Below are 107119 nucleotides of genomic sequence, written 5' to 3'. Positions count from 1 at the left end.
AAAGAGCTATTATCTTTCTCCAGAGTAACTATCCCTCATCCCAGCACCTGTGGGGGGTAGACAGACGCCCATCAGCCTGGGCCCATCAGCCTGGACCCATCAGCCTGGACCCATCAGCGGTGGGTGGCCCCATCAGCGTGGCCCCATCAGCCCGGAGCTGTGGCTCTGGGTGTGTTTGCTCCTGACCTGATTGGAGTGCCAAAGACCACTGGAGCAGACCGAAGCCCTTCCTGCTCCTCGTGACCTTTTGCGACCTCTCGCTGCACTGATTCGGTTAAAAGCCTCCAAATCCGCCTGTCATTAGCAAAGCGCTGAGCTCTTCTCTGATTGCTTTCATGACCAAAAATTAACAAAAATTTGATCCATAACATGTCACTATGAAAATCTGGAGTAAACAGTTTGGAACGACGTTTGTATTTTCCACCAAGGACAACGTGTTTACTGGGAGTTAGAAATGGGAATCCTCTGGCTCCCAGTTTAGTTTCACAGCCATGAGACCAACCTGAGGTCCGTCTGCAGGTCCAGATGATGAACTGATCAGAGATGTTCAAAGCTTGGGATGTTTTCTAACATAATCCTGCTTTAAGCTTCTCCACTGCAAAAACACAAAAATCTTACCAAGTAGTTTGTATAGTTTCCATTGCAGATATTTTAATACAGTTGAAATAAGACTAAGCTAACATAGAAATAACTTTTCAACAAGACATAGGAACTTGTCTTTTTTTTACCATTTATAACATGGGGAAAATGTCTTGCTAAGTTTAAACTTTACGTTAAGTTCAGATTTGTGCCATGAAGAAATGTGAAATTAGGAAAGGAGGAGTTCCGTAAAGGTTAAATCCCACCAGTCCTGTTTAATCCGCTTTAATCCGACTTCAGTTTGTCTAGGAGTTGAGGTCTGAACACTAATCTGACTCTGGTCCTACAAATCTTGGTCTGGGTTTGGTTGAAGTGAACTCTGGTTCGGTTTGAATACATATGTCCAAAAGCAAGAAGTGGACTACAGCGTAGAGCATTCTGGGTAAAGACAACCAAAACAAACGTGCTAGCCTAGCGCTAGCAGGAGAAATGACTCATCTTTTTCCAAAGACTAAAAAGAAATTCTCCAAAAATCTGACGTCACTACATTCTTGAAGAAAGAAGTTGCTCTCAGTGTCTTCAGAGGTTTTCATGTGGTTTCCTTCAGTGGTTCTTGGTGCAGCGCCCCCACAGGCCAGGAGGGGAACAGGCTGCTCAAAGGTTTAGGTTGGTTTGTCTCAGAGCAGAGAGAAAAAGAACCACAGCTGCTGGAGATGGAACAGGTGTTGAAGTTTTGGTTCCCAATCAAACTGAGTCCACCAGACTATCAGGGGAAAACAGCTTAAGGTTTTGTATATTTCTGTAGAGCCAAGAAATGCCGAATAAAGGAAGAAAGATCAACTTCAGGCTGTTCTTTACAGAAAACATAGAAACAGTAATTCACTTTTTTCTTCAGTTTTTATAAAGAAACTGTCATGCAGCTCCACACTGATCTTGACATCATGATGTTGTGTTTCTTCCGGATGAATTTGCACATTAATTCGACGTCTGAGGCAAACAGCCTCTCTATGTGGTCAAGTTCAAGAGCGAACCGCAAACTGCTGAAGCGCAGGCGTCATGGAAATGTTGGAAGGTCATCTATGTGTCGTTAATTACAGCATGAATCAACTTTCTCATGAAACATCACCGGCGGTTTCAGACTTGTTTGTCCCACTGATTCAGAGCCACTTGTGTCTGCGGGAGTCCGCTGACGGCGCCGCCGTCTGCGCCGCCGCTGCCTCATTAAGCGTGCTGCTGGCTCTGATCAAAGAAGAGAGGATTGTTCCCCAGCAGATCATCCTGCTGTAAGGCTCCATGTAAACATCAGTGGATGAAGGAAGAACAGCAGGATGTGCGGAGTCGAACCCACAACCAATGAGAGACATCAACCCAATTAGAGAGACCAGCGTGAGATTCTTTTTGGATCAGGATGTTTTCCCAAAACTAAAAAAAAAAGAAGATATAAACCTGACCTTACTGCTTTTATTCAAAACAACCTCATTATGAGAGAGCCATGGCACTCCGTAGTTTCCACCTGTAAAAATAAAACTCTTCAGACTCGACTTGTTCCCGAAAGACTTGAGATTTGACTTGGACTCGTAGCGAGACTCGAATCTAAGCACCAATTTTTATGTCATGTAATAAGTAGTAAGAAACAAAATGCCTGCTTGTATTTCCAATAGGGTAAATATTATATTTGATCAGTTTACAAAATAATATAAACATCAACCTTTTTTGTCATTTTTTTGCATTCTGAATATTAGAAGGTTAAGACATAATTATTCATAAAAATTAAGAGATTTAAAGATAATAATAAAATGTTAATGTAAGTTTGGTCAAAGAACAAATAGCTCTTTGACCTAAGATAAGTATTTGTCTTTAGGTAATAACCTGGACCATTTGGATTAAGAATCCAAACAGTCAGCGACTTGACTGGGAAAATTTACTGATGAACATCTGCATAAACCACAGCCGGGGTTTTAACATGTTAAATTTGATTTCTTAATTACATAGATTTGGACACATTAAAGATTTTAGCGCAGTTAATCACTTATTTTTCTTTTACATTCAAAAGTCTCAATCCGGAACCTTTGTATTCACGTTTCTGGTACAACCATAAATCTGACGCACAAGAAAAAAACCCGCTAACGTGAAGGAAGACGGAGCCGCTTCTCTCGGCCCACTTGGAGTTAATTTCTGCTTCTAAACGGATCTGATTGGACGCTGGGAAAGACAATTGTTGTGTTCAAGTTGTGTTCAAGTTGTGTTAGCACATCAGTGAATCCATTCAAGTCTGAACTATCATCTAAATGCTAAACATGTAGCAGCTAATGCTAACATCAACGGTCCATATTTCTAAAGAAGCTCCATGAATCATCAGTTATTTCTGAAACACTGAACAGCTTAATGGATAGAATAACACTTTGCTTCAATATGATGGTTTAATAATATAAATAATAGATTAAACAGTAAATATCTTTGTTCTTAAGCCCAGATGTCTTTTCTATAATTTAGCAGCATAAGCATGAGTTTTTCAATTAAATTGTGATTAATTTATTACAGGCCCTGTAATTATACCAAATACAAAGGAAATAAATGTTTAAAGGAAAATTTTTAATGTTCATTACTCTTGCATTAATATCCTTCTAAAACAGAAAAAATTTTGTCTGATTTGAATTCACAAGCGAAGAAAAGAAACATGTTTAGTGAAAGTTAATGTTTAGTTTCAGCTGCAGATCCTAAAACCGTCTACCTCTCGTCTCCAGTTTCTCATTCTGGTTGCAGTTTGCTTTACAATCAGAAGTCCTGGACCGAATCAGCATTCATCATGTCGGACCAATCAAGACTCAATATTGATTCTGCTGCTTTAATAACATCGGCGGCAGAGAGCTGAGTCACTCAGCGGCTGGAATAAACGCTTCATCGTCTGTGGCTGAACTCAGCGCTCGCCCCCTAACCACTGGAATCACCATGTCAGCGTCACAGGAAGTAGTTCTGGTTCATTCATTAGGCAGAAAAGATGATCACATTACCAGAGTCACGGTTTGACTCCACCAACGGACCAGGAGGGGAAAACTGGGGAAGATGAGGTCGACTCATCCCAGCTGCAGGTTCAAACCAGCAGCTGTGTGTTCAGATGGAAATAACCTGTTGAATTATTATTCAACAGCTTATGAGGTAAACGACATGGATTATTGTCATTTATTCTCTTAAATGACAATAATACATGTCCTTTAAGAGAAGATAAAGATGACACTTTCCCCATTGGAGTTACAATAAAACATGCAACAGCAATATTTCTAATTTTTTAAATTAAGAACTTTGTTCTAGAACACTGAGTTTATTGTGAATCTTGTTTTGTAATCTATATTGGATGAAATTAATAGTTTAAAATTAAGAAGCAACTATAGTTTCTGCCCCAAAAATACCTTTTCATACCTTTAAATGTGAGTCAGTGTTTATCTGTCAGCGTCTGCAGCACCTTTCCCACATTCCTCCTGCAGACTGAGGGAGATGAATGCAGAGCAGCCTGGACAGTAATTAACTGTAATTAGTCGGCAGGCAGACTGGAAAACCTGGAAACCGTGCTGTGGAGGAGTCGGACTGTAAAACAGATCAGAGGACAGCCGGTCGATACTCCTGATCCAATCAGACTCTTCCTCCCGGCTGACCCGCTGAGACGCCGCCGCGGCTCTGATTAAGGAAGTGACACCTGAAGCGAAGCGCCTGGTGGAGGCTCGGGGCGGGGCTTAGCGCTGTCAATCATCCTCATGTACTGACTGCTGCATGAGGATGCAGTCAATGTATGACTGCATCCTCTTTGCATATTCATCAAAGAACACCAGGATTTCATGAGCTTTCAGATGTCATAATGAGACTTACACGCTACTGTTTTACTGTAATAAATGGGCCCTCTAGTTTATGGTGGTGTCCCTTGTTGGAGAGGAGTCTGTGCAAAACTTTGCCATTATAAGTCGTGAGCATTTAGTTGACACGTTAAATATGATGACACTATAAATTGCTTTAAACAGATGATATGAAGACAATGTATGACTGCATCCTCATGCAGGACTCCATCCTCCTACATGAGGCAGAGAAACAACTTACCGTTACAGGAAAACTGTCTATGTGCCGTCATCTGTGGGCAAGTGGCGGCTAATTAGCATTAAGTTAGCGTGCATGCTAACTAGCCTGAGCAGTCACAACTAGCCTGCTATGCTGCTAGCTGCAGCACAGCAGAGCTCAAAGAGGGAGGAGGGATTATTTATTTGTTTCAAACATTTGAAGGAAAAATATGTAAAAATATTTTAGGAACTAACTGCTTATTGGATGGAAATCTGGAAAGTAAAGCGATGATGGTGGTTTAATTTAAGCAAACTGCTCATGCTGTGAGGTTTAACACACGCACCCACACGCACATACACACACCACCCTGTGGGTAAAGCGTAAAGTTTGGGTGGAGGAGGCAGACTGAGAGCCGCAGACGGCTGCAGGACAGCCCAGTTTTCCTGCCCAGCTATTTAAAGGCAGAAAGGTCGAGTCGTTTCATTTAACCTCCTGTCACCGAGTCCCTGCAAGGCGCCGCGTTAGCGAAGACGACGCTCTGGAGAGGACAATCAGATCAACTCAACATATTCACTCAGTTCTGGGTTCACAGATTAAAACTCACGAATCAGGTTTGGATGTTATGTTCTGAAAGATATTTATGTATATTTTTACTTTGTGAGATTTGAATCTCAGTGCAGGATCAGCCTGACTGATGCTGAACAGAGACGTCTGCAGACCGGCTCTAACCACAGCAAAAACACTAACAGTCGTCTCAAAACGTTATTTAATTCATATCAGTGAAACTTCCACATTTATTTCCTAAGAAGCAAAATCTATCAGATTTATTGGTGGAGAAGCAAAAGGCGTACAGAGTTCAATTATCTATACGGCGCCAATCCAGAAGAAATGTTGTTATTACAAAATGTCATTTCAATCCAATAATATTCCAATTATCCTGTTGTCAAACAGCACATTAAGCTCAAATGATTATTATTTAAACTAGTTTAAAAGGTTTCTGCATGCAGAGTTAGAGCTTTCATATTTGCATAGCAGATTTCAGCAGCACAGCAGCTCCAAGTGCTTTAAAACATCAAACAATAACCATTTCTAAAACAAGCAATAAACATTAAAGTTTGTATAAAGCCATAATAAAAATCAAGCAAATAAATACACGTAAAATACACTCATCCTGATCTCTGGTGGAAACTGTATGTTGACTCTAGATCTACAACGCTAGATCTGTAAATAGATTTACAACTCCAGATCTATAACTCTAGATTGTTCCTCTCCAGTTCTGTTCATGGAGAAAGTTCTGGTACCTCCACAAGCATCTGTTCTAAATAAAAAATATCTAAAAGGAAAAAACCCTGCAAAGTTAATTTAATCTCCACTGTAGATGGTTCCCATGGCAACAAGCTTATTTTAAACATTTCAACCTTAAAGGTTACGCACACAAAGCAGATAATATTAGCTGGTGACCATCATCAAGTTTTTACATGCCTCTAGATCTGTGCGTTATAGAAGGGACTGCTTGTGTGGCGATCTGTAATTCAAGACAAGTTTTAACTCAATTAATTTAAATGCTTCAACGCACCTGAATCAAAGGATGGAGTTACATCCCCATCACGTCTGATGAAGCCATTCGTTTGGGCTGCATCTAAACCCTTCAGGACAGCAGAGAGGGAGAGACGGAGGAACCTGGTGTGAAATATCAAGTTAGAACAGTTAAAGTCCAGATAATGTCACCAGTTTATGTGTGGAGGTCAAAGTTCAGTCCAAAGTCTTTTCATTTTATCAAGTCGAATGCAAATCGATTCAATTTGTGATTCAAGTCTGACTTGATTCTAAGTCACATGAGTCAAATACAGACATATGTTGTTAATAAATGATTAGTAAATTAATCAGTTCTGTCATGTTATGGGCTGTTTTCCCTCCTGATGGTCCGGTTGACCGGGTTCTACTAGAACCAGAACTCCATCATCTGTTCCACCTCCAACTGCTGTGGTTCTGAGTCAAACCAACCTGTTCCCCTCCTGGCCTGTGGGGGCGCTGCACCAAGAACCACTGAAGGAAACGACTCAAAAACCTCTGAAGACGCTGAGAGCAACTTCCTTCTTCACCAGACGGAAACAAGATGGAGGCGTCAGATTTTAGCGGTTGGAGGATTTCTCTTTAGTCTTTGGCTAAAAACCAGGAGCCGTTTCTTCCGCTAACGTTAGACTAGCTCGTTTGTTCTGGTTCTGTTTACCCAGAATGCACTGCACTTAGTCCACTTCCTGTTTTTGGAGCGGTCTCCGGTCTGCTTAGAGTTCACACATGCAAAGTGAACCAGAATTCACTTTGACCAAATCCAGACCGAGGTTTATAGGCGGACCACAAGGTCCCAACCGAACCGGACTCTCCAGGCAAACGGACCAGAGTTGGACTAAAGCGGCCTGGGAGAACCCTACATTTGTTGAAACATCAGTCACTTAAAGATCAGCTGCTGCGTCAACCTGTCCAGTTACTGATGAGGAGACAGTTTACTGGAAACTCAGTCTAAATATGATCATAAACTGTCATAAGTTAGCAAGAGAAATCTCCACAGCGTTCATCGGATCTTTAATAATGTCAAAGCTTCACATTAAATCCTGTTAGAGGTCAAATATTTACCAGGTTCCAGCCAGTGAAGCCGTGTTTTCTGTTTTCTATGGTGTCTCAGTGAACACCAGCATGAAGGGCTTTGTTCTGCAGTTAATGGACTCAGAACCAGGAGCGGCCGGCCGTGTTCTGGTGTCATCCGTCCTCGGTGGCGGTGCTGACCCATGGCCCGTGTCAGTAAACACATCATCTTCAATCAGCCGCGCTGTCACCTGGCTCAGGTCGGCGGATTCTCCTCCGTTCTCTGACGGAAACAGCCCAGAGAAACTCAAAACGCTGCCAGGAAACGGACGATAAAACCTTCATGTAACTTTAGTTTAACCGCAGATGATTCAGGCAAAGCTGAACTGAACTATACAGCACAACCAGGACAGAGCTGCAGGGGGATTTGAGGAATATCATATCACCTCCATCTTTGTCTCATCCAGGGCTGGACTGGGAATCTGTCCACTGTGGAGACGTCCAGCCAGTGCCAGCTAACTGTGGGCTAGCGTTAGCAGTGAGTAGAGACTTCTACACAAAAAGCACTTTGAGCCTCAAACCCAGATCCCAGCAGCAGCTCAGGCTCTTAAACGACACAACCCTGAAGAAACCACCAGTCAGTGAGATTTACAGGATAGACGAGGAATGAAAATACATAAAATATAAAATACCAAAAAATATTAACCAAATCTCCGGCTACTGTCTAGTCTTTGAGACGACTTTATTTCTGCGGCTGGACAGAGAATGACCGCACTAAACCGTAAAGTTTAACGATCCGGTGGGAGACAGCAGGAGGCAAAACGAAGCAGCTTTCACCCAAAAGATGCAGCAGAGAAAAACTGTTAGAGGGTCCAACTGGGTCGATGTGGTCATGTCTACTATAAATGAAAGAGAATGTAAAAAGAGTTATTAATACACCAATGCTTCGTTTTGTACCCAACATTTAAGTTGTGTGAAGATTTTAATTTGTTGGGAACCAGAAATAAAGAAAACGAAGATCCTGCATCCCCAAAAGATTTCCTTTCAAAAGTGGATCGTTCCAGCTTTCACCATGACGCTTCACTCGGCCGCTGCAGCAGGTTTAACACGTTAGCACATTAAATAATGAATCTGCTGATGAAGATGGGAGTTTAAAGCTATTTCAGGTGATCGGTGTGTGTGTGTGTGTGTGTGTGCGCGCTCCCATTAGGTCCTCTGAAGTAACTGGGGTGTGAAACAGAGTTAAAGGATCAGTTCTGCTAATGCATCAATCAGAATTAACGGCTTCGGCAGACAGAACGTTTCCTTTCTGCTTCTGACCAGAATTTATTCCATTCAGCAACAATGAAAACAATAAAACAAAACTTTAACACAAACAAAACCGAAGCAACAAACAGGTGAGGGATGAACGACGGACTGAGAAAAACCCATGAAGAAGAACGCTTCCCGATCAGAACCATCATGGCGGATCTGATTTGCTGTCGTGTTTTTTTCCTGCTGCTGTTTCTGACTTCATTTATTTTTTCTGGTGATTTTATAAAGTATTAATAGGAATTCCTAAAACTGCTTGAATCAGGTTTGAATGTTTACCAGACAGGTTTTTTAATAACTTGCATCTTTCTGAAGAAGTGAGACCTTTTGCTTGTGAATTTCTTTTATTTATGGGAGGAATAAATCTTGCAGCAGCAGGAATCCTTTGAGAAACACACTTCTGCCTTAAATATTTCATCACCACCTGATTTTTCTCGGGTTTCTTGAATTTCTCAAGTGAAGCAGTAATGTGAGAATCTGCCTGGATCTCCTCGGTTTAATTAATAACTTTAGTTTTGCATTTTAAAGAACTCATCCACATGGATGAGCCATTATGTCGGAATAATGTCTGCATTGAGGCTGAAACCTGAGTGTTGCTGCAGACAGTTTGGTGAAGCAGAGTGAATCCTGGATGTGTGTGTGTGTGTGTGTGTGATCTGGGCAGATATTCCAGGTCATTTTCTATTTGTGGAAGTAGAACCAGCGCAGTCTGTCTAGACAGTCGGCCGACCCGCCGCCGTCCCGCTGATCCTGGTGGAAACTCCAAACATCCAGATTCAGGTTTTTGGTCTCCAGGCAGAAAGTCGCCTGTTTTACCAGAAACATGATGAAAGCAAATCGACTCAAAATGGAAACATTTTTACCAAAAACACAAAGAAAAATAAAGAGTTAAAAGATTCACAATGCAGAAGTCAGTCACAGTCAAAGAGAGTTTCACTTTTATTCTAAAATGATGGAAAAGTACAGATTGAGTTGAAGTTTTTGATTCATTTTATCATCATTTGTTCAAACAACAAAGGAGGAGCCAGGAACCGATTCACCAAGCAGCCAGGTTCTGATCCGGTCCTGGAAAATAAATAAGTTCCCAAAACACAAACCTGGAATCCCAACCATTTGTTTTTATGTCTTCTTCACTCAGTTACAACATCCACACTGAGGCTTGTGATCAACTTTTTAGTTGATCCCAAGTCGACTAATCACTGCATTTCTTTTGTCAGGCAGGTAAAAACTCAGAAAAAATATATAGAGTTTTTACCAATCTAATTATTGCAGGGAGAACGAACAATGTATTAATATTAATATTATTGTTTCTAGCGATCGTCCATATGAGAAATACATTTTTGATTTTAGGGAACATCATCTTCTGTTTAGATTCAAATAAATACTTTAAGATCTGCTGTTATTTCATCCTTTAATCAGTACTTGGTTAGAATTACAGTGTAAAACAACTGAAGAGGAGAGTTTCTGAGTTAAATCACTTCTCAGGTTTTGGTCAAACAGGAAGTGAAGGCAGGTGGTGAAGCAGTGATGCAGACATCAGATCTGAATTCATTAACTGATGAGAAAAGCTGCATCAGCGCCTGGTTGGCTGCGCTGCATCACTTTTCAGATGTGAAGTGACGTCAGGAATCGCGTTTTCAGCGATCAGAGACCAGAAAACGCTGCGTGGCTTTAAACCAGGTTTAGTTTTACTTTGGTCCTTCAGGCTGATGAGCAAAAACTGTTCATGAACACGAATGAAACATTCGATTCGTTCTGCAGAATGAGCTCAACATGATCTGATGCCAAAGTGGAAGTAAAACAGAAAAATGCAGAGTTCAGATACTGCAGGTTCACGTCTTTATGAGTTTAGGAATTTAGGACTGAATGTTTCAGCAAAACTTCATTTATTCTAAATTAATCACTTTCATTGTGTGAAATGGATAAAACTATTTCAGTCCAAAGTGTTCAGAGAGCATCTACTGCATATTTCAGTTTCTACCTTTTGATGTTTTCTTTACAAAATATCTTCAAATTAGCAAATATTCATGTTTTAATTTCCTGAAACAAAACAATCTGTTTTTCCTCGTCTTGATGCTGCAAATAGTGAATCTTTCTAGATAAGATATTTATTTTTTACAATATGTTCTTGCTAAAATTTAAGTGTCTGGTAGTAAATTGAATCTAAAGCCTCTCCCGGTGAGCATGCCGGGGCCATCCGGCCTCTGGCTGTGAGTCTGATTCCCTCTCAGCTGCTCTGGCACGTTGCTCCTGGTGCAGCAGAAGCCGTTAATTATAGCAGGCAGTTCCCAGCTTCGATAGCAGTGCCGCGGCGCTCCACGACATCCCAACTGTCAGCTTAATCACAGAGCAGGGCCACGACACCGGCCGCGCCGCGCCACCGCGCCGCCATCGCCGCCATCGCCTCGTCCCTCTCTGCTAAACATGACAGGACTCTGCAGCCGCGTGGCCCAACCTGCTCCAGCAGCTCTGAGGGGAGAAACAGGCAAACTACTGCAGATGGAGAGGAGCTGAAGCTGGTTAACCCGCCGTCACGCTCCTAATGCTAAACATGTCATTTAGTATTGTTGGGTGTTTGCTTGAATTTGATCTTTTGTTTGTTTTTGAACCTATCAAAGTTAATAAAACACGTCTGTGAAATGTCCATCTGTTTTTAATCTGGTTTTATTGGTGCTTTTCTTCCTCAACAAACACAAACTTGGTAGCTGATAAAGGAGAAGCGTTTGTGAAGCTACAATCAGCAGCACTAATCTGAGGCATTCAGCCTGTTAAACAGGGACATTCACCATGTTATTGATTTATATATATTAGTTTCAAGCAAAATATTTAATTGATTAAATATTTATCTCTAAACTAAATATTTAGTTAGCATGCTAAATATTTAGCTCCATACTAAATAGTTAGCTCCAAGCTAACTATTTAGCTTTACACTATTTATGATTTAACAGGCTGTATTTTAAATATTTAGCTAACATGTTAAATATTTAGTTCGAAGCAAAATATCCTCATACGTGCCTAACGCGTATTTACTGGCCGATAACCGGAAGTGGACTATCAAAATAAAAGCGACGTCTTCTGAAAAGTACCTTCTGCTTTCGAATCGCTTCCTGTCACCTCATCATCATTTCTTTTCTTTTTCTTCTTGCACAACAATTCAGCTTAAAGCATGAGCCGTTTTAAAGGCGACACGTTTACAGACAGAGCAACAGAGATGCACTGAAGGATTCAGTCTGGATAAGTAGAATATTTTCAACTTTTTTTAGCATTTGAAATTCAGAAAATTTGGATGTTTTTTCTATAAAAATTCTGATTTTTTTTGTGTTGCAGAAATTTACTCTTTTTATACATATATTTATACCAATGGCACTAATGCGCAGTCGTATGTCAGTGTTTGCTGTCGGAGGTACCAGATGATTTCCAAGTGAAGCTGTTTGTAGAAAGAAGAGACGTTTCAATCTGAAGGACCAAACGGGAAGCAGGAATTTCTGCTGCTGATTTGAAGGATCAAACTGGTGGAAGTGATGGAGGCGTACCGACACCGACCCTCCCTCCATCTGCTAACCGCGGCAGGTGTTGGAGTGGTTCTCCCAGCAGCAGCTGCTGCAGCATCAAGTGCTTCTCTAATGCTGCAGCTGCCACTTGAGCCTGAGATGCTGCTGGAGATGCAGAAGTGAGCTGAACGCCGGCAGACCTGGCTCTGCAGCGGACGGCTCTGAGCCTCATTAACGTCCCGTTTCTGTCCGCGTTCATGTGAGACGTGACGACTTCCTGTCCTGCAGAGGCTGGAAAAACCGCGGCTCATTAACCGAGTTCTCCTCCAAACACTCTCCCCGCCCAGCCCTCCTCAAAAACACACACAGATGGAGTCAGTCTCACTCTGACTGATCTGTGTTGATTGTTCAGGCGCTGTAAACACACGCTGGTGGATTTACGCTGCACACAGATGGGGAACTCAATATTTTAGGAATTTGTTGTGAGACTTTGTTGTTTCTTTCCCTGCATAAATACAGTAAGTGGAAAATTAATTCAGCTGAGTGGAAATGATATTTTCTCACTAAATGAAGCCATTCATCGCTCCTTCCTTCAATCTAACCTGAAGAAAACTTCTGCATTATTCAGTTTCAGTTCATTTATATTCACCCAAATCATAACAAAACCACTTCATATTGAGTCCAATCATTTAGATTGAATTACATGCAGTTCATTCCTGCGCAAGTTATTACACAATAATAGTCAATCATTATTGATGAATTATGCTGAAAAATATCTTTCTATGTGGCATTGAGTGTCTTCAGTCAGAGGTTTCTTCAGATTGGCAGGAATACAGACTGCTACAGGAGATCCAAAACATACTTTTTGGCAATTTGTGACCAAATGGTTTAATTGTTGTCTTGTCTGAACATAAATACCATCTTCAAAAGACTGAGGAGGATCCTTTCAGACTGAGGTCATGTTAAATCAGGGGAGTCCAAAGTATGGTTCTGGGTCCATTTGTGGCCCTTGGACTGATTTTGTGCGGCCTCCTAACTGCAGTCAAAGAATGATGCAAATTTGGCTCATCCAGCATAGGAGGTTGAAGAAGATGAAGACTTTTTATTTTTAACCAAGGCAAAATTATTACCAACATTATTTTCTTAGAATGGAAAATACTTTGTTTTTCACAAAGCCAGAGAGGAAAACCAAACGGAGAAACAGAGAAAGCCAATGAAAATACGCTGCAGAGCGATGAGATCCGAGTTTAACACCACTGAAGTGAAACACATAAATCTACATTTAGCTCACTTTGTTTTTACCTTCAGTTCTGATCAATATGTCGTTATTCATTCAGGCTCAGCTTTGTAACAGTCGGCAGTAGAGAGGCTCCTCAGGTCAATACCTCCACCGGCTGCGTTCATTTCAGCCCTTCCTCACGCTGAAAAAGAGCAAAAGTCACAAAAACATGAGACAAACTAGATGCTAATAAATATGGCAAAATGTTTTGTTATAGTTTACCATAATTAGCAGAATATCAGAGAAACTGTTATCCATTTCTTATCATGTGAAGGAAAAATGTATTTTTCTCAGAACAAAGCAGATAGACTGATGTTGATTAAAAATGTAATTATGAACTTACACTAATGGCAAGAAGGAATCAGAACATCAGACTTATCTTACAATTTGTTTTGATTTTGTTAGCTCCTGCTACTGATGCTAACTCCTGCTAACGGCATTAGCTCCTGCTTCTGGCGGTAGCTTTAGCGAGTAGCTCATAAGCCGATCACGTTAGTTTGTTTCTTTCTTGAGTTTAACAGCACATGAAAATTTTGAGGCAGTTTTCCTGAACCCAGACTTTCTGTAGTCAACCTCAACATCCTGGACAGTTTGTGTTTTGTTTATTAGCGTCAGTCGACTGTAGCTCGGCCCGCGTCATCGGCCCGGCATGCTCTGTGCAGGTGAAAAAATGGCGAGTTCTGTAAGTGAACAATATGATATCCATGTACATTTTTAAAGTAACTATGAGTTTTTATGTATCACTAACAACTTTTTAGGTTAATAAGAAAATTACAACATATTTTGGCCGATATGTACAACTATTAATGTATCCTTTAAAACCTCTAAAGTGAAATAGAAAGAGACAAAAATGAACAGAACAGAAAAAGATAACTTAGTAACTAATGGAAATAAACTGAAAATGGCTGTTTAACAACAGTTAAAAACTTAATGATCAGAGCTCAAACATTAGTAGATCCATCCATCCATCCATCTATCCATCCATCCGTCCATCCATCCATCTCTCAGCATGCTCTCCATCATCTTTTCATCCCTGCGTCTTACGGTCTCGCTCTGAGTTGATCAAGAGTGTCGACTTTGCAGCTTTTTGCTTTTCACACCAGTGGGAAAAACAGGAAATAAATATTTTAACTTTGCAGCAAACACAGCAGAGGACTTTCAGTATCTTAGCCTCCAAAATTAAACTCCGCTGAGACGGTTCTGCTCTCTTAAAACCAAACTTTTTCTCACAGGGACAGTTTCACAAGCAAGAGGACGTCTCCTGGTGCGTCCAACCCCTCAAGTATTTTTACAAGAAACTTATTCAGCACACTTCCTGTTCACGTCCACAGCTGTTGGTTATGCCCACTTAATGCTTTGTGTTGTTGGATAATTATATTGGATGTTTAAAGGGTTTCTTGAAACAAGCAGTAATGAAAATAACAGAAAAAATCCAAATGAGACAAGAGATTAGAGCAAATGCTGCCACATTGAACATTTGAGGAAGAAAAAGGAAGAAAACGTTTGGTTAAAAGAAAACACTCCCTCTTGCAAATCTACAGTTTTACATATCAGGTCCAGATTTTAGATTTGCTAACTTTAAACGTTTCCACATTGTCTTTATTTATCAGACAAAGAAGAAGCCAAAAAGCAAAAGGTGACAGAAAAAAACACCTCCCAGCTGGTTGCACAGGGTTTAAATGTGCAGTTTATTGATTTATTTGGCAGGAACAGCAACTAACATTCCTGTAAAATCACCAGAATTAGTCAGTTTTCTATTTTTCATTATAGTCCCTGGACAGATGGAACAAAATATCATACAATGACAAAACAAAGTTAAAATGAACTTAACTTACAGATTCTGTCTATAAACACAAAAAATTAATTAAACAATACAATTATTAAAAAAAACAAAGTCAAATAGTTATGGGTTTGAGTGTGACAGAGAGTCAGTGTGGTTCTCTTTCTCTCTGCTCTGAGCCGAAACATCTGAGCAACCTGTTCCCCTCCTCACCTGTGGGGGCGCTACACCAGAAACCACTGAAGGAAACGACACAAAAACCTCTGAAGAAGGCACTAAGTGCAACTTCTTTCTTCACCAAATGTAAAAAAATGTAGTGGCATCAAATTTTGTTGTAGAATTTCTGTTTTGTCTTTGGCTAGCACGTTTGTTTTGGTTGAATTTACCCAGAATGCCCTGCGCTGTTGTCCACTTCCTGCTTTTGGAGCGGTCTCCAGTCCGCTTGGCATTCATTCACATGTGCTTTCAAACCAAACCAGAGTTCACTTCAACAGAACCCAGACTGAGGTTTGGAGGACCAGAGTTAGTTTGGCAAATACCTCACCAAACAAACCGGACTTTCTAAACAAACGGACTGGAGTCGGATTAAAGTGGATTAAACGTGACTGGTGTGAATACACCCTGAGTGTCGTCAACTCCAAAGTGGGGAACCAGTGGGTTTAATTCCAGTTTTCTGTGATTCCCGGCGATGTTACAGACGATTAACACGACAGCTCAGAGCCAAACATGAACTATCAGCAGCCAGAGGGCCGGGGAGCTGAGAGCAGCAGATTACCGAGGAGGAGCGAGGAGGCAGGAGGAGAGGCTGGATAAAAAACAGAACGTATGGATGAGTCATCTCCCCAGCCAGGCAGGCAGCCTCTCAGATACCATGCCAGCACACTCGGCTGTTTGCTGCAGACTCAGATCGCTGCGTTACTGTAGATCGTGATCTCTCTGACATGCATCCGTCTGCAGAGAACGCTCCAACATAAAGCTGCAGAATGCTCAACACACCAGCCCACTTTCTGCTTCTTCTGCTTGGCTCAAGACTTCAGCTCTCATCTGGTAATGCATCATACAAGACAGGGATTAACTGGGGACATATTTCTGCTGCCCAAACAAGCAACCTGCTCAGCTGAGTCACAGCGGCGTGTCGTAATGATGGAAATTGGGAGCATGTTCTCATGGAAATAGATTTTTTCTTCTCTCTGAGCTCAGCATGCAACTTCAACTCTGAGATCATGGCTCTAAATTGGAAAAGGGATTAAATTCCCATTCCCGAATGGAAGTGACCTGAAGTTTAAGAACCTCAGGGGGTCGAATTCAAGAGTGGAAGTAGAGCTGAGATAGACGAGTCTGCAGTGATGTGAGCCGAGCGGCTTAACTACACATTTTTGGTTTGCTTAATATTTCTATAACTTACCAGGGGGAAAGAAAAGAAATTCTCTGTCCCAAAAAATGAGATATATAAGAATTCCAATTCTCATTTATACAACAGTGTATGAATTATTTAATTTCCCTTTGGAAATTGTTTCCTCTAAAACAATTGAGAGGCACTGTAGATCGAAAAAAGGGAAAAGTAAAAAATCTCAGGTTGTTTTTTTGTTGAAAAACCAGCGGAAATTCTTTGAATAATGACAAATTTGCTTAAAAGTATCAGAAATGTTCACGAAAAAGTCAGAAATGTCCAAAAGTTACAATTTTCTACTTTTCAAATTCAGATTTTTTTTTTAATCTCAAATTTCTGAGTTTTTTCTAGTAACCTTTCAACTGTTGAAACTCAGAAATGTCCTTACATTTCTAAAAAATATTTGAGATGAATCAATTTCTGAGTTTTTTGGTGCAAATTTACTCCTCTATCTACAATGGCGTTAATACGCTATCTTACATTTACTGCTATGAATCAGAATCGATTTTAAAATGTCCCAAAATCGATTTTATAAACAAACAAACAAACAAATACATAATTAAGTAAATCTGCTGGTTGTCGGTCTCCATTTTCTAACTCTAAGCGCGACGTTCTACTGTCGCCATGGAGACGGTAGAGGAACTTACGCATACGCGGGAAGCACCAGAACTATCAGGAAGCTAACTACACAAACGAAAGACAGATTCAACCGCCCTTCTTCGTCGAAGGCAAACATTTGGACTCATTTGGTTTTTCTCACCGAATTCCCGGGAAGACCGAGCTGGACATGAGCTTCACCGTGTGCAAGGTCCGCGACATGAAGATGGAGAACTTCGGGAACACCGGAGATACGTGGGGCCAAGCTAGCTACAGCTGAGCCGAGGTAGGCCACTCCTTCCGGTCCAGAGATGTGAGAGGCGTGTTGTGATTGGTCAGGCGTTTGTGGCGTGTTTTTTTTTCAGAAATGCGCTCAAACAGTAAAGTTGATAATCTACCTTAACTACTCCGCTTCAACTACCTGTTTTTTCTATCTGCAGGCGACATAATTACGCAGTAGGTATTATTTACATTTTCTATGATTCTTCACTAAATAACTCTGACTGTTAAATGGCACTTTTGGATGGAAATGCAACGGAGTCGTTTTCTCTCCGTTACCGCTTCGTAAAAGCAAAAACGTAGGACGTAGGGCGGAATAATCCAATAAGCGATCTAAGTCGCTGTGAATTGGTGCAACAGTGAACTGAAGTGTTGAATGTTTCTGGAGGTGGATCAGGTACCAAACAGAGAATAACATGAAGAAAATATTACTTTTCTATGAATAACCCCAAACATTACCTTTTTCACTGTGTACCTTTACAAACGGGACCCGCATTCCTCCGTCAGTCAGAAATGATCGGTCTAGTTCAGATTTTTCTCGTCTAAAACAAATTAATTTGTCAAAAGCCAAACAGCATAAACTTATTTTTATGTTTTAAACACCAACATGCAGGAAGCGTCCATCAGTTTCTGACCAACAGAATCAGAGCAGAAGTTTTACAGAACTGTTCAGTGACGTGAAGGAGGATGACGTCCTGCGTACTTCTAGTTTTTCTAGTCTGCCTGAAGACTTTGGAAAGTTTGAAATTGAAGCTCATAACTTTTGGGTCGATGTTAACATCAAGCATCAGAACCCATCTACCATTTTTACGAGTCTCCTCATGTGAACCCTGCTGCAGTAAAACTTTCCATTTTTCCTCCCTCTGCAGCCATATTTCCTTTTCTGTCATCTGCAGCAACATTTTCTCTTTATCTGCTCAGACTGCGGTGAAGGTCATTTGCCACCTCATTTGTCAGGAGTCTGCCTACGTTTCACACCTCACTACTTACAATTTCCCTCCTGCATAATGATTTGTTCTGTTATTTATGTTTGTTTGTTCAAACTGCGTCCGACTTGTGTGAGTAATAACTTTATCTTCTCCTCCGGCGATGTTTCTGGACCATTTCTCCGTCTGAAGATGAAGTCCTGAATGTAAAACAGAACCGTTCCTTTAAAGAACCAGAAACTTAATTAAAAAGATGATCAGATGCTTATATTTTCTACTTCGGCAGAATAATTCATCGCTTTATAACCAACCTGCTGCCAGGGCTGAGTAAGCTCTGCACTGGAGGCAACATGAAACCGTCACAGAATGTTAACTCTAAAGAAAATCATCACTTTGCTTAAAAAATAGTTGTATAGTAATGGTAATAATGGAAAAGTTCTGCTGAAGGAAAAGTTTTAACTGCAGCAAAGAGACTTTCTGTTGGGGATAATAAATGGTGTCATTCCCGCTGAACCCAATCTGCAGGACTCTACAGAGTTATATTAATGTTTGATTAATTCAGTGCATCAATTCTGGCATATTTTAACAAAGTTATTCACATATTTATAAATGGCACAGTTCCAAACTAAATATTTAATTCATAAACTGAACATTTATTTGGTAAATTATATATTTAGTAACTAAATATTTTGATCCAAATGAAGGATTTATTTTCCAAACTAAATGTTAAGTTTGGAACTAAATATTTATCTTCCTAACTAAATATATAATTTTATATTTTCTAAGCTTAATATTTTGCTTTTAAATTATTTCGTTTAAAATTCTGACATTTATAAATGTCAGAATAACACGATTGCAAAATAACTTTGAAAAATGAATCCCAGTATTTTTTTTCTTATATCAGGCTAAAAAAACGTAAAATGTTGCTGTTAATGTTTTACAGTGTAACTTTATAAATGACTCCATAGTTCCTGATTCTCATCTTTGTGGCTCTGATATCAGGAGTAAACAGATTTTTCGATGTGTTGTAATGTTTTTTAGCTCTAAAGTTAAAAGAAATGAATGTTGAAAACGTTTGAAGTCACGACTGACTGAAGCTGCGTGATTCACCTGAGCTCCATTTGCTTTAATGTTTCACTTTTTAGATCTCAACAAGCTTGTAAGTGTGTGTGTGTTTACCAAATGTTTCCGCCTTAGCTGCTCTGATCCTCCTGCAGTTTAAACAAAGTGTTGACCTGCTGGCCATCTGCCAGGACTAAATGCTCACTTAATGCTCAGCCACTGCTGTGGAGGCAAATAAAGGTTAATAATCACACAGAAAGGCTCCTCAGGAAGCGGCGAGCTGAACGCCGCCTCACCAGGCCTTCAGGTGGAGATGAATCACAGTGAATGGTGAGGAAAGCCTCTTCATTCCCTGCAGATTCAGAGCCGATCTGAGCGTCCTTGTTGGAACGGTGCGGTGGAAGGAAGCTGGATTTCATTCCAGTTTGGAGCGACGTTACAGCGGCTGGTCGGCTCACATCTGAGCTGCAACCGTTTGTCTTTTTACGTTTATAACTTATTCATATCGTCTGACTCCTCACTGCTTTTCAGGACACTTCTTCCAGCCTGAAGCATCATTTGGCAAAATGCTACAGCAATAAATTACATAAATAATATATGAAAAACATTAGAAAGAAACAATTTTGCACAGGTTGTCTTTAGAGAAAGATGAACCATAAAAACTTTTGAATTGAAGGTTTTTTTTCTTCCCACTTGGTGTAAAAATTGTTTCTTTCCACAGAATCAGTAGGCAGCATAACAATTTAATAGCTTTAAGCATCATAAGCAACTTATGATGGTAGTTTCATTTTTAAGAGGCGAGAGAAAAAACGAAACAAACGCCACATACGTGAAGTAAAAGTAATAAAAGATTATTCTCAGATAAATGGAAAATAAAGACACGTCAACATTTACAGCTTTGGAAACTCAGAAAATTGATTAATATTTGTGGTGCATGTTGAAGGAATGATGTTTATGGATAAAACATCTTTCCTTTCATCATTCCAAGCCTATTTGGTTCAGTTTTCACAGATATTTCTGTGGAACGTTACTCCAAATTGTTTCCGAATAATCCGTTTATTTGATTATTGATTATTTCATACATTATATGATAAAAACAGAAAGCAGTTTGAGAAGCTGAAATACCAACTGGTGTTTGCAAAGGAGCCAATCCAGGAGCTCCATTTATTTTCCTTTTTGCTGATTGGCTGAACCCCAAGATAAGGAAGGCCGGAGACGTTAGCTTCTGTGCTAATGCTAAGACGGCTTCCACAGTGCGTATCAATAAATATTAAGACATATTTGAAGTATTAAAATTAGTAGTGTCTGTGGGTTTTAGTTGTTAGTGGACGTTTAGTAACAATATCTGCTGTGGTCAGAGGACAGTAAAGCATATTAACGAACCTTAAAACAATTCAATTGGATGCTATATTAATAAACGGAGGAGTTTTTTCCACTTCAGATTCGAAGAACCTCCAAGGAAATAAAAAGTTTGGTTCAGTCGGTTTTCTCTGAGTCGTGACATTAAAACAGTAACGTGTCCAAGAAATATCCGTCCCAGACCTGGACGTCTTTAATTGGACGCTCTCACCTGCAGGTGGTTCATCAGTCACGTAATGAGTTAATTAGTGTCTGAGTCATTTCTGCCTCATAACGAGCGCCATGCGTTTTACTTGAAGAGCTCCGTGATGAATCACGGCTGATCCCAGAGCAGTTCTTTGTGTTGTTACTCACGCTCCGCGGCGCTGCTCCAGATGACTGCATCGGTACAGTGTGTTCCTCTACTGATTGGCCCAACGAGGCCCAGCTTCACTCACGGCCTCAGACTGGGCTGAACGAGGCACAGAACCAGTCTGCAGGGGTCCGGTTCTGAATGACCCATAGAACCGCTCTGCGCTCACCGGCAGGGGGTTTCATTCACTGGAGCCGACATCTGACCTGCTGATCGCTGAGCTCTGGTTTTAAGAAATATAAATATACTGGATGTCATAGTAGCAAAATTACTAAAATATAAAGTAACGAAATCAACTTCAATCAGTCGATCAGGTTTATTTATGTAGCACATTTCAGCAGTTCAAAGTGCTTTACATTATAAAAATACAAAGTCATAAAAAACACCACAGTAAAGCAGCAAACATTACATTTGATCAAATGCTGTCATTCCACATCCAAATGTTGGTCAGTGTTTCATTTATTATGGTTCAAACGGAGCTCTGACCAGGAGGGTTTTAGTCTGGATTTAAAGGAACTCAGTGTTTCAGCTGGTTTTCAGTTTTCTGGGAGTTTGTTCCAGATTTGTGGTGCATAGAAGCTGAAAGCTGCTTCTATGTGTTTGGTTCTGGTTCTGGATGCAGAGCAGACTGGAGACCAACTTTTCAATAATTACTAACCTCATTTAGCGTAAATGATTCCTCGTACCCTCTGGTTTTAGTTGGCCAGGAGTTTTTATCTCGGTGTTTTTATCTCGGTGTTTTTATCTCGGTGTTTTTAGCAGCAGGTTCCTCCACAGCTGGCTGCTGTGGCTCCTTGGGTCTTTTTATTCTCAGAAACTTTTCCATTTTCTGCTTTGATATTCAGCCAGTCAGCATGGCAAATAACATTTTTTTTTTTTTTTTTTAAGATAAGATAAGATTTATTGTCATTGTCATCAACAGATTACAACGAGATTGAGATTTGCTCAACTTGAGTTAAGATGCAGGTTATGTGTATATACGTAATATTCAAAGATAAAGAAATGAATAGTACAAAATGAGAAATAAATAGACATCAGAAGATGGTTGCAGCGCCTGGAGGTGTCGCAACAGAATTTACATTTTTAACAAAGTGGTGTCAAGAGCAGAAGTTCTTATGCCTTTGAATTTAGTGCCATGATTGCCATCGGGTAAAAACTGTTTTTTAGGCGATTTGTCCTGGTTTTTATTGCTCTGTATCTCTTGCCTGATGGCAGCAGCTGGAAGAGACCATGGCCAGGGTGTGAAGAGTCATTTAAAATGTCCAAAACTTTCTTGTGGAGCCTGGAAGTGTAAATCTGTTCCATAGTGGGGAGGGGGCAGCCTATGGTTCTCTCTGCTGCCCCAACAACCCTCTGGAGCGCCTTCTTGTCCGCGGATGTGCTGCTGCCGTACCAGACACACAGACCGTACGTGAGCACACTCTCTATGGAGCAGTGATAGACGGCCTGCAGCAGGTCTGAGGGGAGACGGTTCTTCTTGAGTATTCTCAGAAAGTACAGTCTCTGCTGTGCCTTCTTCAACAGCTCCTTGGTGTTGGTGCTCCAGGTTAGCTTGTCCTCCAACTCCATGCCCAGAAACCTGAACACTGGGACCCTCTCCACACAGGTCCCACTGATGGTGAGAGGCTGGATGTCCGTTTTGTTCTTCCTGAAGTCGATCACCAGCTCCTTTGTTTTGGAGGTGTTGAGGAGCAGGTTATTGACTTTGCACCACTCTGACAGCCGCTGCACCTCATCCCTGTACTCCAGCTCCCCCTTCCCGCCTGAGATGAGACCAACAACAGTCGTGTCATCTGTAAACTTTATGATCTTGTTGCTGAGGTGGTTGGAGACACAGTCATGAGTGTAGAGGGTGTAGAGAAGTGGGCTGAGCACGCAACCCTGTGGCGATCCGGTGTTCAGGCTCAGAGCAGTGGAGGTGTGGGGGCCCAGTCTGACCCTCTGGGAGCGACCTGTTAGGAAGTCCAGGATCCAACTGCAGGTGGCTGATGGGAGCCCAAGGTTTGCTAGCTTGGACACCAGACGTTGGGGAAGTACGGTATTAAATGCTGAGCTGAAGTTCACAAAGAGAATAAAGTCTCTTTAATTGTCAGTGTGGGAAAATTCAAAAGTATGAACCTAAAAGTGTTAAATTTCTGTATATTATTAGAGAAAATTTTGTGAAGTTGTCAGAAATAGTATTTCATTTTAAAAGATGTGCAACAGAATAGAAAGACTTAAAAAAATATTTTATTATTATGATGTAAAACAGATTAGATTTAAAAAGAATATAGTTAAAAATATATGATTCAAAAATTTATTAGATTAAATTTTTTATATTTTTATATATATATTTGTATTTTTTTCCACATCTTCCATCCAACTTTTTGAGGCCCTTACTTTGAAAATCACTAGCTTAATTGGCTTTAGCTTCTTGTTTCTGATTGGATGATTGATGGATGAGAGGAAATGGAGAATCAAATGGACGGAAGAGGAAACGGTCAGATGATGGAAATGAGGGAAAAAACCTCCAAATTACAGAGAAAGAAAACTGTTGATCTGGACGACTGAAAAAATAAAGATTGGCTCCTTGGAGTCACAACGGACCTGAGAGTCATAATTACATTAAGAACTGTGGAAACAACTTATTATAAGCAAGAAGCAGAGATCCCAGCAATTCAGGGCCCCAGCAGTTTAGGGCTTCAGCAGTTTGGGTCCCAGCGGTTCAGGGCCCCAGCGGCTCAGGGCCCCAGCAGTTCAGGGTCCCAACAGTTCAGGGTCCCAGCAGTTCAGGGTCCCAGCGGTTCGGGGCCCCAGTGGCTCAGGGCCCCAGTGGTTTGGGGCCCCAGCAGTTCAGGGCCCTGGTTCGTTAGGTCCCTCTGCTCTCCCTCCTGGGTAAAGCAGCCTCTGAGGCTGCGCCGCCATGCTTCGCTCATCTGTCATGTCGTCACTGAAACCCTGAATTACGGCCGGCTGGAATTGATGAGCTGTCACCTGTGACCCCGCCGGGCTTTCAGCAGGCTGACACGCCGAAATTAGCGGCGCACCGAACGGCAAACGGCTTCGTTTCTGAGGGAGCCGTGACATGTTCTAGAAGGAGGCGTCGCTCAGACTGATGCACTTCCAATAATGAATGCTGCTTTAATGTGACTGTGGCAAAATGAATGAGGGAGCTGATATATTTAGAGCAGCAGAGGAATTTAGGCGAACCCATTACTACAGATGGCTGTTGGCAGGAAAGACCTGCTGTAGCAGTCTGTACTACAGTGAGTCTGAAGAAGCCTCTGACTGAAGATGCTCTGTTTTCTCTAGACAGATTCATAATGATCAGGGTTGTCCATAAATTTCTTGATTTTATGAAGATGAAGATTTGCATCATCATCTCCAGAGGTTCCACAGTCGTCCCCACAACAGAACCAGAACAGAAGCAGAACCACAGCAGAACCAGCCTCTTTATCTTTATCTTGAGGGAACTGCGTCTCACATTCGGCATCGTAGACGTTACCTCACGTCTTCCTCTGAAGGTATTTTAATAAACTCATCTGAAAAAGCAACCAGAAATGGGTCCCAACAGAAAACTGACCCGACATTAAGCTCTAAATGTGAAACATTTCACACATGAAGGACAAACAGATTTATTCACCACATCATTTAAATGCTTTATTCATTAACATGAGGGTCATTTTCACTCCATTGCTAATGCTAATGTAGAAACCTTCCTTACTTACCTTTCTGTCGCCTTCTCTCCCTCGAACTGCCGCCGGTTCCTGCAGCGCCGCAGCGCACAGCAGCCTGGCAGCCAGACAGGAAGGAAGGAGCCTGGTGTTGGTTTTTCAAAATAAATTACATTTAAATTTATGGTTAATATAAATGTGCAAATATATATATCCTGTCATATAAAACAGCTCAAACCTGTAACCTTGATACATCAGGTTGTCTTGTTATTACAGGATATTATTGATTTATTACATATTAATTAACGTCTCATTGCAGACCTGGGCTGTGAATGTTTATTTATCCCTGTATTCTGTTTTTCCTCCTTTAATTTTGTACACTAATGCAGGTTTTTATTGAAACTCAGCTCTTGATCTTTCTGCTGAAAGCGTTCTCGTGGGTTTTCCCTCCCATCAGTCACACCGCCCACCGTCAGTGGGGGAGAGGAAATGTTGAAAAGCATCCGACTCTTTCTGGATTTCTGTAACTCTGTTCCCGGGAATCAGCAGAAGGAAGAGCTACAGTAGAGACAGGGCGGAGGAGCGGAGGTAAAAATAGACTGAATAGCAATGAGGCGGCTTTCCCTTCTGCCTGGAGCCGTGCGTGGGGAGGAACTGGAGGTTCAGGAGGGAGTCGTTTTAATCCGGCGAGCTCTGACCGCCTTCGCTCCGAGTCTCCTCCTGCTCCAGGAGAAGTGGAGCAGGAGGATGATGGAGCCTCGTTGGAGAACGTTTCACCTCCATTTTGGTGTCTTGATGAATGAATCGTCTTTAACCGGCTTCCCTGCGGCAGAGCGGGGAAAACAGATCTGTTGGGCATGATTGTAAAATCATCTCTGGGGAGTTTTTACGGGTGATTAGTTTACCGGTGGTGATAAACATGCGAGCGCCGCGATTAGACTCCGTCTTTATCACTCTGAGCTTTACTTACAGTTGGGATGATTTCAGCCAGCAGCAAAAAATTAAATGTCAAATGAGAAAGAGCAAAGATCAAAAAACGGTTGAGTGAAAACATGTTCACAAAAACTGATGTATGAACTGTAATCTGGGCCTGACCTTCTGCTGACTTTATACAGATAATAACCTTTTGTTTATGTAGCCTCTGTTCTTAAGTTCTGCTTGTTTGATGATATGTGGCACGTTTCAATCTGCAGGCACCTTTTTGTTTTCGGAGAAAAATAAAAAATAAGATCAAAGACCATGAAGTGCCTGACTGGAATGAGTTGGGAAACCCGGAAACATCCGGATTCAGACGGACTAAAGTTACAGTCAGGAAACAGATGCTGCTTATTAAGGAGAAGTAAGAAATACTCCATTTTCCATCATTTCCCTCCATTTATCAAGTGATTTCAAGGAAAAATTCAGATTATTGCCATCAGATTCCTAAGATCAGAAACTGAAAGGTTAAAGGTGGAAATGTACCCTGATATATTTCAGATCAAATAAACTTTAAAAATAACTCAAGTAAATACAAAAAGCAGTTTTTACATCACTGTTTCATTTATTAAGGGAAAAGGCTATTTAAAATATAAATCCCTCTCATTAAATCATAAATTCAATTTTATTAAACACGTTTTAGATTCAGTTTCACCCTTCACACCCAGACCTGCGTTTCCTCATTCCAAATCAGGAGATCCCTGCTGGCAGCGTGAAGTAGGCCAAACTTCAGATGTCTGCTCCTTCAGATACCCAGAAACTAAATCCACTGCCACCAGTTACCTAACGGTCAAAACAGAGCCAACCTCAGTGTCATTTGGTCACTTTAATATCGACTCCATGGGAAGAAGAAAGACTTTGTTTAAAGAAAAACCAGTAGGAGTTCAGAGGCGACACAGCAGCAGGAGAAAGTTCCTCTGATCGGTCAAAACGTTTTGACCTTCATACCAAACTCACCTGGTTCCTCCATCCTCTCTGGAAAACATGAAGGCTGAATAAAAGCTGCTACCGTCTGAAATACCGGAGTCTACAGAGGGTGGAGGTTGGGATGAGCTTTAAGGGGTAAAACAAGCAAACAAACGACAAAAAAAAAAAACATTCTGACCGCTGACTGGTCCGGCCTGAAACCGACCGAACCTCCCGATGGGCTGGCCAACCCGCCCTGTTCCTGGACCGACTTTTTAAATGTCCATTTAGGATGTTTAGAAAGTTTTTATCTGCATCAGCTCCATTTGTACCATTATTGACCTACAGTCATATTATTCCAAATGTATTCGTGTTAGAACGGCTTAGTCAAAGTCCAGAGCCTAAATCTGTCTGTTATATTTAAACTGTAACATCGCGTTGGGAAAAACAGAAGATCCCCCGTTAGTGGTCATAATGTTATGCCAGGTTGCCGTAAGTAGAGTCAAGTTTCCAGCATTTCAGCTAAAATCCCGAGGAAATCCGTGGGAACGGATCCAGAATGTAGGCTGGCTGCCTGATCCAAAAGTGACCCAGTTACGGAAGGAGGCGCGAAGCGGCGGAGAGGAGGAAGGAGGCGCGCGGAGCGGAGAGAAGAGGAGAGTTAGCAGACAAAAGGATGAGCTGAGGCGCGTGGGATGACACCGTGGGTTAGCGGGAGGAGAGAGGGAGCGCAGACACACGGAGGGTGACGTCAAACCCGAGCGGAGCTGACCAGCCGCCGCTCTCTGCGCCTCTGCACGCGGCCGCCGCGGCTCTGAAACAGCGCGGAGGAGGAACCGCGGAGGTCTGACAGGGGGAGACCGGAGGAAGAGGAGGAGGAGGAAGATCAGCCTCGGCTCGCGCTGCACGGGGACGCGTTATTTATTTACTGGGTTGGAGCCTGGCGGTTCGCCTCGCGCTGCCAGACAGGTGTTACCAGCGCGCGGGATGGAGCTTTGATCCACGCAGGATCCTGAAGGTGGAGGCTCGCGCGCAGCAACAAGTTTGAGGTTCTGAATTTCCTCTGGATCCATAAATCGGATTTTGTGGAGTTCTTGTTCTGCTTTTCTTTTTTCCTCCATGCCTGGTGATTCTTTTGGGAATCTTTAAAGGAAAACTGGGAATTCCTGCAGCGTGTTGATCCCGCTCTGGTTCTGGTTCCGGTTCGGTTGGACCCGGATCCTCCGACCCGCTTCCAAACAGAGTCTCTTTCTGTTCCACGGTCCCGGCTCTGCGTGGCGCCGCGACCCCCTGATGGTGCCCGCGGTCCGGTCACAGTGGCTCGAGCTGCGGTCGCTGCTCGGACGCGCCACGCGGTGATTTTCCCACGCGGGGATCATGATGGCTGGTCCGGTAGAGGCGGGATCGGTTCGAAAGGCTCTGTAAGGGATCCGCTGTCTTGACAATGACCTCCAGCCGCGCTTTGCCCCGCGCCGTTCCCACCCCAACCCGAAAGAAAAGCACGCGCCCTCGGTTCGATGCGCACGAGAAGACGTCGTGTCCCCAGAACCGCTGATCCGACTGAGAGTCCGGAGGAGCAGGAGGAGAGGAGACACTGAGACAGACGATCGGAGCTGGGAGGCGGTGATGGAGCTGTCGGAGGTGCGCTGCTCCAGCGCGAGCGAGGAGCTGTACACCATCAACAAGACGCCGAGCAGCAGCGGCAACAGCAGCGGCAGCGGCGGCGGCGGCAGCGCGCGGCCCAAGCGGCTGCTGTGGCAGAACGCGGTGCGGCACATCACCGAGCAGCGCTTCATCCACGAGCAGGGCGGCGGCGGCGGCGGCGGGGGGCCGAAAGACGACCCCTTCGACCCGATCCAGGGCGCGCGGAAGCAGTCCGCGGGCCGGACCTCGGTGGGGGACCGGCACAACAACGGCGGGACCAAAGTGTTCCCCGAGCGCGCGAGCAGCGACCTGGGCTTCCTGCAGATCGACTGCGCGCCCAGCAACTCGGACTTCTTCCTGAACTGGGGCTACACGTACCGGGGCGTGATTTTCCCCACGCTGCGGAACGCCTTCAAGTCGCGCGACCTGGAGCGGCTCTACCAGCGCTACTTCCTGGGCCAGCGGCGGAAGTCCGTGGTGGTGATGAACATCCTGGACGTGGTGACAAAGCTCACCCTGCTGGTGCTGCACCTCACCCTGGCCTCCACCCCCATGGACCCCATCAAGGGCACGCTGCTGGGCTTCTTCACCGGCATAGAGGTGGTCATTTGTGCCTTAGTGGTGGTGCGGAAGGACACCACCTCGCACAGCTACCTGCAGTACAGCGGCGTGGTCACCTGGGTGGCCATGGCCACGCAGATCCTGGCGGCCGGCCTGGGCTACGGGCTGCTGGGGGACGGCGTGGGCTACGTCCTGTTCACGCTATTCGCCACCTACAGTATGCTGCCGCTGCCGCTCACCTGGGCCATCCTGGCCGGCCTCTTCACCTCCGGGCTGCACATCCTGGTCCAGCTGCTCATCTCGGAGAGCGCGCGCTTCTTCACCAACCAGGTGAGTCCTCTGCGCCTCACCTGTCACCTCCCCTTCATTCGCTGCTGCTTCAGGTTCAGAAACTGTGATTTCCATTTGTGATTTTCCTGAATTTGTCCGTGGAGCAGCAGAGCGGGAATCTGCGGTCTGTTTTTCCTAATCACATGTGGCAGTTTGTTTGTCTGCAGTTTTTCCGGCTGCTGAGCTTTCAGCACCGGGAACTGTCCACCACCCGCTGTCAGAGGAGTGGCTCCCCCTACCGGCCAGCACTAGGTTTCTTCTCAGCTGCGCAATTCGCAACATTAGCTTAAATCTCATTTAAAAACCTTTTATTAACTGTATTCACTGGAAATTGGATCGGATCAGAATGTACTAGAGACAGATCCGCATTAGCAAATGAATGAATCTTGATTTGCATCAAGCTGCAGCTGAAGGCCTGATGGTGGAGCGTCAGACCCGGAGCTGCACTTTGTTGTTTTATGATAAAATCTGTTTACTCAGGCAGACAAACATTTGCTGCTTTACGGAAGCTGAGTGGGTTTGTCTTCACTCAGTTTTTCCTGTTTTTCTGCTCCAGTCCTTTACAGAGGCGTTTCCACTCCTTTTTATTTAGTTTTAAACTGACCGTCACCAGAGGTTGAGTCATTATGAGGTGAAATCTCTGAAATATTTAAATTCAGCCCATACTTTGTAGAACCCATGTTTTCATTAGTAGGTCTCTACCGGCTTCCTGGAACCCAGAATGTCTGTAAACTTTCAGTTCACCACAGATTCTCAACTGATCTAAAGTCTGAACTTTGACTAGGCCGTTCTGACACAGTAAGCCTTGATCTGAACTGTTCTGTGTTCAGGATCGTTATTCTGCTGGAAGCTGAACCTGCTCAGGTCTCAGGTTTCCTTCAACTTCCCCACAGCATCATGCTGCCACCATCCTGTTTTTCTTCTCACAGTGTTTTGCAGTAAAAAGGTTTAATTTTGCACATGTTTGCTGCATGTTTAGTTAAACAGATTTTAACCGTTAAAAACCATAAAATGATCTGATTGGATGCTGGAAAAGAGTATTGTTGTGCTAGAAGGACTTAGCCTAGCAGGGAAGCTATGCTAGCCCAAAATAGCATCTCAGTGCTAAACATGTAGCAGCTAACACTAACGTCAGCGTCCATATTTGTACAGAAGCTCCAACAATGATCAGGACTTCCTAAAACTCTGGATAGAAAAGTTTTGACGGAGCGGCAGAGTATCCATCAACACGGAGCTTCCTGACGTTCTGAAATGAAGCGAAGGAATAAAAATGTTCATGATTGCTCAGTGGTTGTTGCAGCATCAGTGGACTGGAGGCTGGTTCTCAACTCTGTTTGGATTTTCTCTCTTAAAGGTGAAAATCTCACCAGGTGCCCGACAGCGTGGCTGTGATTCAATCAGCCACACGGATTGTTCATCTTTAGAAACTTTGCTCTTTTTTAACACCTTCGACTCACAGACTCAGCTTGCATTTTTTTGTAAGTTCGGCATCTTCTGCAGATCAATTAGTGGATAGCGTTCTTGGAGAAGCTGTTAGCTGGTCCAATGTAAGCCTCAGACATGCTGATAACAGCAGCATTCATTCTGCCTCTAATATCTCAGCTGGAGTTATGTCTGCTGTGGAATTGGTTTTTGCCTTTTGCAGCTTGATAACACCGGCTGATTTCTCCTCTTATTGTCGAGAGGAATCTGTAACAAATCAGTCTGCGTGGACCCGAATGTTCTCTCTCTCTCTCATGAGATTAACCTCGCTCTCTCCAGGAGCGGTCGCAAAATGGGTCTAAATTTAATCTGGAGCCCTGATGGATCAGACATCAGTATAAACGGAGACAAAAGCAGCTGGAAACACGACCCACGATGCTGAAAATACCAAAATCAATGCCGGGATTCTGCAATAACTCATATAGAGAGGGTCTAAAAGGCTTACAGGCCCTGGTAGGAGGGTCAGCTGTTTGTTTTATAAAACAGAGACCAAACTTTCTACCTGAGCTGCAACGTATTTAATGTGCAATTCAGCAGAAAAACAAAGAGTAAGGAAGGATCGTACCATTTGGATTCACTGCACCGTCAATCATCCCACAGAGTCCAGGAGATTTCAGTCAGACCTGGATGTTTTCTTTGGACCAACAGTGCAAATTATTACTGTAAAAATCTTTCAAATGTGTATAAAGACATAAAAATATGTATCCTCACCCATCAGGTCATGTTTTCATTTTTCCCTTTACCAACTGCATTTCAGGATTTTTGAGCCTTTTAAACCAATTATTGTAATAAAATGTTTCCCATTTTAATGACGTGGATGAACTTTGTCACGTCGTACATTTTCAACTTTGGTCATAATATTTATAAAACGTTAAAGTAACAAAATCAGAAACTGAGAACTTTGCTGTTTCACACCAGTGAGACAGACTGACTGTCGTCTTAATGGTTAGCGTTAGCTCGTGCTAGGTTTTTTTATATCTGTTTAGTGGTTAAGCAATAACTTCTGTAATGTTTTTATATGTTAGCGGTTTGGCGTTAGCTTCTGCTAATTTAGCGCAAAGATTCTTGTTCAGTGAACTAGTGAACCTAATGTTTGCTTTGTTGTTCTCACACTGTCGATTTTACTCCAAACCTTTTCTCTCCTTTCCTACCATGGCGGCCATTTTGAAAAATGTCCACCATAAAAAGGAAATGTAAGATGAAGAACATACATAATGATTTCTGTGGTTCAAAGTATGTAGGTTATGATTTGACACTATACAGATTTATCTGGTTGGTAATTTTAGTGCAAAAATTAATTTTCCATGGCAGATATTTATGGCCATCAATAGAAATAATAAAAATAAATATGGTTTCTGTCAATCCAACAAAAATATTTATCTGGGATAAATATTGGCAAATTTAGTGCAAAAATAAATTTTCTTTGATAACAAAAAAAAGACAGAAATAGTTGTGAGCATCTATGTAATGTTAGGTTCTGGTGACAGTACGATGAGTTCTGTGCTGCAGATTTACTTATAGAAAGTTGCAGACGCTGTGATCAGCTTTAAACTTTAAAATGCTTTAATTATTTTTATTTTAGAGAAAGTGTTAGGAGAGCCAATGGTTTCTTCTTAATGTGGGATTTTAATCACCTCTGTTCTCAAACTACAGGTTTGATTTTTCTGAAACTTCCAGTATTAGATTACACTACGAAGATAAAACAGATTTAATATTTAAGGGGTTTTTTTTGTTTTACCAGAGGTGCCAGTGAATGTGGACAGTACCCCAACATAATGTTCATGTTTGCAGTTTTACCTTGTTGCAGAATGTAAAGCAAATGAAGTTTTACATCAGGTCAGACGAGTTTATCTTAGTCATGTGATAAATTCATTTGTAATCTTTTTATTCGCAGCAGAACCGGTAAAAAAAAACGTGTCAGTTTGCAGCCAGGACTTATTTTCAGCTCCTGTGTTGACGCAGCTCACAGGCATCAGGGGAACTCCAGGAATACCTGACAGATTTCTGCTGGGCTCCTCACGATGCCGCCCACAGTAAGACTCACTGAGCATGCTCAGTGCGGCCGGGAGCGCTGCAGCAGCGCTGCAGCTTCACACTGCATGATGCCGGTCCTCAGTCTGAGGCTGCAGCAGATGTGCTGCAGCCGACTGCATGCTGCACTGCTCACCCAACAAACAGTCAAATCTCTGGCACTTACTGGAACTCAGGTTTATCTGAGCTCAGGTTTCAGTACCTTAATGGAGAAATTTATCTTTAACAGTAAAAACCTCTAATTATCTCTTCATCACGGCTTAATGGAGAGAAAAATTAAAAAGGTTTGACTATGTCTGCGTTGGGACTGAGGGGGAACGTCTGAAAACTTAACCAAACTAAACCAAAGACTGCAGCAGAGAAACTTTTTCCTCTTTCTGCCTGAACATTAAGCTTTTACACGGCAAACACTGGAGTTTTATGATGGAAACTCTGCAGCATCTCTTGACATTTTAGGAATTCTAAATCTAAATGATCATTATTATTATTTTGTTTACAGTAAGTCTGAATTTACCAGAGCAAGAAAAATAAGTGGAACAAGAAGAAAGTTTAACCTAGATGTTAAATGAAGATGATTGCAAACATGTAACTGAGAGTCTATCGGTAAAGGTCTCCTTCCCAGGGCTGAGTTTGTCATGGCTGACAGACGCCTGCCTGCTGATATCATAATTAAAGTCATGTTTTGCATAAGTCGGTGATCTGTGGGAGCGCTGGCTGATGAGAGCATTAATTAGCATCCAGCCAGGCTGAGATACGTCTTTGCTTGTGTCTCCACTAACCTGCTGTAAGCTCTGCAGGGGGGAGGACGTTTTACCTTCAGCCCACCTGAAGACTCTCACCTGTTCACCTGTTTACCTGTTCACCCAGACCGACTTCCTCTGGCTGCAGGTGTGGCTGCAGTAGGACAGGTGTGGCTGCAGTGGGACAGGTGTGGCTGCAGTGGGACAGGTGCGGCTGCAGTGGGACAGGTGTGGCTGCAGATGCAGCGGCGGCGGTGGGATTAGGACGGCTCAGGCTGAACGCCTGGAGTCAGGAAGACTGAAACATCCCGGACTCAAAGAGAGTTAATCTGCTCTCATTAACTGTGTTTGCTGAAGGACAGGATGAAGGTTTTGCAGCCAGGACTGCAGAGGGTTGAGAGGACAGACTCACATGTTATTGTTTCAGATCTCAGAAACAGGGATGCATCAGACATTGTGCTACTTTATGCTGTTCGTTTGCCTTGGATCAAAAGCAAACTCTGGTACGCCTACTAAACCCCCTCTGGGTTCAGTTAAAGTGAACTCTGGTTCGGTTTGAAAGCATATGTGAACACCAAGCGGATCAGAGACCACTACAAAAGCAGGAAGTGGACTACTGCGCAGGGCATTCTGGGTAAACAAGCGTAGCGCTAGCAGGAGAAATGACTCGTCTTTTACTACAGACAAAAGACAAGTCCTACAATCGCTAAAATCTGACGCCACTACATTCATGAAGAAGGAAGTTGCACTCAGAGTCTTCTTCAGAGGTTTTGTGTCTTTTCCTTGGTGCAGCGCCCCCACAGGCCAGGAGGGGAACAGGTTGCTCAAAGGGTTTGGTTGGCTTGATTCAGAGCAGAGAGAAGGAGAACCACAGCAGCTGCAGATGGAGCAGATGACGAAGTTTGGTTTCAAATCAAACAGAGTCTACCCGACTATCAGGTGTGAAAACATCTTAAGAATATATTTTTCCAAAAATCAGGAGTTCTTTTACTCTTTGCTGGTCCAGTGGGGTCTCACTGACTGCATGTGCTTTCATGAAGCTTTTTTGTTGTGTGGTTTCTGGAACTGACAGTCTGTTCTCCTGCCGCTCCCTGGCAAAATGCCGCCCTGTGCAGAGAGCCGCATCCCTTGTTAATACTGCCTGCTCTCTCCTCCTTGCTTCTCGTTTGCTGGTTCTCCTCTCTGCTGTTAGACAGCGATGAGGTTGTTCTGGTCAGTAAGAGGAGCCGGTGTGAATGCTAATACGGCGTTAGCATCATGAAGGCGCTAGTAACAGTGTGTATTCTCCTCACACACACCCTGAGCTGTGTGCGCATTGATTAGCTGTACTTCTCGTTTCCTCTTTCAAGGTCAAACCGGGCTTACCGGAGCGCCGGCTGCACTGAGGAGATAGAGGCGGGAAAATAACACAAAAAAGCCAAGTGTGGATTTGACACGGAGACAACACGCGTGTGTGTGTGTGGGCGTGTGTGTGTGTTTTCAATCTTGTTGCCTTCAGCAAGCCCTCAGGAGAGGAGGGTGTTGTAGATTTTAGCATTCTAACAGCTTCCTGTTCGCCTCTTGCAGCCAATCAAACGGGTTTTTTTAACGTCTGTTCAGTGACGTTTGCTTTGAACAGGCGTCACATTTCGGCACGGCTCACGTCTTCAGAGATTTCCTCCTGAAGCTGTTTGCACCAACAACCACAGCTGATCAAGGAAGCCTCGTTTGAAGATGGGAAATGAATTATTTACTCTAAATGTAAAAGTTCTCACAGCTCCGTCTGTTTTATCTCCGCATGGAGACGATGTGTTGCTGTGGTTCCTTTGTGTGTTTCATCTTGGCTCCAGACCAAACTAGCAGAGAAAATGTTTCACATCACCTCAGCTTTCATAAGGTTGAAATGGTTTTTGTAACTCTTTTTAATGCCTCATCAAAATACAACAGGAGTTCAGCATAAAAGTTTTCTTAGGCTGCATTCGCACCAGCCCTGTTCAGTCCACTTTAATCCAACTCCGGTCCATTTGTCTGGGAAGTCTGGTTCGGTTGGGTGAGGTGTGAATGTGTATTCGAACCAAAAAACCCAGTCTTGGTCCTCCTACTTACCTCGGTCCCTGTTCAGTTAAAGTGAACTCTGGTTCGGTTTCAGGAGTTTGTTGAAGTGAGTTTTTCAACATTCACGGGTTTTCTGGTCCAGTTTCTGGAAATCTGAATTAATGAGCCGCTAATGTTACTCATGTTGACCACCATTGAGTCCAGACCCATTTGGGTGTTGCTTGTTTGGTTCTGGTCCGTTTGGTTCTGGTCTGTTTGGTTCTGTTCTGTTTGGTTCTGGTCCGTTTGGTTCTGGTCCGTTTGGTTCTGGTCTGTTTGGTTCTGGTCTGTTTGGTGTTTTGGACCTCTTAGTGGTCGTCCCTCAGCTGCTGCTCAGTTTCTGCTTCCCTAACCGTTCGGTACCGCTCAGGAACTCGGCAGCCATGTGGATCTTGACAGTTTCTGCTCACTGGAGTCAGATTGACCTTTACGGAGCCGTTGCCTGTCCAGGCAACGTTTCGCTCGGTTGCGTTTATGTTGAAACTCTCTTCCCTGCGTGGCAACGCTTCATCGGTGATCGGCCGGCCGGCCCGGCGGCTCGCTGCCTCGGCCCGATGAAAGCGGCTCCCCTGGGAGGGAAGAAGCTCCAGCTCCGTCCTTCTCACCTCTCTCTCACCCTCCGCCTCCTCCACCTCACCCGTTTCATGCGGTTGATCTCAGACAATCTCACTGTTACCAGACACGGCACTCAGTCGCTCTTAATATTTAATGACATCTCAGAGACGGAGCTTTCTGTGCTTTTTCTGCCCGCGACCTCCCAGACTTCAAGAATTACCAGAGTCTGAAAGCTTCATTCGTCCATCGTCTTCATACATATCTCATGGGTGAAGACAGGAAATGACATCAGGAAGTAAACACTTTTTATACCTGGTGAAATTACTCCCCAGCTTCTCCAGAAGATTTCAGTGAGAACAGGGTGAGTTGTTGAGCTGAGAAATAACTTAAAGCTTCTTCCAGATCATTTGCTGATTATGTAAGAGTGACGCCTGCATCGGCGGGGCTTTCAGCGGAGATACGGAGAAGTCCAGCTGGAGGGGAAAGCAGCCGGCTGGTGGGCTTTGTTGGCGCAGCAACTGTGGAGGACAATCTGGCATTAAAACGCTGCAAACTGTTGTGCCAGAACCTCATGTTGGTACGCGCCGATCTTATGCTGTGTTCCTGCCATCCTCAAAGTTAAGGCAAACTTTTAATTCTGCTGCATTTACTTAGTAGAAGAAGTTTCAGAAATTTGGAGCGTTCAGACCATTCCTGCTCTACAGCCTGATTCCTCTCTGGGTCTACAGGTCAAAGGTCGATTGGTTGATTGTGTGCTTGGTGAAGCTTCTTTTGATGATTTATTCATGTGTTGACTCATTAACACCAGTGGCGACCAATCTTTACTTTACTACTAAAACATTCAGGTTCGTGATGCCACTCTGTCGACTTTGTTACTGCTGCCAAACCTGGAGCCGTTTTTCTGTTATTGGTGACTCTTTCAACAACATGTGAGAGCTCCAGTCGCTCTGCAGCAGCTGTCCTGAGTGCCTGATAGAAACTGGATTACTGTATGTAAACCCAGAAGATCTGTTTCCGGCCTGCATGGTGGACCAGATAGAGTCCAACGTCAACATTCATTCTTAACGACAATAAATTCAGTTTAAATAAGTTATAATTAGGACCAGATATGTGACTTATTAGTTGTGATTAATTAATTACATATATTTTAATGCAGTTATTTACATTTTGGTTTGAAAGTGGAAACCTTTGTGTTGTGTTTCTGGTACGCTCATGAACACATAAGCTATGGCTGCTAACAGCAGTGATAGATGACTAAACTGTTTCAGCTCATAGGAGGTTTAATTTCTGTTTCTAAACAATCTGATTGGAAAAGACTTTTGTTGTGTTGAAGTTGTGCTAAAAGCATTTAGCCTATCAGAGAAGCTATGTTAGCCTAAAGTAGCATCTCAGTGCTAAACATGTAGCAGCTAACGCTAATGTCTGCAGTCCACATTTTTAAAGAAGCTCCATGAAACTCTGAAAAGCTGAATGACTAGATTAAGACTATAGACCAATCTGGTTTAATGACCTAAATAACAGATTAAAAACTGTAAATATTTTTGTTTTTAGCTCTTATGTCTATTTGCTGAGTAAGTCAGCAGCAAAAACGGGTTTTAAATTTAGAATGCTGCTTATTTTGTTTGGTTTTCAATTAAATGTGATTATAAATGACAGACTGCAATTAATTGATTTAAAACTTTAATCACCACGAGTTAGATTTATATATTAGGAACATTTGGTGTGATGGAGGCACCGGCAGCTTTCTTTACTCTCTACAAACCGACCAAATGATGTTCCAATGTGTTCTGCTGAACTGCACCGAGGCGTTAGACTCACCGTTGGTCACCTGGTCTGTTCCCGCGACCTTGACCTCTGAGACCAAACGAAATGGTCTGTCTGGAGGATTTACGGCCCAGCGGCCGGGCTGTAAAGGTGATGAACAGGAGCCCTCGCAGCACCTCATTTCCTCCTCTCTTCTGGGCTCTTAAAGCTTTTTGTGGACTGTGAGTGCCAGAGGAGCGTATGGACCAGATAAATCACCTCTCTGCACCGCCGTCAGTCCTGAAGCCGGAGGGAATCAAGAGGACGTTCTTACCTTGTTCTTCCTTTCAGAGCTTTTGTTGGAACTTGAATGTGAATTTAAACGCTCCAGCTTCCCTCCAGTGCCGTCGACCGACCTCCAAAGAAAGTTACCTGGAAGTCATTCTCATTTTCTTCCTGAATGTTGACTCAGCAGTCCTCTTTGTCTATTATCAGCCGGCCAGAAACACATTCATCTCAATGAAAGCCATGACGTCTTCCTCTCTGAACTGAACTGCTGACAGAACCTAATTACAGCTCATTGTGTCTCTGCCGGTGAGCAGGACACAAATACATTCTCCAATAAGAGCTTCTGGACATGAATTGGGTAAACTAGTTTAAGTTTTTCCCCTGATGCACCTGATGCAGGCAGAGCGTCAGCACTTCAACGCTTTCATGACGCATTCAGGACTGCAGCAAATTTTAATGCTCCATTTATGGTGAGCGTCTTTTGTTTTGTTTTTAAGTTGTTTCCTGTGTTTGGTGCTTATGCTTTGTTTATGTTTAATTAATCAATCATTTTTGTTAGAAGTGAATGTGTGGACTGGTAGGCTACAACTGAGTTTCCCCTTGGGATTAATAGAGTTGAGGTTTTTAGGTCGTGATTGGGCTGCTTGTTGTTTTGACCTTTTTTTTTACTTTCATTGTTCAGTTGACACACGTCCATCATTCAATGGACATAAAATGTCCAGAAACAGCTGATTGCATGTTTCCCCCACAGGATGAATCAGGCGTTAGAAGTGACTGGCTCTGGCTGAAGGACGAGGCGCATCGATTAGCTCCAGCTCATTGCTAGCTGACGGTGTTGGACCTGTGAACCTCACCTGGCTGCTCTGCAAAGGTCAACAAGCCGGCTAACGAGCAGAAACAGATTGAGGATGACACATGGGTGGTTTATGACTTTGCTGACCATGTTCAGCATCATGTGTTGGTGAGCAGACCAAGTTAGACTCCCTGTGGCTTGGTCTGCTCACAGGGACCAAGCCTGCAAACAGTTCCTCTGTCTGCAGAAGGGTTGCAGTGTTTTTATTTTTAGCAGCGCAGAAAACCAGAGAATCCAAATGTAACAAATTCACAAAACTCAAAATCACTTCAGTATTGTGTATCTCCACTATCATCATGTTTTCACCTGCACAGTGAGCCTGATGATGCGGGCAGGTTATAACAGACTCCATAGTAGCTAGAGCTAGCACCATTAGCATAAGCTAACACCAGTAGCAGAAGCTAACGCTGAGAGCAGGCGCTAATACTATTTGCAGAAGCTAACACCATAAGCTAAAGCTACAACCAGTAGCAGGAACTAACACAAAAAGCCAAACTGAAAGATAATAGATGGGTGCGTAAAGTTAGAGTCTCCATCCTGGTATATCTGAGTAAATGTTTTGATCTTGATGCTAACAGTAAACAGCTTTGGTTAGAAACTGGAGCTTTCTGCAGCACATGCTCTCCAGGTTAGCATTTCCAGGTAACAGCAGCACAAATACCGTCTTCTTCAGCTGAGTCGCTCCTCTTCATCCGTTTGGTTCTCTTCATCTTCATTTTCCTTCGTCATTTCAACCTGTTCTGGTTCAAATCGAAGCGGCTGAACGATGCAGAACTTACTGTGCTGGCTGGACGGAGCTAGCATTGTACCACCTAGCATACGTCATCTACCCAGGTTGCATTGCAGTGTAAACAGCATGGCGACGTCGGTGTGAGAATATTTTGTAGTTATTTATGAACATTAAACAGCTTACAATATTTTTACTGTATTGTTTTTACATCTGAAATAAATGTTTCTCAAATAAAACCTGTTGTTGTTAGTTATGCATGAATTTAAGGGGCCATCTTAGATTTCTTTCTCTTTAGGGACGGAGATGTTCAGTAATACAACTTTTACTTTTTTATTTCCCCATTGTCATCTAAATTAATGATTTATCCATGATTATAAACTAGTATATTCACAAGGTAACCTGGATTTGCAGCTCTGGATGATGTTTATTAAGCTTTAAAATCCCCTTTTATTCACTAAAGTATTGTCTGACAAACATGAGGCCATCCGTTCCTCCGGACACGACTTCCCTCTCCATTTATCCCCAAATACTGTGTGAAATATGAGTCTGATGTGCAACATTTGCCCTGGTTAAACCTGAGAACATATTGAGAGCTTTTAAGCTCAGAGTGGCGGCGATTTCCAGCTCACTCTTCACACTAAGAACGATTTTCAGACGGGATTACCTCCAAGCAGTAATCTATCCAGACAGCCGGGCCGACGGCCAGCAGCTCAGGTCACCGTTTAACTAGATTAATGTTGGATCGCGGTTATCTGTTTAAAATAGTGCAAAACAACAGCAGGTATACAGAGAAATAAGAGAATTGTGTTTGTGTTTGGCACAGCCGGCTGAAAATCAGAGGCGCCTAGTCCATCAGATTAAGCTGAGAATGAGGAGAACCAGATTTATTCAGAGCTACGTTGTTTCAACTAAAATACGATCTGTTGTTCATTTAAAAAAACTACAGAAGTTCCAACAAGCCCAAATAAATGTTCGCAGATCAACAGATCAACGCTACTTGTAGCAGCTTTGCAGTCAGAACAGGACAGAAAACAGATCAGATGAAGTCCTGACTCGGTGAGCAGATTCGGCGGCGCTCGGCGCTGAACCGCAGCGTTTTGTTGCATGGCAGTGACATGACCACGCTCACAGCAGGCTGTCCTGGGGCTGAGCGCAGGCTGGCACCCTGCTGTTGCACAGCAACGACTATCTGTCACATGTGATCGCATCGCGGCAGCAGCAAAACCATCAGCTCTGGAAAACGTCACAGTGAGGACCAGTGGACGTCTGCTCACATCCAACCACTCCATCAGAAGTGACCCGATGACCTGAGGTGACTAGCTGAACACATTTCCCTTCATAGTTAAAGAATGGTTATGAATTATTTCCATTTGAAAAGGTAACTGGTATTTGCAGCAGCTTGGTGTCCCAGTATTGGAACCAGCCGGAGAGGCAGCTGGGGGGTTTCTGCAGAGCATCACTGCCTGGTTTCCTGTTTTCCCTGCAGATCGGCTCGGCTTTCCGCTGAATGTTATTGAATGTTATTGATCAAACCAGCAAATCAGGAAGTAAAGGAAACATACAAAGGGATGGAGAGAAGAGGCACAGAAACAGTTTCAGATCTGCAGTTTGTAGGTGAAGATGTGAAGCTTCATGGTTAACTGCAGATCCTGCATTAAGGAACGTTTAGTTGTGGCTCTGTTTTGTGTCAGTGTCTAAATTATGAGATTCAGACTAGCGAACAGCCTGCTCAGGATAAAACTGTCTGCAGAAAGTGTCTGTCCGCCCTCTAATTATGCAACAACAGGCAAACACTGACCGATTCCAGAAACTTTAAAGGTTTCATTTATGTCACTGCAGAAGCTTGATTGATATCATCAAACCTTTCAGTAGCTTCAAAAACTTGATCCTCGAATTATACAACCGGGTTTCCCTCCATCTTCTATAATCTATCACAATGGATTCTCCATGGTAGCTGCCTTTCCATTACCCATGTAACTATGCAAATTGAAATTATGAAAATGATCTTGATTATTGGAAACACGGCAATTTAGAAAAAAGTCTTTGGGAAAAAAATTTGTGCTAAGATCAGTTGATTTTTCAACCGGATCGAAATAGATGTGTTTGGTAAAAAACTGAAATGGAAACACTTGTAGAGTGTGTGTGTGTGTGTGGGCGTGTGTGTGTGTGGGGGGGGCAGTGTGTGTGTGTGTGTTTTATTGGGAGCAGAATGCTGAGAGTCATTTTCCACTAACAGAGAATTTAATTTTTGACCAGAAACAGCAGAAAGGTCAGAGGTTCTGTAGAGATCTGACTTAAACAAATATGGTGTCAAACATTTCAAATGTTTGCGCTGCTATTACTTTGAAGATACTAATAAATGTTTCCAGATATGTTTAGAGGTCATCAAAGGTCAACTAGTCTCTCCCACTTAATAAAAAAAAAAAACAAATTTGTCTTCAGGGTCTAGCAGTTTGTTTTATATGGACGTTTCCTTCAGAGTTTTTGCAGAACAATTTTTCCTTAAAGGACCACGTAAAATCTGCCTGGATACCAACACGTTCGGACAAGGTGCAATGAAAGTGTCATGGTATGTGATGCAGACTGTATTTAAAGGGCTCTAACTTTACTCTGTTCTGAGTGACCATTTTGAAGACCTTTTACTGCTTATGTACTTTGTACTGTTAAAAGTTCAGCTTAATTTTTTTTTTTTTTTTTTGGATTTGTAAGTTTTGGATGTTGATTGGATGTCAATCAACTGTACTGCTAAAGTTTATCTTACAAACCAGCACAATAAATTTTCACCAGTTTTGTTGTATTTAGTGAATATAAATGCAGGCGGATCTCCGGTTATATCTGGTTACAACATATAATGGCACAAGTAAAAACTTTTGTTGCACAAATGTAGGACAGCTGACTGACACCATATTTTGTTTAAAATTGTAAATGTGAAGTGGCAGGTTGACCTCTGATGACCTCTGGAAACATTTGTTAATATCTTTAGAATTATCGCAGCACAAAATACATTTTTTGCTGCACAAACATTTGACGCCTGTTTTCACAGGAAGAAGCTTCACTGACGTTTTCACCTTTTCTTGTTTTCTTCTGTTGTGTTGGGACGGATTCTCGTGTTGCTGTGGTGAACGTTTCTCCTGTTCTCCTGGATGTTAACTTCTCTCTGCGTCGCGCCTCATTTGTAAAACTGGATGTTGCCTCTTTTGTTTCCCTGAAAGCATTCTGCAGATAAATACTTCCTCGCTGACGTAAATGATACTTTCTCGGGGTGGAGCAGCGCAGCCTGCGTGAAGGAAGGATTACCGGAGCGGAGTCCATGCATCAGCTGGCTGCAGCTGATTTACTGCAGCGGGGCAGGATGGCGCGTTCACTGCAGCCTGTAAATTCGGGCTGCGCTCGCCTCCGCCGTGAGGAATCAAACGTGTTTTTACAGCCACACCCACAGAGCTAAACAAACTTCACCTTTCCTCTTTTATTCCTGCTTTCTGCGGGAATAAAACGATGTTATAACAACGTTGTAACATTTACAGGAGAGCATTCAGGCTGAGCTGCACTTAAAAAACTAAATCTTACCAAGAATTTTGGTCTAGTTTCTCATACTTACATCTTAGTACACCTAGGATTAGTGTTGGGCTAAAATAGGACAAAACTAACTCACAAGTAACTTCTTAGTAAGATATAGAAGTCTTTAAAGTTATAATTCTTGAATATTGGTTCAATATGTTTTATAAGAAAAATAGTCTGGCTCTGTAACTAGCATTAAGAAATTATTTACTAAAACAAGCTCCCATATCTTGATGAAAAGTTGCTTGCAAGTTAGTTTTGTCTTATTTCAAGATATTTTCACTCGAAACTAGAAATACTTGGTCAGATTTTGTGTTTTTGCACAGACTGAGCTGAATACTGAGCAGTTACTAACAATAAAACAGAACCAACATGTTCACTGCATCAGCAGAGGTTCTGAGATATTTACTCAGTTAGCCCGCGTTCTGCAAACTGTCCACAAGGTCAGCACGTGTTAATGGGAACATCTGTGAGGTTCAACACTGATGTTGGGCGGGAACGCCAACTTTAATTTGCCGCTAAGGTGTTCTGCTGGGTTTCAGGAGACCAGTTCTTTTATAAATGTCTGTAGGTGCTGGATGTGATTCACCTGATTCACTAACTGGAACTGGATCCAGTTAGTTGGAGCTTCCTGTTATTTTCCAGTTGAAAACAGTAAAATAAAGAAACTGACCCATTTAAAACATTTCATCTTCTGATTAGCTGAGAGGTCTTTAATTACATTTTTAAGAATAATAAGTGGGATTCTGTGGAAGTAAAACTGAATGTTTTTATTAAATTAGGACCATTGAGGCGCCATGATGAATGTTTTGTGCTGAATATAATGTTTGCTGTTGGTGCGGTATTTGTGTGATTTCTTTACTGTGATGTTTTGGACCGGGACGCGGAGCTGAAATGAGCGAGGCGTGTTGTTCACGAGTCGCTGTGCTGCGTTCACGTTCTGTAAATCTGATTTATGAGATCTGATCTAATCTGCAGCAGTCATCATCACACCGCGCCGACCTGCTAATCACCGCGTTGCTCCTGACAACACATTGGGAACATATTGGTGAACATCTCACCTCTGATGGACAGCGATCTGAAGCTGCAGCACCCGCCCCCCCCCTCCCCCACCTGCTGCTGCTTCACTGAAAATCCAATTCACACATGCAGCCGCAGCCAGGCGGCCGTCCTGGCAGCGCCGCACAGAAAACTGTCAGACTGGAGGAGAAAAGTGTCGACGGTTCTCCTGCCAAGTGGCTCCGTGTGTCGGAACGCCGCTCCTCTTCCTCTGAACAGATTACTGTAGCAAACAGATTTCTGTTCTGGTTCGGTTTCTGCTGACGGCGCTGAAATGGTTTCTGGTTAATACGGTAAAAAGCGCTGATCAGTACCAGCGATTTAAAATGAAATAATACTGAAAAAATCAGGTTCCACATTCACAGAGAAGTTAAATCCAACCCATAAGTGATGAATATCCACCTAACTGGTCTAATTCTGACCTTTTCACTCTGAAAAAGTCTGATCTGTCCCACTTCCCATGTAGAACTAAATAATATCCTGTCATGTTGCGATTTATCCGACTTTTACATCATTGACTTGAGACATACGTCATAATGCACCAGCAGAAGCCAGACGGTAAATCTGACTGTAAAAAAGGCAGGAAATGATGAAAGCAGTCTGAGTCAGTGAACGCATCTCATCCTCTCAGCTTTGACTCCACATCCAAACAGGTTTTCCTCCTGACGCTGCACTCAACGCTCTTCTTCTGCGCGCCGCTTTGGGCCGCAAACTGTCCACCCTGAAGTCTGATTGCGGTTGAATTTAATTAGTAGAATGAACATCACAGGGAAAAAAACTTATTTAGATCCGTTAAATCCCTTCATTATTCTAATGCAGCGCTCTCTTCAATAATATGTAAAACGTTTACAGGGTTTCAATACTTTGTCAGCGGACTGCAGGATTATGTTTTAAAGCAGATTCTTGAATGTTTGTCACGTTTTCTGCTCACTAATTAAAGTTCTTTTTTTTTTTTTTGCTAAGGACGGGATGTGAGACTAACGAGCGTTAATCGGGCCGATAGCAGGAATTGGATCTGATGCTCTGTGTGTTTCTGGCTGCTGGAACATTTTGTTTTAACGCTGCTAATTACTGAAACCCGATGCTGTGTAAAGCTCGTCCTGGCAGCAGCTCGCTGGTTCCGTATGTCACTGGACCCGTTCAGAGGCGGACCGGGTCGGGATGGAAAACAAAAACCAACAAGTAAAAAGTGAAGACAGCAAACAACTCGATGAGCTTCAGCTGCTGCACAGAGTGTCTGCAAACATCCCGGCGATGAGTTACTGTCGTCATGTTGGGGTTAAGCAGCGGCCCGGTCCGATGGCGGCGCTGAGGTCCAGTTAATCAGTCACGGTCCTCTGCTGCTCCGAGCCGCAGAACAAATCCTCCGTTTGGCAGCGCAGAGGCTTCCTGCTCCTCTCGGCCTCACATTTCTATAGAGCTGTAATCAGACTCTAACCGCAGCTCTTCCTCCGGAGTTCATCTATAAAACATGAGAACAGCCGCCGAGCAGGAGGGTCACTGATAGAGATTAAATATTTACACACCCAGCGGCTGATCTCTGATTTTTGATCTCATTATCCTGCAGGTGTGACTTTACACCTTTAAATCTTCACTACAACATGACACAATAACAAATAATCTGAACGTGAGGAAATTTATGGATCAATTTCTCATATTTTCGAGAAAAACATTGGATATTCTCTGATGTCAAAAGTTGAAAATATGCAAGAAAAATAATAATTTTTCATGATTAAAGGCATAAATTTACTAAATTACCGCAAAGTTTTTCTGAGAGTCGGATGTTGGTAGCTCTGTTGTCTTGTAGCTGGAAGGTCCTGGGTTCAAATCCCAGCCTGGGGTCTTTCTGTTCTCCCTGTTCATGCATTGGTTCTCTCCTGGTACTCCAACTTCCTCCCATGTTCAACAATCAGTTTAGAGCTGCAGGGATGAGCGGGTTTAGACGATTAATGGATGCACGTTCTCTGACAGTAAAAGTCAGAAGTTTACATGAAAAAACATCTTATTTGTCAAGAAGTCTCAAAGTGGTAGATTTACTTGGTTTCCACCAGGCACCAGTGCTAACCACTTTAAATCCTAGTTTTAAAACTAACTAAACCCCAAATCAACTGTTTTTCTGCATATAAAATTTAAATTGGTCCTTAAGGGTTCTATCTTTATGTTTCTAAGCAAATTGTAACATTTTCATGTAAAGTTGTTTACGTTAATACTTTGTCCCAAAATTGTCTCAGGGCTGCCCCCTCTGGGTTGAAAGCAGGTAGTGCAGCTGAATTTTCCTGTTACCGTTGACGTCACACGTCGGTTCAGGTAGAAAACCTTCTCACTCAGTTAGCTACACTTTAAGAGTGATGGTGGATCTCCTTTCATTTCCAAACCACAGCTGCTTTTTCCCAAACAGGAAAACTTTAAAACTTTCCTGCAACTGACAGAGTAGTGCTGCAGCAGCAACAGGTGTGGGAGGGGCAATATTGTGCTACCTTATGTGGAAACTCCAGTCACTCCCACTCTCTGTTGCCTTAACGGGAGTTTAAACCTCAGGAACTACGAATGTGGAAACCAACGAAGAAGAAGTGTAACCATTGCTCTGAGAGGCTTTCTGTCTGTGTGTGTCCAGTGCAAAGCTGCTGCAGCTGCTGCAGCTGCGTCTGCATGCAGCCATGGAGGATGAAGTTGCTCCTCCTGGATTTTCCTTTCGCAGGCGGCCATTTTCCCCTGAGGCCTGGAGCGCTGCATTACGGTGTGCCACTGTGTCGTTGTGACTCCCGGGACGCCGTCAGCGCTGATTTAATTTCTGAGGCCCTCCTCCCCCCCTGAAGGCCTGCTCTCCTCCCACGGCGACAGAAATGAAAAGCCTCTAAGCTGCGGCAGCTGTGGCGGCATCCGTGATGTTTTGGAAAAGATCAGCGGCGGTTGGCCATAAAGGGCATCAGCATGGAGACCGCCGGTGCGCTCATTAGGGGAAATGCCAGTGATGTGAATGTTTTTAACAAGGCCTCATTAAAGGCGCTAAGCCAGGAAGAGGCTTGTCAACAGCTGCATGGAAAATAATTAGCAAGGGTTAATAATAGTAATTATTATGCTGCTGCTTTCAATTCAAACCAGGCTGGCGTAGCGGCACACTGCGCCACAGAATATAACGGCTTATGTTTGTTTGGTGACGTCATTTTCAAAGTTAAAACACAACTGATTGTTTTTTTATTTTGATGGATATAGAATCTATATGCAAATCATGAATAACTCAGTTTCTGTAACATTATTAAGTAACTACATATATATCAACACCGAAATGATAGAAAACAAGGGAATAAGCATAAAAAACACCAAATAGAGTTTAAATGAAAAAATATACAAACATTTTTAAAAAGTCTTAAATTCGTGTATCTAAACGTAGAAACGTAGAACCTGAAAGTGTTTTAAATCCATTAAAATGTAAGTTGGCCTTAAATATGTTTTAAGTTTTGTTGTGACTTTTTAGTCTCATTTAGTTTATTTTTTTTGATGGACTTTTCTGTCAGGCTAACATTTCAGTCGCACTCAGACATCTTCGTTCTGTTTGATCGAGGCTACCCCTAATTAGCTGCTAATATACCATCGCTAGCTAGCTAGCTTTTTGTAATTGCAAATTTATCAACAGTTGGCTCACTTCTGTTACCAACCCATATCTTAGCTCTACTACTTTATAAAATATGCAGTTTCCTTTTGTACATTTCTGTTGTCATATAAGTCTTAAATTTAATTCATAATGGTCTTAAAAAGGTCTTAAAAATCCTTAAATTTGAGTTGGTGAAAGCTGAGAACTCCTGCTGAACCACATATTTTCATTTCTGGGGTTTTCTCCCTGTAAAGTGATTTGTTGCTGATCAGGAATCCTTCAGAGTTTTACCGACTTCTGATTCCTTCATCTTCAACAGTCAGGGTTTTTTTTTGTCAATGCAGAGAAAAAGTTACACATATTTTCTGTTCAGCTTGTTGAATATTAATTAAACCAAATTAATATTAAATGCAATTAAATATATAATTTAGATCTTTTTAATAACTGATGGGTAAAAAATGTATTATAATGGGATTTTTTGACTTTGTCAGTCAAAAGTCTGGAATTTCTGATACAAACGCAACAAAGTGGAACCAATCAGATGTTCAGAATTACAGGCTGACCAATCAGAATCCAAGGATGTTCAACCAATAACCTCTGGACTGAAATATTCAAATTTAAATAGGAAATGATGTCATATGTAACAGCGACAAGGTTAATTACACTAATGGAAGGTCATTAATTAAAAACAGACGATATGAAATGTGTCTGATTTGAACTGAAGATTTCTAGTTTGTTTAGTTTGTGCAGTGAAAACAGCAGATTCTGTTATTAATCTGGTATTTTCATATTTACCGCTGTGCTGCTGATCGGGTCTCAGTCGGTGTTTCTGGATGTTTGTGTCCAGCAGGTACATTTGTGTGCAGCGCTGCAACCAGCTGCGGGAAAAGCCGGTAATAAAATGTCAACCCGCGCTCCGTGGAGCATCATCATGCTGTTGAGAGCAGCAGAAATCAGAAAATCCCTCTTCATGCTCCATTTTTCCCACTCCAAATGTGCTCTTAGTGCGGCGGTTTGACTGCAGAGCTGCTCGCTCTCCGGTGGAGGACACAACTGTCTCTTTGAGGTTTTTATCTGCTGTGACACCATTCTGCCTCCAGTCCAAAAGCACTTTCTCCTTCCTGGAAAAAAACAGAAAATAAAATCAGAGCGCCAGCAGGGGAGCAACGAAACCCTGTTTGATCAACATCACTTTGATCTGATTCAGGCTAATCAGCCTCATGCAGGAAACACCCAGCTGGAATCTCACCGTTAGCAGATTGATTTTGATATAATAAATAAAATCCTCCTCTCATATTCAAGGTGATTAAACTCAGACAATAACTTGTTTATGATGTTGTAGCTTGTTTTATCTAACCGACTTGATCCCACTTTGCTTGTGAGTCGAAACAGACGAGGACAAAAGATGTTCAAAAGTGAAAAAAAAAAATGATTTAGTGTCAAAGAATAGTTAACAAAACGATAAGGGTTAATAGAGGAGCCATGTTGGATGACTTCCTGGAGGCGGAGCTTCAGAAAGAGCAGGAGCTTTTAAAGAGGCAGAGGCCCAATTTCAATTAAATTATTTTAATTATTAAATTACATAGTGAAATTTATTTTAAGTCATATTTGTTATATAGCATTTTTATAACTGAAGGTAACATAGTTCCTTGATTGTGTTATGAAATGGCACTTTGTGTCTGGAAAACACATTAATAAATTGTGCAGCTATTAGAAAATATGTCTAAATAAAATATCTTATGTATAATATTATCTGTAACTAAAAATGTAAACTATGAAACAATAATTAAAGGTGCTGGTGGTTGGAGCATCCACCACAGTTCTCACCCAATTCACAACTCAATTCGCTTTGCACTAATTGATAAAAGTTATTTTTACTTTTCTGGCATTAAATAACTATTTCAGCTCATTGGAGCAGAAAGAAATAACAGATCTGTGGGTCCAGTTTTGCAGCCCCATCAGAACCCTGTGAGCTCAGTGATTGGTCCAAACGTTTCCTCCTGGGTTTCTGCGCTTCATGTAGAAAAATAAAAACAATCTTCCTATAGAAACAGAAACAAACGGAGGGCAGATGCTCTGGACCTGTTCAGACTCGTCCCTGACTAGGAACAGTTGTTCCTCAGGGTGGGGCGTTTCGGTGCTGCAGGTCATCTGAGCACCACTGTGTGTGACTGAAGCTCCAGCTCACCTGCTCCAAGGTTTGCATCATGTGAAGCTGCGGCAGGCAGGAAGTCCCTCCTGTTGCACGCCGTTGCATCATCTGGCCTCCCTCTGAAGGCTGCTCCTCACTGAGCGCTCAGATAAAAGCTGCTCCTCACTGAGCGCTCAGATAAAAGCCCTCCGTCATGTTTCAGAGCAGGCAGGCGTGCGGCCTTGCTTTTCTGACTCACTCTGTGTTTTATTTAAATGTGACACGTTTCCTTCAGAGGAATCTGACAGTCACATCTCATTTATTTACACAAGAAAACAAATTTCACATCCTTTGATTCAGTGACATATTGTTCCATTTCTGCTGCTGTTAGATTCATTTCCATTACTCTCAGTCAACAAGAAGGTTTAACTCTTAACACACATTAAACAAATCATAAATCATCATTAGTTGGACGCTCATTTAACCAGTGACCTGCTTGTTCTTCCGGCTGCTTCCTGATGTCGGATCTGCTTTCAGACCGCGTTCCGGTCGCGGCTCGGCTGGCCGCTGGCGTTTCATCGTCACCTGTTTGCCAAACGGACACAAGTTCAGGTCTACAACTGCATTCCTGGTTCTAGAACTGGAATCTCTCTCTCCACCTGAAGCCAACTGTTGAGCCACAGAACCGGCCCGAGGTTCTGCTCCTGCTCCCAGAACAGAATCACATCATGAGCCTCTGAATAATTCAGATTTGGCTGCAGGAAGTCGGACAGATGAGTCGTTGTGAAGTAAAAACCAGAGCTGACAGTTAGCAGGACGTCAGAGTGATGAGTCCTGTCCAGCGTCTCTGACAGCTGCTTCACTTCTGCATCACTAACAGAAAGTCTGACGGACTTTCTGTTAGCTCTTTCTGTTACTGAATAAATACAGAAGATTCAGCAGCTACGAAACAACCTAACCGAACTCTAAAGCGATTCATCTGGAAGGGGAACAAATCAGATTTTCTGGGTCGAACAGATTGGAATGGCTGTGAAAATGTGGATTCAGGTCGGATTTCCCAGCTATGTGAACGTAGCTTCACATCCTCTGGTCACTTTCAAGGACTGCGTTGCTTCTCTGCTGTTGATATGAATTTGAAAAATGGCGTCGATTATTTTCTGCTTGCTCTGCTAATATCTCTGACCACATGGCCAATCAGAGAGCAGCAACAGAAACACTGAGCGCTAAAACAAATGAATGAATTACCTGAGCCTAGTGGCTGAATGTCGATGAGTGGCTGAATGTCGATGAGTGGCTGAATGTCGATGAGTGGCTGAATGCCGATGAGTGGCTGAATGCCGATGAGTGGCTGAATGCCGATGAGTGGCTGAATGCCGATGAGTGGCTGAATGGGACGGGTGGCTCTAAAAGTCGAGTCCTGGTGTTTGGCGCTCCGTCCGGTAGGATGATGACACTGCAGAAGCGTTTTTAACGTGACTTCCTGTGTTCCAGGTGGCGGCGCAGGCCGTGCTCTTCATGTGCATGAACACCGCTGGGATCTTCATCAGCTACCTGTCCGACCGGGCCCAGCGCCAGGCCTTCCTCGAGACGCGGCGCTGCATCGAAGCTCGTCTCAGACTCGAGACTGAGAACCAGAGACAGGTCAGTGTGTGGAGGCCTGCTGACACGATGCTGAAAACATGAAATAAATCAGTCCTGAACATCCAGAACCAGAACCAGAACCAGCATGAAGGACTGAAACTCCCAATGAGAAGAGGAGCAGAGCAGAGGAACCTGCAGGGAAAAGCTTTTCCCACACAGAGCAGAACATTCAGTCTGTTGCAGCAGTTTGGTTTTAAGCTTAATGTTTATTTTTCAATTATTAATCGAATGTGGTAAGAGGAGAAAACTATAAATATATCGCTGCACTTTACTTTACTGTATGGCTAGCTCGCTGTTACTGTCTCTTACTCTGCAGTTATGGAGTCTCAGTGTCTGGGATCATCAGCGCCCCCTGCCATGAGGCCAGAGAACTGCCTGCCTCACCTCGAAGGCTCAACTCCCAGCTGCGCTTCCGATCATTTAAATGGGAAAATGCGAAAATCAGCGATTTTGAAGAAAAAATCATCATAATTAGTTAAGCTAAATGAAAAATAGGCACTTTAGAGTACAAACCACAGGGTGAAAATAGCGAGATAAATTATTTTATCATTATATATTATTTTTCCATAATGACAGGTGAGGTTCTGCCTCACCTGTCTCCCCTGACTGCACGTTACTGGAGTGCGGCGCTTTCTGAAGAGCAAAGTGTCAAAGATTGGATGTGCCTCCAAAATGGTTTTTAATGGGACTGTATTTATCCCCGTCTGACTGGAAGAAACGGTAAACACTGGCCTCCGTATTACCGGACATGTTTCTACTTCCTGTTGTTGTGTGTGAGGTTCGGTTTGGGCGTTAAAAGAAGCAAAGCGGATGGAGTGTTTCAGCGACAGGACGGAGAGACTTCCAGGAGAAAAACATGAACGCATCATCGATACGAAGCTGTCAGGGACAGTTAGCATCTGACCAATAACAACACACACACACACACACACACACGCAAACAGGCTGAGTCACATCAGCAAACACACACACGGCTGATAGTGAGCTTTGTTTACACCGCGGCTGTGAGGCGGCGGCGCAGAAAGCTTTTAGCGGCCTCATGTTTCCTGGAAGGCCGGGCTGTGATGAGTCGGGGCGCCGCCTGCAGCACAACACCTCCACATGGACCAATCAGAGCCCAGCATCCCTGACTGCCAGCGGCGTGTTTTCAGGCCAGATCTGAGGACTAACTGAGCTCCTCTTTGTTTTTCTGGCGCTGTGGGAGATTACTGAGCTGCAGGAGGAGGAAACGCAGCGGCGTTACTGGATCATCTGCTGAATCAGCTTCCTGTCAGCTCTGTCATGGCTACACATTCACTTTATCAGCGGAGTTTTACTTTTTATCTCCATGTCACGCTTAGAGTGAAAACTTACGGTTAATAAAAAAATGCAGACAAGAGAGAGAGAAGCAGAAGTCAATAAGCTGGGCTGCCATGAAGAGAGCAGGCTGACTTCTGCTACTGCTTACAGGTTGCTATGGCAACAGACCTCCATCCATCCATTTCAAAGGTTGTGGGTTCGACTCCAGCTTCCTCCTGCTACATATCGTTTAAGCATTTGAATTTATTGTAGATTTTATCTTTTTTTTTTTTTTGAGGAGTCAAAGGTAAAAGTTCAAAGCGGAAAAGAAACTTTTCCTAGCTTGTGAAGCACGGTGGTGGCAGCATCATTCTGTGGGATTTTACTTACCTGAGAATGGCCTAACCAAAGCTCTGATCTGAACCCGATTGGTCGTCTTTCACTGGATCTGCACCAGGCTGGTACAGCAGTGGCAGCATCATGCTGTGGATTCCCAGTTTTAGTTTTATTCAGAGCAAACAGGTTTTGATTTTTATTTTGATGCAACTTAACGACCATTTAAGCAGATATTAGTGAGGATATAAGATTTATATTTGAGCCTAAAGCCACGATAAATTAAACTTGTGCACATAATCCCTGTTTATAATAATAATAATCATCATTATCTTCATTCCACCCTCATTTAATAACAAAGTTTGGTTTAAAACTCAAAGTCTGGTTTAAAGCTCAGCCTGTCTGAGGCTGCTCTCCCCCAGCAGCCAGGCGTTCAGGAGGTCAGCGACCTGCTGGAGTAAATGCTGCCATGATTTGTTTTTGTTTATAGAAATAGATTTAGATTCTGCAGCAGCACAGCTCCTCCATCTGTGTGAAATAAAAACCTGTAAATTAAAGTGCCAGGGACTCAGCGGGTCCAGAGAAATAAGAAACGCAAATAAAATTTAAATGAGACTGGAAAACGCACCGAGAGTGAATAATGCAGCGCCGGGCCGTAGACTTGATCAGAGACGATATCTATGATTTATTCCATCATAGTCAAAGTTTATGCAAAGCCATATTCAGACCTCTGGTTCACCGCAGGAGCTACCAATATAACCTCTGCTGAGTCAGAGCAATATCTTATAAAAAATACAGTTTCACACTTTCTTAATTAATAAAAAATATCTGAATTCAATCAAAATGAAAGTCGAACACAATGAGACTGACGTTACGCAGGAGCCAGGTTGTTTTGTTGAGAAGGAAACCGGTGAACTGAACTCTTAAAGGTCAAAGGTTAAAGGTTCGGTGTTCACTTTAATGTGTAGCTCAGTAAAAATGCCAGAAATAATTCTTAGTGAGTTTTAACTCTTGGTTGTGCCATTCTGTGCTTAGCCTTCAGTCTTTCAGGGATTGTTAGAAAAAAGAAATAAATCTGTAGATTTTAAGCTGAATGGTGAAACAAATGAGCTCAGTCCTGATCGATGGTTTCCAGTACGAGAAAAAGAGTAACTGGTGTAATCAAATCACGATGTCCAGACACAGCAGAAATAAATTTGCTTAATGAAAAAATATGTATTTTGCAAAACTGCAGTAGAGACTTTTTTTGCATCAAACGAATCACATGATCATCAGCCGGATGTTACTACTGGTGGAAACGTCAAAGAAGACGACAGGAAGTGGTGGGATGATGGTTTGTTTTTGATTTTTCAGAACTCACAGCATCTCAGTTCAGAAAATGTTGCTTCATTCCAACATGTTGAATCCAAAGCTCTAAAATAAAATGGCCAACTACAGTTTCCCCAAACCGCAGCATACGTAGACGCTCCCAAGGAGGCGGGGCTTGTCACTCCAACGCCTGAATAAGACGCCAACGTCTCCTCTGATGGGCTGACAGATGAGCGCCACCATGACTGAAATATGAATATATCTCATAAACTGTTTACGTCTGTCACTGCCATGATTTTTAATGATTTACTGCGTGAACAAACTTATTCACGTGTGATTTTAATCCAATTTCTTATTTAATGGAAACAACAATTTCGGAATTGTGTTTGCAGAATAAAATTTAAAAATTTCTCTCATTTATAATGGAAACGCAGCTACTGTTATGAAGATATGTCCAACATAAAGAGACAACATAACCTTCAGGATCTTAAAGTTTTTAATATGAAACATTTATTTCTCTGCTTTGAATCCTCAGCAGACGTGCCGGATGTTTTGTGCTGCACTTCCTGCACAGCGAGAGGGAAATGTGTGCTGTCAGAGATCTGCTGCAGGCCTTCATCCCTCAGCTAAAATCAAGCTGCGCTAATGATCATCTGAGCTAATCTGACACTGAGTCCGCTGGCTCTCGGCTGTCCAAACCGAGTTCAGCGTCGACTCGAGCAGACACGCCATTAAGGCTCCACACTGCAAGAAGTGACCAGCTGGGAAAGTCCAGTCCTCTACTGGCAAAAACCCCAGCAGCGTTCCTGCAGCGGGTTCAGCGGGACCTCGCTCAGTTTTCATGTGGAAACCTACAAATTTACCAAAACTCTCATCAAAAAGGATCCAGATCTTCACTGCAAAAACACAAAAACTCACCAAGTAGTTTTGATTTCTAATCAAATATCTTCTTATACTTCAAATAAGACAAAACTGACTTACAAGAAACTTTTCAGCAAAAAAATAAGAGCCTGTTTTAAGTCAATAATTCATTCTAGTTCCACTGGCAGATTATTCATTGTACAACACAACATCTTTCCCATGTTGTAAGTGAAATAATGTAGTTTTTAAAATATTCTTCTAAAGTTTAGTTAGCTTTTCATTTGTGTCTGGAGTCTGCATTTCATTAGCCTGGAATGAAAATAAATGTTACTGTTTCCTTTAACCCAGACGTTGGCGGTTCTGATAAACCAGAATAATAATGTAGATATTTGGTAAACCTGGCGGCGCTGAACGTCTCCGGTGGGTTGGCTTCAGGAGGAATCAGTGAAATCCTCATTTCTTGCAGTGAAGCTCGGCCGGCCCCGAGGCGTTGGGTTGTGATTCAGCAGCCGAGGCGTTATTAACGCTCCGCTGGAATATCTGACTGTCTGAACCTTCATCTGAGGATTCTTCACTGTTTTCAGCTCAGAAACAAAAACAGGAACAGCTCCACACCTGCTCCTCCGCTGATGGTTGAACATTCAGGCCTTTGTCTTTACAGCATCCAGATTTTTAACTGAATTACTCGTTTAAAGGATAAAATTAGGAAAATGTTGTTTTTGGTAACAACAGGAGAATTAATTCTTTCTTTAAGGTCGTTTCTGTAACTTTTTTGGATTTGTTAAATTTTCCAGTAAAATACAGAATATTATTTAAAATAAATCTGAATGGACAACATGCAGGATAATATTTTAATGATGGGAAAAGTAAGTCATCCTGCAGTTTATGGAACCACCTTGTTTTCTGTTTGACATCACTCGATAAAATACATTCCCCTCTTCCTCAGCCAGGTTGAGGTCTGGACTTTGACTGGACCGTTGCCACTCCTCCTTTCTTTCAGCCTGTGTTGTAGATTTGGGGTCGTTGTCCCGGTGATGACCCGGTTTGGTTCAGGCTTCACCCGTCCCAACCAATCCAGACCCGTTCAGACGTTTTCTACTGTCCTGCTGTGAACTTTACCATCCAGCTGGCTGAGACTTTTGCTTTCTTACTGTTAAACATCCACTCTTTGGGAGATTGACACTAATGTATTTCATTTGCTAATAATCTTTCTTATGACTGACTTATAAATATAAATGAATTTACAATGTTTCTTTTACTAAGCACAGACATAAATGTAATGAATTACAAATTTATTTGATAACTGCACAAGAACAGCACAATTAAATACGCCAGTAGCGTCACAAGCTGATCAAATGTGTAAAAACAACTTTAATTTGTTCAGTCGGTGGAATTAGGAGTAAAGAAATAATAATAAAGAAACTGAAGATGATTAAAACTGACTACTTTGGTCAAAAATGTGAAAATAAACAGCAGCAAACCTTTCAAATGCCTCAGAAAGTTAATTTAAATAAATATAAATAAAAATAAAGCTCAGACCACAAAACATAGAATTAGACTGAATAGATCAGTCACATTGTCACTGATCTAGAATCTTTTTCAATATCGGCACCAATACAGTTATTAATATCTGTGTCTTTATTAAGTTCCAGGAAGTTTGAAGGCTTCCTGAGAAATTTCAGGAAAGTCGTGAAAAACTCGTTTGTTGGATGTTGAGAGAAGTAAAGTAGCTCAGAGTTTCTTCTCTAGTAGAAACTATTCTAGATTGAAAAAATATTCCTACTTCCAGGCTAATTCCTACTCAATGAAATAAAGCTGATTGGACAGAATAAGAAATATCTTCAGTTTATGTCGTGTGTTAAGAGTCAGGGAAAATGTGATGATCATCTTCTTCTTCTTCTAAATTTCTCTTTTTTAAGTGACAGAAGCAGAGAAGCGCTCTGAAATGGAAGCAGCGTCTGGAGATGAGTTATAAAACCAGTTTATTAGGGACTAATCTGTCCCAACGCTGCAGCAGAATATTAAAGGAAGGAATCATTCTGGCTGTAAAAGCGAAGCCGGCCCATTTGGATCTTTATATTTCACATATATTGAGTATTTTAGGAGAGCGGTGGCTTGGATTTGATGCAGATCTCCTGAGAGATGCTCCCACACTAAATCTGTTCCTGGATCTGCACAGCGCCGCTGCCTTGTTTAGACCAATAAAAGCAAATCTTGTTTTCCTGCTTTTTATTTTTTCTCTGCAGGCCTTGAGGCTTTTTTTAGGATGCTGCTTGCGGCCCCAGGCTGCCACTTAATGTCGTTTATTTGTTTTTACAGGCTTCATGTCTGCCATGCTGTCCTGTTTCTTGTTTTTGTGTCGCGTCAGGACAAAAGCAAAGCTTGTTTTTTGACGTTGTCTTAACTTGATGGTCGGTTAGGAAGAAATATGCAGAAACTATCAAGATAAATTTAGCAGATGGTTGCTGGGAAGGCAGCAGCCTGGGCAGAGGAACCAGCTCACAGTTACTGGGTTTGGACTACACGCTTCTTGGAACTCGACTTTTCATTTGTTCGTCCATTTAAATTCATTTTCATATCTGCATAAAAGGCGCTGACATTTCAGTATTTTATTTTGTAAAATCTATTACTTTACATATGACAGTCAGTTTTTCTTGCTCCATTAATCACCTGAATCTGATGCTTTCTGTGTATATTGGCACATAATCGTCAGTTTGATTAAATGTTTCTTTCTAATCAACAAAGATTCATAATTATACATACTAGCTCAGATTTGGTTGGATGTCCATAAAGTAGTTGGACCTGAACTTGTTTAGCCAAGAAGATTGTTGATTGGTCCCAGCACCCAGTTCAGTCCACTTCGATCCGACTCCAGTCCGTCTTTCTAGAAAGTCCGGTTCGTTTGTTCAGGTGTGAATGCTAACCAAACTCTGGTCCTACAAACATGGTTCAAAGTGAACTCTGGTTCGGTTTTAATGCCTCTGTGAATGCCAAGCGTACCGGAGACTACAGCGCGGGGCATTCTGGGTAAATCCAACCAAAACAAAAGAGCTAGCCTTGTGCTAGCAGGAGAATTAGCTCGTGGTTTTTAGCCAAAGACAAAACAGAAAAGACTTTTTCAACTGTTCTAGTTTATTTTAAAACTTATTGATCAATTTCTTGCTTTTACGAACCAAAGAAAGTTTGACGCTCTGTAACTTTGTGGCTGGAGGAACCACGTTACCGACCCGAACCGCAGTCAGGTTCGGCTCATTACGCCTCTTTTCCTGCCTCTCTCCAGGAACGTCTGGTGTTGTCCGTGCTGCCACGTTTTGTAGTTTTGGAAATGATCAACGACATGACAAATGTAGAGGACGAACACCTGCAGCATCAGTTCCACAGGATTTACATCCACCGCTACGAGAATGTCAGGTGAGCCGCTTCCGGTTCCGGTTCCGGATTCATGATTCCTCATCAGATCAGCGTCTGTTACTGAGACACATTTCCTTTCAGTTTGATGATCCTCACAGTCAGAGAAACACAGCTTAGAGTATAATCAGTATTTCTATCTAACCTGGATCTGAAAGTGACATTTCCGTATTTTATTCAGCATTCTTTTCGCAGACGTTAAAGGATTCACGAACCTCTCCACCACGCTGTCCGCCCAGGAGCTGGTACGAATGTTGAATGAACTCTTTGCACGTTTCGACCGTCTGGCTCACGTAAGTACACAAACCAGGAAAATATTAGGAGATTTTGGGTAAAGGTAACATAATCTGTTAAAAACTGAGATTATTCTCAGAGTTTTTTTTTTTGTTTTAAAGTTTCGCATGTATCCCTTTCCCTCTGTGTTTGGGTCCAGTGGTCATGTTTTTGCATAAAGAATCTGATTTTCTTCCCAGGAGCATCACTGTCTGCGAATCAAGATCCTGGGAGACTGTTACTACTGCGTGTCTGGTCTACCTGAGCCCAGACCGGACCACGCCCACTGCTGCGTGGAGATGGGACTGAGCATGCTCAAAACCATCAGGTGAGACGTACCTGAGATCAGCGGCTCCCTCACTGCGTTCAGCCGGACTGGTTCTGGATTCACTGTTTATGATGTGATGGAGGGTTTAGGATGGAGCGAATAAAAGAGAGATTACCTGAAGGACAAAATACTAACCAGCCAAAGGTTTGAAGGATTTCCTGAAATGTTGATCCAATTTCTGCTTTTCTGGAAAAACTAGATTTTGTTCAAATGCCTTACTACATGCTGAGTCTTCAAAGTCTTCAGTTTATGAGAAAAATCCTTTAACCGTGAAAAACTTGTTTAACTGTATGGCACAGCAGCTGATTTGGATTTGAACCTGGACTTTAACTAGGTCGTTTCAAAGCCTTGATTTTTGTTTTACATGAACCATTTGGTTAAAATCCAGAGCGAATATGATTGAAGCGTTTAACCTGAACCTGAGATTGAATTACTGCCATTTTTATAAAGTCTTCCTAAAGTAAACAAATCATTCATCTAATAATCTACATCAAACAGAAACTTTTCAATCAAAGCTCATTTGTTATTGTTGCTATGCTTTCATTTCTTTCATTTAAATAATTTTCTTAAAATAGGAAAAAAAATATTTTCCATTTCTGTCTCACTTCAGCTAAGACCTTGAATGTCCTGAAAGTTGCAGCTGCATTGCTGGAAAAATAGATTATTTAAAATATTTACTGAGACAAATTAACGGTTAAAAATGAGCCGCTTTGGGGCGCGAATAGAAAATAAACGGCTAATTTAAAGAATGTGCAGCAAAGGGACAAACTGAGCCAAATTCAGCTGAAAACACAATAAAACAGGAACTTGTCCCTGAAATGCTCCAAACAAATATTAGCACTGGTGAAAACAAACTCTACTTTACATGCAAATATTTCTGCATAATTCATGCAAATAATTGTGAGCCATTTATAAGCAAAGTGTTTTAACCTCGACTGGTCTGGCCCTGAGCTGCTGGTTAATGATACACCAGCAGATTATAATAACCACCTTCCTGTTGTCTGGAAAAAACACGTTTGGAAAAAACACGTGCGCCTTTCAGCCGCTCGGCGCGCACACACACACACACACACACCCACCCACACACACACACACACACACCCACCCCCACGTCTTTCTGCACATTTCCATGTAAACGGGTGGAATGAGAGTTTTGGTTTCAGATTGTTAAGCTTTTGCAGATTGTTCAGATTTTAACTTGCACTGGGAGTTAAAAGTTTTAATTGTCAATTAAATTAATTGCATTTTTCAGCAAAGTATACGTCAACAAAATAAGCAACATTTTCAATTCAAAAACCATTTTTGCTGCTAAATTAATTAATAAATAGACTTATAAGCTCAACATCAAAGTAATGTCTTGTTTTTAATGCATCATGTAGGTCATTAAACCATCTGATTGCAGCAAAGTGTTTTCTATCCTTCAGCTTTAAATAGTGTCTCTGATTATTCATGGAGCTTCTTTAGAAATGTGGACGCTGACATTAGCGTTAGCTGCTACATGGTTAGCATTGAGATGCTATTTTAGGCTAACTCCTTTTAGCACAACAATAGTCTTTCCCAGCGACCAATCAGATCAGTTTAGAAGCAGAAATTAACCCCAGCGCTCAGAGAGGAGCAGCTTTGTTAGCAGATGTAACTTGTGCGTCAAATTTATGGGCGTACCAGAAACACATCAACACAAACGTTCCGGACGGAACATTTTCATGTAGAAAAAAAAAAATTTATTCTGTAATATATTTGATGCAATAAATCTATGGAATTAAATTAATCAAAATGACCACCTTAAAGTCCCAGGACTACTTCAATTTAATTTTAAACTATATTCTGATGTCAGAAGCAGATTTAAACAGAACCTCTTGTTCTGATCTGAAGAGCTCCTTGATTTCAGTTTCAATCACTGAATTAGAGAATCGGGACATGCAGTGTTTCACTGCAGCTCGTCTTCATTAAAGGTGACCTTAGTTCCTTGAACAGGTGAGAGTAGGTCAATGGCCTATACAAAACCTGTTCATTACATTTTCTGCACAACATCATAATTTGATAATGAAATTTTACAGCTGTTTTAGGGCCTCTGTCATTTTAAATTCAATAATCTGCTGCTGGCCACGCCCACCCAACTCAGCACTACACTGTCTGCAAACTGTTGCATAGTTATACAATTGTAAACCTTTGAAAAGCAGAAGTGGAGCCTCCTGCACAACCAATGCATTCTGCATCCAGAATGCAGCAAGTGTTTTCTGGATGGTGAGTCAACAACAGACACCAGAAAACATAAACCTATTACCAAAAACCGGCTGATTGTTTTTTTAAGCCTTGGTGGGTTTTTAGAAGAAATCCAAATAAAAGTACAAAAATGTGAAAAATGTGTATTTTGCACATATGTCCCCTTTAACAATTAATTTCTTTACTTTTGTTGTATTTCCTGTCTGCCTCTTGTTCCACCTGAAGGAAAGCTTTTTGTAATTTAGACGGTAGAAAAAACTCGACTTTTTGAAGTGAGTTTTGCTCGGCAGAGCTTTAGAAATCCTTCTGCCCTCTGGTAAGGAGAAGAATGCACGAAGCAGAAGTAACATCCCAGCATGCTTTTACTCCTCCAATCCTCAGAAAACGCTCGCCGACTCTGGACTCTGAGCTTTTGAGTCCGCTGACGACTCTAATTCAATAATCGTCTTTATTGCTGCTGGATGTCGACCTCTTGCTTCTCTTTCTGCGTGACATTGAGGGTGAAGAGGAGAACGTATATTGGCCGGGAAAAGAGGGATTAGTGATGGATAAGCTGTGAGATTGGTGCGTTTTGTTGCTCCAGCAGCAGGATGAGTGAAGCCGGCGAGGACGGAGCTGATTGGTCGGCTTTGTGTCGCATCAATCACACCGTCTCCTCCTCTCCGTCCTCGCCTGCGTCATCTTTCCGTCAAACTGCAGATTGCTGCTGTTGATATCCTGCAGCTGCCATTAAGCACCTGTCTCACCTTCCCAGGATGCATTTCACCTGCCGCTGCAGCGATGAGGCGTGGGGTGAAGGCATCAGCCTTCAGTCCTGCTTTCATTCTCTTCACAGATAATAAACTATGAAATGAGATGCAAATTTGTGAACATTTTTCAGCCGTTTTATTTAAGAGCTGCAGATATGCGTGAAATGTATTGTGTTTATTTCTGAACAGTCGGCGCTGTCGGCATCACTCCCACCAAAGGTCACATTCATGTTTATTAATTTGCTGCATTAATGCACAAGGCTTATATATTTTACCATATTGCTTAAAATAACAGCATAATATTATGGAAACATTATTCACTTTAGGTCAATCATATCATTTATTTATACAATGTACAGTGTATAATCTATACAGTTTAAAATGGATTCATGACACAGCTGTATATCTGATCAAAAATACCAGCAGGTGTAGAAAAGCAGGAAAACTCTGCAGAAAGTGAAGAAAATATTAATTTTATACTTTTTAGTTGTATTCCGACTCATTCTGGGAAGTTCTTCAGCTGCGGTTTGCTTGGACTAGACCAACGTTCCTCTGCTTTTTTCAGTTTACACCCAGAAACATGTTTAATGTCTCTGTTGGATCCATTAGGTTGGATCAGAACCATAATTCTGCTGTTTCCTCTTTAAAATCACAAAAAAAAACTTTTCCTACTGTTATTTTTAATATTTAAATTAAAAGTCTTTGTTGAGCTCAAATGTTTATTTAATCAATAATTCAGCAGCAAAAACATTTTTTCATTTGAAGATTTGTGGATATGTGGTTCTGAATGTAGGACTCTGCAGGTGGGTGAAGACGTGAGACTGGAGAGTCGGACCATAATGAAACTTTTTCTCGTCCAGATACGTCCGATCTCGTACGAAACACGACATCGACATGCGGATCGGGATCCACTCCGGCTCGGTGCTGTGCGGCGTTCTGGGACTCAGGAAGTGGCAGTTTGACGTCTGGTCCTGGGACGTGGACATCGCCAACAAGCTGGAGTCCGGAGGCATCCCTGGGTGAGGGAGCAGCGTGTGTGTGTGGGTGTGTGTGTGTGTGTGTGGGGGGTGTTTATCCAACCCAAAACACAATAATGGAGTTTTACTTCCGCCATCATCCGGCCTCTTCGACTTTCCTGTTTGGCCTAAAGAGAGAGAGAGGTTTTAGTTTCTGAACATCCTACAGCGTCTGCCACTGAGCCGGATCGTGACCTCTGACCTTTGCTCTTCAGTGAAATCTGTTGCATGAGATGAATGAAAGTGGAAGCGGCTCATCCAAGTGTTGGATGTGATGTTTTCGTCACATCCAACACTTCAGACGCCGGCTGTAACCGGCGAAGCGACACGGCGGACTTGACCTTTGGTTGCAGCAACATTCAGCCAGTGACCTGACACTGCTTCATTCACACCTGCACAGGTCACTGATTGGCTGCTTCATTCACACCTGCACAGGTCACTGATTGGCTGCTTCATTCACACCTGCACAGGTCACTGATTGGCTGCTTTGGGTGGAGACCCGTTAAAATCTGTCGTATTTCCTTAGTGTGACTTTAAACTATTGAAGAGCTTATTGTTTGCTCCCTGGTTATTCTGTACGGAATGCCAATAGTGCCAAATTACAACAAATAATAATACAAAAATATTTAAATGTGTCATTTATTTGTTTAATCTCAAAATAAATACAGAAATAATTTATTCAATATAGAATTATATACATGTTTTCATTTTAAAAACCAGTTGTAATTAGGTAATAATTTAATGAATTATTTTATGTTCCTGTGCTGAAGCACATCATGAATTCACTTAAATTGTTAACTTCACCCATATAACTCAGTGGGCGGGGCTAAAGGGAGACTCTGACGTCTGATTGGCTGCTTCAAGTCAAGTCACTTTCTTACATGTTTGCTACGATTTTGGGTCAATATTTTCACTGGGATTATGGAAATAATTTCAATAAATTAATAATTTATTTACCACAAACTCTGGAGCAACTCCAGTCTCTATGTCTTTAGTTTGGTCTGAAATATCTCAGAGAGCTCACTGTGCTACATTAGCTAGCGGTGTTAGCTAGCTCATCCGCTAGCTAACACCGGCTAACGCTCTCCTGTGAACTTATTAGAGATATTTCAGACCGATATATAGACTTTAATTTAATTAAATTATTGAAGTTTTTCTTTACATTGCAGTGATATTACTGAACTCAGAGTCAGAACTAACATGGAAAAAGCAGCCAATCAGACGTCATGCTCTCCCTTAGTCCCACCCACTGAGTTTAAATTATTTCACAAAATTATTTACTAAATCATGAAATATTTATATTATTTTTTTAAAGTGAAATTTGAAAATGCCTATATTTTATCAAATGTTTCTGTATTTCTTTCCAATTTTAAAAGTTAATGACATGTTTAAATAAATATTTAGTAAGTTATGTATATATTTAATTTATAACAGGACATTTTCACATGTTATAGGTGAACTAATCTGCCAGTATTATTGACTTAATAAAAGCTCCTATATCCTCCTGAAAAGTTACTGGTAAGTTAGTTTTGTCTTATTTCAAATGTACAATTTGGAAAAATACTTGGTAAGATTTCATGCTTTTGCATCATTATAAATTGGCACTCAACATTTAAAAAGGGATGATATTAAAAGGATTGTGTTTATTTTGTATAGTTTATATAAATAATCCAACATATTGATGTAACTGTGATGTTTGTTTGATATTTCTGTCGTGTTTCAGACGAATCCACATCTCCAAAGCCGCTCTGGATTGTCTGAACGGCGACTACGAGGTGGAGGAGGGTCACGGCAAGGACCGCAACGACTTCCTGCGGCGCCACAACATCGAGACGTACCTGGTCAAGCAGCCGGAGGAGAGCCTGCTCACGCTGCCGGAGGACATCATGAAGGAGGCGGCGAGCTCGGCCGACCGCCGGGCCAGCAGCGCCACCTTCAACGAGGCGTCCTGGAGCCCCGAGCTGCCCTTCGACAACATCGTGGGAAACCAAAACGTAAGATCCGCCGGGTTCTGTTTCACACTGAGAAAGAACGCCCGTCTGGACCCACGGCCCGTCCTGCAGCCGAACTATTGGGCTTCAATCAGGTTGTCAAACTAAAGCAGAGAAATGCACCACGCTTCCTGCAGGGCGGCGCTGTTTGAGGAGATGGGCCGTAGTTTTGCAGTGCATGAGATCTTCTGGGTTGTCTTGGTTGTTTTGTCCCTTTTAGTTCCTCGGATTGAACAGACAGTGTGTGTGTGTGGGTGTGTGGGGGTGTGGGTGTGGGTGTGTGTGTGTGTGTGGAGAAGGTGTAACATCGTGTGTGTGTCGGCCTGCCTGTGTGAGGATGACGAGCGTCATTTAACATCTTCCTCTTTCTTTTTGGTCTTAATCATCCGTGTGAAACAACAAATCTGCTGGAGGATCAAACTACTGATGTAGTTCAGTGTCTTACTTTCATTAATAACAGTAATTTAATCATCTTAAACATCCTCAAAGTCAGATCTGTTTCAGACTGCTTCACCAACTGAGCTGTAAAAACATTAATAACCGAGCCACCCATCAGGTCTGTCTGGTGTTTAGTCACAGTTCTGTGTACGAACGGAGCTACATGCTTCATATCAGAGTAAAACGTATGTCTGCGTTCACACAGCACGTCTTGATGCTAAATTCAGATTTTTTAAAATGTTTTTTTGTGTGTTTGTTCATACTGCTGAATGATGCAACAGCATCAAAAGTTGCTGTTACTTGCACAACTTTTCTGTTACTAAGCAACAAAATAGTTATTGGTTGAATATGTGAAATTTCCAATAGCAAAGGGATTTCTTGTTGTCTCATGTTTATTGGCAGCAGACATACAACGGATTGGCGCACTACTGCCACCGAGTGGCATGGAGTCCAACTACATGTTTTATTTTTGTTTTGTTTTTTCAGCAGCTCACTGGAGAAATCCTAAAAGGCATTGATGTCAAATTTGAATGAAATGCAGACACTTTGAAAACAACCTGATTGCATCTGATTTTGTTCCATTTACATGATCCCGTTAGCGCTAAAACTAAAGGTTGTAATATTTCATATTCCTTTATTTAATCAGGTAAACCCCGTTCAGATCTAGATCTCATTTTCAAGAGGGACCTGAGCAAAAAATTTGCAATACATAGCAACCTGGTTACAAGATAAAAACAATTAATAATAATAATTAGTAATATTTCATGGTTATTGATCATCATTGCGTTTCATCAGTTGGAGTTTCTTTAGTTTTGTAGATTCTTCAGATCTGTGTTAGATTTTATCAGTCTCTCACATTGTTGTGTTTTTGTTTTCCACTGTTGTGTTAGATACTGAGGTTTGCAGGTTTGACTTTCATTCAATCCTCCATAAACAGTCACATTTATTTACAGTCCTGTCATGAAACTCAGAAACTGAGGCCTGCAGAGTCTCAGAGTCTCTTTTTGTGAGTCTCTGTGATTATTCACTGGAATCCTGACTATTTGCTGCCATCTGAAATGTTTTCCAGGTGTAATGAGTAAATATATTCAGGCTTTAAAGCATTTGTTGCAGTAAACTGTGATTTGATTGTGTTTTGTTCAGGTTTGCGTAGTTTCCAGCCTGTCAGGCTTCCAGCTTCAGAGGAATATTGTTTCTGCTGTTGTTGGCCTGATAAAGCGCCTGTCGGATCAAAAGCCTGACTTGTGAATATCAGAGCTTCCTCTGAGGAGTTGTGCAGCGCCGTGTCTGGCTCTCCTGCGGCTTCCCGTCTCCTACAGGTTCCTCCCCCCGCGCTGTCCGTGTGATTCACGTCTCTGCATCAGCGCATGCGGCGCAGAGCGGCTTGCAGGGTGTGTGTTTCTGTCCGGGTCAGGCCAGGTGAGCGACGGCCGGCGAGCAGGAAGCTGGAAAATCTGAGCAGAGCAGCAGGAAACTCTGGAGACGGAACAGCAAAATAAATCCTTACGTTGTGGTAAAAACAAGAAGGCTCTGAGTCAGGGGTGTCCAAAGTGCGGCCCGGGGGCCATTTGAGGCCATCGGACTGAACTTGTGTGCTCACTTACAGTGTAAATATCTCAGTACACTTCAAAACTAACTTACAAATTACTTTTTAGTATAGGAGCTTCTTTTAGGTCAACAATTCATCAATATTGATGAAAAAGTTTTAATTCCACTGGTAGATTATGTCGGATATGGAAAAATGTCTATTTAATATTATTAAATAATCTGCCAGTAGAGCTAGTACAGAGAAAACTGATCCCACTTACAAAGAATGTAAATATAATATAAGAATAAATATTTTTTCATGTTTAAAGACAGCGTTGATATCGGTGAAAGCAGTGTTAGCATTGGTAGCGGTGTTAGCATTGGTAGCGCTGTTAGCATTGGTAGCGGTGATAGCATTGGTAGCTGTAGTAGCGGTGATAGCATTGGTAGCTGTGATAGCATTGGTAGCTGTAGTAGCAGTGATAGCATTGGTAGCGCTGTTAGCATTGGTAGCTGTAGTAGCAGTGATAGCATTGGTAGCGCTGTTAGCATTGTTAGCTGGTTCCTGTGGGGCTGACTGCACATCCAGAGGATTCTTTCAGAAACGGACTGAGGAGTCCGGCAGCCTGTAATCCCTGCAGCTCGGCGCCGGCTCCCTGCTCCGCTGCGTACCTGCTGGCGGCCATGATGCTCCTCACTGCCATGGAGCTTCAGCTCATCACCAGAACCTCTGCAGCGCTGCAGGGAGACGTCCTCCGGGTTTCATCTGTGAACGGAGCTCAGCTGAATGTTTGGGCGTCAGGAGAGTCCATCAAGACATGTTTGGAAATCCGCATGTCAAAAGGCAATCTGCCTAATAAATGTCAAGATGGTTCACTTTATGCGACATTATTCCTGCTGCGCCTGCGGCGGCTCGTGCTTATGTAACTGCTTGCCTGCGATCCTTTAAAGAGCACCACAGGAGACCTGTTGCAGCTGCAGGCTGGAAACGTATCACATTCTAACCTTCATGGTCACATTTTTAGACATCTTCATCTCCACGTCCAGCGCTGCTGTTTCCCACAGATGGAGGTTATTTTTGCGTCACATAGATCAGCTTATGTGCAGTAAATCCGAACGCAGAGCTCAGCAGTCTGACTTTGATCAGGCCTGCTGGGATTGGTGGCCTTTCTGCTCCGTCCTCTCTCAGGGACCTTCACGCCAAACACGATCAGGCCGGCCGGACTCGGAGCGCCGCTCCCTCCGTTTCCCTGCGGCGGCGTCTCTGGGCCGAGGCCAGGCGTCTTCCTGAGGTCACATCCTCCGCTTCACTGGATGTTTGGATTCCGAGCGTCCAGATGATCGCAGAAAGCAGATGGTGGGTCAAAACGTCGCAGTGGGCGTGAACACTTTTGCTCGATGAAACAAACGGTTTCATGTTTGAGCCGAGTTTCTCCTCTGAAGTGAGCAGAAGCTGAAAGATTCAGTTAGCGGTGGGTGACGTTCAAAGATCTGCTGCAGATGTTTTCAGTTTCTGATTTAGATTGAGGGGATTTCCCTCTTAGTTTCTGAAACACTCCAAATGAAGCGAGTAACGAGGAGCTTCAGCTTCAGACAAATCAACAACCATTTATATCACAACAGATATATAATATCAATAGAGATATAGATAGTATGATAGAATAGTCAATAATTTTACTGAACTCCGATCCAGAACTGCAAAGCATTCTGGGTGATGTAGGCAGAGGAAACACTTTAGCTTCTCAGTCTCTCATGGCTGGCTAGGCTAGGTTGGTGACTTTAACTAACTCACTCACTCTTTGGTTGCCTAGCAACAGCCTGCTGAGTAACTTGCGCCGCAGCATTTTCAGGCTGTGCACAGAACTGCTTAAAAAACACAACTGTTTTAATTTTTAAAAGCAACGGAGTGAAAACTGTGGATAAAACAGAAAAGAAAAGTTCACTCAGTCCGAAATATGAAATATATTTTCAACAAAAAACTAGTAGATCGATAATCGATATCGACTGATATGAGACGTTTATATCGTGATAAGTTTTTCAGTCATATTGTCCAGCTCTAACAGGACGGCGTCTTTGACCATGCAAAAAACTTTTTATCTGTATTTTCTCTTGATGCTAAGATGATGAACATGCTGATGGTTTCTTTCAAACTGATGGTTTGAAACCTCTCATATTTGGAAATACGATTTAGATTTAAGGACTTGGACAGGCGAAGACCCTGGACACGTCAGACAGACTGTAGCTATGGTTACTGGAGGATCTGGGCCAAGCGGGTCGGCGGATGGGAGTCCTGATAGATGGACAAGGAAACATCCGAGATCCAAAGCTTTTTAGCTCAGATTACTAAGAATAGTGTTTCCTTTTTTCCTCCATGCTGACATTTTTCTGTGAGGTTCAGTTTTCCTTGGAGATCGCAGTACCATTTTTTAAGGCTTCTGATCTGGTAACCAACAGCAACCAAACAAACATTTGTGGAAAAATGACCCAAAGTGAAACTTTTGTATTTATTCTTTAATATTTCCAAATGAAAACTGTGAGGAAACTGGATTCACGAAGACTTTTCAAAACAAAACACAGACGACCCAAACCTGTTCTAATGTTTCCAGATAGAAGCAGCAGCTGTGCCGGCGGCCCGGTTCTGACCCGGGCTGCATTCTAGCAGCGGGTTCGGTCAGATGTGGCTTGGCGCTGCTGTGAGACGAAGCCGTGATGAGGCTGACGTGTCATGGCGGCTCCTCTGGCGGCCTCCATTATGACCCTCCTCGTGTGTTTGCTGTCTGGGTTCCAGAAATGCTAATCGTCTGACACACGGGCCACTTGGTCTTCATTCATATGCAACAGAGCTTCGCTCCGGTTCAACTGCAGCTTCGGCTCGTCTTCCTCGCCTGGAGCCGCTCAGCTCGCAGTGATTAACGGCTCCGATGCTCACAGATCTGTTCATTCAAAAAAAAAAAAAAAAACACATGAAAATGGATTTAATTCAGCTGCAACTGAACGTAGTAATAAATTATTCTGACAGTCAATTCCTTCAGTGAACGGTTGATCGTTTATAGGATCTGCAGATAAAAAGCTCGGTGCTCTGATTAGCTATGGCTAATAGCATATCTTAGCTAGCTATTTTTTTATTTGTTTTTACAGTTTTCTTCTTTATCCACTATGAACAACATTGTAGTTCATCACATTTAAACCCTGAGAAGAATATAAATTATAAAATGAATTTTTATTTTTAGCAGTTTTATCAAGTTTTCTACTTAGTTGTTTTTGCTAACTAGCTTGAAGATAAGCTAACAAAATGATGTGACACTGAAAGACAAATGTAGCTAAATTGATCAAATTTTGAAAACACAATTTGAATCTATAGAAAAGAAAATTGCTGTACCTCTTCATTATAATACTGTGTGACAAATTACAACTAATAGTGAAGGTATAACTATGAAAATATCAATTAGAAACCATGTCTTTGGATTAACGATTATTCAAAAGATTTTCTGACAGAATCTGAACCAGGAGAAGTTAAACTTTTTTAGAGAAGTTCTAAGAAGTTATTTTTATTTTAAATGACAAATGTATGTATTTCTGTACAGTTTTGTGTTCATTTCTGTTCTGAATCTGTTGCTCTTTCAACAGGCGGCTTTTTAGAGTCTGTAGTTAATTAATCAGCTACTAAATAAACTGATGTTTGTTTCACTAATCAATTAATCAAGATTAATTATTTGAGTCCTGGCATTTATTTAACATTTTCTATCCTTTTGGTGATCTTTTCAAATAGTTTGTCTGACTTTATGAAAGTTTGTCTTTGGCCTGAGTAACAAACCAATTAATTCACTCAGCCATAAAAAGACTCCTAAACTCAAAGGATGAGCGAATAACTGACTGACTGACTGATAACTGACCAGTTTCTCCAGTTAAATCTGTAAACTAACGGCCCAGTGATGCTGGCGGCAGTGAGAATCGTTGTTTCTGTCTCATTGCTCCCTGTTGACCACGTGGATCGTGTCGATGTGAGGGAATCTCCCTGCAGCTCCGGATCTTACGGCTCTGAGTGATAAGTGTCTGAATCGTGGCCGTTTATTATTTCCAGGTAGTTTCCATTAGCGTGTAATTCTGGCGATAGTGGAGCCGGCCGGTAACAAAGGGCCAAAAGCGTCCATTAATCAGGACTGATGGGGGACGGCCATGCATGTGGAGCCTGAAAATGAATTTTTAATGATCTATCTGAGCGTGATGGATCTCATGTGTTAACGTGTCGCATTAGGCGAGCTGAGGTGAGACGCCGCTTTGTTCTGAGATATTGAATCTCCAAACATCTCCATCTCCGCTCACAGCTTACGGCCGGCTGCTCTGCCGCTCGCTGACGCTCCAGATTGTAACCTGATGCTGCGGCTGCAGCGGTTTGGAGGAAATGGCTGCTGTCGCTGCTGTGACCTGCTGAGCTTCTCATCAGGGATGATCTCTGTTTTCATTTCAAAGCAGAAAAACCACCGCATGGAGATCTGACACATGCTAGGAATGATCTACGATTCTTTACAGAAATATTCTCATATTCAACCATTTTTCTTTACACTTGGTCACTTTACAATAAATTTCAGTAGATATGTTATAGAAAGTTATGACATTTTTTTTGTAGCATTTATTGTGAAAACAAAGTAAACAATGAAAACTTATAGCTGAAAAACACGAGCCGTTTTTTAATGTTTTTATGTTCGTATTTTGAAGTATTGCTTTAGAAACGGCAAAATTTCTTAATTTTGTTTAGCTCTTCTTAAAGCGCTAAAGAATAGATGGAAATGCGTTTGCGAAATAAGCTGTGACGTAGCGAACGCTGCCATCTGCTGGCGGATCTGTGCCTTACCAGAGCCATGAAACTGAAAACTAGCAAAGACAGTTAGCTTAACTTATAAAATATAACAAATAATACCAAAAAGCACCAATAATGCATAGTCTCGAACAAAATACTGTGAGGTTTTGTGACAGAATGTGAACAACTTCAAGTTGTATTAATTATTGGTGCAGATTTCTTCTTCAAACTATTCACACTTTGTTGTCTGATCATAAATAAATAAATTTTAACTCAGTTGGTGAAGGACTGTTTCTGAAAAGATGATCATTCCTGAGGAATCATTGATTTAATTAACCTGAATTTTACCTGGTAACTTAGATTTAGTGAAACTGGCTGCTGTTTTTGGACATCTATTAATCAGACTCAGGTCAAATCTTTACCAGCATCGTGGTTTTCCTCATGTTCACACAGTTCTTTTGCTTTAAACTTGTGAAAATATTTTAGATTTTGTTTATAATAGAGGAAAAAGTCAAAGGTACTTGTATTTTTCTTAGTTTCCAAAAGTTTGATGGGAAGGGATTAAATTAAACCAGATGAACTTGAAAATCTTTAATTTTTTTGGGAAATCTGTGCTTGTTAGAGTCTAATTTGAGTTTTTGCATCTGGACTCTTATCTGAGCTGTTTTTTCCTCCGTTTCCTGCCTGATGATTTTGGTTTCCAGCCCTGTAATTGTGTTTTAATCTTTCTGACGGTGTGTGCGTTACTCTGAGCTCTGTCTCCACTAACACGGCCGCGGCGCGCCGCCGGAGCGAATGGGATCTGCATGTTTTGCTCTGAGCTGTCGCTCTGACAGCTCATGTTGCATTTTGGTCTCCCGTCTTTCCTCCTTTTTGATTTAATTTTGTGTTTGTAACCAATTGTGTGTCTGTTGTTTCTTTTTTCATTTGTAACCTGAATGAAACGAAAACGGGGGACAAGCAGGTTCATTCTATGTGCATGTGCTTTCCCTCTAGACTCTGGCTGCCCTAACGAGAAATTCGATAAATCTGCTTCCAAACCATCTTGCACAAGCTTTGCATGTCCACTCTGGTCCTGAGGAAATTAACAAGCGAATAGAGAGTGCCATCGACTTACGGAGTGGCGATAAGTTGAGAAGAGAGCATATCAAGCCTTTCTCACTGATGTTTAAAGACTCCAGCCTGGAAGAGAAGGTAGCTGGGGTTTGAGATAGATCCATGTTTTCTCCTCTCTCTCCCTCCTCATACCTACTTTTGAGATTTCTAAAAACCAAAAAATGACACCAATTTTATTAAATCATGAGTAAGCTAAAGGCACTTACATCGAGGTTATTTATTAGTCTCTCCATTTTTGCATGAATCCCTGAATAAATACAAGCTAACCAAACGAGGACAGCCGTCAAATTTAAAAATTGGGGTTAAAATAAATAAATTTGCCATCAGTAATCTTTGTTCTATTATAGAAACTGGTCACTTTTTAGTAAAAAAAAGAACAACTTAAGTATTTGAGTAATGACTAAACAAATCCAATCATTTTTATCTGAACTTTGAGAACCACTAACAAATATTAATCTATAAAAAGAAAAAAAAAATGTTTCTGTATTCCAAATAAATCAAATGGAAAACAAAAAGCTGGAGAAGTTTTGCTTTGAGGGAAGTTATTTCCATACTAAGATATTTTAGCATAAATTTTGTTTTGTTTAGGTTAGAATTTGTTAGAATAAAATAATAAATTTGCGATTTCAGTGGCACACTTTGGACTCCATACAGAAAAACTGGTCTGTAAAAATTCACCCCAATAAAATCCAGATTTTCTGAGTTTTTCTTTTTATTTTAGGTTCACCTAAAAAATTATTACTCATATTTTAACTTTAATAATCACAGAACAGATATGTTTTGTTTTCTTTACCACAGCCTAGTGACGGCCCTTCAGTTTACTCATGACCAAAACGTTCGCACCATGGAACTATGGGAAATTTACAGTTCTGTGGACAAAATTGACCAGCTCAGCTTCATTTTAAAATAATTTTTTATTTTTCTCTTGTCTTATCTTTTGATCACTGCATTCAGTAAAAAAAAAAAATTAATAACCATCAGCCTTGTCTAAAACAATTTTTATCTTCAAATCCTGAATGTTTGAAATTGAATTTTTATTAAAAGTGTGATTAATAACCAGTAAATAGATGGTGATTAAAAAAAAATTAATTTCTGAATAACTTTTGCAATAAGCTGTTAGTAATTTGCAGTTATTCTGACTTGAGTAAACAGACATTTGTCATTTGTAATAAGAAAATTCAGGACAGTAGTTTAATGGTTAAAAACGCTAATTAACAGATTATAATCAGTTTGTTTATTATATAGTTTTTAAATAGACAGCTGTTTTATCAGGAAGTATCAGGAAAATCATCAGTATATTGATTATCTAATGTTGTTATGGTGATTCTGTGATCATTAATCATGAAGGATTAAAGTATAAATAAAAAGTATGAATGTTTTTTCTTTGCTGAATGCAGTCTCCTTTTGCACATCTTTTTAATATTTTCCCGTTTTGTTTTTGTTGCTGTTGAGTTCATATTGGCTTCCATACTTGTGTTTTATCACCATCTCCCAAAACTACCTTAATTTAAATACTTTTATTTTGTTTATCTGATTAACCTGTAAACCTCCTCAGTAAATGTGCAGTGATTTGGTGTTGGCTCCCTTCATCCTTCTTTATGATTTATTTATTTATTTTTTCTTTAATTAATTTATTTTTTTTGCCAAAGTTGTGACCGAACGTGAAGCATCCTCTTGCTAATTTCCCAGCACCCTTGAAGAAAGAGACAGAGAGGTTCGGGGCAGCAGGTGTCCCTGGGGTGGAAAGGGGCAAATAATCTTAGCCATACTGTGCTAGCTACCTAGCTTCCCTCAGGAACGGCTAACCTACAGATTTACCTTCCTCAATGTTTAGACATTTTTCTGAAGTTTTAAAACAGGCCTTTGTTTTTTTTAGCAGAAAATTTAAGTATATTATTATTTGACAGTTTTGCAAAGAAGAAAGTTTTTTTTAGTTCGACGATTTTCTTTGCTAAAGTTTAGCTGTGGCTAATTAGCATATCTTAGCTAGCGACTTTTAAAATGTTTTTCTTTGTTTTTATGCTACTTTTATCTATTTTTAGTAAAATTTTATTTATCAGTCATCGTATTTAGACCCTTGTAGGAAAATAAATGCATTTTTAAAAATATTTAGTAAATTTATTGATCCATGTAGTTGTTCCTGATAACTAGCTTAAAGAAAAATGTGTGACTCTTAAATACAAATGTAGCCACATTTATCAAATTCTGAATACAAAATCTGAATCAACAGAAAATACGTTTTCTGTTCCTGTTTAGTTTATTACTGTTTGACAAAATACAACAAGTAAAGAAGGCAAAACATAAAAGGCACCAAATTAATGTCTTTGCTTTTTTGCTCTTTATTTTTTAGTTGTTAATTAGAAGGGCAATAAAAACATGTAATAAACTCATTTTCCTGCATCTTACTTTAGTCCATGTTTCAGGTTTAGGGTTTATTTTCGCTCAGCACTCTCTGTTGGTGTCTCGGCTAACATCTGAAATGCTCACAGCTAGCATGGTGTCTGTCAGCTTCGCACCTTCCCCAGGACCCACGGCTAACCCACCAGCTCCTGTCTCTCTCTAACGCTTGTGGTCGACCGAGTCGCATGCATCTGTGGCAGTGCATCCGTGTGTTTGGCACATTTTGACTCGTCCAGTCCTCTCTGTTTGTCTGAAAACCTGTTTCTCCCCCTCGCCTCCTCTTCCTCCTCCTTTTCTCTTCGTCTTCGTCTCTCTGTCCCTGTGCAGTACTCGCAGATGAGGGACGAGGTTTTCAAGTCCAACCTGGTCTGCGCCTTCATCGTGCTCATCTTCATCACAGCTATTCAAAGCCTGCTTCCCTCTGCCAGGTAAGGGGACGTCAAAAAAGCAACAAATGGTCCAGCGCGGCGAAACCGATAAGACTCAGAGAGAAACAAGAACTCCCTAAAAATCTAACTGGATAATTATCCTACCCTGATTAAAAAAAGCAAAAAACTGTCAAATGTATCTTAAACACATTGTACAATCTGCAACGCCGTATTAGGGACAGTAAATTTCCACCATAAGATCATGGAAATTTATGAGTTTCAAAAGTAAAACAGTTTAAACTTTTGGAAGTCAGAAATTTTAAAAATGTTTTGTCTAAGATTTCAGAGATTAATCTCAAAATCTTTAGCAAATTTTCAACTTTTCAAGCTCAGATGAAGCGTTGGAGTTTTCACTCAGAGAAAATCTGATTTCAGTTTTCAGGTATTTTTCTGCATCATTTCCAGGTGAAGCAGCTCGTTATGAACAACGCTGCTCATTCAGCAGCTCAGGACAGGAAATGGAATGAGATGCTGGAAAATGGTTTCCTGTTTTTCTGACCCTCAGAGGGATTCTCATGTTCTGAAGTTAAAATCTGAACATAGAAGAGTTTCTTCAGATATGACCCTCTTAAAGTGTCACAAACTGTTTAAAATAATCAGTATTTTAGTTAAATCTGTTTTTTGTGCGTGCAGAATGGTGACGATGGTGGTCCAGTTCTCGGTCCTCATCGTTCTCCACTCCTGCCTGGTTCTGGTCACGACGGCGGAGGACTACAAGTGTCTGCCTCTGGTTCTGAGGAAAGCTTGCTGCTGGATCAACGAGACGTACGCAGCGCGAAACGTCATCATCTTCGTCTCCATCCTCATCAACTTCCTCGCTGCAATGATCAACATTGTAAGAGAAAAAGAAAAAGGGAATTTTTATTTCTTCTGTTCTAGCTTTGAGATTTTCTACGCCTGACGATGATTTTATTTCCTCCATCGACTGTTTGCCTATTAGACATAAACTGTGTCTTTTGTTCTGAAAGGTTTTCTGGGTAATCTGCAGTCAAATGTCTGCAGATTGCAAATTTTGATTCAAACGCTGTTATATTAATAAACAACTGATAAAACTCATGTTTAAAGATAGTTACTTTATTCTATTCTTAATAGAGATATCAATCCTAGATAAGCCATTCTATGTCTCTAAATTTTTCAGCATAATATTAAACATAAAAACTGTTTTGTTTTTTGAAACAACATTTTTTTTTATGTCTTAATTGAAACATTGATGAATTTTAAATTCACACAGATTTGGCCAAAAGTTGACATTTTTAAACAATATGGATAATTTTGCTGAGGAATGTAGATGTAGTCAAAGTCTCAGAAAGAGAAGGACTGCAGGATTTACAAGTCGCCATATTTTTTCTCCTGGAAGTTTAACAAAAATATTCTGATTTATGTAGCTGGATGGCAGCGGCAACTGAAACACGATGTTGCTTGGATTTAAATCAGTATGTTTAATGAAAGAATGTTAGCAGGTAAATTGGGCAACATTCTGGTAATTTATGAAATAAAATCTCGAGTCCTCAATTTCTGAGAATGAGACGAGAACAAGTCCAAAGGTCCATTAAAAAATTATCAGGAAACCAAAAGCGGTCTATAATACCACATACGACATTGGTAGTTTATACATTATTTATTAAATTGGCTTCATTACTGAAAACTAGATGATGGGGAAGTGATTCCAGTGTTATTCCTGGTATGTGTTAAATATGCATCAACAGGCATTAATGGTAGACATTCACCACCTGGGCTGTTTTCAAAAACAAGACTCACATTGGAAAGTAGTAACACCATCATGACTCAAAAACAGAGACCTGATTTAAGCAGATAGAGGTGGAAATAAATTTATGGTTGGAAATAAAACCATTGATATGTCTCCACCTACAGGCGAGTGAATGAATCTCCTCAGTGCATCAAAAACATTAATGCAAGTAAATATTTCTAACAGCAAAATGAACACAATGACTGAGATTGTTGATAAAAAGTATTTCTCCTCTTTCTCAGCTGATCTGAGTCGGAGTAATTCTGCTCGTTGAAATGATCCGCCCTGTTTGTGTCTCTGCCAGCTGTGGTGCGACTTCGACAAGTCCAACACCTTCAGGAACCAGACGTACAACGAGTCTGTCTCCATCCCGGACATCTGCTTCTACCCAGAGGTACCAACGAGATGAGCTGTCGGTTCTGCGGTCCGGTCCGTCTGTTGTGCTTTCTCACCTCTGCGTCAGCGATGAAATAAACATGGCGGACAGCCGCTCGCGTCCCAGGGAGGTCTCGCCTCGGACGCGGCAGCTGACGGCGCCGTCAGGGCGTCACGTGGAAAACATCCATCATGTTGTTTTGCTCTCACAGTTTGCAGCTGATTGATGGAGCCAATAACGAGGCTCGTTTTACAGCCGCAGGCTCGGCTGACTCATGTTGTTGCATGTATACATCATAAACTTATTTCCTCCTGAGGCTCCGCAGGTCCGACCTGCTCTGTGCACACACTGGGTCTGTTTTTAGCTGTAGACAAATAAAAAAAATACTGGATATTGGATTTAATATTTCATAAGCAGGCAAAGCAGAAACTTCTCAAATAAAGGGCAGTTTAGTAGTTTTGGTTTATTACGGCTCAGCAGGGGGCGTGCTTTGTGGCCAGAGGAGCTGGGGATTCCATCAGGAGCTCATGAAAGTTATTTTAGTTTGTGCCCAGAGTTCACATTAATAACAGAAAACTTATGAGACAAACTGGGAGGTTTAGTTTATATGCAGAAAGTTTAAAATGATCTTCAGTTGAATTTTAGGTTCAGGAATCTGAAGGAAAAACACAAAAACCTCCAGAGAATTGTGTCTGTATTATAAAAGAGTTATAAAAGCTAATTCTCACGGCAATAATCTGAATTATTTGTATAATGTTGTTTTGACTCCTAGTGGCTGTCTGTGGTATTACAGGTTTCCTGCTACAGCATAACAACAGAGAAACTACAGTAGAACCTAATTAACTATTATAAATCAATTCTTACTAAACGGTTTATTTTAAGGTGAGAAAAGAAGATATTTACAAATAAAATCTCTTTATAATTGATCAACCGCACGCTGATAAACTGTAAATATTCTCCAGTTCTCTGTTATTTTTGGTCATTAAATGTGTTTTGAAAAATTCTCATAAGTAAAACATTGATTATTAACAGATATCTTATTTTTTATATATTTGAAACACAACAGATCATTCATAAATAATTTATCAGCAGATCTTCCAGGATGTTAGATAAACTGTTGGTTGTTGGGTTAATAATTAATTGTCTAATTAGTCCTGCTGATCTAATTATTAGCTGGTTGTTAAAGTATAATTAGCTGTAATAAACGTTAAATGAGGCGGAATAATTTAACTCTGTATTAGCTAACTAATAACTACTCATAATTGCAAGATATTCCTCATTAACAGTTATTAATTATCAGGGTAAACAGTTTATAGTTTGGTAAATAATAATGATTCTACATTTCATAAATAACCATTAATTCACCTCCAGTTTTTGCTTTTCCCTCATCATGTAACATAATTTCATGCATAATGTTTTAAAGTTTATCTCCTACATTTAAATACATGTATGATTTATATTGTGATTGAAATGATCAAATCAAACATTCTGGATTTTTCTAGTATTTTTATTCAGAGGAGTAACAAACCAATAATCCTTAATTCTGATTAATGTTTAGTTTGTGATTATAAAAAGATTCAGGTGTTTCCTCGTTCTTTTTACTTTATTTATTAACATATGTTTAATATTTAATTAGTATTCTCCTTTGTTCCTGATAATCTCACTGACTGAAACCAAACAATTCTTTATTAAGCATGATTAATACATTTTTAATTATTATGAGTATTTAGCAAATCCAGGTTAGTTTTATTTCCTTATTATTCTACTTAATTAGAACGGAAATAAATCTGATAATTGGCTGTTTGGTGACTTTGGAGAATTTAATTTCTGGTCATTATTTAGATAGCAATTAGTTTAGTCTGTAATTCATATGAAACCAGCTGCTAGCTAGTTAATATTCACATTTAATTAACTATGAAGTAACCATTAAATCACAATCTGGAACTCATTTAACTTCACCGGTTCTTATATTTCAGATAAAACTCATATTGTTTGACCCTCAGTGCTGTGGCTCTGCATCCTGGCTGGATTTTGTCAGATGTTTTCGTTGCCGCTGCCTGCTGGGATCATGGATGTGCATCTAAACGCGTTTGTTTGTCTCGCAGTACTTCGTGTTCACGGGCGTCCTGGCCATGGTCACCTGCGCCGTGTTCCTGCGGCTCAACTCGGTGCTGAAGCTGGCCGTGCTGCTGCTGATGATCGCCATCTACTCCCTGCTGACCGAAGCCTTCTACACCTCGCTGTTTGTGCGCTACGACACCGTGCACCACAACACGGAGTGAGTCGTCTGCACAGCTGGAGCTCCGACCGGACCGTTTGTCGTAGCGGCCATGTTGGATGCCTCACTTGATTTGGTTTCTGAATTTCCATTTTGTCTTCACATCCATCTGAAAGATCCACAGTCACACGTCTACAAATGAACAAAAATATGAATCTCTCAGGGTTTGTTATTGATCATATTTGATATTTACTGTAAGAAAAATATAGCAGAAATGTAAAAAACCAGCAGAGTTTGAAGTAAAATGTTTCCAGGCTGATTATAACTCAGGCGTTGACAGGAACTGGATTAAATGTCTGACATTATTTTTATGTGAAAATTGAAAAAGCAAAGGCAGCCTGGATTAATGTCCTCTAAGATCTTTACATTTCTGATATTTAAAAGTTTATTTATTCCATTAGGTAGATTTAGTTACAGTAAAGTGAGTCAGATTTCTTGCCAAACAGAAAATTTGATAGAAACTTTGACAATAGTTATAAAATATAACATGATTAAAAGTGGCTTAATACTCAGGACTTTAAAATATCAAAAACCATAAAAGCAATTAAATAAAAACACACTAACAGTTTCCTCATTAGTGTGACAACCTCCAGTCCTCATCACTTCAACCCAGAGTCAGAATCATTTCTGTTAAATATCCTTTAAATGTGTAAAACGTCTCCAGGCAGAAACATAAAGACGATTTCTGCAGAAATGTTTTCATATCTGAAGCAAAAAGCACAAAGAAGGATTCCTGACTTTAATTTGAATGATTCCTTTTGTTTCTCTTTTCTGGTTCCCAGGACCAGAGGAACGTTCTGCTCTCTATCAGCTTCGGTTGTTTTGTTTTTGCAGATGTTTTTTGGTTTTTTGTCATTTGTGTGGCAGTTGAATCATGAAATTCTGCGGTGAATAAAACCTCCACTGACTCAACGATGCATAAAAACTCAAACCTCAGAGTCTCGGACCTGATTCCTGTTTTAGCCTCTGAACCAGTAAAAACACTTCAAACATTTATTATTTTGAGAGTTTCTACATCTGAGCTGATAATCCTCAGTTGGAAACAAACATGTTGTCTCAAGTTTTTTCATAAGATTTGACTTTTACATTTTGCTGCAGTTTATAACTTTACATGAAGTGATTGGTTTTTCTACCAAAGTTTTTCTTTGATGGGATTTTGTTGCATGACTTTAATCTTTTAATAGATTAAATTACGACGTGACATTTGTAATTTCTTCTGTCGGATGTTTCCTGCAGAGTGTAATGAAAAACACAATAAGCATTTTACTTTTTTCTTCTCCTTCCACCAGAAACTTCCTGGGAACCAAAGAGACGTCTCTGCTGCTGATGGCCATGTTCCTCCTCGCCGTGTTTTACCACGGTCAGCAGGTAAAACCGGATCATTTCCAAAACACAAACTCTGCAGCAAACTTTGCATTTTCACTTCAAAGATCAGATTTGACTTTGTCAATTGAGTTTGTTTTTATGACAGGAATTTACAACAAGTTATCTCAATTTATTTCAGTCAGACAATTAAATAAGTTCAGTTTATTATTCAGATCAGATGAAAAGGTTTCTTTCTAAGGAAGCCCAGCAGGCTCATTCCTCCTGACGAAGCGACAGGAGACAGTCGGCTGTGTTGAGTCGTTGACTTTACAGAAATCCCTCACACCAAACATGCATGTGGCGACAGTGGAGAGGAAAAACAGGAGGAAACCTCCAGCAGAACAGGCCAGCTGATGATGGCATCTTCCAGGAAGAGCCTCAGCCAATCAGGTGCATCTTCTACAGAGAGAAAAAGCTGAGAAAACAGAAAGTTAGCAGTTTAAATAACAACTAATAATGTAAATCGGAGAGCAGTAGGAGAAGAAAGAGTGGAGCCGATGGCAGCAGAACTACAGAAACCGATCAGGACAACCTGAACGATCTGGGCTCACCGCGATGGAAATGAAACCAACCAGGGAGGAAATCATGTTTACGCTTCATGCAGAGTTTAAGATTCACTTCATTTTATTATCCAGTGGAAGTTAAAGTGTGGAACAAAATGAAACCATAAAGTGAAGCCATTAAAGACTTCATTCCCTCAGCATGAGGCCTAAAGAAGTGATTAGACTTGTTAAGCAACACTTTAATGAAGCTGCAGATGGAAAATCAGTTCATCTCCTCATTCGATCGGGTTCCTTTGGTTCCTGGTGGTTCTGAACTCCGCTGCTTCATTTCAGCTCCAGCTTCCAGGTGCTGCAGCCGCTAACCAAATTAAAGTCAGTCGATTCATTTCCCTTTCAGACAAACATCTCCTGCTGTGCTGCAGCTAATTAGAAAGAGAAAAAAGCTTCATCATGCCACAAATTACCAGATCTACCAGACCATTAAATTAAAAAGCATAAAGTAATCTAACATACTTTTTCACAATTAAAAGTTTGGACGTTACATCGGTAATGATTTATTCCTCTGAGCTCCTGGAGGTGGCAGTAAAGTTCAGTCTGCACACATGTAGCATTATTGCATAATTACAGGTGATTAGGAAATAATAATAAATTAATTCAGTCCAGAAAGAGAAACTGATCAGGTGAATAAATTCATTAATCAATGATAACAGCTAACAGCCAATAAAAGCATAAATATTTATTTTATTTGCTATATAATTAGTTCAACCATTAAAACACAGACGTTACATTTTGTGCAGTCAGACGTTGAGTCATTCAAATTCAACTAGTTTTAAATACAGACAGTAAAAATGATGCTGTTTTCTAATTTATCTGTTCCCTTGGTGAACATCCGCTCAGTCTGACCTACCAAGTACTCTGATTACAAATACCTGGGAGGGATTACTTCCCTTCAAACCTCCTGTTAAACATTGGATGCCCAACGTTCAGGCTTATGTGTGACTGCAGGGATGCAGAGAGAACGTTACGCGTCGCTGCATCCTGAGTTTAGTGGTAAATAAACCCGTAAATCATCTTTAGAGAAATGAAATTTGACCGGGCTGAGAATGATCCGAAATGTTCTGGGAAAGCAGAGAGTCTAAAGCAGAACCATGTGGCACCCCGGAAAACTGAAGCAGCAGCAGAAGAGAAGCCAGGTCAGGTTCTGGTTCTGGTTCTGATCGGGAGAAATCAGCACATTTTTAACATCAGCATCATTTCATAATTATGAATAATAATAATTGTTTTCAGTTCAGTTCCACGAAGCAGACATGTTGGATTGATCACACGCAGAGCTGGGCAGTAACCAGTTACATTTACTCAGTTACTTTTTTGAAAAAATTTACTTTTTACTTTTACTTTAGTGATTTTATTTTGTAATATTTCTTCTCTTAGTAAAATTTGTGGATTCTGAATAAAAAACAAACAGATTTTAACCAGAAATTCACCAGACAAACACAAACCTGCAGTTTGGTGAAAGTTTCATAAGTTTCTCTTTATTGATTTTTGCCTGATTTTATTTTTTTATTACTTATATGAATTATTGTCATTTTCATCCATCTTTTGATGTAATTTTTAAATGTTAAGTGATTGATAATTTGATCTCAGTATTTTTCACCAAATACTTTTTTACTCTGACGTGAGTCATTTTGCGATTTTTTTTTTTTTCCAGTTTTTTTCTCCGAAGAGTTTTTGCGGCTAGTGGCTCATACTTTTTGCGACAGTAGGAAAGAGGGGAGGACATGGGGCAAAGGTCGCCGGGACCGGTAGTCGAACCCGCGACTTCCTCGTCCAAACGCAGGGCGTGCTAAACCCCCTGCGCCACCACAGCACACGATTTTGCGATTTCTACGTTTTAGTTTTACTTGAGTAAAAACATGTTTAAGTTTTGCTCCTCTCCAGTTTTTGGGTTTTCTGCTGGCCTCTGGCTGTAAGTACACTGATGTACGTCATATTTTGTAAATTAAACCGTATCCCTGAGCAGCAGTTCGTCTGTAAACCGTTCAGGTACAGAAACGTCTTTCTGGATATTATTTTTATCTTCACGCCGTAAACAGGAACCGGAGCAGAACAAGCCGGCTCATTTCATCGGCCTGATGCGCTACATGAACCAATCTGCCGCTGATGGAGTCCGGCTCCGCGGCCGTGAGGAAACTGTCGTCGCCCGCTGCTTTCATGCTCTCTCTATGGCAACCTTTGATCATGCAGTGGGGCGGCTCAGCGCCGGCTGGAGAGCTGGGCAGGGAGACGTAATTGAAGGTCTTTTGTGGCCTCATGAAAGTAGAAAGCAGCCGCATTTGAAGTCATACAGCATCGATTTTCTCTGGGTCAAGTCGATCACTTGTTTGGGAAGCCGGAGACAATGACAGCACCCAGCTCAGGCCTGCGACTCGCCGCATCAGGCAGGAACGGAGCGCATGGAGGAGACGCCTGGCTCTCTGCAGGAAGCTTCAGTTAGCAGAGTCTGGTTCAACCTCTTCAGTCCTGATGAACAGGTCCGGTTAGAGTAATATCTGTCTATCAGAGGCTGGGAAAGACGCGTTTGTTTTTTACCGACTTTAACAGAAACATCTGCAGCTTTTCTGTCAGCATTCATCATAAATATCCAGCTGGATTCTCTGATATTGGCTGAATAACAGTCAGAGCTCTTTGCTCAATGTGAAGTTGGATCATCAACCTGTTAGACACAGGTAGAGTTACTTTCCTAAAACTTTGAGTCAAATGAATGTTTTCCAAGGTGCTAAGTTTAGGATTAGCCTCTAATTAGCGTCTATTGCTAAACTACAGCCTAAGATCTGAAATTTATGAATCTCACGGTTTTACAGCCAAAAATTCAATTAAATCCATTCAGACTGAGAAAAATGTCAATTTAGTTAACAAATTAACAACAAACTAAACGTTTGACTGGAAATAAATCCAGTTGGATCTAATCTGAGTTCTTTAGAAATGCAGAATTAGACTTTCAGCCAATCAGAAATTAATTTACAGTTAATTCAAATAAAAGTAAATCAGTAATAATGCATCTTATTCTGCATGAAGAAAGGATTTTTCTAAACATCCAAGAGACTCTTTTATGACTCCATTTTGTATATGATGACATTTACAGTCAGTTTCACTGTTGAAAATGTGGAGTAAATGTTATTGTGTTTAAATTAAAACGAGCTCAGGTCTACCACCGCTATCTGCAGAAGCATCGCTGCTGCTCTGTGATTAATTTGATGGTTTTTAGTGTTTTTGTGGCTGGAAACGCGCCGTACTGCTGCTGACTGTGGAACAGATGCATGCAGAAGGAAAAGCTGCGCCGCCTCTCAGGGCCTTGTTGAAGCGACACTCGAGTGATTCTGTTTGTGAGGAGATCAGAAGCCAATTAAAGCCTTTCCCTCCACAACCTGCTTCACTTACAGACTCTTAACTCTGATTTTCTCCTTGAGAAACGTGAGACTTGCCGGTAATGTCTTGAGGAAAATGGCTGTTTGCTGTTCATAGAAATGTTTTTAAATTGATCCTCTTTCTGATGGAGGCAAACAAATGGAGAAATGTTTTAAATCCAGATTGAAGAACTGAGATATTCCCACATCTTCTAAATGTTTCATTGCGGTCTGGATTCTCCAGGTAACTTTATTATCAATAAAGACCCAATCAGCTGACTAACTCCCATTTTTAAACATTTATTGTTTAAATCCTCGTCTCAAATGTTTTGCACAGCTGCTCTTTGCTAAGTGGAGTCTGGCTCCGTGTTTTGTCAAACAAATGAACTGGCAGTAAAGATTGTCTCCAACACGTCAACCTGTTCGCTCTTCATCTGAAGTCCTAAATGAAGAGACGTTAGTCAGACGGTAAACGTCTCTGCAGCGCGGCAGATGGTTGTGACCAGCTGGGAGTGGGTTCTGCTGACACCATCGATCACACTCATTTATTTAAGACTTGTTTATTTGTAACTTTAATAAACACTGTCTACATTTTTCATTAAAAAGCAAAATTCTGGATGATAAATCAAGACTTCCTTCTCTCTGAATATCGCTCCACTAATCAGCAAAATAACAGAGTTTAGAAATAAAGCAGCCATTTTGGGAAAAGACTTTTCTTTACTAATATCGTTCCAGTTGAGACGGCCATGAAGGCTGAGCTTCATCAGCCTTTAATTTATAAATAATAATCATTTTATAAAGATTTTAACATGTTTAAAAAGAAATTTTTTTTTTTTAGATACAGAAGATCGGGCCAGAACCTTTATATTCACTTGTTTCTGGCGCGCCTGTAAAACTGACGCACGTTTGATCGTTTCTCTCGGCTCAATGAGTTTAATTTCTGCTTCCACTGATCTGATTGGACGCTGTAAAAAACTAATGTTGTGGTCAAGTTGTGCTAACAGGAGCTAGCCTGTCAGTGAAGCTATGCTAGCCTAAAATAGCATCTCAATGCTAAACATGTAGCATTAACGCACCCGTCCACTAACCTTAATAACAGATTAAAAACAATAAATATCTTTGTTATTGAGCTCAAATATTTATTTATTCAATAATTTAGCAGCAAAAATAGTTTTTGAATCGAAACTGTTGTTTACTTTGTCATCATAGTTTACAGTTGAAATGTGATTAAGTTGAATTTAAATATTTCTCGATGCTGAAATGTGGAAGTTGATTTCCTGTGCAGAGTTTGTGTCGGCTGTTGGCTTCTCTTTCCGGTGGACGCTGCTGTACTCAGGCTGGCTGAACGTTAATTGGACAGAAAACTGGATGAAGTTTCTCTCCTGATTAGGCGACTAATTGATTCCCTGATTAATCAGGCCGCCTCAGAAGAAGAGCAGAAATCCTTCCAGGCTTATCGTCCTGCCCTGGAAATCATTTTTCAGCTTCACTGATGACTTTTCTCATCCCTCCCTTCTGCAGGCGCACACCACTTGTTTGGCTCTAATTTATTCATATGACTTTGTATTAATTGTTCATTCAAAAAAGCTAATTGAGTTGCCTCTTAAAATACTTCAGCTGCACAGCAGATTGATCGAATAGTCCTGTACTGCAAAGGTGATTAAATATTTTAATTTGCCCGCCTGTTGCTGTGAATTCAATCATCTCATTTATATAACACTTTGCCCTGAACTTCACTTCTAATCAGCTTTTTATGGAACAAATTCATCAGCTGACGCGTCAGGAAGCTCAGGCCAACTTTATTCTCTAAACTTCAGCAGCTGGAGTTTTAGTTTTAACGGCCTGTAAAACATCTGCACACTGAAAAGAAGAAATCACTTTATTATTGCGACATTAGCCTCGCATGAAGATTCCTTACTAATTAAAAGTTATAAACTTGGATGAGAAAACAGCTGAAATATTCGGCATTGATGGCAACTGACAGTTTGCAATAGTTGAGAACAATGTTTACTCAGATTGCCTGAGGTGAGTTAAAATATAATTTAATGCTTCTAACTTCACATAAGTCATTATTTCAACTGGATAATATAAGTGAAAATATAAAAATGTTGCTTTTTTAATAAGTGAGGACAGTTTTCAGTTCAATTTTAATTACAGTAAAAAGTTAAAACAACTCAAATGAAGATTAAAGAACTTAAAATAATCTTTGTCTCTCGTTAAATCAACTTGATAAAATTTGATTTCTGACTAAAAACCAAGATAATTACCTAATAGACTTAAGTTAAGCCATGCTCTGTTTTACAGTGCTGACCTGGTCTGAGGGGCCAAAGCAAAACATAGAACTTTTATTTTATTTTTTTTTTATTTTAAACAGATTTTTAATAATTACATCAGTGACATTTTTTGGTGTTTTTTCTAAAAACTCTGTTTTCTGCTGTTTCTTATTGTCACTGTTTCTTCTCTAAATGCACAGATTAAACTCTGGAGTTTATGGAAATTCATTCACAGTAGAAAAAAGCTCAAATTTCTTAAAAATAATCGTTTTCCATGCGAGGTGGTTCATTTTTCCAGCCGTTTGTCACGTCGAGGCTTCGTGTTTTGTTCTGATCGGATCTGCAGGTTTTCTGACTCGGTTTGTGGTTTCAGCTGGAGTACACGGCCCGGCTGGACTTCCTGTGGCGCGTTCAGGCCAAGGAGGAGATCAACGAGATGAAGGAGCTGCGGGAACACAACGAGAACATGCTGAGGAACATCCTGCCCAGCCACGTGGCCCGCCACTTCCTGGAGAAGGACCGCGACAACGAGGTCCGACAGAAACAGACACAAACAGAAACAAAAAGACACAAAAAGAAACAAAAAGACACAAACAGAAACAAACAGAAACAAAAAGACACAAACAGAAACAAAAAGACACAAACAGAAACAAACAGAAACAAACAGAAACAAAAAGACACAAACAGAAACAAAAAGACACAAACAGAAACAAACAGAAACAAAAAGACACAAACAGAAACAAACAGAAACAAACAGAAACAAAAAGACACAAACAGAAACAAAAAGACAAAAACAGAAACAAACAGAAACAAAAAGACACAAACAGAAACAAAAAGACACAAACAGACACAAACAAAAAGACAGAAAAAGAAACAGACAGAAACAGAAACAAAAAGACAGAAAAAGAAACAGACAGAAACAAAAAGACAGACACAGAAACAGATGGAAACAGAAACAGACAGAAACAGAAACAGACAGAAACAAAAAGACACAAACAGACAGAAACAGACAGAAACAGAAACAGACGGAAACAGAAAGACACAAACGGAAACAGAAACAGACGGAAACAAAAAGACACAAACAGAAACAGACGGAAACAGAAACAGACAGAAACAGAAACAGACGGAAACAGAAACAGACAGAAACAGAAACAGACGGAAACAGAAACAGACAGAAACAGAAACAGACGGAAACAGACAGAAACAGACGGAAACAGAAACAAAAAGACAGAAACAGACAGAAACAGAAACAGACGGAAACAGAAACAGACAGAAACAGAAACAGACAGAAACAGAAACAGACAGAAACAGAAACAGACGGAAACAGAAACAGACAGAAACAGACGGAAACAGAAACAAAAAGACAGAAACAGACAGAAACAGAAACAGACGGAAACAGAAACAGACAGAAACAGAAACAGACAGAAACAGACGGAAACAGAAACAAAAAGACAGAAACAGACAGAAACAGAAACAGACAGAAACAGAAACAGACGGAAACAGAAACAGACGGAAACAGAAACAGACAGAAACAGAAACAGACAGAAACAGAAACAGACGGACACACTGGATGAATGAAACATCAAACCTGATTCAGCCAGAAACATTCAGTCACATCCCGTCTCTGTCCTCTGCTAGGCTGGATTTCACTCCAAGAAGGATTAAAAAAACTATTTATGCCTTTTAAATCTTTTAAAAGTAACAGCTACCTCATTACAAAGAGCAGAGAAATATGAATATTAATATCCGTCACAAACACTTCCAGCCTGAGTAAGTTTAGTCCTCCATTTTCTCCAAACAAAACGTGTCAAACGTTTTTGTTTAAAGATATTAATAAATATTTCCAGAGGTCACCAAAGGTCAACCAGCCGATCCACAAACAGAACGTTTTATCAGTCAGCTGTTTGTGCCACGTTTGTGCTGCAAACATTTAATCTGTGCCGTCACAATTTTACAATTTCAAATAGAAGGTTTAGCAGCACAGTTGATGTTTAGTTGATTTTGTAAATGTGAGGGAGAATCTGGAAACATTTATTTATAATAATTACAATAACAGCAGCACAAACTGAATTTATTGCTGCACAAACTGACAGCAGTTTGGTTTAGTTTGAAGCGTTCCTCTCTGCTCTCATCCTCTTTTCTCTCTTTAATCTCCTGTTGCAGCTCATTATTTGGAGTTTTGCTCTGAAAGTTTCACAGCAGCATCTGAATCAGGTTGAGTCTGGACTTTGACTGGGCCGTTCCAACATGTGGTCATTTTCCTGTAGATCTGCTGCTGGGTTTGGTGTGAAGCGTTTCAGCTGAAATGTTTTCAGCTGCTGAGGAGAGACGAAGCCCTCAGGCCTTTTTTCTGTCCTGAACTTTGATTTTTAATCTGATCGTCTGTAGATTTTAAATCGGAGCTCCAGGTTTTATTTGTGTCGTTGCTCCTGACTTTCATAATTTGCTGGAATATTTTCTGTTGAGATGATTTTCAGTTTCTGACTCTTCCCAGATTGATGAGCAGAAACTGTTGGTTCTGTAAGGTTATTAACCTTCAGAGCTGCTGATCAGGAAATCAATGTGATTGATCGTTAATCGGGCTGGTAGTTTTCCTCTCCGTTCCTCTGGAAGCAGCAGGTCGAACCTGGTTTAATTATAATCTCACAGCTGAATCAGGTGTTTCTCTACATCTGAGGCCAGATTTGGATTATTTAGACTGAAAGGTTTATTTTACAGATTTTTCCTGTTTTAATCCAAACATGAAGCTGAAGCAGCTGAACTGAATCCGGGTCACATCCCGTCCCGTTTTCCCGAGGTGCCGACTCGCTCGCCTCGTTGCTCCTGAACGAATCCCGGCGTTCGGATCGCCTCCTTCCTGCCAGCTCTCTGGATTGGCTGAGCTTTGGGTTTTCAGCCTGATTTGTTTTTGATTTGATGTTAATGACATGATGCCAATCAGCAGCAGGTTGGATCCATTCAGGTCCAGTTGGATCTCGGTGACTAGATTATATAAAACCTTTCTGTCACTTGTTAGTTGCTGATTGAAGCTATTGATTATCAATGTTGTTTTCTCTTTAAAAATCATAAACCCAGGAGGCCCTGATAAAACATAACACAGTTCTTAAGTCACTTTATTTCTTATTTAACTGCAAATTAACTTTTTTTGTTTTGCTGAATAAATGTCCTTAAGGGTTCTATATTTATGTTTCTGTGCAAATCATGACCTTATCATGTAAATTTGTTTAATTTTGCAGAATTTTGCCTGAAGTTGCCTCATTGCTGCCCACTGTGGGTTGAACGGTGGAACTGCAGGTGGTGCAGCTCGGTTGTCTGTCAGATACTCGCCGCTACTGCAGAGCAACTGATGTTTTCAGATGATTAAAGTCTAAAATAACAGAACAAAGTAACTACTTTTGTTGCATTTCTGAAAATAAAAGTTGATAGAAAGTCAGAAAAGTAAAAACTAAATGTAGCAACAAAGTGATAAAGTCTGTAACAGAGCATCTTTCATCCTGACCAAACCCGCTCCGCTCAGGCACACGCTTGGCCACGAATCACCAGCTCACACATAAACCTGTGGATCTGCTCACCACTACTGGGCCTTTAACTGGGCCTTTAACTGGGACCTTAACTGGGCCTTTAACTGGGCCTTTAACTGGGCCTTTAACTGGGACCTTAACTGGGCCTTTAACTGGGACCTTAACTGGAGCTGTGTGTTGGAGAACGAGCAGCAGACACTCAGGATCGGTTTGGAGTGAAACAAAACTAAACTTTCTGTGACCAAACCACCAAAATCATGTTTATCTGAGTCATAAATGCTGTAAAAACGTTTCAGCTGAGCTGGAGAGATTAAAGTTTTGTCTCACTTCCAGTCAACAACGTTGTTACAGATGATTTTATGTAAAATTATTCCTCAACGTGGGTTTCTTGTGGTTTTTACCAGGGATGCAGGTAATTATGGGAAGTGCTTTGTGATTCTAATGACCAACAAATCTACAGCTACAATATTTAATTCTGGAACAAAGCTAAAAAAACAAACTGTTGTTAATAGGACTTGTGAGGATAATTAAACTACGGCATCTCATTTGAATAGTTTCCCTTTAATGAGCTGCCAGCTGAGATGAATATTAGTGGGAAACGTCTCCATCAGCAGAGGGAGGATGGAGACGCTTTTCTTCACCTCCAACCAGGAAACCAGATGATCTGCAGACCCAGTTGATCTGCAGACCCAGTTGATCTGCAGACCCAGTTGATCTGCAGACCCAGTTGATCTGCAGACCCAGTTGCCTGGTTCTGTTGGATGATAACCTGTGCAGAGGGATTTGTGGCAGGTGAATCGTTGTGGTCAGGTAAGTTCAGGTAGCAGAGGCGACCTCGCCTCCCTCCGCTCCTCGGTATGAAGGATGGCATTGCAGCGTTTGGCTCCTCATCAGTCGCTGCAGCATCAATCAGACTGTTTATTGTTCTGTGATTCAGGCTCTGCTGCAGCAGAACGCCTTGAAGACGTCTGGAGTTTCAGCTTCTCTTCTCCTGATTAAGGACATTTCAGTTTGGCTAAACGCTGATTGCACAGACGTTTCATTGTTACAGGCTGTAGCAACAAGGTAAAGCAGCTTAATCTGAGTCAGATCTGGATTATTACTCGACTTTCTGTGACTCTGACTTATTTATTCTTTTCTTCCAAGCAGAGAAACTTCCTGGGAACTTTTAACGCGTCCTAAAAATCCTTATTAACGTCTTTCAGAGTTGTTCTTTGGATTTCTTCAGAGGTTTTACCTGAAGTTTTATTTTTGTTGCTGTTGTCATGGAGACGTTTTGCAGAGAGATTGCTATTTATGGTTAGCAATGCTAACTGTCTGTATTACTAACATGAATCTCTGAACAGATAAGTTTTTCCCTCTTCATGTCATTTTGTTATTATTTCAAACTAATTAACTTTGTTTTCAGAAACTGCTTTCTAACACACACAGTGTGACGTCACCTCTGCTCCGAAATAGAAACAATGGCAGCTCACAGCAGGAAAACCTAGGAAATATTGTGAACAATGTTTATTTATATTTCCTTAAGAGACATAAAAATGACAAAAACATTTATTGGCAGGTTATAGATTTGATGTTGATCATAAATTTCTGCTGGTCGGATCAATGGAACCATTTATTTTCAGCCAGGATCCAACCCACAAATTGTTCTTTTGTGACATTTAGTGTGTGTTGATATGCTAGGGTTAGGGTTAGGGTTAGGGTTAGGGTTAGTGGTGAAAACAAGACTGAGTGGCATTTGTACCCATGAAACTAAAATGCATAACTTTTATCTCTAAAGTCGGAATAAACAGCAGAGCATAAAAGCGACTCTGTAAATATTTGGTGTCTGGTTTTCCTCCGTCTCTCCCTCCACCTCTGATGCTTTCCACCAAATATGCGAAGCCCAGAGAGTTAAACGTGTTAAAGAGGCGTCAGCAGCAGGACTGAACCCCGACTGAACCTTAAAACGCTGCCTGACGTTCTGCGCAGCAACGCAGCAGAAGACCAAGAAATTCAATTAGTTCAACTTTAACCAAGTTTTCCTTTTGAAGTTTGGACGTTTGTCTGAGCTCATTAGCCGGAATAAAGCCGCTGAGGAAGCTCCATTCAGGTCAGAGGCCCATTTTCACAACTGTGTAATTTCATTAAGAGTGGGAGCAGCCTGCGGACAGACGGAGCGTCTCCTGAATTATTAACTTGAAATGTTGAACTGTGGCTGGATGTTAATGTTTATCACCCCATTATTACAATACTACCATAAGGCCATGATGAATTACTGAATGTGACATTTGGGATGTAAGGATGTGCTGCTTCATGTCTGCAGACCTGCTGCTCTGCGCTTGGTACGAGCTAACATTGCCCCCTAGTGGAGGAAAGGATGCACCGCACTGTGTGGTTTATTAATCAGTGGTTTTGAGGAGGATGCTCTGCTTGATCAGAGCAAATTATTTTATTCATGTGAGGATATAATGAAGCTCATCTGGTTTTTACTGGGTTTTAAAATGATTTACATCTCATTATAAGTGTGCAACAAAACCACACTGTCATTATTTCTGGAGTACAAATGAAAACAAAATGGAAAATGTGTGACCACTGCTTTCATTATGAATCACAGCAACGGCCGGGTGAAAACTTATCAGCAATGACTCTAGTTTGGTAATTGTTGCTGCACATCAACCTGGGAAGGGTTACCTGAGTTTCACTGAGCGGACGGATTATCCACAGGTGGAAAAAGATTTAGGGAAGCTGCTAATGTTCCCAGATCTGCATCTTCAAGGTTAAAACAGGAAAATTCGCAAAGGAGTGAACATGTTTGGATTATTTGAGAGGTTTGAATACAGCAGCACAAATCATGAAGTTGGATCTGAATGAACCAGTGGATTTCTGGAGTAAAGAGACCAACATAGAGACATTCTTCTGTCATTCTGAACACCAGTTTGGAGAAAACACAACACATCATAGTAAAGGTCAAGCACTGTGCCTCGACCTTACAGTAATCCAAACATTTCTGCATAACTACATGTTATAACTCCTCATGGTGGCGGCAGGACCGCAGCATGTTGAAGTTTATAAAAGTTTTTATGCTTCAGGCCTTTTGTGCTTTTCTGAAAACCAGTTAATGCGCTGAAGGGGAGAAACAAACGGATAAATTCATCCTGTGGTTGATTTGTGCCTTACCAGAGGCATCAAACTCCAAACTCTCCAGTTTGGAGAGGAAAGCTCCATTTTTCTGAGATGTTTTCTCCGTGATAGTTTGTAACCTCTGCTTCCAGTTTTCTTCAGCCGTCCGCAGCGTCAACATGTGGTGAATTCATGCTCTGTATCCTGGTTGATTCGTTTTCTTTTTGTGCCATTTTAAAAGTTCACATGATGACTACATGGAGACATAGTGAGGCTGTGTAAGTCAATACCAGGACAATGATCCTAAGCACACAAAGTCCAGACCTCAAACTGACTGAAATGTTGAGACCTTAAGAAAAACTTTCATACTTTCGTGCACTGCTTATATTTATTAATCTGTTCTCAACCGGTGATCCGTTCTCAGTGGTTCTGAAGGTTAACGTCTTGTACCCGCCGTGTTTCAACGTCCTCGTCGTGTCGCTGTCTCCTCAGGAGCTGTACTCCCAGTCCTACGACTCGGTGGGCGTGATGTTCGCCTCCATCCCCGGCTTCGCCGACTTTTACTCCCAGACTGAGATGAACAACCAGGGAGTCGAGTGTCTGCGGCTGCTCAACGAAATCATCGCCGACTTCGACGAGGTGAGGCGCTGGAAGTTCAAACCGTCTGTTGGGCTTAATGAAACTTTCTAAGACGTAAACACCGTCACTCATTCAGGATAAAAAATAAAACATCCATCCTATTTTAGAAAATACTTGAATATCCATTAATTTCTCTGCAGAAACGACAGATTCTGTTTGCAGGGAATCAAAAACTCATTATTGCAGGTGGCAAAGAACCACCACAGGGATCCACTGCTTCCTGTTCTACATCCACTCTGAAGATGCAAAAGTTTAGCAAAACTTTAAAAACAAGTTTTAGATGTATAACCTTTCTCTCCTGATCATGTTGAATTTAAATGTTTACTCATCTGCAGTTTGCCCAGCGGCTGTCCTGAGGTGCAGCGTGTCGGTGTTGGACATTTGTCTCAGTTTAAAGCAGAGGTATCAAACTCCAGTCCTCAAGGCCCGCTGTCCAGAAAACCTTTAGATGAGCCTCTGCTGCACCACCTGAACAGAATAATTAGGCCTTTAAGGCTCTGGAGACCTGATCTACACCAGGAGGTAATTAAGACGTTTCATTCCAGTGTTTTGTTCCTGTGGCTCATCTAAAAACTGCAGAACTGCGACTGGAGGCCTGGAGTTTGACACCTGTGGTTTAAAGGGTCTCTGGTGGTTCTGATGGATCTGGCTTCACAGGAAAAATGCTACTTCAGGATAAATGTTGCTCTCATTGTTTCTCTTCCCGTCTATGTGACGGATGAGAATCTGAGGAGGAAATACTGCAGAGGAATCAATACAGGAAAGATTTTTCACAGACTGGAAATGACTGGAAGAGGGAAGTTTTCTTCTAGTTGGGAAATAAATCCCTGCCTGAAGTAAAGAATCTGATGGACAGATCAGTTCTTTAGCCATGCAGCTGCTGCTTTAGTCGGTCATGTTTAAGAAACGGTTCAGGCAACAGAACCGTCTGGTTTTGTCTCTGAGGCCTGGAGCCGTAGATGAGAGCAGGTACTCAGTCAGACGTGTTTTTGTGTCTCAGATTGTTTTAAAGCTAAGTGGACGCTGTTTTTGTTGCAGCTGCTCGGTGAAGACCGTTTCCAGGACATCGAGAAGATCAAGACGATCGGCAGCACCTACATGGCCGTCTCTGGTCTGTCGCCTGAAAAACAGGTGAAGGTCAAAACTTACCAGCCGTTTGGATTAAAATGCTCTAATTATTCGCAGCGCTGTCATTATTTCTACTCATTCTGGTTTAATCAGCTAAATGTTTTAATCCAGTAAAGTTACCTGTCAGGTTGTTTCTCCAACATAAAACCCTGAATCCTATTTTAGAAACTTGAAGGCCTTTAAGTAAACAGGAAGTCAGAGTGAAAGATCCTGTTCTGGAGGATTTGTAACTTTTTTGAAACAACAAGCTGGAGCTTTCAGCCGTTTTCTGTGATTCCACAGCAATGTGAAGATAAATGGGGTCACCTGTGTGCGCTGGCCGACTTCGCCATCGCCCTGAACGAGAGCATCCAGGAGATCAACAAGCACTCCTTCAACAACTTCGAGCTGCGGATCGGTGAGAAGATCTGGTTCTGATTATGGGTGGAAGTTATGGATTAATGAGTTACTCTAACGTTGATTGATCTTATCGATTGACTATAGATTAATTATAAGGAGGCCATTAAAAAAAAAAAGAAGTTCTTTTATATCAAAAAGAGCGTCTTTCCATAACATAAAGGGGTATATTATTCATAATACACTGAATTAAAAACATTAACATTATTGTGTGCTAATAATTAGGCATTAAATACTGACTGAATAATAATGTCATTTTCTCTGATTGTTAAACTTCATCAGTACCTTTTGGTTTTGGAGTTAAAGTTTCTCCGTCCTGCAGAATCAAAGATGGCGGTGAAGCTCAGAAGTTTGTTGAGTTTTTATATTTCAAATCAGAACCGCATAAAATGCATTTAGCCTCTCACACCGGACTTTGTTTGGACCGTTTATCTTCTCCTTTCTGGGATATCTCCGCCATCTTTGTCTCTGATTCCACGTAAGGGTGGCGCCCTCTGCTGGGTGGCGGACAAACTACAACTCTAAATCGGACAATATTAGTTAATCAATTGAAACAAATTTTAATCTAATAAATCGCTAAAAGACAATTAAGTTGATTGTTTGCATCTCTAAACCTAATATAGTATAATATATCTGTTATCTGTAACATGAATTTACTCTAAATTAAAGGAATCTGCTCAGCAGAGTTTCATGTTTCATGTTAGCATTTGTGTTGAGTGCAGAGTAAACTTTAAGAAAAGTGGAAAATCTTCCTTTAAAATCTAAATTAATTGACTATTTGCTTTAATAACCTGTAAATGGATTTCCATAGGGTTTGATTTCACAACTGAAGGAATGAAACTTGTTAATTATTTTAAATGTTGGTGTTTTTAAAACCAGATTCCACAGTGAGTTGTTTCTCTCTCAGGAATGGCTCACGGCTCGGTGGTGGCGGGCGTGATCGGCGCCAAGAAACCGCAGTACGACATCTGGGGGAAGACGGTGAACCTGGCCAGCCGGATGGACAGTACCGGCGTGAGCGGCAAGATCCAGGTTCCCGAGGAAACCTTCCTCATCCTGAAGGAGCGAGGCTTCGCCTTCGAGTACCGCGGCGAGATCTACGTTAAGGGCATCAGCGAGCAGGAGGGCAAAATCCGAACTCACTTCCTGCTGGGCCGGGTGCAGCCCAACCCGCTCATCCTGCAGCCGCGCAAAATCACGGGCCAGTACTCTCTGGCGGCCGTGGTGCTGGGCCTGGTGCAGTCGCTCAACCGGCAGAAGCAGAAGCAGATTCTCAACGAGAACAACAACTCGGGCATCATGAAAGGCCACCACCACTACAATCGCAGGACGTTGTTGGCGCCCGGTGGGGCCGAGGTGGGCGGCGGCCATCACGCCGAAGCCCCGGATAAGACGGATCTGTCCTGAGGCGCCCGCAGAGTTTTGGCTCCACGCTGATTCCGTACAGGCAGAACTTCTCCGAAGGCACAGATCCCGTCTGTGGTGGAGTTAAACCTTGGTGGGTGAAGCGTCCGATCATCGGTCTTTAACTCTGACCGATGTTTGGAAACAGTAAAGCGCTAATTGTACGTTAAACTTTGGCTGATTTAGGGCTTTTCAGAGTCATGAGGAGAAAAGAAAGTTTCCATCAGAGTCGAATGAACATGATCAGGTAATCTGATCATATCCTTTCATTTAATGATCACCATGAGCAGAAATGCATCTAGAAAACAGCAACTCTGGCAGTTTGTTGATTCTGTGAGTTGATGTTATGCCGGGTTGTTGATGCCCGTCAGTCTGGGAAGAGTTATGATGTCTGAACTCTGAGTCTATTGTTCTTCAGAGGCAGCAACTGGTTAATTCCTGGTTCACACATCCAGATTTTAACATTTTCAAAACCCGACAGACAAAACATGACAGTAAAATATCTACTGTATTACAGGTTTGGTCGTACAGTTCATCCAGCAACAGACAACATTCAGATGGGAAATTTCTGAAAACCTCTCCGTATCCAACGTGAGTTCAGAGTAAACAAACATGGCCGACTAGGAAGAAGCAACGGCGACAGATTATGGATTATATTTAGCAGAGAATAAAACCTCTCTGACGTCCGCCGGACCTTCTGGTGCATCATGGCAGATATTTTATCTTCGGTGTTTCCGTCGCCTCGCTCTCTGATTGGCTGCCCGCCACATTCAGCAGGCTGTGAACTCGTTTGACCTCTGGGAACGCCACGCGCTGCGATATCGGGCCCTGACGATCCAACATGTTAAATATCAACGATTTTAGATCAGAGCGGACCGGATCAGTCTGAACACACGGCAGGATTATCGCTTAATTATGATAAACATTCAGTGAACTAAGTTTGAGTAAGGTTTAAAAATATTTAGTCTTTTGTCCTAAAGTGGCAACATTTGGTAAAACATCATCATTTCACCACAAACGCCTCATACCAACCGTCCAGCAGGTGGAGCTGGTGGAGGACTGCTGGTGGCCTGGTCAGCCATTAAATGAACTTTGACCTCCTGTACGTACCAATGTAACAGGAGAATTAAAGGTCAGGTCGGTTTGACCCAAACTGGGTCATCAGCAGGGAAATGAGCCGACTGTTCACAGCAAGTTCACTAAAAATTAAACTTATCGATCTGCCGTAACGGCCTAGTCAAAGTCCAGGACCTTACAAAACAAATGTGTGCATGAGCTGCAGCTGCTGCAGTCAGACAGTTAAAGTCCTCTGAAGGTTGTTGCTGCTGAACTTGTTCTTTTTTACAACAAACTGTTGGAGATTTTCTTTCTCCTCACGACTTTATTTCATGTTTTCAGTTGAAAATGAATGTAAATCATGTTTAATTTTATTAAAGTATTTCTGATGCAAACGGCGGTTTGGACATCCAGGAGAAGAGACTTTTATTTTGAAGTTTTTATCATGAATGTCTAAAACTGAACGTTCCTCCGCTGTGTTCACGTTCTCTACAAGCTCCGCCCACTTCGGTTTAATCCAGCCAATGAGGTTTGATCTTCGTCCTGAGCAGCTCTGCTTTCTGTGAATGTTTGTAGAACTGAAACTCAACGGATGTGTTACTGGGAGGACTGGGAGGACTGGACGTGGCGCCGCGCCTCCGTCCTCCAGGCTGATTATCCGGGACTCTCCCCAACGTTCCTGCTGTCCTTCCCATTTTTATCTCACCTGCGTCGGACCCGTTCACACCTGACCCCTGCCCTTTGACCTTTGCCCGGTGTGTCGATGTTTCTTTTTTGTATTTCTTTTATATAAGGAACACAATAAAAAGGGGTCTAATTTTTTATAGAAGCAACACGTCTGCTGGTTTTCTTCACTTCTTTCATTCAAACCGCAGCAGATAAATAGAGAAAATAAACTTTGATTCATCTGAAGGAAATAAGGTGAGAAAAACGAAGAGTTTCCAACTTTATTTTACAAAAATAAAAGTTTTGCAAGCAGCAACATTTAAAGACTATAATCAGTGTTCAGATCATTAAAATGCTTTAATTATTCCTGCAGCGCTATAATTATTATTTTGGTTTTAAACGTGTCCAACAGTTTAAAACAAATTGTGTTAATGTCGCCTATCAAGCTGTTTCTCCAACATAAAACTTTCATTTTAGAAACTTGAGGACCAAAAAGTAAACAGGAAGTTTAAACGGGAAAGATTTTCCTCTGAAGGAAATTTTAGTTTTTTGAAACAAGTTAAAACTTTTATGTTATTACTCTGGACAAATCAAATAAACTTTATTCACTTTTAACGGTGATTCTGTCCAGGTTTGAACTTTTCCTGCTCTTTGAAGAAAATCACCGGGTTAGTTTAGCTTCCTGCTAAAACTTTTTAATGTGACTGTTGTAAATCAGGTGCGGCCTGTAGTTTGTACATCCATCCACTAGGGGGCAGCAGATATCCAGTCAGGCTAACGCGTCGCCTGGTTTCCAGAAAACGTTCATGTTGCTGAAGAATCTGAGGCTTTAAGCTCTTATTTCACCGCGTTTACACGAATAATAATGTGAAAACAGATGGAAAGTTATTTTATTTTATTCTTTTTTACAAATCAATGGTTTCTACTTCCTTTTCTTGAGACCGGTAACAGAAACATCAGTGACGAGTAAATCAGGAAATCAAAGCATCTGAGTGTCGCAGCAGAGACAAACACAAAGCTTCTTCCAGGAGGAATTGATTCTTCCTCTCTTTCCTCCCCTCTGTATGGATTTTCTGTTAGACAAGAAGGAGGAGGAGGAAACAGCAGGAAAGGCAGATGTGGAGGATGGGGTTGCCATGGTGACGCCGGCCTGTTGAGCCTGCAGTGTTTGTGTCTTTACTACTGGCTTTATAAATGCTGGAATGGAGGGGAAAAAAACGCTGTTGGATCTGTGCAGCAGCATCAGAACCTGACGCCGAGCGGCACCAACAACCGACCCGGCAGGGATCCGGTAGGGATCTGGTAGGGATCCAGGATCTGTCCAGAGCTTCATTACAATGTGAAGGAACCATAGAAGAAACACAAAGACGTTGAATGCAGCTGGAAAATGGATGAAGTTTTTTTTTTAAAAACTCTGCATGAAAGAGCTGAATATGAGAAAAAAATAACTGAGACGAGTCAAAACAAACAAACAAACATAAAAATATTAGAATCAGGCAACAACACATAAAGATCCTGCAGTCAGAGATTCAGAAAACACATAAAAAAATACAAAGATCCTCAGAGAGACGTCAACAAACACAAAACTGAAAGGAAAATATGTGGCAATATAAATATTCAAATTATTTTTCAGTCTCTACATTTATTATTTTGTGGCCTTTCTAAGCAATCTTTACATTTGATTGTTTTTCATCTTATTTTCTGTGTAAACATCAGAAAACTTCAGAAGGTTTTTACTCAGAGTGAAAATCAGACCCTCAGTAACAGATGGTTTGTTTTCTGCATCATGTGGGTTCATTTTTATCTCTTCATATTTATGGGGCTAACTTCATGTTTTGCACTTGTTTAAAATAAAATATAAATATGTTAAGAATGAATTAAACAATATAGTTAAATATTTCTGTAAAAAAACTCAAATATTTAACAGAAAATGCATCACATCAGTTTGTCTTGAATCTTAAATTATCTATATAAAGAAACTTCAGCCACTTTTATTCTGTTATATAAACATTCAGACAAACTATTACAGGCATCAAAACCTGGAGAAAAAATCTAAAATGATGATAAACATGGAGAAACGTTGGATAAACCATTTTAGTCTTAAAGCATCAGTTGAGCTTTAAAAACCACCGTCTCTCATATCGGACGATCAGAAATGTTTTGTCCGCAGTTTGAAGTTCCCACAGTGAGTGGAAAATCTCTGCTGTGGATCCTCCACCTCAGATACTTTGCAGAGTGGAAATCCTCCCATTAAATCCTCCCAGCCGTTGTTCTCTGTTTGACAAATGACCTCCTGCTGGCAGCTGCGAGGAGCAAAGCGCTGGCCTCAAACATCCTCCGGTCAGCCGACCTGCAGGTTTTCTGCCCGGTTCCTGGAACAGATCGGCTCCCTCTGTGTGGTTTCATTTACTTTACAAATCAAACTTTAAATCTGAAACAACTGCAAACTTAAACCAAAATAAATCAATAAAACAGCCTCAGTGCAAATGGAGCAGCCATTACATTTCCTGTCAGGCCCCATCTGTCTTTCACACAACAGATTTTTTTATTAGCTGCTTTCAGTTTGGCTGCAGCGACTTCCCAGATCTTCTTCATCTGAGATGAACTGAGATCCACAGCAGAAGCATCTCTAAACGTCAGAAAGCAGATCATAGGATAGCAACAGAGACTGATTTAATGGGAAAGAAAAACGGTTTTGGAACAGATTTCACTGTCCAGCAGGAAATCACAGCGAGAGGACGGAGTCAGAGAAGAATATCCCAATTTCAAAGATTGAATTTTACCCATTTGTAAAGCAGGAATTCAGATGTTGAGGCACAAATGGGACCAACAACGAATCTTTACAATGTCAAGCTCGATGGCTAAAGGCAGTAAACTGTAAATTGTCCTGTCCTTCATTAGAAAAAACTAAAACATGAAGTTACTTTAGAAATGCTTTTGTAATAGATTGAAGTCAATGAAATGATGACATGTTGGTTTTGGTGGAGAAAAACTGTGAATCTGCCATGCAGGTTCTTTTTTTTGGCTGTTTTCCCTCCTGACATTTCTCACTGCCCTGAGTCACCAACCTGTTCCCCTCCTGGCCTGTGGGGGCGCTGCACCAAGAATCACCGAAGGAAATCACACAAAAACCTCTGAAGACTCTGAGAGCAACTTCCTTCTTCACCGAATGGAAACAAGATGGAGGCGTCAGATTTTAGCTGTTGTGTTTATCAAAGATGGACTTTAATGAAATTTGGCCAAAACATCCAGAGATTGAATCTCTAGTTTGTCCGTTTATCTCTTTGTTTTGGGTTTTTGTTCATCTCTGGTCGGTTGGAGACGCTGAACATTTTCCCTCCATTACCTGTGCAGGTAAAACATTAACAACGTGACTTTAGCTTTTCTATAAATCACCCAACATAGTTTAAATTATGGACTTCAGATTAAATTACAAAACGAGACTAAAAATGCAACAAGCCAGGAAATATTTTTCTGTTTGACAAATTACACCAAAGTTTAAATAAAGACAAACATTTACTTTCCCGTCACGAATCATAAGTTTCTAGAAACTAAATAATTCAGTCTGACGGGTTGAAACCCAGAAGAGGGAAAACAGTGGAAGTTGGTTCAGGACCGCCATCATGACAGGAAGTTAATTAACAGCAGCAGGGGGCCAAATCTTTACCTCTGGCGCTCATTCGTTACGCAAAACGTTTTCTAAGACGGAAAAAAATGATTTGTTTACTTTGAAGCTGCATTTTGACTCCAGCTGTACGCTTTGCATCGCTCTGGGTTTTCCCAGAGATCAATGCCATTTCTGCTTTTCTTCAAAGTTAGCAGCAAATCTAATTTTATCTTCAGTTATCGTTGGCATTTATGAGATGAAGCACAAAGATTATCCACTTCCTGAACTCGGTCTGCATGTTTTTATGCTGCATTATTTACCTCCACAGGACGGATTTTACCTGGATCAGCATCCACATGCCTGGAGGTGAGCAAACGAGCAACTTTGATTTATTTAGCACCTTTCTCAGAAGAGCTTCATAGGAAAAACATTTAATATAATAATGTTCACAGCAGCCCAGGTAGAAGTAGCTGTTTCTATGACTAATGACAGATATTCTGCTAATGTCATAAACAGTTTAACAGTTGTAATGTTTCCATTAGATAAGTTAAGATCACATGTGAATACCGTTTGTTCACATGATAAGTCATTAAACATCATCCTCTACCACTTCCTGTCATCTTCTTTGTCGTTTCCACCTGTAGAAACATTCGGTTGCTGATCATGAAATTTCCAATCCAGTTTTGCTAAACACACCAATTTCAATGCTGCCAGAAAACAGCTCATCCTATCTCCAAAACATTTAGTCAAAAAACATTTTTTCTTAGTTGCTGTGTTTCCATTAAGTGACTTTATTTGTATAATTCCAGTTTGTGCATTTCTATGACCAATGGAAACGCAGCTACTGAGGCCAAAGTGTTTGTTTAAATTAAATGGCTTTTTAAAATCAGTAGAATCCAACGATCAACAGCAGATTGGATTTTCTTGGCAGGATTTGTCTCTGAATGTCAAACTGAGATGTAAAAGTTAAAGCGATATTCTACAGAGTGAAGAGATTTGAAGACGAGGTTCAGTTTGGCTGCAGTTATGTTTCAGCTGAAGGTCGTTTTGTTTAGACATGAACAACAAGAAGATCTTAAGAAGCTGTTTGGTTTGTTTTTCTGAAAACTTCATCAAAAATAACTGCCAGATTTTTTATGTTATGTTTTTATGTCTAAAACCTGAGGAATACCACTAGGCAAAAGTTTTCCTTACTGTTAGGAATATTATTATGCAATGTAAGCCATCAGTTTATGTGTGAAAGACAGAGAGTCAAAGAGCTGAATGTGGACCTGAGACATTTTAAAGGAGCAATAAAATAAAAAACAGGCAGAAAGAGACGACATGATGAACTGCTGAGTAAATGTACAGCAGAAACAAACCAGCCCAGTACGGAGCCCTGGTGGACGCCACGGCGAGGCCGGGTCTGATGACGGCCAAACGTTACATCTGGAGGAAATAAGAGGAAGACAGAAATTAATTTCTGAATGGACGTAAACATACGAACAGTGTTTGAGAGCGGAAATCAGAAACGACGTACGAACAAGATGGTTTCTGAACCTGACCCGGTTCTGCCAGGAACATTTAATCAGATTATTGTGAGACTCTTATGGAAGAAAACTGAAGATATTTGACAGAAGTCCTAAAACTTAAAACGTAATTTGACCAAATTTCAAGGAAACATGTAAACTTTGAAGTTTCAATAAATAATCTAAAAATGTCTCCCGTTATTCTGACATTTAACAAGTAGAAACATTTTTATTTTTTAATTGAGTGTCTGTATCTGTCTGGTTCCAGCCGTATTTAAACACACGTGGCATGAAGGTCCTGCGGTGTTTATTGTTGGCCGGAGGACGCGCCGTCTCTGTCCTCTGCTGCAGGACGTCCCTCCGCCCGCTGAGCTGCTGCCGTTCCCGCTGCCGCCTCGTTTCAGGAAAAGGTCAGAGATGCTTTTAAATGAACTTCACGTTGTTAATTCAGCTCCTCTTGTCACGTCTGTCGGCCGCCGCCGCCGCCGCCGCCACAGGCTGTTGCTGTTTGTTTCTGATGCTGCGGGTCGGCTCCGAAACGCACAAACCTCCGGCCGCCGGCGGCGCCACAGCTGAGCTCATGTTGTCTTCTGCTGTCCGGATCACAGCCAAGGAGAAACCGAGTCACTGCTACAGCAGCAGCCGCTCTCCTGGCCGCGTCCCGCTGTCATGGTTACCAACCGGTCCCATCCAGAGCCGGGCATGCTGGGAAACTCAAAACCATCAGATCAGAGCCGCTCCTCTGCATCAGCTGGTCAGACTCACAGGGTCAAACCAACCAAACATGAAGTAGACGTCACATTCACCATGGCAACCGTCTCCTTCCCGCCGGTGATGCCGCTGAGTCGACCACAACGGGTCGACCGCCATCTGGGCCGGCAGGGCGAGGACACACACACACACACACACACACACACACACACACACACAGCGCTGCACAAACACACACTGCCTTAAACACACACACCTAAAAACACACACAGAGAAACACACACACCTAAAAACACACACTGAGAAACACACACACCTAAAAACACACACAGAGAAACACACACACCTAAAAACACACACTGAGAAACACACACACCTAAAAACACACACAGAGAAACACACACCTGTACACTGAGAGAAACAGCATAAAATCAGACATTGTAGAGAGAAACTGTAGAATATTTCCACCAAATATTATGAGTATTTTGAATTATTGAATTTTTTAGAAACCAGAACATTTTCAAGATTTTTCAAAATTTCTGAGTTTTTCTTGCAAATTTTTGACTTTTCAAGCCCAAAAATTTATAGTTTTTTCTGAGATTAATCTCAAAATAAAAAACTTTTTATTGTATTTTTTTTTCTTTTTACACTCAGAACCTTCCAAGTTTTTTTTTAGAAAATTTCTGATTTACCTCCAAAGTTGTGAGTTTCTTTCTCACTAATTTTTGATTTTTGGAGCTTAGAAATGTTTCCGAGATTAATTTAAAAATTTCAGATGTTTTTTTTCACAAATTTTTGTCTGTTTCAGAAATGTCCTAGTGCTTTTGTAGAAACTTTCAGAGTTTTTGGCAGAAATGTCCTCCTGTTTTATTTTTTAAGCCCCCGCTGTTTAAAACCCGTTCAGCTGATTGGATCCAGAATAAAACTGAAGTGACGCCTGACTGAACTCGTTCTGTTACTGTTTGCAAACACGGCTTCCTCCCTCCGTCCTCCTCTTGACCTTTGGGGTCAAACCTTTCATTTCGGAGCAGAGCTTGTTGTGACATCCTGTTGCTCACGCAGCAAATAAACCCTTCAGAAATCACATCAGATCAGATAGAAACATTCTGGTTTCATTCCTGCAGCTCCTGTTGCAGAACAGCTGTGATGTAATCAATTTACTCAGATTACAGCTGTTATAATGTTTATAGAGAAACTAAGCCTCAGGTTTGTTTTACAGATAAATTGTCTAAATTGGTCCTTAAAGTGTTTTATTTATGTTACTGTTGAAATAATTAACTGTTAGCTGTTGTGACTCTGGGTTCATATTAAGTAATCGTGTGAAGAAATCTCCTGTGTAATAATCTGTGCATCATAAACTCTGTGGTAATTGGTTCTGATTGA

General features: G+C 41.3%; 1 protein-coding gene and 2 long non-coding RNA genes across 5 annotated transcripts; 1 reads left to right on the top strand and 2 right to left on the bottom strand.

Annotated features, from left to right (window-relative positions):
* Window positions 1-9432: 9432 nt before the first annotated feature.
* Window positions 9433-26563, bottom strand: LOC116721081 (uncharacterized). Of its 2 annotated transcripts, XR_004339493.1 has the most exons (4): window positions 24740-26563; window positions 21035-21255; window positions 13311-13429; window positions 9433-12299 (listed from the first exon to the last, which is right to left on the bottom strand). It is a non-coding gene; the product is annotated as an uncharacterized LOC116721081 (long non-coding RNA). The 2 variants fall into 2 exon arrangements; XR_004339492.1 differs by lacking the exon at window positions 9433-12299 and having other exon boundaries at window positions 13096-13429.
* A 182-nt stretch (window positions 26564-26745) lies between these two features.
* Window positions 26746-100073, top strand: adcy8 (adenylate cyclase 8 (brain)). Of its 2 annotated transcripts, XM_032564389.1 has the most exons (18): window positions 28193-29101; window positions 51428-51577; window positions 58638-58768; window positions 58947-59058; window positions 59239-59366; window positions 63199-63357; window positions 65078-65348; window positions 73105-73302; window positions 75952-76052; window positions 76686-76887; window positions 78104-78193; window positions 80281-80453; window positions 81743-81821; window positions 88372-88530; window positions 95114-95260; window positions 96299-96391; window positions 96671-96785; window positions 97692-100073. In XM_032564389.1, exons 1-18 carry the CDS (start codon window positions 28193-28195, stop codon window positions 98189-98191), a joined length of 3717 nt encoding a protein of 1238 aa, XP_032420280.1. In that variant the 3' UTR covers window positions 98192-100073. The 2 variants fall into 2 exon arrangements, with proteins under 2 accessions (XP_032420281.1, XP_032420280.1); XM_032564390.1 differs by lacking the exon at window positions 73105-73302 and having other exon boundaries at window positions 26746-29101.
* A 717-nt stretch (window positions 100074-100790) lies between these two features.
* Window positions 100791-105591, bottom strand: LOC116721090 (uncharacterized). The gene is made up of 2 exons (XR_004339506.1): window positions 105310-105591; window positions 100791-104945 (listed from the first exon to the last, which is right to left on the bottom strand). It is a non-coding gene; the product is annotated as an uncharacterized LOC116721090 (long non-coding RNA).
* Between the last annotated feature and the right edge of the window lie 1528 nt (window positions 105592-107119).

Source organism: Xiphophorus hellerii, chromosome 6, assembly GCF_003331165.1.
Source record: "Xiphophorus hellerii strain 12219 chromosome 6, Xiphophorus_hellerii-4.1, whole genome shotgun sequence".
Classification (NCBI taxonomy): Eukaryota; Metazoa; Chordata; class Actinopteri; order Cyprinodontiformes; family Poeciliidae; genus Xiphophorus; species Xiphophorus hellerii.
The sequence above is the reverse complement of the archived record's forward strand: the minus strand, read 5'-3'. Positions and strand labels throughout refer to the sequence as shown.

What these genes read in the sequence shown, in the direction of transcription:
- adcy8 (XM_032564389.1), top strand. Translation starts at nt 28,193, where the DNA reads ATGGAGCTGTCGGAGGTGCGCTGCTCCAGCGCGAGCGAGGAGCTGTAC. An exon ending in ACCGTGCACCACAACACGGA is followed by an intron (nt 80,454 to 81,742) that starts GTGAGTCGTCTG and finishes TCCTTCCACCAG; the next exon opens with AAACTTCCTGGGAACCAAAG. An exon ending in GTCTGTCGCCTGAAAAACAG is followed by an intron (nt 96,392 to 96,670) that starts GTGAAGGTCAAA and finishes GTGATTCCACAG; the next exon opens with CAATGTGAAGATAAATGGGG.